Source organism: Panonychus citri, unplaced genomic scaffold (genome assembly GCF_014898815.1).
Source record: "Panonychus citri isolate SS breed McGregor unplaced genomic scaffold, ASM1489881v1 Contig00131, whole genome shotgun sequence".
Lineage (NCBI taxonomy): Eukaryota > Metazoa > Arthropoda > Arachnida > Trombidiformes > Tetranychidae > Panonychus > Panonychus citri.
Genome location: NW_026515536.1, coordinates 1 through 131,339, shown reverse-complemented (window position 1 = coordinate 131,339; position 131,339 = coordinate 1). Strand labels below are relative to the sequence as shown.

Here is a 131,339-nt window from a genome sequence, read left to right as displayed (position 1 = left end):
AACTTGATCTAAGAAACATTTTCATATGTCTCACTTAATACATAATAAGTTTGATTGTTTGAAAATCCCTTTTGGTTAACTGATCAACCACCAGCAATTAACTTTTAAATTGTTGTCTGTTACCGCTGGTGATCTGTAACAAGGCAATTGAATTGAATGGTTGATTGCTTGGATCATTAATCGTTATTATTATCTATCAGAAGCTGTCAATCGTTTTGGTGACTATTTAATCATCAACGTCATTGTTAAATTATCATCATCGCCATCATGATCAATATGATAATTTAGTAAACAACAAAACTTATTGTCATGAATAATATTATTTTCATATTCATGATTACTTAATCAATGTAATCTGCCAACCTTGAACAATTCTGATAATATTATTATCATTAATATAAAGAGCAACAAAACAATTGTACCTTACGGTCAACAGGCCAGTTTACCGTTTCTTTTTTAAATAATAATAATAATAATCATCATCTTCATCCTACTCGCCCTCTCTCAGGTTATTCATAATATAATATGAAAAAAAAATAGGAAGATATTTTTTTCTGATCGATATAATATTCACCAAAAAATTTTGATAGAGTTCAGGGCTACCCCGGAACTTGAATTCTGATTCTTTGGGTAACTAACTGTCTATTGTTACCTGGTGATTGTTATTTTACCTCTTTTTTTTATATATATATATACATCAGGATGATTTAGGATAACCAGTCATCATCATCATCCTCATCATTTTTATCATCTAAATTTGTAGCATGAAAAATATCAGGTAAATGAAAATGATCAACAACAGGTAGGCTGACCAATTACTGTTTCACTGTCTGATTACAATTTCATGATTAACTTGAATTAAGTATAATACATAATAACAAATTGTTCAATGAGCACTGAATTATTATTATGTGCTTGAGTTTAGTACAAGAGAAACGCTCAGATCATCTGTAATCAGATTTAAATTGTTGTGATCAAACTGAATACCTGGAAGATGAAGACAATTCAATAGCAAATGAATAATGATGATTATGGTTTACAAAGTGTCTTGTCTAATATTACCTGTTGATTGCAAGTTGATTTGCATCTCGTTTTTTTTGTATTTCTTTTCAACAATTGAGATTTAATCTCCATCTCTGAATAGACAAAATTAATTTCAATTGATAACTATTAACAAATCACATTTCATTTTATATTTATACCATTAATAGTATACAGAAAAAGCAATTACACAAAATTGTACCAATGGTAAAGGTTAAAAGTAAAAAGAAGATGAAGAAAAAAAAATTGAAGGTCAAGGTAACACGATAAGTTTGAATCAATTGTTATCAATTTTTGGCAATATCTAAGTAACTATGTAAGTAGACTATCATCATCATCATCCCTATCATCTTCATTTCCATCTTCATCATTAATAATAATGATGATGACGATAAAGGTATGGGAGTGAACTTACCCGATCACCTTAATCCAGGTATGAAAAAAAAGAGATGAGGATCCATTGCTACTAAATTACAGGGGGACGATGGATGATAAAAGTATTTTTATCATCATCATCATTATCGTCATCATCTTATCTTCATCTTTATCTCTATAACACCTCAATTGAAAAACAGAGAGAGATGAAAGATTATCTTTGTAAAAATTTTTTCCCTATTCCATTGTGATGATAATGATAATCTTTCAATGCGTTTTTTTGCCTTCGCACCAAAGTTATCATATATTTAGATTGACATTGAAATATTATATATATTTTTTTCACCATCAATATAAATAATCATAATAACGACGGTAATGATTAGTAAATTTTTTCATAGTTTAACAGGTAAGGACTGTAGTTTTTTTTCAATCTAAACCTTGTTACCTTGGTACACAGGGTAAGTAGATGGAAACAAAGTTTTGTTGTTTCTCATTTAGTTACAAAATAAACTATTAATTTGACAGTTTAATTGGTTGGTAAATTATTTGCAATCAATTTCAATGATTACAACTAATATCCCTTTTTTAAATTCGCATTGTCATTAATTTAGTTACCTGTTTATCATTAATTGTTTTAGATGATTTCTCTTACTTTACTATTAATATTATTCAATTCTTATTGCTTATGTTAATTGTTTTGATTATTTCATTGACCTTTCCAATGGTAATTGATTAATTGTTGCTCGTAACTACTGACGATTAATAAATTGCGATTGAAAAGTTTTTTCATTCGTAAATTTTGTTTGTTTATTTTTTTTCACCTGAGATTTAATCGTCTCAATGTTTTGATTGCTTTGTCATGATTAACCAACGTTTAATTGGTTTGTTTCCTTGTTTGATTATCTTGATAATTGTTGTTGTAGCAAATTAAAGGGTCAAGTTGTTTGGTTAATTAGTTAATTGTTGATTAGAAATGATTAGATTTTCTTTTTCCGGAATCAACTTTTGTTTATTCTGAAAATTTTTCTTTCTTTTTCTCTTTTTTTACCTGAAAATTTCAGCTCAATGACCACACCTTTTAACGTTCCTAGTAACAAATTACCTTTATGATAACAAGTTTATCCTCATAATCATCCTCATCCTCATCCTCATCTTCATCTTCATCTTCATCTACAGTAAATAAACAAAAACTCATCATCAGGTATCAAATTTAACATCACTTTTTAAACGTGTTCATGTCAACAGGTAACATTTTCATGGCGATTGTTTGAAAAAAAAAGTTTTCTTTTAATATTATTACTTTTCCTCTAGATATGAATACTAATTAATTAACTTTAATCACTTGAGCATAATCATCCTTATCATCCCATTCTTGGTCCAGCGAAAGTGACCCTAACTGACCTTTAGAGTGAAACAATAAATGCTCATTCAATTTCAACCCTTTTTTTATGATTCATCATATTTATGGATATAATTTAGGAAGTAATCTTGATAATCTTTATCTTTCCTGGAAACAGGAAAAGGAAGCAGTTGATTAACAAGTTATTTTTCATGATGATGGTGAAAAAAATGTACCATGTAATCATTTTGGATTCATTATCCAAATAAAATGGGTTAAAATGGTTGAAATAGTGAAAAAGAAAACAATTTTTTCCCAATTCGGATCAGTACAAAATGATCATTATTATCAATGGTCAATCCAACTAACTGACCATCACTAAATCACTTAAGTAAAACAATCCAAAGAAACAGTTTTTTCATCCTTGATTGAAAATTATTGTTCAGTATTTATTTTGATTACTATTTAATTGGCAATCAACCAATTGGAATGACAATTAATTTGTCAACTATCAACATTCACCTTTAGTATGTGAACAATATGATTAGTTAAATTGTTTGTTAATCTTTAGCCAATCAACAAGTTTGAACCGAATCTTGATTTTTTGTTTGATTGTATTGGTCAAGTTGATAATCTTGTTTGATTAATTATCATTTATGTTGATTGTTTGACCACAGATTATGTTCATCAGGAAGAGATGATAAATTTTAGTTAATTTATCCTAAAAAAACGATAGTAACAATTTAGCCTCAGGCTTAATTGTTAAGATACATACACTCGTTGATCCTTAGCTTAATCATAATATTTTAATTGTCAATTTAAATTACATGTCGTCATCTTTAATTTTATCATCATCAGTATCATTTAAACATCAAGAAATTGATAAAGATGACAACCTAATATTACCAATGGGTCAGAGTTAAATTGTTTGGTCAAACATTTAAATTGTTCATATACTATTACAATTTAAACTAAATCAAGAGTAACCTTAACAATCTGATTAAATGATAATCATGATTAGCAGCCTAACCAATGTGTTTCCTGGTTACTTGATAGTAACAATAATTATTATCATTCACAATCAGGATTACGATCATCATGATTACCTGAGTACAACAATTTAGTTGATTATTTTATACAACAATCATGATTATGACATGGAAAAGTTAATCCAAATGATGATCATGATTAAAAAAAGGAGACATAGGAATAATATGATTAACTTGATGATAATCATAACAACAATTTAAGAATCAAATTCATAATAATTGGATTAGAAATTTTTTTTTCTTTCAACAATTTAAATCAACTCTTAATTCTGGTATGATTATTGTAACAATTTCCCATGATATATGTATTTAAATTACAACCAGTATGATTAGTAGTCACAACAATCAAATCTAATTTAGTTTGTAAAATTGAACCTCAACACGCACAATCAAGTTACAATTTAAATTAATAACCTAATTTAAAGGGTGGACGATGTTAATTTAATTGTATATAACTAACCACAATTAACTGTTACACTTTTCTGGTGGTTTCTTTGCTTTGTATATGTCACAATTAAGTTAATTAATAAAACACTTCTCAACAAATTGATTAACCAAAACTTGTTAATAAAAAAAAATACAAATTTGATTCAATGCAACTTGAAATATAAAGTTTATTATGATTAGTTAATTACAATTAACTTCACCCATGTTGATTGTTGGGCGATTCAAGGTGTGACTTGTGTAATAAATTTTCATATTGATTAGTTGATTACGATTTGATTTGATTTTATTATTAGAGTCGGAAACGTTTCTTGTTACACTTAATTGTTACCGAAAACTTTTCAAGTTCAATATTTAACCTTTGCTAATTGTAAATATCATAGCGAAACAATTAAATAAATTGTATCATTAACATGAAGATGTTAATTGAATTTATTAATAATTGTATGTACACTTAAAACAATTACCTTAGTGTTGTTGATAATTAAAATTAAATTAAAACTAATCAGAAAGTTCAATTATGAAAGTGAAAGTTTTTTGCTTATGATTAATGATCATTTCCATGTATTAATCATGGTAATTAAATATTAGACAATTAAACAACAGCAAAATTTAACTATTAATTGTAAATACAATTTTCGGAAGCTTTTCTTTTTAATTGTATTTTGTTTACCTGTTGATTATTAATTGTAATCAACGTTAATTGTTCCCAACGCCTACTACGGTATTAAGTAATTAATTGTTACAACATTGACCTTCAAATTATTACATTAAACCAGAAATAGATTGTGAATTCTTGATTAAATTGTTCCTGTTGTTAGTTAATAGCTCTTGATTTTTGTTGTAATTTAATCCTAATCACAACAGGGAATCAAATGATTAAGATGATTAGTTCAATGGGGAAACTTGAAGATTAAACATTTCCAGTAACAATTTAGTTCCGTAAACAATTGATCAGCTGATGAAGATACCTAATGTTGATTAAAGTTAAATCATCAAATGATTATTGTTAATTGTTGAATTAGTTAGTTAGTTAGACTATGATTTAAATTCATTAACTCGCTTAACGATCAACAATTAACATTGTGATCAAACTTTGTCCTTGATTTTTTTTTGTTACTCTCACGATTAACTTTAAGATCCTTAATTGTTATTAGGATATTAAAATCATTTTTATTAATTAAATCAACTAATTGCTTAACACTTTCTGATTACTGCTGTTGTTTTATCCCTGCGGTTAAATTGTACAATGAAGATATTAAATTGTATGATTAATATACATTTATTTTCAAATGTTCATCTCGGAAATTACAATTAACTAACATGGGAATTTGATTAATTACAATTGAATTCGTTGATTCAGTTTAAATTTAATGTAACTTTAGTCTGAAATCAATTAATTACAATTCTTACAATTTTGATTAACTTTTTTTTCAACTCTTTAACTTTCAATGACTTTTGATTTAGTTTTAATTCAGTTACGAAAAAAAAACAATTTCTGTTCAACTGCCAAACTATTAAGATGAAAAATGAATTAAACCCAATTAACATTACAATTTGTTAATTATAACGATGATAATTTACAATTTATGATGATTAACTCCACAGTTTGATTGCAATTTAATGGTAATCATTGTTGTTCCCGTAAAAGTTAATCAACATGATTTAGTTGTTTGTTTATTTCGTTAATTTTAATCAACTAATTTTCAATTGTAAACTTGATTTTTAGGTAAATTGTGTGTTCCCATAATCTAAACTAATCATCAAATTGTCACAATCAATATTCATTATTATTACTTAAATCCAGTTCTTAAAGTTTCCTGTTGATTTAATTTTCATCTCTGCAAAGTTATTAATTGTAATCATTATCAACTGTAACTATATTTACTTTTGATTGTTGACCTTTCACCGGATTAACTAATAGTGATCAAGTTAAATCACTTCCTCATTTCTGTGAGTTTTTGTCAAAAAATATTCTGACACAATAAGCTGATGATTTGTTTTAATCATTAATTATGGTACCTTAATTGTGGGTGAATCTTCAATCAATATAAACGATAATTAAGATTAAATCATCATTAATATTGATGATTAACTGCATGAAATAATTAATCTGGTTGTTAATCATCTTCCGATTGGGAAAAAAAACAAAATGATAAACAATTAATATTAAAATTTAGAAACTCCTCTCAACTACTATAACAATTAAGACTAGAAAGAGTGAATCAAATCAACTAATTAAACTTTTACAATTAATCGTTGCTATCATAATTTAAATTGTAATATAATGTTAATTTTGATAAACATACTAAATTGTAAATGATTAACTGATTGTGATAATTGATGATTAAACCAAGAAGGATTCAAGTTAACACCAAGTAACTTTTTTAATGAAAAGTTAATTAAGTCACAATTTTAATTGTCAATTAATTTCCGAGCACAATCAAAGGTGCCAAAGGAGGAGGAGTGAAAAACAATTAGCACAATTAACACATAGAGAGAGAGAGTTTTAAACTTAAACCATACAAATTAACTCACAAGACAATTAAATATAATAGATAACCGGAAAGAGATTCATATTTCCGGTCATTACTTATCATCATCATCATCCTGTTGGTCAATGTCCAGTCAGAGTAATGAAAAAAATTCTTGTCTCTGGTCATCATGTTGACAAGTGAATCTGTTCAATATCATGATGATGACTTGATATCATTAACCATGAATAATGAAAGTTGATTGTTGAACTAAATTAATGAATAAAGTTGATTGTTACAATTTAATCCTTTCAACAATTTGGCAGCAATTTAACAGTTACGATAAACAGAAAGTATATTAGATTTTTTTTTCTTCTTAATTCTTAATCATCCAGAGAAAGTGTTTAAAAAACTTCAACTTGATTTAGCTGATTAAACAATTTAAATTGTTTGGGTCATTCAACTAAACTTTTTTTCTGCTTCTCAACAATTTAAAATTTCAACTAGGATTTAGTTTGAAATCATGTTGATTGTAATAATTTTCCTTTGATTACTATTTCTAAATGGTTGATAACCATTTAAACTTTAATAGACAATCTAATCTATGGCTCTCTTTTTTTTATCCCGTAACAATCAGTAAATTGTTACTGTTTCTGTTCACAATTTATATATATATCATTTTCCTAAAGGTGAAAGTCAATTCAACCTTTAGTATTTACTTCAACTACTGAACACTTTAAATGTCATTAGTGTTAATCATCATCACTTAATTGTCGTTTCAATACATTACAATGGTAAACAATTACATTGAACTGTAATCAACCGTTTGAATTTTTTTCTGTTACTTTCCAACTTTCACAATTAACAGGTAGCAATTTATAAATTGCTACAGAAAAGTAAAATTGGTTTCACCGTTTAAACCTCGAGATGAGATTTTTTATATTAATTAGAAGTTTTTTCTCTCTCTCAATGATTAACTAATTGTTCTCGATGGATTAATTTCAGGTGGACCTTGTGATCAGAATGATTTAAGTTTTGAGCTAATTACGGGCTTTGTTTATTCATCTTCATCGGAATCAATTGCAACTATACCGGGAACTTTACGATTAACTGATTGTCTCAATAGATGCCGATCCAATTCAACTTGTCAATCGCTTAACTTTGAGACGGGACTTTGTGTCCTTTTTAGTACCAGTGCCTCTAATCGTCCAGCCTCATTGAATAAATCACATTTTCCCGTGTTTACAATTTATGCACAGAAAATTTGTCTTGGTGTTACAATTGAACCGGTCTGCCAAAAATCGTGGGTCTTTGAAACTGTTCCAAGTCATATATTGACCGGTTATACCTCTAAATTGGCCTCATCTCCGACCAAATCAGATTGTATGGTTAAATGTTACACTGAGACCAGTTTTCAATGTCGATCAGCTAATTACAATCGAGCTACCGGTGAATGTAGTTTATCAGAAATGGATCGACATTCAATTGTTACACCATTTAGTACCGATCGTCACTTCAGATCAGCTCCTGGTCAAGAATATATTGAAAATAATTGTATTCAAGGTAAAAAAAAACGATCAATCAAATGACGATCAATAAATCAATCAGCTAATCAATTTCTAATCACTTATTTTAGAGCCTAAAAAATTGTGTGAATTTAAAACGATACGAGGACGATTATTGAAAACTGTTGATTCAGTTTATCCGGAGATTAAATCAACTGATGGATGTCGAGCTAAATGTTTACAATCAGAATTTCGTTGTTTCTCATTTGATCTTGGAGATCCAACAATTAGTAAAGTTTGTCGAATCTCTCATCTTGATTCATCATCAACTAATCACATAAACGATGCTTATTTTGAGATTCCTCCAGCAGTTTCCTATGAGCTTACTTCTTGTTACGATGGTAATAAATCAGCGACAATTGATTAACCTGACAAAAAGAATAACAATTAAGACTAATCATTGATATTCCCTCTTTATTACATTATTTATATTAGTCGATATTGTTTGCCGATCTCGAGATATGCTGACCAGAGTTCGAACCAACAGGATTTTCAATGGTAAAATTTACGGTAAATCGAAGCCCAATTCCTGTGTAATGGACATTAACAATAGTCTATCATTTGAATTATCGTTGGGCTATAATGATGTTGATTGTGCTGTTAAACGTGATGATGGTGCTAAATATACATCAGAAATTGTCCTTCAACATCATGATTTAATTGTCACCACCAAAGATCTTGGCCTATCTGTCCAGTGTTCATATGATTTGACCAATAAAACTGTGGTCAATACCGTTGTCTTTGAATCAGATGGGTAAGTTGATCAACAATAGTTGACACTTTCTTTCCGTACAAATTGTCACCAATTAAGTTGATTACAAAATGCAAACTTTTACTGTAAAATAATTAAGATTAACAATCAAGCCCCATGTCCAATATTGAAAGTATATGATCAGCAATTATTAAATTAAACGGCGGAAAAGTAATCATGATAACTTTCAACACAATTAGATTTATTTTTCATTCTCACCACAACTTTTAATAAATCAAATCAATTGATTCAGTAATCAAGGATTAACTGATATCCATTGATCAACCTTAGATCAGTAATGATAATATTGATTTTCCTGATTACTATTAATAATAACGATTGTAAATCTAATAGTTTACAATTTAAACTTTCCATTTCATGGTCAATCAATCATCAAATCTTTAATCATCGATGATAATTAACCTTGACCATCAACTTCCTTTGGTCAAGTTAAAGTTTTTCCACTTTATGATTAAATTTAATTTCTTTCCATCATATTAAATATACTTTCCTTCCTGTTTATTTAAATAGTAAAAGCAAAATAAATCATAATAATTAAAACATCAACAAGTTAATTAGTTACATTGATTAATTGATTCTTACACTTTGTATTAAGTGCTAAGGAAAAATCAACGGCCAGTATTTAATAACAATTTAATTTTTCTCATAACTCAGTTAATCACTTTTTAATCAGTCTAAAGATTTTTTAAATCATTATCATTAATATTTAATTCATCATTTAAACTGGATTAAAATTTGATCTTTTAAATTGTCCCATTAGTTTGTTGATTGTTCAACATTCAATTGTTAAAGTTGAAGTCTTGTTTTTTTTTATTACATTTCTGTAACTTTGTCAATCAAGGGTTAACCATTTCAGCAAACAACAATTAAATTTGATTTACTTTAAATTGTTATTACCCTGAATCTAATTGTTGACCAATCGTCATCATGATTTGGTCAATGAACCTTAATTATTTACATTGGATAAAGTTAAATAAACTCATTAGTTGATGTTATTAATAATCGAGTTGGTTAAATAATGAATGAAAAAATAAACAAGTTGTGATTAACATTGAAATTAATTTGCTTTCTCTGGGTAATTACAATTAACTAATCATGTAAACAATGATTATATTTATGTATATTATCAATGGTTAACAATCAACTTTTGTTTTACAACAATTTAAAATGATAATAATACATAACATTGAGAAAGATTTATTTCCTTGAGAAATTTAAATTACTCCTTTAATTTTGTTTTGTAATCAACTAAATGGTAACAATTAACATGGAGTAATTAAATCTTGTGTAATCTTTTATATTGTTTGCACACAATTGTAATTTTTAATTGTTAACAGTTAACAAGGTTTTCAAAGTTAATTGCTAATATGATTTACTTTGGTTTCTTTTTGTTATGTCATATTCAAAATCTAAATCAAAAGTAAAATTAAATTAATCATTGTTGTTATTTTCTTACAATTTGTTAATTGTTCAGTGAGATAATTGGTGCAGCTAAAGATGAAAGATTTGTCCACTCGTCGATCGTTGATTCCCCGAATGTGACAATTACCGTTACCGATAGACTTGGATCTCCAATTCGAGCGGCAAAGATTGGTGATCAATTAACTTTACGATTTTCAATTATCGATGAACCTTCACCGTATGAAATTTTCATCCGTTCATTAGTGGCCTCCGATGGAGTAGATGGAAGTGAAATTGAACTTATCGGTGCCGATGGTTGTCCTATTGATATCGCCGTGATGGGACCAATATCACGAATCAAAGGAGCGGCCAAAACCCTTGAGACAACCTTTGAAGCGTTTAAATTTCCGACCTCAGATATTGTCAACTTTCGAGCGGTAGTATCACCGTGTTTGGCCAAATGTCAGCCGATCCATTGTTTCTCGGATGGTTTTGATGGTTCAACCCAAGAATCATTTTCCTATGGTAAACGAAGACGAAGAAGACGAAATGTCCACCAATCGACACCACCACCAACAGAACAAGATCTAATTGTCCTACAATCGATTCGTATTCAAGATGGTTTCGATTTCATCGAAGGTAAAAATCAACCCAAACAAACACCAACCAAACGAGATGGACGATATGATATAATTAAAGGTAAGCCAAACAATCAAGTTAATAAATTATATTCCATTAGAATTAATTATCGATTAATTTGTTGACGTTTACCTTTTAACTTTTCAGACTCAAAAAGTATTCCAAATGAATTGAATTTATCTTCTCAATCATCGTACTCATCATTTAACTGCCTAACATATACTGGACTTGTATTAATCTTCAGCATTTTATTGATCACACAAATTGTTGTCCTAATTGCTTGGTCAATTTGCCGTTCATCTTGGTCGAGAAATGATCAACTTGAAAAATTAACTCTATCACGATCATTAACATCGACTAATCTATTAACAGCTAAATCCAATTATAACCACAATTTACATCATCATCATGGTAATTTTTCCGATAAATGTTTGACCATTCAACCATTTACCACGAAAGGATCAGCTTCATCCTCATCCTCATCACCATCACCTTCATTTGCTAGTCAATTGTATATATTACAATCAATGGATAATAATAAGTACCGTTAGAATCTGCTTTTAATTAGATTCTAATTGAAAAATATTGTTATTTATTCATCATTTGAATCACTTTTTTTTATACTTCTTCATGTCCATCTTTTTGTGCCAGTTTGATCATTTGACCAATATAACGATTGTTTCCTATTTGAGGAACAATTAACCATAACAATCAACAACAATTGACTTAATTAAATCAACTTGTAACTAAACCTCAATTAATCAATGTAATCAAATGTTTTCTTCAGTGTAAATCCTTAATGGAGAAGCATTTTTCCCCTTTTACTTTTAATTGTAAATAACATTTTCCAATCTAATATTTTCGCCTCGTGTTTAAATGTCCAACAACGACAACAATAATTACTATTATCAGGCGAGCTCAGAATCTCCCGAAGTGACCACTTCTGATGGGACAAGAGTTGTTGACAATCCATTATTTGATAATCCTGAAAAGAGTTTAATCATCGCAACAATAACTTTAATATTCCTCATTATCCTTTTATTGATACTTTGTAAATTTCGTTTTGGTTCAAATAATGTTGGTCCAGTTTCGTCTAATCAACAAGCTGATGGCAATGTCGGCGGTAGATGGCCGATGCTAGGTCCAAGACCTAAGGTGCAAAGTGAACTTTCTGAAAATCAAACGTATCCCCGATCACTTTCAACCAAATCGCTGTCCACTACAAGCCCAATATTACAAACATCAAAAGTTGTTGGACTTTCGAGTAACATATCACAAGGACCATCATCGACATTGAATCAATTTCGTATAAAATCATCGGCTTTTATTCAAAAACTTGTGAATTGGAAAGCAGATCGACTTGATGTTACATCTAAATGTCCAGAAAAATTTAACTCGATTAAAGTCGATGAAACTATCACTCGAAGGACGGAAAGTCCAAAATGCAAAGAAATCGTAACTTTATTACCAATTGTTTCACCAAATAAAATTATCCCACAAGTTACTTTGAAAGTGATACCAATAGTTGAGAAGAAAAGTAATCAAGTCTCGAAAATAAAGGTTGTATCTCAGACCAAGGCCAATTTATCGACCAAGAAACGATCATCATCATCGTCATCGGCATCATTTAAATCAAAATCTTCCAAATCAACATCACCACCACGAATTTCAATGGAACAGAAACAAAGACCAAAACAAAAATCTAGAAAATCCAAAAGCTATAGTAAAAAAATGATTGGTCGAATTGGTAATTTGAATTAATCGGTAAACAATTAAGAGTAGCAAAAAAAAACTAAAATGTAAACACAATTAAAATCGCAACACCAATCAACAAAGTTTGGTCCCGTTCCGAGTCTCTATGTGACCTATTTCCATGTAAATCCAAGCAAACCAATCAAATATTAATAAATTGTTTGTAAATATTTTCCATCAACATTTATTTTCCTAAATCTCAAATAATCAATCAATCACAATTAACGGTTAATCAGGATACTATTGATAATCAGCCATCGAGTTTTGTTTACTTTGGTAAACCATTTGAACTGTTAAACTGTGAAAAACACTAGAGTCGAAAAGAAAATTAAATTAATCATCTAATCATTTAAATTAAATATTCATCATTATAATTAATGGAATAACAATTAATTTAAAATTGTAATTGAACAAAAATGGAATCCGAAAAGAGCGGGTAACAGATCAGCTGATTGAGAATTTTTTTTCTCTCTCTCCATTTCTTACTCTTTTTTTTTGTTCTCACCAATGAGTCTAGTTGTTCACTCAATATAAAAGGTGTGTTTGTTTATTAGAATTGTGATTATGTGATTATTTGTATTCTCTGGAAACAATTAAAAGGTAAAGTTAATTGTTAATTAATTTGAATCAATCGGATGATTGTTACAATTTCTTTGGATCAATGTTAACCCTTTTCTATTTCTTAAGCCTTAAATTTTTTTCCATTTTGCTTGAGGCTTTTTTTTCTAGTCAATTAGTAGACGAAATCACTAATTGTTCAATTGATTAAATTGATTAGTTAATTAATTGATTGTTTTTCTTTCTTTCTCTATCCTGTTATGTTTATTTATGATGGTTTTGTTAATCATTTTCTCTTAATCTAATCCCAAGTTCAGCTAAATCTTAGCTGTCACTTTTTCTTACTCACCTTGATTCGTTTTTGATTACCTATTTTTGACTCTTCTTTCTTAATTTAATTGTTTCTACGACAATTTAAGCTTATTACTTGGTTCGCTTTTTTTTTATTAATCTCTCTCTACCCTTTCAATTTATTTTCTATATGTTTAGTTTGATTGATTTCTCTTTTTGTTTTATTAGCTCAATTTGATTCTAAAAAATTGTGAGTTCAATTTATTTCTCTCACCGGTTCCCTAACCTGACAATTTGGGTTAACCTTTTTAAATTTTATTTCCATTTCTTTTCTGCCTGTTGATTGATTGTTTATCTCTTTCTATTCTCATAATAAAATCTAATTAATCTCTTATTGTGATGAAATTCTCACCCTTTTACTTTTTCGTTTTATTACAGATTATATGCGATTTTTGACCTTTCAAGGATAAACATTTCAATTTCTATTCTAATTTGATTTTGGAACAACAAACACATACATACATACCTCAAACTCAAATCAACCAATAATTTGGATGCAATATGGAAGTAGATACAAATTTAGAAGGTAAGAATTAATTAATCCTCTTCTTATTATCCCCTCTTTAGAAACATAACTTTTCTAAATTCGCCTCTTGATTGAAACATTTAATTCTTAAATTGATTTCTCCATTTTATCTCACTCTCACTCTCACTTTCTCTATCCTTTGACAGATTATTCTGAGCTAATTGTCGATGCTCTGGTTAAAGGATGTATGGATGAACAAGAAACTGTCAGTAATCATGTTTGCAATATAATTGTTCAATATGGAAGTAAACACTGTTCCTTAGTTCTTGCAACTTGCCTTAATTACCTGCAAAAAGATGATGGAAGAGAGGTTTGTTCATCTAATCTAATTCAATCTGATTAAATCACTCACAATCCCTTTGCTAATTAACTCTTTTTTTCTCAAGTTCAAAACCCAATCAATTGATTTTCATTTGGATATTTTCCATTTTCCATCAATCTTCATGATGATAGTTTATCAAGATACATGATGATTTATAATATATTATAAATTTTAAATTAAACATAAGTAATTGGGTTACAATATGTTATGATTAGGATGATAAAGGTCATCATCATTTTCCAGTTTAATATTATTACCATGAGCCTATTAAATATTTCCCATATTATCATCATGTTTATTAGGATTATTTTTCCATAGTTATAATGATTACCTTGCGTGGCTGCGTAATGTTTTATTGTCAGTTGATGATTAACTTAATTGTTCCACATCATATTAATCCAGCTGGAGAATTGTTTAAATGAATTCATTATATTCCAATGAATATTTTTTTTGCTGATTTTCCAGTATATGTATAATACAATTAACTCCCTCCATTTAGCTAATCTATGATGTGATTTTCATTACTCATTAATCTTATTATTTTGTTTTTGTTTTCTTATTTTTAATTTACCCTTCAGGTACGAGTTATAAGCAAGATCAAATTGATGAGCAGTATCGAAAGGGTTTGCATTGAGTTTCTAAATAAAATTGATCCCAATACTCGAGACTCATTGACTAAATTTTGTATCACCGTTATCAACAAAGATTTAGAGGAATTAACTGATTATGAAAGATACGCCAGTGGAGTAATTGTTTGTTTGAGTAAAAATCAGACAACCGATATAATGGATAAGCTTCTTGCCCAATTTGAGCCTCATTCATCACCTCCAATTGGAATATGTAAATGTCTTGGTTCCATGGCCACAGCTAATCCATTTGGAATGATGGGTTATATTAAGGCTCTCCTTGGATCTATGGTTTCCATGATAACAGTTATTCGTAAAGATGTTGTTCGAATTTTCTTTTCCGATTGTGTTGGCCAATTTGCTGAATCTATCAAGGAATATTTGTCCAACATTGATCGAGCTCCAGATCCAGCGGTTAACAAGTCTTACTTTACGGCGGAAATTGATGCACTTTTTGAAGCTTTCTATCATGAATGGCTTAATTCTCGTAACAATCGAGTTAAAGAATCTGTTATCAAAGCAATTGGAAATATGATCTCACTATTAAGTGATAAAACATTTAACGAGGGTGTACCACGTTTCATTAATTCACTTCTTCCTATGTACCGTCGGCCAACGGTTTCACTTCCATTGTCAACCAATGATTTTGAGATTGTCTATTCTTCCCAAAGTTTACATCAAGCTCTTGAGTGTATCATTGAGAGAGGATCACCCAATTTAACTCGACCTCAAATGGAAACAATTGTCAATATCCTGTTCACCCAAACATGTGCCTTACCCGATTATCAACAGCCCAATTCAATTCGTAATCACAATGAGATTCTCCGGTCATTTGCAACCCTTAATTCAAAATACAGTGAATACCTGATTCCATGGTTACTTGCTAAACTTGAATCCAGCTCAGAATTGGCGAAAATTGGTTCCCTTACCATTTTAAAGCATTTAATTAATGCCTCTAGTCAATTTATTGTTCCCCGTTTATCAGCAATATTTAAATCACTTCGTCGTATTTTAGATGAAGAAAATAATCGAGTTCGTCGAGCAATAACTCAAGTAATTGTTACAATCGCTCACCATGGTTATCTTGATTTGGAGGGTGGACAAGCTCTGATTAAATATATTATCACTCAATGTGCTCTAGAAGAGGAAAGTGAAGAGGATTTGGCTATTCGAAGGTCATCAACTGATGTTGATACGGTAACAAATAAAGATTTACGTACAATGTCTGACAACGTGATGAATTTACTTGTTACCACCGTAGATGATATTGAACGAGTTCTCTGGCCTCATCTCTTTGAGTATCTTGTACAACCCGAATACACGGAAGCATTACCCACCCTGTGTAAATCATTGAATCTAATGGGTGAGAAGATTAAACGTCAAGATTCAACAGGTCGATTACTTCAATCATATTTCGAGAGGATCTCACATTCACCCAAACGAGAGGCTCTACTTGCCCGTCTATCAGTAATCATTGGAGATGTACCTGAGCCTCATGTCAAAGATTCATTACATGTTTTAAAACTTATTGGACCTCATATTCATCAGAATTTCTCCTCTATGATGCCAGCTCTTGATCAATTGATTGCTGAGATAAATGAACTTGAAGAATCACGACAAGAAACTTGGAGAAATAATTGTTGCAATTTTACCACCGCTCTTTTAACCAAAATTGGAAACATGGAATTTCTTGGAGCATATATTTCATCGTTAATCGCTCAGATTCATCTCTATTATCAGAAACCTTTGTTGAAAAACTTTTATCTTATCAACATGGGAAATGCAATTCGAATGTTGAAAAATAAAGAAGTGGCCAACAATGCATTGGACATTACCTTTGACACCATTGACCACAGTTCACCTCTCGAAAGGGAAGGTATCGCTTATATGGCTGGTAAATGTGCCGCCAATCATTTGGATATGGTCCTGGTCAGTTTGGAAAAGTATGCTGAGCCTCGTCGATCGACAAGTTTACTTCATTCAATCATGGATTCAATGAGAAATGGAACTGACCCTGAATTGGAACGATTAAGATCAACTATTGTTCTCAGTTATGCTTATGTTGTTAAATACGCGGAAAGTGAACTTTTATTGACGCGACTGGAAACACCGATCCTACGAACCATCAGCACTTTCTATTCACAATCAAAAGAATGGCTTGTTCAAGCGGCTTACATTACGGCGGTCAATGTAATCGCTCACTCAGTACTTCCCGAAAATTTGAAACAAATGTACATCTTTCGTAAACGTGATGATTTACTTGATGAAATGTTGACCATTTTTCGTGCACCATCAACACCAACCCATCATTGTCAATTAGCCTTGTTGAGCATTTCCAGTCTTGTTAAACATGAACCTGTCCTTTCAGATCGAGAGAAACAAACGGTCATCGATGTTGTCGGTAGAGCGGTTTATTGTCGAGTTGGTTATGAAGAGCTGCTTAAAGCCTTTAAACGTTTATTGGAAGATTTCATTATTCGAGAGAGATCATCTCTCGATATATTGATCTTTATTGTTACCCAATTAAAGACTTGGATGAATTCTCAGTCTAATGATGGTAATAGAAACGATGCTATCGATACTGTTCATCATGTGATTGAATTTTATCACGAGAATCTCGATTCATGGATGACCTTCCTAGTTGCTGGTTCACATCGTTTCGAGTCTTTTGGATCTCTTGTCGGTTTAATTATTGCACGAATTTTCGATCCAGTTCCAAATATTCGTCTGAAAGCTTTCATGTGTCTTCGGACAATCTTTAAAATTGCCGAAAAAGTGTCCAATCGTCCAATCTCCCCAGAACCATGCCTTGAACTGTTGGGCCGTTTTATCAATCACCGTGAAGATAATGTTCCCGAGTTCACATCTGAATCAATCAAAACACTAACAAGTTATTTGGCCCAACAATTGAAACTTCGAGATTTAACACCATTACCTTTATTCAAATTTCTTTTGGACGGAATGACGGAATCACTATCCGTATGCTCGTATGGATGTTCATCTACACTCTTATCATTGGTTGACCTTTACGGGAATGATATCAAACTCAATTTACCAGATTTTATTAGTTATATCGTCCAACGGATGCCTTATGTTACTCATACACACACCAAACGAGGTCTTGAGTGTATTATCACTTCAATTGGATCTCATCAATTAAACGCTCTTCTCAATTATCTTCTTGATTGTTCCCTTATCTGGTCAAAAGATCATATTCAATTATGGCTAATCTTGGTCTCTGATCCAACTTTGTGTCCAGTTATTATTGAAAAATTGTTAGAGGTTCTCAATGAATCTCAACAAGTTTTACCTCACCCACGAAAGCAAAATGTTATGGTTGCTTCGGCTAAAACTTTGGCCGCTGTCGGTGCTTTACAAGAAATTTATGGCTCTACCGTTTCATCGCCGATCCTTATTTCCCATTTTGTCAAGGTTTTCACTTCAGTTTTTGGTACCGTTGCAAATTTCCTTAAAGCAGAATACATTCCAGCCAGTGAAGTCGATCCAATCGCCTCATCATCAAATCCTTTGGCTCCAGCACCTCCACCAGCACCGGTAGCACCATCATCAAGGAAAAATTCCTCATCAAAGAAAGAGAAAGATCGTTCAAATGTATTCCCAATCAGTATCGCCGTCCTTACCCTAAAAAATGTCCTCTACAAATGTGAACGAGACAAAGTACTTAATGAGAAAATATTCTTCCTCATGGAACAAGAAGCTGAATTCCCCGAGGCGGTTACACTCCTAGCCAAGGAAATGTGTATCAAATATCCTGCTGATATTTCAAGTCTAGTTAAAGATTTGACTCCCTTCTTACAAGATACTTCACCTCAACGTCGACTCATTCCAATTGCATTTTTCTGTGAGATTTTATCAATCGATAATTATGACCAGCAAACACTGGCCGAACCTCTTCTTCAAACTCTTCTTAACATGCTCACCGATTCATCCAATGCTATCAGGAAACTTTGCATTCGAGGATTAGGTCGACATAGTTGCCTTTCTCCAGAATTGGTAAGGATCATCTAATCATTGAAATTAGTCTTTAAATTATCTTAATATTCATAACTGTTTTCTTTTCTTTTAGAATGCCAAATTATCAAGTCCTGTTATTTCAGCTTTGTTACTCGGCTTAGAGGATAAGGATGATAAAAATGATGATGTACTTCTTGAATCAATCAAAGGATTGACCAACAATCTCGTATATCTGGAAAAATCTCAACTTGAAAATCTATGTGTACCAATTGCTATTAGATTAAAATCACTCTTTGATAAGGTAAACAAACATTTTCCAAACATTGATAATTATCTTTATATAAATTCAATTGTTTGTCTTACTAATTATTGATTTTTATGCAAAATTTGTACTTGATTACAGGAAAGTAAAAACATCCGATCATCAGCAATCCATTGCTATGGTAAATTGTGTGAAAAGGGCGGCCTTCTCCTTCAAGATGTATCAACTGAATCTTTGATTCCATTAGTTGTTTACTATAATTCAAATGTTCCCGTTGTAACTGAGGTAATTACTTGAAATTTGATAATCTAAATTGTTATATTCTTTACTAAAATCATTTACTAAATTTGTTTCCTTCATTTTAGGCTGCGAGATATGCATTAGCTAATTACGATTCAACGGCCTCTGTTCAAGATCCTTTGGGTAAATTTTTCGCAAAGGTTGTTTCAGAAAAACACTTTGTTGAGCCAACCGAATTCACTCCAAGCTTAATCAAGTTCATCGTAAGTGAAAAACTGAACAAACATTATTGTAACGGTAAATTGTCATGATTATTATTAATATTAATACGTTTTCTATTTTCTCATAGGTAAGTGAATCCAAAGGACTGATTAACGATTGGATTACAGCTTTACAGCTATACTTGAGGAGTAATCAGGATAATATCCAAGCAGCTTCGATTTACATTCTTGGTCATTTTTTCGCCTTTTCTGATGAGACAATGATCGCGAAGAGATTAAAAGTAAAATAATTGGACATTTGATTCGTTTATTACGAGAATCAAGAAGTAATCCCGTTAAAATGAGATCAGCTGAAGCTTTAGCTAAAGCTTAAGGGAGGAAGCCAAAAACAAAAAAGTCCAGACACACAATTGAAATCAACGTTTTTTTATCACGATAACAACGAAACCAAACAATTACCAAAAGCAGGAAACTATTGATTAAATAAATTTAGTGTTAAAGTGAGTGCTTTACGAAAAAAATTGCCATCGAATCAACAACGAAAAGCTGATAGTTACAATTAACCGTAGGCATTATTAAATTGTGCAATCAAATAAGTCAAGTCAAAATTGGATCAATATTATATCAAGTCAATTATTGCGATACCAGTCATATCAAGTCAAATTAATGCTAATTAATTAAATGCTGTTGTCCAATGCAACAAAATTTTAAAGTTTTCAATTAACCATTCCCAACTAATTGTGGCTTCCATCCTTATAACCAAATCAAAAGCAAAATGTATTATATTTATCATCATCCTCATCAATATTATGTTAATTATTGTGTGTATTATCATTTCCGTTACAATCAGAATATCAATTTGAGAGTGATCAACTTTTTTTAATCCTAATCACACATCATTGTAAAAAGATAAAAACAATTTACTAACAATTGAAAAAAAATCAATAGAGATTTAAAAGAAATAGTTTTTTTTCTTAATAATAAAGTCCAATTAATAACAATAACAATCTAAAAATTTTCGAATCAATAATCATTTAATAATACAAGAATACTATTAGAAACCATAATTGTCCGAGACTTTACTTCAAGAAACTTAATTTTCTAGGGACGAGAACTCAAAAATGACAATTCAGATCACTCACATAAAATTTCTTGCTTTTCTTTAAAGTCACACTCGATAAAGTACAAGCACTCAGACGTCACTTCGGCTGAATTATGCCTAGTTAATATACAAAATACAAATATAATAAAATTAGAAACGGATTACTAGAATGCTAGGAATTATTTTATTGTTTTGTTTTATCACATATCATCATTTGACGTTGCCAGTTTGTGATCAACTCTTTTTGGATGATGAGTGGATATTAAGGTAGGGGAGTTGTAGTATACACCATATTTGAAACAGCTGAATGTGGGAATATTATTTTGGTAGGACTTCCATCGGGACCAGTCATAGTTCCTGGTGTGCTTACCTCAGCAGGTGTAACTGCCGACGCAATACCAGTAGTTGAAGGGGCACGTGCTAAAGATGTTCCAATGAAAGATACCAGAACTGATACAAAAGTTAGGAAAAACTGGAAATTCATAATTATGATTCGTTGATGATGAGCGAGGATGATAACTTTATTCGAATAGAAAAAATTAAAGAGAAATTTTAATTGTTGCTATTGATCAAGAAAATGAGAATGAAATTGAAAACGGTGATGTTGCTTTTAGAACAAAATATTTATTAATAATAAAATAATATTCGTTGTTGTTTAGATTAAACTGTTGAAATGACGAAGGATCTTAAAAAACTCATCCTTTTTATGTCAACCAACGAAAACTATCTGTATGTTTTAAGCTTTAAAATAGGAAATCGTATTTCACCTGCGAAAATAAGTCACAATTCAAACAAAAAGTAATTTAAATTTCTTTTAATTTGTTTGTTAACTAATTCATCAAATATTAATAGAATCCACTGTAGTTGTTTGTAATAGGTGCCACAAATAGGTTGCCAAGTTGTACCAATAAACTTCGTCTATTATTGACAATCATTTTTACCTCACAATAAACCTAACCAGTTCAGGTTGATTCTTTCGACTTTGCACCTTAAATTAACCAGAGCAATTAAAGATTTGATCAGCACCTCGAAGTTTTAATATCCCAGGACGTGCAGTTGATACAATTAAAAAACTTATATTCCTCTGAGACTCTTCCTCCTCTCCCATAATTCATCCCTTCTCTCTCTCACACACACCTTTTCTCTTTCTTTTCTATCTCATCCTCTTATTAATCTGATTAATTATCTAATTAACACTTTTTGTTGGTCAATTTAAGACCCATTTTTTTCATTAATAACTTTTGACTCTGACCACCTCTGACATTGCTTCTATTTTTAACGGGTTTAGATTTTTGAGCTCTTTCAGTTGATTTTTTGTTCTGTGCCTGTTGTAATATTATACAATATCAATTGATTGATAAAACCTGAACAGAAAACAAACCTCTTCAATTAGATCCCACTAGCGATAAATTCATTTTTCTTTATAAAATAATAGATTTTGTTAATTAGAAGAAGTAATTAGTTAGATCAGTGAAGATCAACTAATGACTTTGGTTTTGATCAGTGAAGATCAACCAAAGTCAAATCTTCACCATTTTTCATCAATATTGTTTAATTGTTTAATTGTTCAATTTTTCTAATAATTTGTTAATTAAATAAAAATATATAATATCTATTAAATTTGTGTATAATGACCAGTGAAGACCAAATAATTGTGGTGCTAAATTGTCCTGGTCAAATGACGGTCAGTGAAGACCGTATTTGACCCTTTACATTTTAACTAAAATAGTCAAAGTTGCGTCTTGTGATTTAATTAAATAGTCAGTGAAGACTAAAGATTAACTAATCAATTAAATTGTGCTCAAAAGAAACAAATTCAACCCCTTTTTAATTTACATGTAATGTTTTCGTTACATTTGGTGGCCGTGTGTGAGGGTGAATTTGGTGAACTAATTTTCGTGCAAATCTATTCTCCAATTTAATTCGAACCATAAAATGACCTTCAAATAAACGTTAAAATCGTGGTCTCAATGTTACTTTAATGAGAAATAAAAAAAACGAACAATTAACAAATCAACAACTTACAAATCAACAACTTACAAATCAACAATTAACAAATCAACCATCAAATAATAAACCATTATAAATAATAAAAATTAAAAGATCAGCTAATCAATAATCAAAAATTAATAATAATCAATTAACAATAACATATTAATAATTAATCAAATCAATTTGTATTTAAATCAAATAATTAACACACTTTACAGATTTCCATCTATCCTTTAATTACGAAAGTAAGTCTTCTTTTTTGGTATCTTTTCTCTTCTTTTTTTTAATATCGCTACTAAGGTCAGTGAAGACCAATCTTTTAGCACGATTGTTTTTTTATCTTGTTCATTCTGACAATTGATTTTCAGCGAAATCGTTAAACGTGAGGTCAGTGAAGACCCTTGCTTCTTGATTGTTTATTCTCTCCTTAGACTATAAAATGAAAAATCCTTAACTGTCAGTGAAGACGTTATTCTCTCAATACATTCAATTATCACAAATTATCATCATATTATCATACAATTAACATTTAACATATTACTTTATCAATTATGAATTATTACTCTGATCAATTTGGATTTAATCCAATCGAATTTAACCCAACAATTAACACTATTAATTCAAGCCATGTCCTGAACAATCATATCACCATTGAGCCATTCAGAGGTGATAATGAAGATTTGATTGATTGGTTGATAAACTTTGAATTAGCTTCTAGTGCTTTAGGTCTTGGTGCTATTGAGATGTTCAAGATTATTCCCTTTTATTTGCAAGGTTCAGCTCGCAAATGGTACAACGTTACCTGTAGTCCTCATTCTTTCCGAAAAATGCCTAAAACTTATGATGAATTAAGAAATAGAATGATCTCAGACCTTTGCCCAGCTGATTATCAAGCTCATCTCTCTCATCAATTTCATTATAGCAAACAAGCGTCTAATCAGCTAACGACTAACTTTGTCTATCAGATTCAAGAATTATGTTTGAGAATGAATAAAAAGATGCCAGAAAAGCTCATGATAATCTTCATCATTGAAAGACTTTTACCTCAAGCTAAATTCATAATAACATTACAAAATCCTCAAACATTAACAGAACTTATTAATGCTGCTAAATTAGTAGATAAAACCGTCAACTCAAGAATAAAGCACAATGAAAATGAAAATTATTTGAATTCAAATCAATTACCATTTAAAATCAACCAAATCAATGAGAAACCCAACTCTTCAGTTTCTTCACTTTTTCCAATTCCACATTCAAATCTAATTCATAAAGAAATCAAATTAAATAATAAGAAAGTCCAAGCAATGTTCGATACAGGTTCCGGTTTAACTCTAATCAGTAAAAATCTAGTTGATCGACTGAATTTAAACTTACAACCATACCTTGCACCTCCTCCTTTAGCTGTTAACAATAGCCCAGTTAAAATACTTGGACAAGTCAAAGTTAGAATTAAAATTTGTGACGACAAATCAGCAGTTGCAATATCAACAATTGTCCAAGTTACTGAATATTTGCCACATCAATTCGATGCTTTAATTGGTCAAGATCTAATGACAAAAGCTAATCTTATAATTGATTGTGCAGCTAAAACAATTCATATTAATAATTCAAATTTGATTAATCTCACGAGTTTACCAAGTGCTAAACATTCGTTAGAGATCGAAAGGGAAACTGAAATTATTGAAAATCTTGATCAGATCGATTCGAATCAATGCAAATCCAATGAACAGAATGAACAAGAGGAAAATTTCCCCTTTTTAGAATTAGTTGATCCTCTTGAAATACCACTAGCTGAAGAGATACCAAAATTGATTGACAAAACTGCTCACGTTAATTATCCTAATCTTTACTTGGAATCAAACTCAATTAAATGTTTATCTTCACATTTTTACTCTTCACCTTACCCGAGTTGTAATCCTACACTTTCATATTATCAACCCTATCACTATACGAAAGATAAAATCATCAACTTAAGCTGTCATAAACCTAACGATAATGTTTTCAACTGGTTGGTACAAAGAAGTGCCGACGAAATCGATAACAAATAAATTCTATGATGCCCTTCTTGAAATATGGAATTCAACCCTTTGCTTTGGCAGAGACTGCTCAAATTTAAGTCGACGGAAATGTTGTAATATTATACAATATCAATTGATTGATAAAACCTGAACAGAAAACAAACCTCTTCAATTAGATCCCACTAGCGATAAATTCATTTTTCTTTATAAAATAATAGATTTTGTTAATTAGAAGAAGTAATTAGTTAGATCAGTGAAGATCAACTAATGACTTTGGTTTTGATCAGTGAAGATCAACCAAAGTCAAATCTTCACCATTTTTCATCAATATTGTTTAATTGTTTAATTGTTCAATTTTCTAATAATTTGTTAATTAAATAAAATATATAATATCTATTAAATTTGTGTATAATGACCAGTGAAGACCAAATAATTGTGGTGCTAAATTGTCCTGGTCAAATGACGGTCAGTGAAGACCGTATTTGACCCTTTACATTTTAACTAAAATAGTCAAAGTTGCGTCTTGTGATTTAATTAAATAGTCAGTGAAGACTAAAGATTAACTAATCAATTAAATTGTGCTCAAAAGAAACAAATTCAACCCCTTTTTAATTTACATGTAATGTTTTCGTTACAGTGCCTGTACTACAAACTCTGTAGGTAGCCTAGTTTGTCTTTAATCTTCATGCGAAAAATCGTGAATCGTAATAATTGTTTGTGATGTTTGTGATTATCAATCAATGTTGAAGCAAAATTGTCACAACAATTAGAATCATTAATCATGAAACAAACTGAGAAACATAAAAGAGCCAAACATTTGTGATGATGATAAATGACAATTGATTAATATGAATGGAAAGCTTGAATTTTACCGATAAACAATCAAGAAGAAATCGAAATTACAATCAATGGGAAATTAACAATTAAGGTAAAAACTCTTGTGACCCTAATGGACAACGGGATCTCAATTGGTCAACCAGTTAAATCAAAATGTACACCAAATTTACGTAAACATATTCAGATTATTATCCATCTACTGGTGACCTGTCTTTGTGGAGGTCAAATTTACTCGATTGCTATTGATTATATGTCCGGTGAGATAACGTCAAAGGTTAACTTGACCACTCCGAATCAAATTACTTTGCCAAGTGTTTCCTTGTGTTTCCCTTTTCTTGATTTAATCAATTTAACCAAAGCTTCCGCTCTTGACGATAAATTAGATGATCTTTTATTAGAGCGGCCATTTTATGATGACCTCGGAACCCACAGAGACATGTTCACCTCAATCTATTCAATTTTGGGCAATCTAACGGTAAACCAGTTAAATAATCTTCTTAAAGATATTGACAATTTAATTCCAAAGATCAAATTAACTCCGACCTTTCGACGATTGGGTGACACCAAATCGGGCTATTATTTGGTAAAGGACAATTCTACTTGTGAGGTCACTCGTTATTCTAGACAACCGTTATTTTGCTTGACCATTAATTGTTACAATTCATCGGGTGGTCCGATTAAATTTTCCCGTCACGAAATATTTCAACCTCCTTACGACGGTCAAATGATGGCCATTGATTTAAATAATAACATATCGACCATTACAACTTCAACTACAATCATGTTTTCAGAATTTGGTAAACTAATTCAGGGCTCAGGTCAAACAGCATATCGAATAGGTTTCAATGGTCAACCACCGGGCATTTACATCGTGACCTTTAGTAAAATTGTCAACATCTTAAGCCAAGAAAACTATGAAGTCTCTTGTCGGAACTATTCAAATTATGGTTACTCTTCAAGGTTCCACTTTATTGACGCTTGTCTCAACAATTTGACCGCTTCATCCATAGGGTCAGTCTTTTATGGGACAATTCAAGCTTTAAATTACTCTCAGGCCAATCTAAGGAATGGTTATTATCAGTATTATGGTGAATATCTTACCCCTAATATAACAGAGCGAAATCGCCTAAGGAAATATTTTAAATTCTGTCGTCAGCATTGTAATCATATCGCTGATAAGCCTGATTGTGAGGAGGAAATTTATTCACCACAAGGCTATCGAACCTTAACTGATGAAGATCAAAACGGAGTTTATGTTATCCTTTTACGAGCACCAACAGCACCTTTCGAGATAAATCAATATTTTCCCGAATATACACTTCTCGATTTGATAATTTATCTTGCAAGTAGTTTAAATTTCTGGTTTGGTTTGTCGTTGATTAGTTTATCGGAAAAGTTTCTCAATTGCTATTGTGGTTTATTTACACGGCCCACAAAGAGTAGATCAGCGAAAATTAATATCGCAACCAAATCAAATAATAATAATTCACCAATTGATCAAAATCTCGGATACCAGAGTAAAGTTGCAACTAATAGACGTGCAAGAGTATCAAGAGTTAAAAGTATCAATCAACAATTACCAACAGTTTACTGGTGATAGAAAATCAAAATCAATCAATTTTTATGATTTACTATTAAAAATATTACATCAAATTAGTTGTAACTAATAAATGTAACTGGATTAAACTGTAATTTCTTTGTGGTGTTATTAAAGTGACGATGATTTGAAATTATTTTTGGCTTCTCTTAAAGCGGCCATTACTTTGATTGGATCTGTAAGTTTGGCAAATTGTTGGACAGATGATTGATTAACTCGCATAAAAGGGTTGATTAACTTTTCCTCTCCAATCGTTGATGGAATGGTTGTTTCACAATTTGATCTTCTTTCCTAATAAATATAAATAGAGAAACATGATTAAAAACCAATCGATACTATCAATACAATCAACTTACTCTCGACCAATTTAGTTTATTTTCAATATCTTGGTTTGAAGGTTCAACGTTTTTCGCAAAAACCAAATTAGATACAGTATATTCATGGCCACAATATACTTTCTGCAATCAAGAGGCATGAAAATCACAATTAGAATGATAGAATATGTAAATTAAGTTAATCAACCACATGAATTTCTGACTTACAGTTGAATCTGGTAATGAACCAAGTTTCTTGATTAGAGCTTCATACATTTGATCAGCTGTTCCTTCAAAAAATTTCCCACAACCAGCAAGGAAAAGAGTATCACCTAATTGTTTTTTCATGTGATTAGAATTTTGATTAAAATTAGATTAATGGGAAGAAAGGGAAAATAAAATTTACCTGTAAAAACAGCTCCATCGGATTCACCTGAAGGCGGAACAACATGATAACAAATGTGCCCACTGGTGTGACAAGGAGTATAAAGACAATTAACCAGCAATTTTCCAATTGTAAATGAATCACCATGATTAACTTTGTTAGTTAAACCACCAATCCTTTCATCATAACCACAAACGGTTAAACCTGAAGCCTTGGAAACTAAATCAACATTACCACCGGCATGATCCCAGTGATGGTGTGTAGTTAATACGGTTGTCAATTGAACACCCGAATCACTGACCGTTTTCAAAACCTTCTCAGGTTCAACTGGATCAACAATGGCCGCTTTATTAGTCTCCTTGTCGATAATCAGGTACATATAATTGTCGGAAAGAGCGGATAAAATTTTCACCTCCATTTGATTACCAAAAACAGTAGAGGTTAAACTATGTGATGAATGAATACCAACCAGACCACGGAGAGTTTTAACAGAAGAATAGATTAAACCTAATACAATAAATGGAACAGAGAACAATTAATTAATCTATAGGAAAAGAATTAGTCACAATTAAATTGAAAATAATCAAAAATTACGTTGTAACATGTTAGGTAAACAAGCGAGTAATCAGCTTACTCTTTGTCTATATCCTGGTAAATATTTTTTTCTGGAAAAAAAAGAAAACAAACAATTGAATCAACTAACCAACTAATCAATCGAGACAATTAACATGTACGAATAGTAGAACAATTAAACGAAACTGTAATTAAACTGTTCCAATGGAAATTACAATTGGAATCAACGAGCAACAATTAAGAAAAACAAAAGATAAACAACAAATGGAAACATGTGTTCACATGAGCAGAGAGTTTGAAGAGAAAAAAAAGAAAGAGAAAGAGAAAGGAAACAATCAAGTTAATTCAATTACGATGAGAATAGAATTAAAATTGAATGTTAATTGTTGAGAAAAAAATAATAATAAAATTAAACTTAATCAGAACAATAATAACCACGATTATTGTACTTTGTAAAAAGGGTCAAGAGTTTTTTTCGTTCAGGTGAAAATCAACTAATTGTTTCTAAATTGTTTAATCGATAAGTTGAATTGAAATTACAATTTATTGATTACATTTACAAATAAACTTTTCTCATTGGAATTATCTAATTATCTCTATCTATTCATTATTATTACGATTATTATTACCTTTAAATTACTTTTACCCCTTGGTGATTTACATAATGGTAAGACGATGATTTAAATTGTTGTTGTTGTTGTTTTTTTAATCATCAATGTGAAAAACTAAATCAAAACAAACACTGAACATGGTGATGATAAATTATTTACTATCACCTATGGTAATATAACATTGAACAGGTTAATTGTTTGAGTGTTTAAAGTTTTTTTTCCCCAATTTTCAATTACAACGATTTATTAATAGTAAAACAAAAAAGTTAAATTGGTCAAAGTTGATCATGATGAAATTGTTAATTAGTGCGTCTCGAAAATTTAACTCATTTCGTAACAATCGATGGGTCAAATTAACTTTATTCATTATCCTGATGACCGGAATGGTCTGGCAGGTCTATCGGATTAACGTTTTGTACCTGAGATTTGATACCGTTGTTGATATTCAGGTTGATCGGCAGTTTTTGATTCAATTACCTGCGTTGACCATTTGTTTGGACATTGATCTGAAACTGTTGGAACCCTTGAAGCGCATTTATCCCGATAAAGTGATCAGTGAAAATTTAACGATCCAAGAGAGATACTTATTGTATCGATCAGCGTCCATTGATAAATTGTTTCACCATTCGATGATACTTGATGATGTTAGTATTTCTTGTCTATTAATTTGTAGTCAAGATTCACGATTTACCAATGGGTCAACTTGTATAGATGTTCCGTGTTCCGAGTATTCAAAAGTTCGAGAGTCAATTGAATGGTCTCGAAATAATGCTCTTCGTCGGTGTTACACTTATTTCCATTGGAATAGTTCGGGTATCCCATTTTTAGAGGCTCTAAACGGGGAACGGGATTTTATTAACTTTAATCTAACGAAAAGCGGTGAGACTCCGGTCACTGCGATTTTCACCATGCACCCTGGTTCATATGTTCCTTGGACTGAGGATGAAGATTTTTCCTCTTTCAATATTGGCCTAATGTCAATTGTGTCTATTAATTATCAATTGACTCGGATTAAACTGCTCGAAGCTCCATATCAAACTAATTGTCAAATTTATTCACAATTTGGTGTCTCTGGTTGGGTTGGTTGTATGTACAAGTGTAAAGAGCGTCTCAATGAACGAGCTTTCAAAAGTTGGCCTTTAGATGTACCTGGAGGACGTGATGTTCAACTGTCATTCGTTTCAGAGGAGATACGTCTAAATGACACCCATATGACTCATAAGATTAATCGAGAGTGTCACTTGGAGTGTTCAAGAAAACAATGTGACTTTAATGAGTACGCACATTATGTCAAGTATGTACAATACAATTTGGGCGGAGGTCCAAGTGGATCTGGAGGTGGTACTGGTCAGCCGAGCTATTTGACCCGCGTTTACATTCATCGGCCATTTAATTTTGACGTAGTTTATAAACATCGACCAGCCATTGATTTTATTGAATATTTTAGTTACGTTGGATCGGCAATTGGCCTTTGGTTTGGTTTCTCCTGTTTAACTCTGTTTAATTTTGCGGAAAAATTTTTCAAACAATTAGTTTATGGTAAACCAAATCCTCCACCGCCATCACAACCACCACAGCCCCCATACCCCACAATCCATAGCTCACATGTAAAGACACCACCAGAGGATCAACCACCAAGCGCTCTAATGGTTCAAACACCTAAATCCAAAAGACTTGGATCCACAGGTTTACCTACACCGAAAAAGATCAGAAAACGACCTCCGAACATTAGATTATCTCCTCCTCGAATAAACAATTTAATCTCACCAATAAGCACCAATTTATCACCGACCTACAATAAGTCCATTTTTACCGAAACTCCTGATGATGTTACTCGATACAATAATAATGGCCCATTAACCAGCTAAAAATTTGACCTTCACTATCTAATTGTAGCTAATTTAGTAATTAGATTGAAATTTTTATATTTAATTATCTAGTTTATTGAATCACAATTAAACAATGAAAGAAAATATCAATTGATACTTTATCATTTTCCAAAATAATGTAAAATGAAAAGGATTAACCATTAAATTGATTAATTTTCATTCTCATTTATTGTTGATTGTCAATTCTTTGATTAAACTTGATCAATATTATTAATTGATTTAGAAATACTCATATTCAGAAAGTTAATTGTTCAATTGTTGTTTATAGATTTTGATGAGAAAAAAATAATAAAATAGTTCTAAATGAAATGGAAAAGTTAATTAATTCTTCAGGTTAATTGGGGGATCATTCAGATAATAACTATCAACACATTTATTATTACGAAATCAACGATTGTCATTTGAATTGTCCATCAAAATCACCTTGATAAAGGTCAAATATCGTCGCATGTTTATCATGTAGCTCATTAACAGGTAGATAAAGTTAATTAGTTTCCAATAAGATTTTCATTTTCTAACCTCATTAATGGAAAAAAGAAATAGATAAGATCCATTAGAACTGAATTAATATTTTCCAAGCATTTACCTGAACAATAGGTTTACAATATTCGAGCGTAAATAACATGTCGAAGTCCATTACAAAGATCTTTCCATTCAGTTTTTTTTCTTTCTCCTTCCAATTCCCTGTAAATGAATAATAATGACCATGATAATGATGAAGATAATTACTACAGGTAATTTCCCACATAGGTCACACTGTGAACAGAAAAAAGGTAATAAACAAAAAATCTCAATCAATATGAAATCAAGAATAATAAACAACCTTATACATGGAAATTGTGATATTCAGATAAACACGAACATGGTAACAAATAATTTTGGCCTTTGTTTTGTACTCCACAACAAATGAGTGTCTTAATCAGTACACATTAAGTAATACAAAACAATCAGTTAACTTTTGTATTAATAAGTTTCAATGTTTCAAAAATATAAACAATTCCAGGCAAACAATCAATCATGGAATTGATTTGAAATTTGTTTTTCTTCATGTTAATTGTGCTCTCTGGTCAAGGAGTGTTAATCATCATGTTGTCATCAACTAATTATTTCAAAACAATTGAAGAAGCTTCAGTTAAAAGCTTCAAGGAAATCGTCCAAACTAATCATCATCATACCAATCGAAAGGAGGTAAATCAATCGTTTTTAAATGATCCATCGACAATTGAACCTAATGGTTTGAGGCCACTTGAATGTTATCGCTTTTTATATAACGTTTTGACCATCATTGGCTTCTTATGGCAGGTTTATCGGATTAATTACATTTACTTGCAATATGATACAGTGGTTAACATAATTATCGGTAAAGCAGATCACTATTATATGCCTGGAGTTACCGTTTGCCTGGATTATAATATGGAAGATAAGTCAACCTTTACTCGTCTCTATCCAGATCGTGTTTTAGATCATTATTCACCTGATGAATTGAGGCTTATTTTCTTGGAAACACCGATCAGAATTATTGCTCGAGAAGGTCAGACTGTCGGTCAAGTTTCGATAAATTGTACCGTTAAGTGTTCTCGTGATCGTAGGTTTATAAAACCAAGTGAAACCCTTTGGTCATCTTCATCTTCTTCCGATTCAAAAGCATTTTGTGTCAATGTTCCTTGTTCAGTTTATTCTAAACCTCGAGAGACACTTTCTTGGGCTCGAAATAATGTTATCCGTCGATGTACAACTTATTTCACTTGGAATTCAACATCAAGTCCACTACAAGAATATCGTGAAGATGGACGTGAGCTTATTGAATTTTCAGTTTCCTCCAAAGGATCAGCTGTGGTCATTTTCGCCATGCACTCTGGTTGTAACATACCTTGGACAGAAAGGGAAGACTTTTCCTCCCTGGACATTGATCGATACTCTCAGTTCACTATGGACTATTCAATAATCATATTTCGTCTCCTTCAACCTCCCTACAAGACTAATTGTTCCGATTATTCAGAATATGGTGTTTTAGGTCGAACCGCTTGTATCCAAGAGTGTGAAAAGAGCCTATTCCTTAAAGAACGCGGAACTTGGCCTCTTGATGTACCAGCTCCAGCATTCAATACATCTCTAGCCTTTTTCCCTTCAGGTTTTGGTTTACGAAGAGAAAGGGCATTCCCTCTGAAAACCTTGGACACATGCTCAAAAAAATGCGCTCAACCCGAGTGTTCATCTTATATTGTCACCTTTTCGACAAAGAATCAAAATTTCATCACAAGTCGCAGAAATCAAACCAACTATAATGCAAAGATTTACGTTAATCGCCCTCGTGCCTACGGTGTGAAATATATTCATATTCCAGCGATTGATTTTATCGCATATTTTACTTACATTGGAGGATCAATATCACTTTGGTTTGGATTATCTTTGCTCTCAATTTTTGACAGATTACCAACTAATTACACAGGTAAATATCGGAAAACAATGAATCGATGACTTATTCAAACTTACATGTAATGAAATGATTTTTTTTTGCTTTTTAACATGAAGGACAAGGAACATCGAAACGTGTACCCGCTGTCGATAAAATGGACTCACGATATTGGCCACAAACCTCAAAGTATACCAATGGTTTCTATTCTGGATGCTCAAATCTAATCACAAAATTACCTGCGGGGAGCTGGAAGACATTATCCTCACCTTTTGAACTTGCACCTCGAAATTCAGTGAAAGATTCATCGAATCCCATTTTACTCTCAATAATTTCATCAAATGTAACCACTGGTGGTAAAAAACGCTCATTAACAAAAGTTGTATTTGACAGCTTTAAAACAAATCGAATCATCTATTAATTGAATTCAATTATTGAAATATTTATGATCAAAATTTTTCTTCATATTAAAATCGATTAAATAATAATAATCTCTTAATTTCTCATGAATACACATTCATTGTCTTTGAGATTGTTTCAGGAATTTGCTCTTGAAACGGTAGACATTGAAACTAATGCGGAAACTTTTCCCAATGAAATCGATAACAATGTCAATCATCCAGGAAGACGAGAGTAAATTAATTGTTTACTTCGTGTTTTCGTTTTTGATCAATAATCCAAAGAGGTTAAACAATGGACACTTAAGCAAGACTATTCATCAAACTGATCATTAATGCAAGAATAATTCGCAATTAGTTTACATTTGTTTGCACAATTAAGTTACTCTCATTTGCTATTATTGTATTAGCTTCAACAACGAGATGAAAAAGTTGACCAATTTCGTCCCAAAGGCTAAGGCCTTATCAAAGTTCAGTAAAATCTTTGGCGATATCGTGAATCCTTTCGATGGTACTAATCATCTAGATTTTCTCGAAAAATTTGGCAAAAAGGTTTAGTTTGTCTTGGTGGATATTCACGATTAACTAATTATCCTTCGAGTCATTTCATTTTCTCATCATTGATTGAGATCGCCAATTGGATTTTAGTGAGTCGACTTATCATATTATCGATAACTTCTGATTATATGTTATCCTTTTATCTTGGTGACATTTTCTATGGGACCAAAACGCGTTTTCACATGAATGCTGTCATTGCGATTGGTTCGATTATGCTTGGAGTTTCACGGACATTCTCGTACTGGTTAGAACAATTGGATCAGATGAAATGGTTAAGTTATTTTGCTGATATTCAGAAACATGGATTTCGAGCCGATATGCTCCATATTTCGCAAGGGGACTTGAAAATACTTCGAAATCGAATTTACCTGGGGAGACAGTTTTTCACCTTTTTTACACCCATAACAATCCTAGTTCTTGGATTTATATTCACTTATTCAATTATTAACAATCCAGTTTCTTACTCATCACCCAGTCGACTTGCGTTTATCCTTTTATGGACAGTGTCCACTTTTATTGCTGCAGTTGGAGCGGTTATTTCGGTTTTATGGCTTATTGTTCACATTTACGTATTAATTGTTTACACAATCTTACGACTGGATTATGTTGATCGACTTGCTAGTGGACTACTTAAATTACCAGTTATTCCCGTTAATTTAATTCGTTCATTGGTTAGTGAACAAATTCAACTGTTTAATGCAATAGATGCAATTGATAGTCAACTGCGAAACTTTTTTTTCTTTGGCTACAACTTTGCTGCTTTTGGGACGGATTTTCTTTTGTATGTGGCCTTTACTATGCCGAAGGACAATTTGTTCAACAATATTCTTGTCTTTGGTCTTGGGGTCGAGGTAACATTTATAATTTGTATTATCGTTTATCTTTCAGGGACCATTCATATCAGGGTAAGTATTTAATTCATTTATTCAAGTACAGTCAACTACCAGATCATGAGACTCCTGCCCAATATATTATTCTTACAAAACAAGTGAGAACGAGAAAAAGAAAGAGGGTCGGGTCACTCACTCTCAGGCATTTGAGAAAAGTAGTACCATTATCTGGTCGTCCTGCTATCTGGTTGTTGACTGTATTATAAATATTACCTCTCTAGCAACAAAAATACTAGTGTCACATAATACCAATACAATATAACAACTTGTATTAACAAGTATCATTTTTTTTCTCACTCCTCCTAGTATTACACAACGCTTTCTTCAACCTTTTCTGACTCTTGAGAGATAAAATCTTAATTTATTAATTTTAATCAAAGAGTAATGACCTTGATTTTTTAAATGTAATTTCAATCTTTTGCACCAGAATCGACCTGGCTACAGAGTCACACAAGTGTCTTCGATCATTGAATAGTATCAATAGATAGCTCTACCGGGAATTGTGCACAACTTGTTTTTGTTGACTGGAGTGTAGCAAAACTTTAGTCCCGAATACCCATATACATGTTGTCACAAAAAAAATGACGAAGTCCCGGTGAAGAGAGTGAGACTCGTTGGCGATGACTTGCCTTTTTTGAATCAAATATTTTCATTATTTCTTACCCCTTTACTAGTACTACAGGGCAATTCAGCTTCTTTTACCGATTTTTTTTGCGATTTTCTCAGCAACTAAGTGTCATAGAGACATGATACTTGAGTGGTATGAGTTTGAGCGATACTTGTTTGTCATATCAAAAGATCAAGGTCATTCAGGTCATGGGTGAAATAACGCGTTTCAAGGTCATCTGAAGGTAATTCAACAAAAAAGAATATTCAGTTATACTGCTGACAAGTTTTGAGGTTTCTATGAGCTTTGCTTTGCACGTTAAGATAAATTAATTGAATAGAAGATTTTCAACAGTTATTCAAATAAACTCAAATATCTCAAGATCTGTAACAACGATCTCTAAACTCATTTTTCAGGGTTAAAAAATGTGAAGAATAACTGTAGCACCTTCAGATGACCTTGAAACGCGTTATTTCACCCATGACCTGAATGACCTTGATCTTTTGATATGACAAACAAGTATCGCTCAAACTCATACCACTCAAGTATCATGTCTCTATGACACTTAGTTGCTGAGAAAATCGCAAAAAAAATCGGTAAAAGAAGCTGAATTGCCCTGTATTATAATGTGTTCTACCCACTTTCATGGTTGTTGGCTACCTAACTGATGCCAACTCCAACATCTAAATAAAGATGAAGATGAGGATGAAATGAAAAATGTAATTTTAGATTAGAGAGGGATCTCATCCCAAAAACAACAACATGAATAAAATAAAATGAGTAAAAAGTGAATATTGTTTTAAAAGGTGAACTCAAAGGCAATAAGCCTTTATTTGGTCCGTCGAGCCGGATAACGGCAAGTGATGAGTGCATTAATATTAGTTAATAAAAATTAATGGCTGGACTTCGGATTAGGTCCGCACGTTTAGAGACCTGAAATTTTTTGTACATATAGCTCATGTCAAACTACATATTATGTGCGAGTTTGTATATGCGGAAAGATCTAGTTCCTGAGATACAGGGCTTCAAAGTTGGATTTCGCCATAGAGCTCTATGGGTAAAAATGAAGTTTTCGTATATGAATACTAATGTCTTTTACCTCTTGGTTTTTATATATGTTATACCTTATGGTATGAAGTATTATTATGAAAAAAATTAAGACTCTAGCTACAACGGGTGAGTACTTATAGTGTGTTATTTATGAGACTTTATTCGTCTTTTACTATAATTAATGAACCACTGTATATAGAAGTACTAAATTTAGTTGAACAGTGCTTCTCTATGTAATTTTTTTACAGAGACAATGTATATAAACGTCATGTATATTTTTAAAATTTTTTGACCCAAACCAGTACCGGTATATAACGAATACAAAAACTGACATGTTGGCAGATTCAACGCGCACTCTAAAACGCAGGTGGGCGGAGTCTAAAAGTTTGAATTTTTACATCGTTCTGTTTTATTTACCGTTATAAAAGTTTCTTTGTTAATTATTTTTCACCCTTTACTCTAATTACAAATATGACCCGTGTCAACCTTAACCCATTCTCTGCAATGCTGATCGCTTCTTTCCTCTATCGTCTTCTTCTAATGGTTGTCAGAGAAAACCGTGTTAATGCCCGCCGCTTCATCATCACCAACTGTCATCGACTATTCACTGGGTTCGGTTCAACGACTATGGCAGAAAGACGTCTTTTTATCGACCCTGCTAATGGTGCCCATTTAATCCCGCTACGTGGTGATGATGATCCAGAAGAACAGGAGCAGGACAGTGATCTACAAGATAATACTGTGTCTTCATCGATTGACCCACTTATCAACCTTTACCTCAACAACATGATCCTGAAAATACCAGTCACAAAGAAAGAGAGAATTTAACAAGCAACGGTGAAAGTTCAGATGAAAACGAAGACCCGGAAATCAGGTATTTGTCAAGGGCCAGAAGATTCTTTGGTAGAATGCGTCGAACTATGGCCTTGGGTGCTGCTCCAGTTATCTCTGCGATTGCAACATTAGAAGAGGCCAGAAGTGTTTTCCGTCAATTGCGAACAAGAAGAAACAACCGTCACCCTTTATATTGGCCGTGAGATTAGGACGTTTCATAAGTATGGACATATCTCAAACAAATGAAACAATCGCCCAGTGGACAGATCGTATGATAGGTCAAATAACATATACACCAGCATATGTTGGATTTCTTTTATCTCTCGTTGAATTAACGAACCGCTATCCCAGGCTAATGAGAGTCACTTTAGCGATTCGAAAATCCATAAAAATCGTCGTTATTTTGATGCTTTTAGATTAGATGACGAGTTAGTTAACTTTTGGGAGCGAAATTAATCATTATATTCATTTTAATTAAGAAAATGTAAACATAAAAGGTTTTGAATAAAGGGGAAAAATATATTAACAATAAATAAATTAAATAAATCCATCAAAAAAATCTCCATTAAATTTCCATTCGAATGATGTGTCACATTGTATTAATAATTGCTCGTATTTTATTGTCAAAAAAATTGTCTATTAAATGATGTGTCACATGGGGTGAATCTTGTGTACTTTCACTACTACTGAGTTAATTGTAATATATTCGCATATACTATTTATTCACTAGCGTTTTAAAAAAGACTGCCGAATCCGGCTTTCGACGGACCAAATTGTTGTAAACTTATGTGACCTCTAGTTCACCTTTTAAAAGAATTCACAATTTATTCATTTTGTTCATGTTAATGTTGATGGGATAAGATCCCCACTCTAACTAATACAATTTCAGTTATATTTTTATCATCATCTTCTTTATCTTCATCCTCATCTCCATCATCATCATCTTCGTCATCCTCATCTTCATATTTTTTTAGAGTTACCAATGTTGGTTGCCAACACTATCAATATAAAGAACAAGTGCAACCTGATGAACCTAAAGCTTCATTACCACGAAGAGTTAACAATGTGACCTTACCTAATCTACCGACTCATATCGCATACTTTAGTGGTAAATCAATGAAAATGTTATCGAATGGTTTGAGAACTCCGAAACGGTAGGTCGCAATTATGGTTGAAATGCCAATAATCAAGGTCATTTGGTGGTCACAATCTATTCAAATTTAAAAAACCAAAATGTACCTAAATCAAAAATGTTTTTTGACTCTTACGCTCTTTCTTAAGAGCAAATTGATGAAAGTTGAATTAAAAGGATTTCGCGTCAAAACCGATATATCTCTGCAACTAAAAATGTCAAGAAGTTGTAAACTCGTATGGAGCCTAATGATTGCAACTGAATTCGATTGTGACCACCAAATGACCTTGATATTTTAATATGACAATTGAGTATGGCCCAAACTACCATAACTCGAGTATGGGGTCTAGACACTCAAAAACAAAATAGTTATTTGAGAAAAACTTGTTGGAAACTTGGTGAAATGCCCTGTATAAAAAATCAGGAACGGAATCAGGTACCTTGACAACAATCACCTTCCCATTTATGGTATCGAATTCGTGGTCGTAAACAAAATCACCATGTGTCATCTTAAGGGAACAACTAATCGACACAAAGCTGGAGCACTTAGATCAACACAGTTAGCAGCCGGCGGACGATAAAAACAAATTTCTACTGGAATAGCATCACACTTCCCGTAAGAAGAAATTGTTTCATCACAAACAGCCTTGAAAGTTTCGACAGAAGCATGGCATAGCGGTATTTCGACTTGATCCATATTAATCCTCACGAATTCGGTGATTGAGCTCAATTCGATAAACTTTGGAGAACATTGGATATAATTTTTAAAAGATTCAAGATCTTCGAATGAATCTTCACTTGGTTTCAAATACCAATAGTTGAAACAAAGAACATTGTAGAAAGAAAACTTTTTATGACGACTCACGACACTCATGTTTGATGACAAAATTAAAACAAAATTGTTACAAATTAATAATTAATTGAGAAATATTTGAGAGAATAAAATAGATTAAAATTTAATTTATATCTCTCTCTACCTTTACTTATTAAATGACGATTAAATTATCATTCAATGTTGTAATAATTGTTTTTATTGTTGATTTTGTTATTGCTGCTTTTTTATTGTTGTTGAAAGAGAGAGAAATTATCTAATCGATTACTGAATAATCGCCCGTCTCTAAGCCCAGTACTCCTAATATGAAGATCGAGAAAAATTGATGCAAGGACGTATTTTACCTTGCTCGATAGGTAATATTTATAATACAATTAATTACTGTAATCATGTATCAATAATTAATTGGATTAATATTTAAATGACTATTATTCTCAAGACACATCAAACATATCACACATTTCATTTGATAATTGAGAAAAGTATCAACAATTTAACAGAGATTGAAAATCGTCCAAATTTTAAGGTAATCATCATAACGAATGATAAAACTATTGATATTAGATTTGTTAATTAAAATATTCTTATTCCCAAAGGTTCTGAGTTTACTTGAACGCATTGGTGGTCCAGTTATCGGAATTTACATCGGTGATATGTTCCCGTTAACATATTTTCAATTTGTTACCGTGAGTTAGTTTGCATGTTAAATTTATTAACAATATTACTTAACCACAATTTAATTGTCTCTTTTCTCTTGCCAAATTAGTTTCTTTTAGAAAATGCAAGTTTGATGTTACTTTTAGCTGGAACTATGGCGAATATCCTAAAATAATTATATTCCTTCGGATAAGAGCCATGAAATTTAACTTTCATGGCACCAAAACTTTACACAATTGCATATCTGACTAAATGCATCTTAAATATGGCAGAACAGTCGGAATTATTTAGAAAGTTTGTGAAGTGTTATCACTGACCTTTTCCTAGCAGAATGACCTTGATATTGAAATATGACAATTAAGTATCGTTGAAACTCCAATAGCTCGATCAATTGGCAGTCAAGACAGCTCAAAATTTTCCATTAGAGTTGAAAAATTAAACAGAGATTATAGTGAGACAGAGATCTTTTTAATTAAATAATACCAATCAATAGAATGCAAATTGAGTAAATGAAAGAATTAAAAAGTTGACAAATTGGTGAAAATTGAATGTAAGTTATTGATTAGATATCAACAGTTAATTGTTAATTAATGCGTATATAGTAATATTAATTCAATTAAAATGAAATTCAATCTAATAGTTGTGTTGTGTTGATAAGTATTAACCTTAATAATAATTGTGAAAATCTATCGATGAAATATAAGAAACCGACTTAATGAAATCGCAATAGGTTATGATGATTATACTAATGCAAAGACGAAAGCAAATCGATTACAATTATTGTTGATTGTAATTGTAATTAAATGGAATCAGTTGATAATTTCAGCTTGTAATGTTTTGATTATCGAGGAAAATCGTAAATGTGTGATGGATCGACCAACTTTGAATGTCTCTGTTAAGAATGAAAAAGGTCATTATTAGTAAATTTCATCGATTAGAGGTTCAATCAATTGTAATGAAAGATAATTAAAGTGCATAAATTTTTTCAACTTACACTCTCTGTAGGTAGATTTGAATACGAGACGGGGTATTGATTACCATGATCCAAGGTCATAGTTCCATGCATCAAGGGTTTCGTATTGTCTGAATCATGGAATCGTCTTTCTGTTCCAAAATTGGGAATCGATTTGTTCAAAGCAAGAGTACCCGTTTGAGAGGCTAAAGCAAATTCAAAGTTTGGCTTTGTTTCCGCCTCTAATTGAGCTTTTCTAACATAAACGAAGGCGAAAACTATTACGATAATGATAATTGCAACGGCGATGATGATTGATAAGATAGAGACAAAATCTCGATAATCACCAAACTGTCCATTTCCAGCTGGATCAAAAATTGAACCAAAATTAGCAAAATTGTCGCGCTGTGATCGACTTGTTCTTGTCTTAATTATTGGACTAGGATCTGAAACACCATTCTCATTTGATGCCGTCAGGTAAACGGTGTAAACAGTATCAGGATTTAGAGCAGATAAGGTATATTCACCAATCTCTTTACTGTCAACGAAAAAATCCATTTCCCGCCAAGAAGAATCATCTCCTTCTTTAAAGTGTAAATCGAGATTTTGAATTTGCTTGTTTGCAGCGTTAGAGGGTAATGAGTAGCCTAAGGTGATCGAGTCAATTGTAGCCGTTGAAACGAATAATCGAGGTGATGATGGAACATCGCCAGCTAAAGTTTCAACGGTAACTTCTTGACTTTCTGGTCCAGTTCCAGCAGAATTGTAGGATTTCACAATGATTGAATATTTGGTTCCTTTGAGCAGAGATGTGAGAAAGAATTCATGATGGGAAGAATTAGATTCGCCCACATAAACCGTTCGGAATGAATGTGGTGTCTTGTAATCATCGAAAAGTCGATAACCAACATAAAATCCGATCAATTTTCCATTCCAAGTGTTTTTCGGTGGTGATCTCCAAGCTAATCGAGCCGTTGTCGGGCCTCTTGAGACAACGACGAGATCAACGGGTGCACCTGTGGGTTCCTCTTCTCCAGTAGAGAATGAAATCTTAGCCGATGGTACTCCAAGGCCAACTTCGTTGATCGCAATTATAGTTGATTCATAACTACTTCCTGGTTCCAAGTCTTTGATAAAGTAAAGAGTTAACGAAGATGAAATGTTGACTTCATTGAGACGATCGTTAACACCGGTTGATGAAACTTTCCAATATCTAATCAAATAGCTGAGAATTGATGTTTTGCTTTCTGGTGGCCTGGACCAAGAGACACTGACAGTTCGAGACCAAACTTGTTGAACAGCGAAATTCGTAGGTGCAGGTGGAGGTTCAATTATGGTTACTCGAATTTTCCTCTCATCTTTTCCAAACGAATTTTCAGCAAAACAATGGTAAAGTCCATCATCTTTCACATCAGCTGATGAAACGGTCATGATACTTTTAGTTCCTTCTTTATTTGGAGCATCGGTGATTGAATATCTCGAGGGATCGACTTTATCAATTGGAGTTGAATCTTTGAACCATTTGATTGTCACTGGTTGATCTCCATCGGCTGAACAAGTTAATTCCAAGAGATTTCCCTTTTTCGCCGAAACTGCAACATTTTTCTCCTTGAATTCAGCAGGAACTGTAAACAATTAAGAAAAAGTGATAGAAAACATTAGAAAAGAGAAACAATCAAGTCTTTTCGACTGCAAAGAAAAAACAAAATTAACTTGAGAGAGGCGCTTTCATGACAATCTATTCAAAACCTTCATTAGTAAAAGTAATCATCTGAAAGAAACAAGAATTACCAACAACATTAATTGTGATTAATTTAATCAAAGGAGAACCATTATCGTTCTCAGCTTTGCATTCATATTTCCCTGAATTGGATAAAGAGATTGGATTAAAAGTTAAAGAGGAAGAATAATAATCAGAGGTAATTAAAAGTTCATCAAGATTATTTTTAAATCTCCAGCTGATTTTAGGAATCGGATAACCAAAAGCTGAACATGAAATGTTTACTTTCTGTCCAGAGACAAGATCAGCATCTTGAGGCTCATGAACCCAATCAACTGGAACTGTTGACACAAAAGGAAAAACAACAATTAGAACAATTTAATTAAACTGATGATGATAATCAACCTTTCATCAAAAGAGTCGAAGTGAATGAATCAGTTCCAATGTGATTACGAGCAAGACAAGTATAATTTCCGATGTGATCTCTTTTCATATTTCTCAGTTCCAATAATGAGCCCATATCATGATTACGAATAACATTATCATGATTCTGGTTGATTGGTTGTCCATCTTTTAACCATTCAAAGTGAATTGGTTTTTCACCATCAAGGGCATTGCAGAAAATAGCAAGAAGTGGTTGATTCAATTGTATTTCATTTGGGAAGGTAAAAGGTTGAACTTTAGGTTGACCTGAACAAGTGAAAAAAAATAGTCTTCATTAGTTAATAAGATATCGATGAGAAATCAAATTTTCGTACTTGCCTATTGCATTAACGCTGAAAAGCAAAGTTAATTGTATCAAAAGGATTGATAACATTTCGCGAGACTAATCAATCGTTTAAGATGAAGGATAATTTAAATTAAGTGATTTGTAAGACAATTAATAATGAACCATTTCGATTCATAGACAAGAGATTCATTAAACCGCCTTTTTTAAAACTTGACGTAAGAAAACATTTGTTACAAATGCGAGAATCAAGTTTTGATTAGAGTTAATTATTGTGCTCCATTCAAAGATGATTAAATGTTAGAGTCTAATTCTCACCCGAAATTGTTACCATAATTGATTTAGTGATGGATCCTAATTCGTTCACAGCTAAGCATTCATAGGAACCTTCATCTTGTTTGTTTGCATTTTTCAATGACAATTTTGAACCGATTGGTGATTCCCTTGATCTAACTGGATTAATAAAAGTAAATGAGTTATAAACTAGTGATTAAAAGTTTCTCAACAATTACTTTGTCCAGTTTTCTTTATCCATTGTATTTGAGGAGTAGGAAAGCCTTCAGCTTGACAGATCAGATCAATGTTTGAACCATGGTGAGCTTTGTAATCAGCGGATGAAGTGTTAATCCATACTGGCGGCCCTTTAGTAATATGAAACAATTAACAAACTATCAATATAAATTATCAGAATAATGTTGACAATCTAAGTATTTACCTTTGACAATCAATGGAGCTGAAAATTTATCTTCACCAAACATATTTCGTGCAATACAAGTGTAATTACCAGAAAATTGAACTGAAACCGATTGAATGACCAATCCAAATGCACTGGTAATCGGTTCAATCGTAACTTTTAAACCTTCTTGATGGTCAATCGGTTCATTATTTCGTAGCCATTGATATGTTATCGGTGGTGTACCAATTTCAGCTAAACAATAAACCAAAGATGATCTTCCAATAACTGGACTATGTGGAAAGTTGAATGGAGTTATTCTTGGCGGATCTGTAAGAGAAAATTCAATTCAATGTTTTCTCAGAATAACGATAATTTAAGTTAGAAATTACCTTGACAAGTTATTGAGCAACTGAGGACGAAAAAAACTATTAGTTGATGAAACATTTTGACAGTACAACCTAATCAACAATCGAGTTGGAAATCAGATCGAATTGAGGAAATTTTAACAACCAATCAGTTGAAAATACTAAATGACATAAGCTTGACCGCGATCTATGAAAATTTGATAAAAAATAATAGAAAAATAATTAAAAGAATTGGGAGATCGATACCATGACGAATCGCGATCGTTAATAGAAAAGTTGAATGAAGAGTTTTGTAGACCACATGAGCACCATGATAGATATCGAAGATTAATCATTGTTTACCCTGAACTTTGAGATCAAATTCTGACCATAAATCAGGTTTGATTCCATTAGAAACGAAGCAAGCATATTTTCCAACGAGATTACGGTTGATATTATGAATAGTTAATTTTCCGTGGGAGTTATTGATCTTAATCGATGGTTTCGGATTATCCTCAAGATTTGCCCAAATTGAATCTATTAAAATGAATCAAATTAGTCTTAATTCAGTTCAATATGATATAATGATAACTTACTTTTATATATTTTCCAATAAACTTTAGCCTTTGGGTAACCAGAGGCTGAACAGCTGATGGTCACTGTTTGGTTTACATTGGATTTCACACTTTTAGGCTTCTCAATCCAATTAGGTGCTCCTAAGATACATAAAAATATTCATTAATTAAAAAACTCAATAAAAAGTTGGAAAAAAAAATCAATCACCTTCAACAAAAAGTTCAGCGGTATAAGAATCGTGTCCAAATCTATTGAACATTTTGCACGAATAATTTCCAGAATGAGTCGATTGAATTGATTCGATTATTAGGATTGATGGATCTTCGTGTGATTTAATTCGGACAAATGAAGAATCTCCAATTTCTTTTCCATCTTTAAACCAATTCACTTGGAGTGGTGGTGAACCATAGAGACTTTGACAAGTGAATGAAGTTTTACCTCCAATCACTGGTTTAATTGCGGCAACAAATGGATTCACTTTTGGTACTAAAAGACATGATAAGATAACAAAGAAAAGAACAGAATTAATCACAATTGAATATTTGATAACTTGGATCTACTCACTGTCTTGTCCATAACTTTCCTGGTTGATGTAAAACAAGACTACGAGGATGAACTGGACAAACATGCTGTCCAACTAGACGGTCAGTGGTGTTTTTGATGACCAACAAAGTAAACAAAAGGATTACCTCGACACTGACAGAAGACTTTGCTTTGAATTGAATAAAAAGCGCCGAGTTCAAGCTTAATATTCACATTGCCTTGAATAGAAATATAAAATTCAGTCCAAAGATCTGAAGAGATTCCGTTTGAAACTGAGCCAATACTTTCCATGATGTCAGTTGATGATTCGAGTCATATTGGTGATAATCAATCCACCATCAAACTGCTTAATACCGAATTACGACCAATCAAGTTTATTATTGAATCTAAAAGAATCAATAAGAATCAATGAAAATGGAATCGATATTATGTTTAAAATTACCTTTAAATTTTTTCCATTGCACTTTGGTTCTAGGGCAATCTAAGACTCGGAAATCAGAATCGGACTCAGAATTGTTTCACCGAGATTTAATCGTAAATAGTTGAGGTTTTCATTCCAATGAGGAAACAATATACAATCCAACTATTCACAATTAACAAGATGAGATTATCAACATGAGAAATTAATTCTGTCAACCATTTCATCGTATAAGAATCATGACCAAATCTATTGAACATTTTACTATTATAATTTCCCCCCAAATGAGTCAAAGAAATCAAACCAATAATCAACATCAATGACTCTTGATTCTATTCTAATTAATGATGAATACTGCACGTCTTTATACTATTTAGAAGTAAAAAGTTCCGATCCTGAACCTGAATTTTGACATGTAAGTCAAGTTTTGCCTCCAAGCATCAGTTTAATAATTGAAAAATGGAGCAACTTTTGGGTCTGGAAAAGAAAAAAAGAAACAATTAAAGTAACAGAATATTAGTTAATTTTTAGCATCATTTACTTACTTTATATTCTAAAACTACTTTGTTATCAATAGAAAAAAGTTATGAAGAACTAATCATTTTAACTCAACGAAAATTTAGACAAAAAGATCAAAATAATATTGGAAAATCTTGATGATAATATTTCCAATGTTTCCAATAGACCTAAAAGCGCCGATTTCAAGAGATATGAATAAAGATTTTACCCTCGATTGAAATATCAAATTCTGACCAAAGATCAGGTTTCAATCCGTTTGATATTGAACATCCATATCGTCCATTGGTCGATCTTGTTACATTTCGAATCGTTAATTTATCTCCTAATTGTTGCATCTTTGATTCGGAAAAGCCAGATGATCCAATGTTTAACCAAGTTAATCCTATGAATGGAAAGAAAATCAAATGATTCAAATTAGAACGGAAAAAGAAATTGAGATTATGTCTCTGGTTTACCTTCAAGTCTCTTCCATTGTACCTTAGGTTTAGGATATCCAGAGACAAGACAATTAACTGTAATTGTTTCACCGTAATGAGATTTAATATCCTTTGGTTTCTCAATCCAATTGGGAGATCCTAATCAAATAGAAGACAATATTTATTAAGATGTTCCAATATCAATACAATTGTTGTTTCCTAATTTACCTTCAACAACAAGTTCAGTTGTGTAAGAATCATGACCAAACCTATTGGTTATTTTGCAAGTGTAATTTCCTGAGTGACTCGATTTGATTGAGTCGATAATTAATAAAGACGAATCTTCAATGTTCCTAATTCTGATTTCCGAAGAATCAAAAATCTCTTTTCCATCTTTGAACCAAGTTATTTGAAGAGGAGATGATCCGGAAAGACTTTGACAAGTGAATGAAGTCTTACCTCCAATCACTGGTTTAATAGCTTGAGCAAAAGGATTCACCTTTGGACCTAATAAAGAGTACAAACTTTGTTTAGAAATAAATTGTTTCGAAAACATTCAACTTACTTTCGAGTCCATGAACTGTTTTAATCGACAGTATCACAAGAAACACCCCAACAAACATGATTCAAAGCTCTTGTCAACACTAGACGTTGATTTAGATTCCTGTTCCTGGTCAGACAAACACTTCGATAATACAAACCATAACATTTATGATAAAAAGGCATAAAAGCGCCGATTTCAAGTGATAATAACAAGAATTACAACTTTACCCTGAATAGAAACATCAAATTCAGCCCAAAGATCAGGTTTTATCCCATTCGAAATTGAACAACCAAATCGACCATTTAGATCACGATTGACATTTGAGATGATCAAATCATCGCCTAATTGTTTAATATTATATTCAGAAATATAATCTGATGGAAGATTAAACCAGGATGAATCTAAGAAAATAATCAACAAACAGATAATAATGATGGAGTCTTCAAATTTTCATATTCCCACAAATTCAAAGTTACCTTTGAATCTCCTCCATTGAACTTTGGGTTTAGGGTAACCGGAGACAAGACAATTAATTTTGATCGTTTCGCCGTAATTAGATTTTATATCTGTAGGTTTCTCAATCCAATTAGGTGATCCTAGGAAAAAGAGTAATTTTCATTTAGTAAACTAATGTATCAAGTCTAAATACTCAACCTTCAACAATGAGTTCAGTAGAGTAAGAATCATGTCCAAATCTATTGGATATTTTACAAGTGTAGTTTCCAGAATGAGTTGATTTAACTGATTCGATTATTAGTACTGATGGATCTTCATGTGATTTAATTCGGACAAATGAAGAATCTCCAATTTCTTTTCCATCTTTATACCAATTCACTTGGAGTGGTGGTGAACCATAGAGACTTTGACAAGTGAATGAAGTTTTACCTCCAACCACTGGCTTGACTAAGGATGAAAATGGAGTGACCTTTGGAGCTGTAAGAATTTAGAGTCAATTAGTAGGTATTAATAAATCAATATTGATTGAATATTCACCTTCTTGTCCATAAGATGAGCTGAAAAATAATATTGTAACGATAAAATAGCACAAAGACATTTCGAAAACAAATTCTATGTTACCTTTCATTTGGATTATAAACATTTGAATGAATTGATGACTAGAAATGATGAAAATCTTTGTAAATGGTCATCAAAGCGCCGATTTTAAGTAAGAATTGATTCAATAGACTTTATCATAAATAGAAATACAAAATTGGGCCCAAAGATTTGAGGAAATTTCGTTTGGAACGGAGCATTCAGATTTACCGTTACAAACTTAATTTTCGTTTAAAACAAACAATCGACCATCTAATTACTTGGAAATGTAAATAAATCACATGTTCGATGTTTCAATTGTTTCAACTGAATAGAAAATAGAAAATTTAAAAAGAAAAATTAATAAATTCTAAAGTTAATTCGACAATGAATGAATGAATGATGTTTCAAACTCCAATTTAATCATCAAAGAGTCCATATCAATATCAATACGAACAATTAAGAACTTAATCAATTATCATTAATCAAATTTGCGAACTTACTCTAATGTCCATCAGTGCAAAAGAGCAAAAAAAATGTTCGAAGGGAAAAGTTTTGAATGGAACGAAAATCGCGCCTCTGGTCGTTTCCATGGAAACTGGTGTGGGTTTCAAATGACTCATTCGGAGATCTTTAAACCAAAACATTTAAAGATTAAAGGTTTGGTTGATGTTTCTAATTGTGAATTTGTTTTAATTATTATTTTTGTTTTCCATTTTAATTGTCTAGTTTTACCTCTTTTTTTTCTAATAGAAAGTGTAATGTTTATCTCCAATTATGTCTTCAATTATTGACAATGATGATGTTGCTGTAAATAATAATAAGGGAGATACAATTAGTCGACAAGATAAATGTGAATTAATTTCAAATTCAGATTCTGGTTGTATAACCAGTAGTAGAAATTATTTGAAAATTGTTAAAGCCATTTATCCATTTAAAGGTGCCAATAATGATGAACTGTGCTTCCAAAAAGATGATTTAATTATATTAACACAAACACCTGAAGGTGGTTGGTATGAAGGAACTCACCTTGCTAAAAGGATCACTGGTTGGTTTCCAGCGGGTTATGTTACTCCATTACAACCCGATCATGCACATTCACTTCTTGATCAACAATTTATCGATACATTTAATAAAGATCACAATCTACAATCAAATCGAACCTCAGTAAGTATTGATCCATGGAATGTTTAATGTTGAATGGGTCACACCTTTAAAAGAAAAACAATCGATGGACAATTTTTAATATCTCTAAATAACTTTTTTTCTTTTCTTTTTTCTTTTCTTTTTTCTTTAGGTATTTAGTGATCTAATTGAGACGGAGAAAAATTATGTCGCTGAACTTCAGAATAATATATCAACGTATCTTTTACCTTTACACGAATCTCATATGTATGTTTCTTTACTTTCTCTCTATTGGTTTATCTTGTGTAATTAATGTTTTGTATTATTCAAATTGTTATTTTACTGATTAGATTACCTGATGAGGAGACAAAAATGGCTATCGAAGCTTATGAGAAAGTAATCAAAGTTCATGATACATTTTCTTCTGCTCTTGAAACCGTTCGAGAGGAAAGTAACAAAGATATGAGAATTGGTGGTTGTTTTATGAGTCATGCTTCAGGTATCAAGGAAGCTCATTTCAATTTCTGTTCTATTCATCCTAAATTTGTTCATTTAATTGAGAAACAAACTGAAAAGGTTTGCTCCCTGTTGAAAGAGACACTGGACAGTAATAATCAATCTCAGCCTAACACCAATTACCTTATTCTACTCACAAGTGGACTCAGTTTAACTTTTCGACATCTTGATAAATATCCGTCTTACCTTCAAGAATTACAAAGGTACACCAATGATGCTCATCCTGATCGTGGGGACATTCAACGAGCTGGTTTTGTTTTCCGTGATCTGGTCTCTTCTTGTCTTCAACTTCGCCGACAAAAAGAGATGGAACTTGAAGTTATGCTTGGTAATGTTCGTTCCTGGCCTACAACTGGTGAACCGATTGGTGATTTAGGTCCAGTCTCTCATATGGGCCCAGTTACTGTTTTACAATCACCATCATCATCAGAAACTGTGAAAAAAGATCGCTACCTTGTACTTTTTCCTACATGTTTGGTACTTCTCTCAGTCTCTGATGAGATGACATCTTTTGTCTATGAAGACAAACTTTACCTGGTCAATGTAACATTACCTCGTCTTCCTGACATTCAGTCTACAAAGACGATTTTTCAACTTCTTGTTGCTGATCCAAATTCCGAGGAAACGGGTAAATACGTTTTATCCTGTGTTAACCCGGAAGATATAAGAAAATGGATCAGTATGATGCACAAATGTAAAAGTAAACTTGAATCCTCAAAGTGCTTGGAAACACCAATGAAGGAAGTTCGAGCTAGTCCAAGTCACCATCCCATTCAAGCACCTGAAAGCCCTTTATCATCAGCACTTACCGATAATAATCGAAGTAAATATTGGGCATGGAAAAGTTTATTACCCCATCCACCAAATCGTACATCAAGTTCTAGTAGTGATTTTGATGGGAACAATACGTTAACTCGAGACTCATTGAATAAGGTCAACACTAATGAGGATGCCAAACAAATGAACGATATGGCAATTCTACAAGTAATCGAAGCCTATTGTCAAGGTAATCGTTCAAAGTTAACCGGAACTCAGATTATTCAACAAAATCGTGATAATGATAAACATACTCTCAACAAAACAAATAACCATCAAAATGACATTTCGATTGATGGTAAACATGGATCCGAGTTATCGACTATTTTAAAAGAGATACGAAATTTAAAGACCGAAATGGAATCAATTACTTGTTGCCTGAAAAAAGAGACACAATCACGTAAAAGATTAGCGGCCAAAGTGGATTCACTTGCATCCATCATCTTCAAATAATTATAATCGTCAAACTAATTTAGTCAAAAATTAAACTCTTTTAGTTAAAATAGCAGATAATTTTAATCAACTTTCACTTTTTCTATGAGATTTTTTCATTCTAAATTTCCTGCCTGTTTATACAAATTATATACTAATTATCACTTTAACTTTAATCTTGAACTTGATAGTCGCTTCAAGGTTATTTGAAATTTATTGACAATTAACTAATTATTTATGCATATAAATTACCTAACAAATTATAAACATGTAACTTAAACTGGAAAGTAACTTCTCAACTTATTAATTTCACCAGTTAAATTACCTGAATTTTTATTTCTTTTGTTTTAATACTACAGAAAGAGAATCCAATCAATAAAAAAATTTCCTTTTCTATAAAACAATTCGATTCAATTTCGAAACAATCAAACTTTTACCTTCGATTACATCAACTACAATATACTTGAAATTTGTAGATTTGAATGTAAAAAAATTCAAACAAAAGTCAACTAATTAGTTGCTTGTCAAATCAATTTACTCACCTTTGAGTCCATAGTTTGAAGACGACAAAATGTACAATCATACGAAAGGTGAACATAAATTTTGATTGACATTTGATTTCGATAATGTGATAATTTTGCTTAATATCGAAAACTGTACAATTAAGACCTAAAAGCGCCGATTTCAAGAGAGATTGAACAAAATGTTTGATAAACTTTACCTTCGATTGTTACATCAAATTCAGACCAAAGATCGGGATTTATACCGTTCGATGCAGCACATCCATATTTACCATTGGCAGATCGAGAAGCGTTTGAAATTATTAGTTTATCATTTGATTGTTTAATATTAATCATCAATCTATTGTCAATGTTTGTCCAAGTTGCACCTGAAAATACAAGAAATTGAACATTATTAGAAATGAGATCAGGACTGAACTTTTAAACTCATACCTTGTAGTCTCTTCCATTGAATTCTTGATATTGGAAAACCTGAGACAAGACAATTAACTTTAATTGTTTCACCATGATGAGATTTAATATCTCTCGGTTTTTCAATCCAATTGGGTGGACCTAAATAGACAATAACAAGAACAGTTAAAGATGTGACCAAGAAGAAATTTCAATCAGAATTTTACCTTCAACAACAAGTTCAGTTGTATAAGAATCATGACCAAACCTATTGGACATTTTACAAGTATAATTTCCCGAATGACTTGAAGTAATCGAATCAATAATCAACATCGATGGATCATTAGATGATTGGATTCTAACGAAAGATGAATCTTGTAAAACTGTTCCATCCTTTATCCATGTAACATAAAGAGGTGAAGTACCAGATGAACTTTGACATGACAATGATGTTTTACCTGAGAGCTTAGGTTTTATCAATGGAGCAAAAGGAGCCACTTTTGGAGCTAAGAATAAATGAAGAAATTAGAAATTAACAATTCGGATAAATCGATTTACCAATTACTAACCTTCTTGTCCATAGCTTAATCCAATTGATACGATAAATAACCAAACCAAAGTCAAAGACATTGTGATTAGCAACAATTTAGATTACCCGAGAGCAGATTATTACAGAATGATAACAATTATGAACCTCGAAAATATTATTTACACATTAGATGAAAAGAAACATAAAAGCGCCGATTTCAAGCAAAATTTAAAGTCCAATTTGTATAAACTTTACCTTCAATTGTTACATCAAATTCAGACCAAAGATCTGGTTTGATTCCATTTGATACTGAACAACCATATCGACCATTCTCATTACGAGTGACATTGGAAATAATCAATTTATGGTTAAATTGTTGCAGATTAGAGTGAATAAAATTATCACCAGCAATAGTTTTCCATGATGAATCTAAGAGATAATAGTATTAATAATATTGGATCAACGAAAATGAGTCGAAACAAATTTACCCTCAAGTCTTTTCCATTGAACCTTAGGTTTTGGATGTCCAGAGACAAGACAATTAATTGTAATTGTTTCACCATGATGAGATTTTATGTTCTGAGGTTTCTCAATCCAATTTGGAGAGCCTTTAATATGAATTTAAAATTGTCAGTTAAACTAAATCAATCATAAATATCCAATGATTACCTTCAACAAGAAGATGAGCTGTATATGAATCTTGGCCATAAGAATTTGATATCTTGCAAGTATAATTTCCTGAATGACTTGATTGTATTGTTGTGATAATTAACATAGAACCATCTTCATTGGTTCGAATTCGTATTGTTTGTGAATCAAGTAATTGTTTTCCATCTTTAAACCATGTAATCTGAAGTGGAGGTGAACCATAAAGACTTTGACAAGCGAATGATGTTTTACCACCGATCACTGGTTTTACTATTGATGAGAATGGAGCAACTTTAGGACCTAAATATTAACGAGAGGCCAAAAAGGAAAACATTAGAATCATTTTCGATACTGATTGTGGTGAATATACTTACTTTCTTGTCCATCTACAGTGAGAATTAAACTGAAAGTGGAAATAATTGTTAACAATCGAAGCATCTTTTCATATAATATGGACATTTCGATATTATTAATAATATTACAGAATATGATTTAAGATGATTGTTAGATTGTGACTAATGTTAAAGAGAAGTGAATTAACCAATGGTAAAGGTTTTTCTCATGATGAAAGCGCCAAGTTTCAAGTAAAAAGAATGGAAAAAGTTTAAAAGAAAAGTTCACCTTCAATGGTCAAGTTAAATTCTGTCCAAAGATTAGGTTCTAATCCATTTGAAATTGAACAACCAAAGATTCCGGAATCATTTCGATTTACTTTAGAAATTTTTAATCTGTTATCCTCAATTTTGATTCGATCATTGAATGAATTCAATTCTATCCAAGAAGAACCTTAATAAGAAAAGAGAAGTTTTCAAAAAGTTAATTAACATACACAATTAGATTTCTATACTAACCTTGTAGTCTTTTCCATTGAGTCTTTGGTTCAGGATAACCTGATGCTGCACATCTCATGATAACTGATTGAGATAATTTAAATTTCATACTTGAAGGTTTATTAATCCAATTAGGAGGTCCTAAGGTTATGGGAAAATATAAATTAATATCAATTAAGTAAAACAAAATACAAACAATCAGCATGATCAACAATTTACCTTCAACCAAAAGTTGAGTACTTTGAGAATCGTGTCCATACCTATTGGTTATCCTACAAGTATAATTACCAGAATGGGTTGATTGAATTGTATCGATTATTAATGTTGACACTTCACCATTTGTTAAAACTTTAATTGCTGGTAAATCTTCAATTTGTTTATCATCTTTCAACCAATTTATTTGCAATGGTGTTGACCCAGTAAGAGATTGACAAGTGAATGAAGTCTTACCTCCGATCACTGGTTTAACTAAAGATGTGAATGGAGCTACTTTTGGACCTTTTGTTCAAAATTTAGATGATACAATTAATTGGAAATTAATACGACTAAAAATGATATAATCAATACTTACTTTGAAATCCATTAACTTGATGACTTTGGAAAAGATAAAAAGTTAGTAAAACACCAAACATTTTGCTAATAAAAGGTAAATACATGATGATCGTAATCATTTGCAATGATCTGTGTTGATTGTTTACTATTTTCATCTAATTTCTTGGGATCAAATGAGATTATGTCAAAAATATAAAGCGCCAATTCCAAGTTATCAAGAGAAATTTAAAGAAATACCTTCAACAATCATTTCAAATTCTGTCCATAGATCAGGTTGAATACCATTCGAGGCTGAACATCCATATTTTCCTTGATGATGTTGAGAAATATTGATAATTTTCAAATTGTTATCGATCTTAATCATATCATTGGAATCAATTGTTTTCCAAGATGAACCTTGATTATTTAAGATGAATAAAAAAATTAGAATTCGAAAGAAGGTCACAATAAATGTTCACCTTTAAATCTTTTCCATTGAATTCTTGGTGATGGATAACCGGAGGCAAGACATTTGATGTCAACTGATTGTCCATATTTCAATTTTAGATTAGTTGGTTTCTCAATCCAATTTGGTGAACCTTTTGATTGTATTATTAAGAAAAACTAACTAATAGTTAAATGCTTAGGTCAAAGAGTTCGAAAGTCATACCTTCAACTAGCAGTTCACTCGAGTAAGAGTCATAACCAAATCTATTTGAGATTTTACATGTATAATTAGCAGAGTGACTTGATTTGATTGAATCAATGATTAACATTGATGAGTCCTCATTATTACGAATCCTGGTTTCTATCGAATCTTGAATTTCTTTGTTATTCTTGAACCAAACAATCTGAAATGGAGATGATCCCGTTAGAGATTGACAAGTGAATGATGTCTTCCCACCGATTACTGGTTTAACTATAGATGAAAATGGAGCTACTTTTGGACCTGAAAATACAAAGATAATCAGATTACCATCGATTTAATTGTTACTTACCAACAATACTTACTCTCTTGTCCATTTACTTGGTTTCTGAATAAACAGAAAACAATCAAAGTGAATAGAAACATTTTGTCCACCAAAACAATTATCAATCACGATTATATTACAAACAAGCTTAAAGTTTCTGTTAATCATATGTTCAATATTTTCTTTGGTCAAATAAGATTATGTCAAAGTAGAAAAGCGCCAATTCCAAGTGAAATTACATAGAAAATAATATTCAACAAATACCTTCAATGGTTATGGAAAATTCTGTCCATAGATCAGGTTGAATACCATTCGAGACAGAGCATCCATATCTACCTTGATTGTTTCGAGTGGAATTGTAAATTTTCAAATGTTGTCCAGAATTGTCGATTTCATAACTAATTGATTCCATTTCAGTCCAAATTGAGCCTAAATTGTGTAAGAATAATAAGAAAATATCAATCATAAATTACTATGAAAATAGCGGATAAAAAATCGTAACAAATTATTTTAAACTAACCAGTTAACTTTTTCCATTGGACTTTAGGTTTCGGGTAACCAGAAACAAGACATTTAACATCAATTAATTGTCCATATTTAACTTTTAAATCATTGGGTTGTTCAATCCAATTAGGTGATCCTGAAAGTATCAATAAAAATAATTTGTAGAAACTTGATTGTTAACAAGAACGAGTTATTTTACCTTCGATTCCAATCAGTATAGATGTAGAATCTTGTCCATAATTGTTACTAATTACACAAGAATAGTTTCCATTGTGTTTAGCAGAAATGGGATCAATCACCAATAAAGATGAGTCTCGAGTTAATTGTTCAATCCTGATTGTTTCTGTTTTCATTACAACTTCTCCATCTCTGGACCATTTGAAATTCAAAGGTCTATCGCCAATCTCAGCTGTACAAGCAAAAGATGCTGTTCCTCCTTCCTTGGGTTTAGATAATAAAGATATCTGGCCAGCCTTTGGAGCTATTAAATAGTCAACAAATTAGTCTAATTGAAGATAATCAATGACAATGTACTCACCGTTTTGACAATTAATTGTATTACTACAAGTAAGTAAGACAATGTGAATGATCACAAGGGTTAAAGAATTGATTTGAATCATTTTGCTGTAAGAAAATTTTCTGTTCAAATCAACAACCGATTGAATCTAAATTACATCGATATGAAAAGGCCTCTGCTCAAGTCTCATTTACAAAATTAAACCGCGATCTCTGAATTACCAGAGTACAAACCATTTCCCTTAATATCTTACCAATAATATCAATGATAAATTCATTCCAAAGATTTGGTTCGAATCCATTTGATATCTCACAACCATATTTTCCCTGGAAATTTTTGTTAATCGATTCAATCTTAAACTCATCATGTGAAACTCTGAATATCGACTGATCATCACCTAAAGGAATCCAGTTAGAGCCTGTAAAAGTTCAAAGGGATAAGATTAGAAAACTTTAATCCAATTGATCGAAGCTAAATTAAAGTTACCATCAAATCTTTTCCAAATAACTTTCGGCAAAGGATAACCCGAGGCAGAACATTTCAGAGAAACAGTTTCTTTGTTTTTCGCTTTTATGTTCGGTTGTTGGAATCTCCATGAAGGTGAACCTAATTAACCACAAAAGATGAAATTTGATTAACCTTGAATACGGAAATAAATGTGCTAATTGCTGATTGTTACTCTACCTTCAACAGCGATCTCGATAGAAGGTGAATCAATACCGAACAAATTTTTAACACTACAAGAGTATTTTCCATTAAGATCAGATTTCATTGGTTCTATTTTGAGGATAGACGAATCTCCAAGTTTATCGATCCGAAATGAAGCTTCATTAGTGATTAGTTGATCATCTTTGTACCAATTAAAGTCAAAAGGAGCTTCTCCAGTATCGACCAAACAAGCGACAGCAGTTTTACCTCCATTTTTTGGCTTATGAAGAAAAGACAACCGAGCCTTGGGACCTTTAAAATTCAGTCAATGTAAATACTGTTATTGTCCAAAGAATAGAATAGAATATTTAATTTTGAAGAATAAAAGAAAATGGTGACTTACCCTTTTGACACGAGAATAAATTAGCAAGTAGAACGATGAGAAAAACTTTAAGAATCATTTCCGAGTCTGGTTATATGAAACGTTCAGGAATCAACAATAAGATAGATTAGGTTGTTATTTGTTATTCTCTAGATATTTTTTGGTCTGCGCTTTAATCGAAACACTCGAAACCAATTGGATTCAACCCGCCAGGTCTAAAAATCTATTAGAAATAAAAAAGAAGTAACAAAAAATGGAAATTGAATGAAGAAAGTAAAGAAAATCACTGAATAGATTCCAGAATTCAAAGAACTAGAACTTCAATTCTCAATCGATCAGATTCCAATCAAGCCAATAGTTAGTTGAATTTACACTAATCACAATCAACAGATAATTTAAATTTCTCTCACAATGAGACCATTTAACAAATTAAGGAAATCACACTTTTCAATGATGAGTTTCACTACCAAACACTTTATGTGATACCTTCTGGTTGGATCTTCTGAGTCACATCTTGGAATAAATTTTGAAAGAAACAACAGAAAATTGATTAAATAGTCTCATTAGAATCGCCGAGTGTTAATTATTCAAAAAATATATAAATCAATTGATTAATTGTGGAATTGCGTTGAAATTATGATGAGAAAATAGAGAAGAAAAAAAGATGACCCGAAATCAATTTTGCTCTCGGAAAAGAATTGATAGAAAATCAAATTTACCGCTGATACTTTATTCTTATTGAAGATATGTAATCCATGTGAGTATCTAAATCCGATACAAGAAAAAGTTTCAATTTGAAAGTTTCAAACTCAATTTGGACTCGATTAATTCTTTGTCTTGATTAACTTTGATTAAGACTAATATTTCATTGGTTGACAGAAATTGAAAAGTCCAATACAGGTGGAGAGAATCATTTGAGCCAAATTAAAACGTTAATTTTATAAAGCACAATCAAGTTTAAGAAAATTTTTTCAGCAATTCGCATAGAATATTTAGTTGTCTTTAAATTGACGTTAAATTTGAGTGGCTTTGGACATGAATTCGAAAAAAAATTTCGAATTTTCGAAAACACTAAAAATTGAAAAATTGCAAAAATGTTATTTTTTGACTAAAATGAAAATCGAAAATTTTTATCTTTCGATTTTCGATTTCGAAAGCATGTCCATCTTATTCTCCGTGTATGAAAACAGATATTCATCAAGTTTTTTTTCGAAAAAACCTAACCAATTTCGAAATATTCGAAAAAAACTAAAAATTTGCGACGAAAAACCCGAAAATCTTGTAATTTCACGTTTTTCAGTGTTTTCGAAAATTTGAATTTTTCGATCGATTTTTTTTCAGAAAATTTTCAAAATTGATAGTTTTCTACTCAGAATTAAATTCTCTATCTTAAACATGGAAAATAATTGATTTGCTATGATTAATATTCAAGAAATTAATGATTAAATTTGGCTCAAATCTTTCTCTCCACACCTGTAAGTGAACATTATAAGATAATTGATAAGCTCGATTAGTAACAATTGGAAAAAAAATAATTACAATCATATGAAAAATAATCTTTTTGCTAATTTAATCATTGGTTATTGTTAATTGTGATTATCTAACTTTACTTAATTGTACAATGATTCCAACACTTAACATGAGATTATTATCATGGTAAACAAAGATAAAGGATTAACTTTTTCTATTATATTTTGAGTTTTAGTTGATGAGAAAAGTTAATCAATTGATGATAATGATTTAAGTTAAATTAATTGTTTGGTGGTATGGTTGTTACATTTTATTGGTTATTCATCTGATTGTTTTGTCACCTTTGTATACAAATGATTAATCACAAATAACATCAAGATAATTATTTATTCATTTGTTCCAGATAACTGATTAGATTCAGTTAATTGTTATCGTAAAGTTTAAACATTTGAACAACTTTAATTGTCATTTTCATCTCGATTATATTATATTTTATTTTATTTTTAATCCAATGATCAAGTGTCTAGAGGTTAATTGAAAGTCAAGTTGCTGTCTAATTGTTGGTTGTTACAGAGATTGACAATATTTATCTTGTTTACTTTGATTGTTTATGTTGGTCAACAATTTCAATCAACTTTTCATTCAAATTATTGTAACTTTGAGTCTCTCTGATTTTCTTGCTAATTGATTGGATCCTTTCTGCCAATTTATGATCAGCCAAAGTTTCATCGATCGCCGAAAGTAATTCATCGCTAGTTACTCGAAGTGGATGGAAACTCTTGGCGAGTTTTTTATCAATCACTCGACGACCATTATCATGTTGATCACCAAACAAAGGTAAAACCATGAAAGGTTTACCAAAGTAAAGAGTCTCAACCAAACTGTTGTTACCTCCATGGTGAATTACCATGTCCACTCGAGGCATAATCTTCATTTGATTTAGAAATTGGCTACCGGTCATATTTGCTGGTAGTTTAATCTTATCATGATGAATACCCATGGATACAATGAACTTGTGTTTAGATGAAGCAAGAATATCAATCAATCGGGTTAATAGTTGATAGTTGGATGTTCCCAGAGAGCCAAGAGTAAATAAAATTACTTTGCTTTCGGTGTTGAAAAAGTCTTCACTGATTCCAAGAGGAGCAGCATTATCCTCAATCCGAACCATGTGATCTAGACGGAACCATTTATCGGGAACTGGACCAAATTCTGAATAGTCCAAATCCTCTGGATATGAGTACAGATTAAGATAAGGTGATCTACCCAGAACAGTGAAATCAAGATAATCCAAAGTTTCCATGTCAAGACCTTCACTGGAAAAGTAATGATTAAACTTGACCACGATCTCTTTCATACAATCTTTGAGATCATCTCGAAATCGTTGAATCTTTTCCGGACCATCGTCGATTCCAAGTCCAGATGAATAAGATGGACCACCGACTTTCCAATAAGGTAAAGTTGGACTACAAGACCATAGTAACATATAAGGTACTCCATGTTTAACGATTGCTGGTACCGTAGTCCAATGGTCAAAAATGATCAGATCTGGATTGATCTTGGTCAACAATTTCTCGTATTGTTCATTACATTTGATCAAAAATTCGAGGAAATAATCGTGCATTGGAACATTTAAATGCTTGAACTTATCCAATGGTTCCATTTCATAAGTTTCATTTCGCTTATCCATAAAAGTACCAAATCCCGACTGTGGATCGACATCCTTTTCATATCCAGAGATCTGAACCGATTCAATAGCAAAACCATTGCCTTGGACCGTCTTAATCCAATTCGTTGGGACGATAAAAGAAATCTCATGCCCAAAGGGCATCAAATTTCTGGCCAGTCCAACACATGAATTCACATGACCATAGCTACCAAAATTCAATGACAGAATTCATGTTAACAAAAAATGAAAACTTGGACTTTAAATGTAACAATAAATGTACTTACGCATCCATAGGAATGAAAACAATTTTCATCTTGAGTTCGCTTTGAAAACAACTATTCCTTTGTATAACTAATAACAATCAACTAATTGCTTGGAATGCAGAATGTTAATTGTGTTTGGTACAGTCAGACCTCTCATATTTAAACGAAACGGGTGGGTGAACCAGTAGATGTCACTAGTCAGAATTGAAGAGAAAAAGTTCCGCAAGATTTGAAAAAAATCAACTTTAATAATTATGATCGACCAGAGATGGAATATTGTAAGAATTAGTATTCAAATTACTAAGACCAACATGTGCCCAACAATTAACAATTGTGTCAGATTTTACATCCTGCCAAGCAAGATTAGCAATTCTAATAACTTTTAAAATATCAAATCGTTTTACCTCTTGTCTATTCCAAGATCCAATAGATGGAGCGTTTCGTTTAAATATGAGAGCGTTCAAATATGAAAGTGTTAAAATATGAATTTTTTAGCTCCTGATAAACTTTAATTTAATTAACTTTACTGTGAATTTAAAATTGAATTTTATGTTATTATTATTTATCTTATCATACGGATCAAGTTGATACCAAAATTATGATAGTTCAACAGTTACTTTAGTTATTTTGTTACTCTAAAACTGAGCTATTATTGCGTCGTAATAACTTGAACCATTTTCTTTTCTTGGTAAGTTTTGTTGATAATCTGATTCAATTTTCTTTTCTATTTCTTTGATTAGATTGAAATTTAATTTTATTTGTTTATTATTATTTCTTTTTTTCGTTTCATACTTAATGAGTTAACCGTTTTTTGACTTTGGACAATCAAACTAACCACTCAATTAATAATATTTATAAAAGCCTAATGGATTTGTATTGAAAGGACTCTAGTCCATTTGTTTTGAAAGGACATTTTGTCCATTTATTTTGAAAGGACATTTTGTCCATTGTGACTAAATTATATTTTAAATTTTATCTCAAATTTGTATTCGGCCTCAGGGAGAAAATTGTTAATTATTGTATTGTTTCTTTTCCTCATCAATTATTCCTTCCTTGTCCCTCTTTCCCTTTCCTGGTACGGTCGTCATTACCGGAAACGATGAATTTTAATTCATCGAAGCCTCCCCTGAGGCCGCTGTTAAAGCTTAAAATAAATAAATATGAGAGGTCTGACTGTAAACGTTTTTACTTTCACAATTTAATTCTCTCTAGGTATCGGCTCAGTCGCCATCTAGAGGAATCTAAATTGTTAGTTAAATACAAATAAATCGCAATCAACCAAAGATTATAAGTTTCTAGACAAATCTTTTCATAACGAATCAAAATCAATACTTATCAACATTTCAATCATTATGAATTAGTTAAATATTGATGTTCGAATATAAAAAAGTTAATTTCATTAGATGAATATTACTTATAGAACCTAAACTAATCAGAATCGAATCAACAAAGTGACAAGAACATAAGCTAATCCTGTTCGAAAAAGAAAATGATAATCATAAATTAATATTTTAAGAAGATTAATCTACTTTAAGTGCCATTGTACTTGATTTTCTGCTGAATTCTAACCCGATTTTATAACCGTAATTATGAAAAATGGGAAGAAATTTTATCGAAAATTATCTTCGAACTAATATTCACTCAGATTAGGTCGAAAATCAAATTATTACTCAAATGATTAAAGTTAAAAATCTTTCAATTGGTAGATTGGTACAATAATTAATTTCAATTTCCATCATGAAGAATTGTTATTGACTGATTGTTATTGATTGAAAGTTTTTGGCACAAAAAGTGACACTAATTGTTTAAACCGCAATAAGATGAGCAATTAAATTTAACATTAAACAATAATTTACTATTTTTATTGATGAACTTTAAGAAGAAATTAAATTGAAATTTTTGATTGTTCATTTATTAGATATTATTATTCACCGCAAAGTTAATTATTGAACAAGAGAGACCACAATTTAGATCAATTAAGATTTCATCTACCGGATGGACGACAATAGGCTCGAAGTTCATCAAAAGAACACGATTTTTTGCAACATTCATCTGAAGCACCTCGAACATTTCGAAAGAAAATTTGATTGTCATTGTTAACTGATCGCTTACTTGTACCAAATAATGAAAGAGCTGCTCTGGTGTCCATGAAATCGTCAGATTCTGAATCATTATCTTCAAGATTAAACTTTGAGTGTAGAGACCAAGGTCTAAGTTCTGTAAGAATTATAATCAAACGATTGGAAATTAGTTATATCATCATCACCATCATGGAGAAGAAAAAAGAAATTAAATCAATCTAACCTTTTGATGTCCAGGATTCATCATGATAATTACGTTTACCAGGCATCGAACCAGAACAAACTAATTGAATTAAGTTCATCAGATTACGTCCACAAGTTCTAACTTTTTGGGATCGAAGTGCACGTTGATTAATATACTCTGAGCCAGAATTTGATTGTGGATACGAATAAATCAGTGGGAGTAGAGTAATTAGTAAAATAATGATAGAGCATTGAGAATATAACCAACGAGTAATTTGAATCATCTAAGGATCAAGAAATTAAACATTTAAAGAAAAACAAAATAATTTATTTCATATTTCATATTTTCTTCATTGAATAATAATAATAGTAATCAATTTGAAATTGAACCTTTTACCTTTAGTAATTAAGTTCCTAAATTGTTATCTGGATAAATATAGAGATGAAATTGACGATAATAGATATATTGATAAATCCAATGATTAACACTCACAATTAATACACAATTTGATTGATTGAATCACAAACACATATTCAGATATTAAATGAAGATAATAAATGATAACACTTGACAATTAACGGTTTAGTTGTTGATGTTTAATTGGTGGCTGATCAATTTATAATGAATTGATACATAGATTAATTTAATATAAATATCTAACCAAAGCTCTCAAAAACTTTATAAAACTGAAGGTGATGAGACAAAAAAGTTTCCACTCTCACTCTCAGAATAACTCATTCCACCCACCATGATTGGGGTGGCCTTTCCCTGCGTCATTTACAATGGTTGTATTAATTTTTGACAGATGACGCATAATTGTCATTCTCATAACTTGATTAGCTTTGACACCTCACCTACAATTAATTGTGAATGAGCAGCTAATCAGACAGATATTGATGATGTTACAACCGGAACAACAGATTAGTCTCACTCCTTAAAGTTAATCCTTTTTTTTTAAAAAAAAGAAAAAGTTGATCTGTGGAAATATTAATCCAAATTGTAACTATTAACCTTGATTTGGATCATTTGATTGGAAATTAATCACATCAACGAGTTATTGATAATGATCAATACAGTCTTAGATCGATATATAAGGTTCTAATTTTTTTTCGAAAACTTTGATTCGTTCATCAGAATTTGATAGGAAAGAATTAGTTTCTTAAGTTAGTTTTTCTTTGAGTAGAATTTTTTTCTCGAGCGAAAAATTCATTCTTGAAATGTTTCATAATGTTAATTAAACGAATCAAACGAAGTTTCAATCAATTTACTTTAATTTTTGATCGATTAGTTAAATTATAAGGTTTTACAAAGATTGTGATTAACTCGTGAAACTAATACAAAGATTTGAACATTAAGGTGAACAGTTTATTTATTTTTATAAGTTCGAGATTGAGAATGCGTTTTCTAGTTCGTTTAGTATCAAATCAATATTCAATTTGTGCTGGAAATGTTTTCAATTGTTAGCCAATTGATTGTTCATTTTGTCTTGAATCTGAAAGAGTAAAGTTTAGTTGTAGTAGAAGAGCTCATTGGGTAGAGAAGAAAGTTCCAAATCTTTTTACGTTTGGGTGAGCTATTGTCCGAACAGATAGCTGATAGTAATGAAAATTATTCTCATTCAGAATCGAGCAATTTCTTGAGTCTTTCATTTTCATCTCGAAGATTTTGTAAAGATAATCGAAGAGATTCATTCTCTTTCTCCAGGTAACTCGCTCGAAGGACAATCTGATTCTCTTTCAGTCGACGAGCCTCTCTAGATCTTTTAGCAGCCATATTATTCTTACTTCGACGAGCCCAATATCGAGCATCTTTCAATGTATCAGGTACATGCTGTTTACGTGATTTTCTCATTATTGGTTGAGGACGAAGTTCATTTTCACTGAATCGAGCATTGGAAGGGTCAAAACTTGCTTCGCTTCCAGGTAGAGTGGCCAAGGCAATATCCAAAGAGCTATAAATAACATCAAATAGTAAACATACAAAATTCTGAGCATATTCAATGAATCATATGAAAAGAAAAATATTAATACTCAGACTGAATAATGAATACATTAAAATTGAAAACCTGAGAAGAAAATTTCACATCGAAGAAACTTAATTATCAATCGGCTTATTGTAATTCCAATCAAATATGATTAAATTGTTGTAATCGTATTGTTTTTGATGATATTACAATAAACATTTACATAAACAATGGTTAATAAATCATTAAATCATTTAATCATAAACATGAAAAATAATATTTTCACCGAAAATCATAAACATCATTTAATGATAATCATAAATTGAAAAATTAATTGATAAATTATTTGATAATAATAAAAATATCACATATTATATGAGATGAATACTCATCCCTAAGGGTTTGATTTGATTTTTGAGTAAAAATTTTAATTCACTGTTAACCTTATTGTTGTTATTAATTTTTTGTTAGCAAATTAAATTTAATCCAATTGAGAATCGGTTGTTTTTCATTAATACAATTTAATGAATACAAACAATATTAAAGTAAACAGAGTAAATCAAAGTTGCAATACAATTAATTGGGTAAACATTGAAGTTGAATGTTGAGTTAATTTGATTTTGTTTATCTCTTTGATCATAATCAACTAGTTGGAAAATATTTTTTTCGTTAATCAGTGTAAATAAATGAAGATTTTGATATTTACCTGAATTCAATGTTAATTTTTTGCTCCTCTTTAATGATATTCATGTAATTGTAATCAACTCCATTCTCAATGAGAAACTCGTCCAGATTCATTAAGTAACTGCCATTGCTACAACTCTAAATTGTTGTAATCATCATAATCAATGATTAAATAGAAAAATAAATGAAAAACAAAAAGATATTAGATTGATTAAGTTAAATTGTTTGGAATGGTGAAAAAAGTAGCAATCAATGATTATTTCAATTGTCTCAATCACAAGAAAATCAATTAATATTAGCATCGAAAGCTTAATTGTTACACTTTTAACAATATGTAAAAAAAAGATGTCCTTAATTGTGATAAATTATAAATGTTATTTGAAAGATATGAGAAACTGTTTAAATTGATTGATTGATTGACTGAATGGATTAGTTGATTGATGATTAAAATTAGTCAAGAATGAATTAAGATAATAAATCAATCCCACCTCAGTTTTATCGATATAATTTTTCATTTTTGATGATGTTTTTTACTTTGTTGTGATTTGTAAATTGTTGATTAAAAATGAAACTGTTTAGATGAGATTAGAGTCTAGAATGATCAATATAATAGGTAAAAAAAGAGATGAGGATGGAGATGAAGATGAAGATGAAGATGGAGATGATGAGGGTAAAGAAAGATGGAGAGAGAGAGAGAGAGATCAATTGATTTTAAACGTGATTATTGGTTAGTTCAATGAGAAAATGAGAGAGAGAGCAAAAAGTCACGTTGATTTGATGATAATCACAATTTAAGTGACATTTAGAGGTTCTTGATAGAGATGAAGTAAGATAATTAGGTTGATCTCTTTCTTTTAAAAATCGTTCTAAGATTATAAATGTTTACCTTGTGCCTTTGACCTGTGAAAATTTCCTCCGATTCTGGATTATCTCTAATTCATTGGATTTATGATCAAGTTAATGTTAACCAAGATAATTCGTATTATTAATACTAATATTTGAAAAGTTCTGTTGCTCTTGGAACTCCGGGATTCTGATGGATAAAATGTTCTCGTTGTGTCCATTATCTTTAATTATGGTGTTTTCTTTTTCTCTCTCAATTCATTTGCAATCACATGTTGATGAGATGTGATCATCATCTTGTCTTGATTTTTGGTTCCATTTTGCTTTTCAAAATTGATCAATTTCACCCTTGTAATTGTTAACCAACTTGAGGTGATAAAAGTTTAGATTCATCGGTTGATTGTTTGATTCTTATGGATTCATTCACATTTTCCTGAGAAGAGTTAGATTTTTTTTTCGTCTTCAGCAATCAGTCACTGGATTGATTATTATTATTATTATTAACCCTGATGCCAATTAAATTTAATTCACTTGGAAAAATAAATCAATCGATAAGCCAAAAAGATAAATGAAAACACCATCACAATCACTTTTCATCTATAACTATGTTTCCTTTTACTTTCAAAGTTAACTGTCAATCCAATCAAACCAATTTGATGCAACCTAATTATATACAAAGAAATGGACAAGACATGATTAATTGTGTGAATTAAATATTAAAATTAACTATAATACTTACATGATATTAATAAGATCCAATTAAGCTTAACAACAATAGGAAAAGCCAAAGAGGAAAACAAAAACAAAACTGTAACCATAGATTTCTCAAGTCAATTTTAAATTAGAAAGTCAAGATTGATGGACCATCATTGTAGGTGAATATCAATTTTTGGAAATACAGGAAAGAGTTGACCTTTCATGGGAATGAACACAATTAAGGAATCTAAATGAATCTAAAAAAAGACACAAAATTAATTAATAGAAATACAATTACAATTTGTTAAGGTGAACCGATCAGGATTCAAATTGATTTGAATTGTTGATTTTCTGGTCACATTGGGTTACCATTAATTACCAAATCAATTGATTGTTAAAAAGGATAATTAAAAGATTATAATTAGGGTTTAGAATTCACAATTAGAAATTAAATTAAAGGTAAACAATCAACGAAAATAAAGAGAAAAGAAAATGTTATTTGAATTAAGTTTCGTTTTCTTTTCATTGGTTGTTTGTTTACCAATCGTTTCTCTTTCTTTTTCTCTTTCTTTTTCTCTTTCTTTTTGGTTTGTTTGTTGTGGATTTTTATTACCACCGGTTTGTTGTTCAATCGTTTAGTCATTTTTTTTTACTTTCAATTGTTTAGTTAATTAGTTACAAGAACAATTTACTCTTAATTAGAGGGAGAGGGAGAAGGTTAAAAAATTTTAATTTGGTGTTAATTCATTTTCTGTGATACTTAAAAGGTAAAATTTATGTGAATGAGAAAAAAAATTCTCTGTTCTTTTCTCTCTCTCTCTCTCTCTTCCTATCTTATGAATTCTTCCCTTATGTTTTGTGTTTTCTTGGTTTTCTTACCTTCAAAATGATCTTCTCATGGAAAGGATAATCTAATCATCTCACTAATCCACATCTTCATTCTCTTAATTTAATCTTCAATTACTCTAATCTTGATTGGACTCATCATTTTGGAATAATTTTCATCATTCCATTCAAATTAGAATTGGAGTTACATTATCCAATATCCAACGTCATCTTTTTTTTCTCTCTCACTCTTGAAAAGAAAAAGCTTATCGACTCATTGAGACTCATTTGTTTGAGAAAATCTTTGTAATTAACTGATTTATTTGATTGTCATCATCAAAAATGGTTCACAGTCACGATATTCATAAGGTTAATCTATCAGCCTTAAGTGAAGAAGAGCGAAATCACATTCTTTTCCATGAGAAACACCGAGGACATGAAGGTATGCATGCGATGATGCTATTGGTACTAATTGTGGCCACTTTTTCCGTTCAAATTGGTCTGATTGCTTGGAAAAAGCGTCACATGAAAAGTTATCAAAATTTTTCAATGTTCGCCATGTGGCTATTACCAATTGGTATTTCCATACACAACTCATGGTGGCGATTTGTTGGCATTTGGGCCTCATTAACAATTCTCACTGTAGCCTTCATTTGGAAACCTTTGGTTAACAATAAGATGAGCGGATCAACCCCACGAATGATTTATAAATGGTTCTACTATTTATACTCCATCTCATCGGTAATCGCTGTCACAGGCTACATTATTGTTATGTGTACTTTTTTAGGTGAGTTTCATATTTTCCTCCAATGTAAACATCGTAATTCAATCTTTAATAATCTTAATCATTTATCTACTTTTTAGGTTTAAATTTAATGTTTGGAATCAAACCGCAAATACCTTTGGATATTGGTATTATGTTTCTATTTTATGGTATCTATTGGGGAGTCTTGACACGAGATTTTACCGATTTTCTTGTCGACATTTTAACTGCCAACATTGGTTACTATCAGCCTTCATCATCACTTCCCTCTAAACAATTAAAAAGCTCAATATGTGCAATTTGCGGTCGAAGTCACGATGGCCTAGTAGATGCAGTTGATTCTTCATTAAGTTATGATGATACCTTTGAACAAGAGAGATGTTTTACTCTCTCATGTGGCCATAAATACCACGAATATTGTATCTATGGTTGGTGTTTAGTGGGTAAAAAGCAAATCTGTCCCTTTTGTCGTGAAAAAGTGGACACTCAGAAACTTTTCGCTTCCCTACCTTTCCAAAAACCGCACTATTTATACGGTAATCTATTGGACTTTATTCGTTACCTTGTGGCCTGGCAGCCTTTAATACTATTGGCAGTACAAGGTATAAATTATTTCCTTGGACTTGAATAATATCTAATTATAGTTTAAAGAAGAGGAAAAACTAATCAACTAATCAAAGGAATCGAAGACACCAAACAACGAGTTTAAAAAATCACATTAGTGATAATTTTGTACCTAAACTTGTCTTATACCTTAAAATGTACAATAATTGTAACGGTTTAAACAAAAAGAGAGACATTTCTATCAATGGAAACAAATTATATGTGTAAAGAAAAACATCTCAATACAATTTCCTTACACATTCTGAACTTTATTCAGAACTTTGTTTGTATATTAGTGCAATTTCAAAGAGAGATAAATAATTTTCTTATTACTTATTCAAATGTAAACACAATTTATAACAATTAACTTTTCTTTGATCTCCATGTATCAATTGATTCCAACAAACTGAGAACCATCATCAATTATTTGACATGTGATTGGAAAGATTGAAACCTGAAATCGACGAATCTGCCAACGCATAGATCTAAGGACAATGGAGGAAACAATTAAAGCCACAATTTAAGGAGATTCATTCAATTACTTACCAAAAAGTATTCATCCAAATTGATCGTGCTGACGTTAACGAAAATGATCCTAATGAGATGGATAAGCGAATGTGTCAACAATATTATAACATGGATCATGGTTGGAATACATTTAATCAACCAAGAGGAAGTTGTGACCTTACCTTTCATTTCCGTTCTGGTGTTCAAATAGACTCTCTCCTTTACCTTTTACATCACGAACAGAAATACCTTTAGTTTGGTCGAGAATCAGAAATAGTTCAGTTTCATGGGAAAGCCAAAAAGAGTTGATTATGGTTGAATATCCAGTATCTTCGGTTAACCAGATTCGTATTGGAAATTGATATTTAATTGAGAAAAGGCAAATCGATCCATCCATGTAGCCGACGAGAAATGATTCACTTTCAGGATTAGGATGATGAGAAATACAAGTAACCGGATGATACATTTCATCTGAGAAATAAGTGTATTTAATTACTTCCATTGGGTCAGCAGAATTTTCCAGATACTTCGAATATCGATAAATTGAACCTAAATTGGTTCCAATTAGATAATTCCAAGAATCAGTTGGTGAACAATCAATGCAAGTGATTGAACTTTCAGAATTTCCAATGTAACTGGTCGGTAAATTGACGACCATTGAAATTTGAAGTCTAATACAACTTCCTGGTCTCAAGCCAATGGTTACTTGTTGTAAGGCCGATAAATCGTCAACATAAGATTCAACAATTAACCAAACAATTATCTTCCCACTTTCATCAAGTGAAACAATTCTTTTCGCTTCCGTATCATCATTAACTTCAAATCTGTAAAATAATTGTAAGATTGGTGCTTGATGGTAATCAGTGTGTTTACCAATCGCTGTTGTAAATGAAGGATTTCTCAATGTTAGATCAGTACTGATCAAGAGCAATTTGTTCACTTGACTGTGTTGATGTGAGGGTTCCCTTAAATCCCAGGCCACGAGTGAACCATCAACGGAACCAGCGATTATTAGGAATTCATTGTCAGTAATAACTTTGGTACAATTAAATTTACAGTGTAACAAATATTCACATTTTCGAGGTTCTAACAAGTTCCATACCAATATTAACGATCCAAAGAACTTATTTCCGTCAACAGAACCATAATTAGTGACCACATAAACGTATCGACTATCGGTCACAACACTATTGATCTGAAAGTGTTTATAATCATCAGGAAGGTGATAAGAGATGATTAAATTGTTTGGCTCTAATCCATAGCTCGGAATTTTTGGTGGATACATTGACCCAGAATTGTCGATAATAGGATGACCATTGGTACTTGAATAGGAAAAGGTTTTACTCGATATAAGATTTTTAGTTATCTTTTCACCGATTTCAAGAAAATGGGACAATCTAAGAATATCAATATTATCGATTGGCGTGGGATTGGATGGACCATCAGCAAGATTCGAACGAGCTGGACATTGGATATTCTTATGAGTTGAATTGATTTCATCTGATTGACATGAAGATTCAGAAGTTTCCACTGTTTGAATAGCGATTGTATTAACATTATCAGGACCGAGTAAATGTTTCAAGAGATTATTTGTTCTTAAAGAATCATCGAGATTTGAATTCTCGATTTGCTTTGATTTCATTGATTCGGATTCTTTTTGATTCTGTAAAGAATCATCAATGATTTTATTACCATCAACCTTTATTGTCGGAGGCGGTAAAGTGATTTCCCATCTAATTATTGACGGTTCTTTTGAATCAGTTGATTGTTCACTAGATTTCAGATTTTCAGTCTTTGCAATTGATTTCGGCTTAGTCAAGCTAGATAATGAAATTACGGGCGAATCCAATGAGCCTAAGGACGAGTCCTTATCGTTGGGTGTCTTCATTTCATTGTCACTTTCGTACTCTTCAAAATCAGATTCATAATCCTCGAAATCATCTGAATAATCAGCTTCTGTCACTTCTTCGATATCATTAGTACTTTCATGGCCACTCAGCGAATTGTCAGTTTCAACTTTATCCAATGTCGAACTTGTAATATTCTGTTTTCTTTCTACAAACTGTTAGAAAAAAATAATAATAAGAATTTCAATTTGAAAGAATATCAAAGATTCGAATAGAAGAAATTTCTACCTTTTCCGTTTCTATTTCTTGTTGTTGATTAACTAATTGATTTGATTTGATTAGACTGTTGGAAGAGCTACCATGGGTTCGATTAGCAGTTCCTGGTCTAATTGATTTATTTTCTGATTCATCTTTTCCTGATTGTAGCTCATCTGATGGACGTTGATGATAATCATCAGGTTTGACAATCTTTAAATCTTGAGTTGATTTCTTTTTACTCGAATCATCATTTAATTTGATTACTGATTTCTCCAAACTTGATCGTGATTTAGTCGCTGTCTTAGTTTCAATTCGAGACAATCGTCTCTCATTTAATTTTCCAGTTACACCAGAACCAGTGATCGATGATTTCGATGTGATCTTTGAATTGGAAACATTGGATTTCGCTGGAATCGTTGTTTTCACCGTTGGTCGAACCTTAATCGACGATGTTGGCGTTTTAGTCGAAACCGTTAATTTAGATGAAGATTTAACTGGAATCTTCTCATTGGTTGAAATTTTATCCTTCGTCACATTTGATATTGTAATTCTAGAAGATACTCGAGAATCGATTTTACCATTAGCACCAACTATCGTTTTCCTATTAGTTGGTACACTCGTTTTGGTTACCTGGACATTTGAGTTGTTCTTAACTACTTTAGAGGTTCGACTGGTTTTCTCTGACCTTGAAAAATGTAAAACTAAATTAATTTTCTTCAAGGAAACTCAAGAATTAAAATTACATCATAAATGAACTTACATTTATTATTATCTCCGAGAATCGAATCACATTTAACAACAATTACCTGACAATCTACCTGTCAAAGCTCATCGTCCATTTCATGTTGACAAATCATTTGTTTTGTTTTCATTCAAAAATTCATCACGATGGTGATCAACTAATTCATTGCTCATGCTGATAAATCATGATTGCTGATTAGGTTCGAACACCAATAATAATAATAACCTCAAAGGCGAGAAAGAAAAAAAGTCGAGTCAATTAATTAGTTAATTACCCTGATAGAAAATCGTAAATTTCAAGTCCAATTGATCATTTGATTTGATCATTTCAGATTCATTATGAAACTCAATTGTAATCAGAAATTTTGTTTCACTTTCTAAGATTTACTTTCCATTAAATCTCATGTATAGTCTTTGGTAATTTAATTGTTACAACCATTGGAACAATTAAAAAAAAAGGTTAACCATTTGCTGTATTCCTATTGTTCCTATTGAATTTTTCCAATCGATTATTAGTCATAAATTGGCTCTGATGATTGTTACCCTTTTTATTAAACTATTAATAAATTACTACCTTTTGGATTGAAAAAGGAAATTAATTGTTGAGTAATAAAAGTAAAACAATCAATTGTTGGCAATTAAAGTACAAACCCTAAGGTGAGTTCTCAATCACCTGAGTGAGTTTGTTTTCATTTCTGTCAAATTTCTTTAAATTAGTAAACATTTAATTTGATTACTTTTCTCCTTTAAATTGTTTATTTTCCATAATTTGTAACCAATTTAAGAAGATTTTTAATTGCCAGTTTAATTACTAGTGTTGATTTGTTTCTCTTCTGGTTGAACATCAAGATCTATCTTTGTGTAAACAATCACTTCTCTTTTCTTTCTGAGCTTTTTTTCTCTATTATTTTTTTTCTCTATTCTCATTTACTCATATACTTTTTTTGTTCGTTTTTTTTTCATGGTGTTTTGTGTTTAAATCTTTTCTTTTCTCTGAGTTGAGAGCTATTATTTACCTCCACCGTCATCACCAGCCGCCTCTCTCTCTTTACTTTGCACCATAATCTTTATATCTGAGGCCTAAATAAGAGAAAATTAAACCTGATGCCAATAAGCAAGGACATAAGTGCTTTAGAGTTGAAAGAACAGGGCAATAAATTGTTCAGTCATCAAAAGTACCAAGAAGCCCTTGATTATTATTCCCGTGCCATCTCATGTGATCCAGCAGATTCCAAGTATTTCACCAATCGTGCCCTGTGTTACCTTAAACTCCAACAATGGGAATTATCTTTAAAAGATGCTCGTAGAGCCTTAGACATGGACCCGAATTCAATAAAGGGTCACTTTTTCCTTGGTTCAGCTTTACTCGAAGTTGAAGCTTATGATGACGCCATTAAACATTTACAACGAGCCTCTGATTTGGCTAGAGAGCAGAAGAAAAATTTTGGTGATGAAATCGCTTCACAGTTAAGGTTGGCTCGAAAACGGCGATGGAATCAATTGGAAGAAAAGAGAATCAAGGAAGAAATTGAACTACAAACCTATCTAAATGATCTCATTAAAAAGGACAAAGAAAGACAATTAGAAGAGGCTCGAACAACAACCAAAGATGATGAAAAATTGGCTTTAATTGAGAATCAAGTTGAAGCCAAAAGTCACCAACATGTATCAGAATTGAATGCGCTTTTCAGCCAACTTGATACTAGAAGGCGAAAGCGAGATATTCCCGATTATCTTTGTGGTAAAATTAGCTTCGAGGTGATGATGGATCCAGTTATCACTCCCAGTGGGATAACCTATGATCGTAAGGTAATTGAAGAGCATCTTCAACGTGTTGGACACTTTGATCCGATCACTCGAACCCCGTTAACCGCTGAACAGCTTATACCCAATTTGGCCATGAAAGAAGTGATCGATACTTTTCTCGCTGAAAATGATTGGGTAACCGAGTGTTAAACTAATCAAATTAAAAACCAAACTGTGTTACAATTAAAGTGTAACCGTGAAAATTAAATCACAACACACAAAGACAAACATATATTACTACCAAACAATTTATCGCCTTTTCCTTCAACATTTACTGTGACATTGAGAAAACCAAAACAAACGCTTCTGTAAAGAAAACTTTCCTTTCTATTATCATAATTAACTAATTTGTTCCCTTAATTTTTTTCACCCTTATTATATACTTTTCATCATCAATCAAATATCACTGTAATTGACTGATTTTTTTTTCTTCTCTTTGTTTCAATTTTTTTTTCTAAAAAAATTCATCTACCCTTTGAATGTAATAATGTAATAATATTAAAATATAATTCTGCTTTTTAATTACTCTTTCTGAACATTTCAACTCTTGAAGAAAAAAAAAATTCACTAAATTCATTTAATTCAATTGTTCACCTTGAATATGTGAATGTGTTTACCTGTCGAATGATTTAACTCTTGAAGATTTAATCGAAATTAGAATTAAAAGTTTGTATGTAAACAAATTAGAATTGTTGATGTAGTGACATTTCCCATTCGTAACAGTTGATTGGTGTTGTGATTATCTTTTAACAGGCCAAGTGTATTTAATCAACATTTTGATAAGTTAATTAGTCAATTGTGTAAAATACAAATTAAAACAGAAAAATACAATTCACGGGATAAAAATATAATTAAGTTGTATGTGTGTATAGAAATTAAAGTAGTTATAAAGAAATTTTCTCTTATATAAATGAAAAAGAGGAAAACAATAACTGTCTCAATGGATTAGATAAAGAGGTGGCAGCGGCGGTGGAGATGACGACGGCGACGGATTTAGAGAGAAAGTATAATTAGTGACAAGTTTCCTATAAGATGATGATCATGACGATGATGATTAATTTAAAATAAAATGAATTTTGTTTTTATCAAAAAGATGAAATGTAAGTTGTTGAGAGAAAGCGTCGGTGTTGTCTTTTCCATTTGAGCAACAATTAAGAGAGACAGAGAGCTAGAGAAGGGCAGATATTGGAGCATAGTGATTAGTTGATTGGTGGAAGGAATTTAAAAGATAAATTCTAATTAAGTTGAGAAAATGGCAATGATAATGGACTCCTATCTTTCAAGTCTTTTTGAAATTCAGTAATAATAACAGTAACATTGTTGACAGTTACAGCTTCAGATGAGAAATTATTACTTATATTGCTAGATGAACTAGACTTGATATTGTTGGTGTTGTTGTTGTGGTTGTGGTTGTTGTTGTTGTTATTGTTCACGATGGTGTTGCTTTTAATGTGACTATTACTGGTTCCAAGTGAGTTACCATCATGGTTTAAATTTTTTCGGTGTTTATTTTGCTTGTGGGAAGATGAGTGTCTCTTTGTTTCAGGCCCAGAATCGCTGTCCACTCGACCGCTGCTCTCTTTTCCATTTCCTTCTTTAATTGGATCATTAATCTTTTCTCTAGAATTATGATCGCCATCTTTATCTCGTCCGTCTCGACTTCCATCTCGGCTTCCTTCTCTACTCTCCCTTCCACTACCATTGCCATCTTTGGTTCGTCCATGTGATATTTTCAACAATAAGTGTTGCTGTTGTCGAGCAACTTGCTGAGCCACCAGTTCAGGATTAATTCTTGGCTTACGGGTACTGGTTCCTTTTCGAACATCACACATTAAACATTTAAAAGCTTCGGCAGGATTCTTATAAGTACAAACGGTACAGTCCCATGTATTCTCATCTTCCCGATTGTTACCACCACCACCACCTTCCGCCATCTTATCCATTGGTTCAGCTTCAATTTTTTCATTCTTTTCTTTTTCTTTTGTTACCTTTTTGTCACGTTTACGTTGAGATTTAGTTACCTTACCACTAATGCTTCCACTACCACTACCACCTGTAGCATTAGAATTATCTGGAGATGAATCTCTTGCTGGGGGTGTTGAGGGCCTAGATTCCTTGTTAGCCATAGAATAAATAAAAATTAATATCACATAGGTGAGTTGAAAAGAACAAGAGAAAGAAAAAGAGAGAGAGAAAGAAAAAAAATATTCAGTGTAAGAAGATCAAATCAGTGATAGAAAGAGGAGAAAGATTTCAAGAACAAAAGAAGAACAATCAATCAAAGATTTAACAATCAAGCTGATTAAAAGGTTAAACACTCGGTAGATGAAAGAACAAAAAACAAGAATTGGATCACTTTTGTCAGAATAAAATTGTGACACTAACAGTTTGTTGTCGTTGTCGCAGTTAACTGAAAGCACTTTAATGTTGGTGGCAGTGGAAACCGAGATGCCCGATGATTGGGTGGCAACAATTAACTCCAATTAATTAACTTTGGTTTAGTCCTTTTTCTACTCACAATTAAAGGAACTAATGAAGATGAGGATGAAGATGAAGTGATGATGATTAAAATGGAATAAAAAATTTGAAAGATAAACTGAAAGAGCTTCTTACTTTTCTTTCTTTCTCTCTCTTTGTTTCCATGCTTCTCAATTTCGATAACCGCCAATTTTGTAATTCTACTAATTTGGAAAAACTTTTATTCTTTTCTATCCAAACAATTAAAAGTCTCAATCAAATTTAGAAATGTCCAATTTTTCAACAAATTGATTGATAACATTTCCATGGTCATTTCCAATTTTAAATCATTCCAATTAAGGTTAATTAGTCCCGGTAGAAATAAAGATTTAATCATAGTTAATCGTTAGGTGGTTAATTGTAACAAGAGTACAAACAATTAATTTCTCTCATTGGTGTTGGTGTTGACATTGAATAAATTGTATATATAAAATAAAAAAAGATGATTAAATTTATCATATAATATTGCTAATCAAAATTCAAATGTTGAAGATTTTAAGTTGAATCCTTGTTGTTGAATTTGCCATGTGATGGATTTGCAATTATGGTTCTGGTAATTTAAATTTGTTCAATCAAAAATAGTTGATAATAATTAGACAACATGTAAAACACATACACTTCATTCAGGACAATTAATTGTTGTATTATGTGGAGATACAATGGAGCAAAAATCTGAATATAACTTTTATTTATACAGCCAAAGACTTTGATTTTGTCAATCACTTGGTTGACCAAATCATTTGCACAGGTAATGATAATCAGGTAAAGATAATTAATCAAAAGACCATTTCAATGGATTGGATTAACTCGTGATAAATGATAGGCTATTGATTAATATCATATCTCTGGTTAACTTTATCTCTCTCTCTCATTGATTATAATCAACTGCGTGAATGATTTGATTTAAACAGTTGATTGTTTAACTCACAGTCTTTGGCTTGTATATTGACTGATTAACTTTCTTTCTCTTTCTGATTAATTTGTTGATTGGAGATTATTATTATTATACTAATAAAAAAAAAGTTAATTGCATCTATTAACATTGTGAGAATTTGTTCAAAGCTCGTCATGTTTAGGCCCAGTGAATTCTTTGTGAGAAATATAACCATTTCGATCTTTATCCTCATTTTGGAAAATTTCTTCAATCAAATTGTCATGGTCAGGGAGATCTTTCAATGTTGAATCGGGAACATTAGGTAATTGTTTAGTTAGATATTCACTAATCTATAAAAAAGAAAGAGAGAGAGAGAGAAAAGATAAAAATTGATTAGTAAAAAAAAATAGTCCATAGGTTAGGTAGATGGGAAAAGAATACAATCAATAGAAAAGAAGATAATTAAATGGTTTCCAGGGGACACAATTAACTTACTTCTTCCCTTGAAAGTTGATTATCACTGTTGGAATCAATTTCTTTGAAAACATTGACCGGTGGTGGACCATCTTCAATGGAAACACATTCAACCTCAAAGAGTAATGTTGCTTTAGGTGGGATCTTATTACCAGCACCATTGTCACCATAGCCAAGGTGTGAAGGAATAGTTAATTTCCTCTTTTCACCGACACACATATCAAGTAATCCTTGATCCCATCCTTGGATTACCTGATTAATTCCCAATTGAAATTGGAAAGGTTCATTACGAGAGTAACTAAAAACATAAACCAATAAGATAAATATAGAGAGAGAGAGAAACAAAAAGAGATGAGAAACAAAACCATTGAATTTACATTAAATCTACAATCAAATAGATACAATAATAGAATATAATTTGCGTAAATTAACTCACCTAGAATCAAATTCAGTTCCATCTAATAAAGTTCCTCGGTAATGCATTTTAAGTAAATCACCTTTACTAGTAACACGATCACATTTTGTCGGTTTGTGAGTAACATCAATCTTCAATTCACCTTCCTCTTCATCACAAGAGACAATTGTAATTGTTGCTGTTAAAAGAAATAAACATCCAACCAAAGGACAATTTAATCTGAACAACATGTTGGTCTAATTGTGTTTAAATCACAAAGAAGTGAAGAAGAAGAAAAAGAAAAACAATTTAAAAAAAAAGGAGAAATGTGAGTAATTCTATAAGAAGATGAAGAGATTTAAAGACACGTCAAGTTAATGGAGAAAAACAAAAACTGCCACAGTGGAGTTTAGATTATGTGGTGGATGAGAAAAAGAGAGAAGAATAAAAAAACAGGTTGTCATCCGTTGGGCAGAATGATGAAGATGATGGTGGATGATAATTAATGATAAAAGGTGAGCTCTTTCCTCTTCCTTAACTGATTAATGGGTTCGCTTAATCAGGGAAACAGTAACAATCTCAATTAGTGATCAATTGGTTAAGAATTTGGATTCATCTCTGTTTCTCTCTTCCAATTGACTGGAATCGTTTTTCCGATTATAGTTGATTCATTTGATTCTGATTGTTTTGATCGTCGAAAGTTAATTTCTTGGTGTGGCTTTTTTTTTAGCAATTTTTGTTTGGTCGAAATTTTCAACTTGTTTTAAATTGTTTAGATGATTTCTTTTTTTATCTACAATTAGAAAGGGTTTAGGTTAAATTGGTGGGATTTTTAGGAACTTTTTTGATTGATTGAAAATGGTTACATTTTTCAATCAAAATGGTCTTGTTTTTGTTTAATCTGAGAGGGGAAAATTAATCACAGGTAATATTGAAGATGATGAGATACAATTTAGGTTTAAATTGTGAATGATATGAATTACACTGATGATTGAATAATTGTTACAATATAAATTGAGTTGGTAAAAGGAAACAATTTTTTTGTACAAGTTTTTTAAAAAAAAATTATCAGTTCAGTTTGTATGTATGAAAGAGTAGAGATGTAAATATGGTGATTAAAGATGATGATGATGATGATAATGATGATTTATCCTTTCATGAATGTTGGATCTTGTTCAACTCTTCTCATGAAATTAGTGTACCATTGTTGGATAATTGAAAGTGGAACATATTGTTCATTTGTATTGGGTAATATGGTTCGAGCAAATGAACAGGTATAATTGAATAAATTTTCCGCTGTTTTTGCTGCATAGGTAACCAGTGAATCTGATCCCATTGGATTGACTGTTATATCAGCAGTTAATTGAGCAATTTGAGTTAATGGTTCACATGAGATACCAATCTGAGCATATTGAGCAACAATGGGTTGAGAAAAGGCAAAAGTGTTCGCAGGAGTTGCATTTTTTAACTTGGTTATCCTAAAAATGGCCGATGGTTTATCATTTGAAATGTAACCCAAGTATTGCCATGTAGGTGGACTGGTTGGGTCAGGCCATGAGAAATAGACACTTGCACCCATCTCAACAGGTAAGGGTGAGGTTCCGGTGAGAAAGACGACAATGTGATTAAGACTCTCAGGACTTGGTATGGTTATCAAAAATTTACCAGCATCAACCGGTTGGAAATCAGTTTGAACCAAACGACCGCTCACAATTATACCAAAGGCAGACATGGTTAATTTTGCAAATTAATTCCAATTTCTCAGATGAACACTTTCAATTTACAAAAACAAGAGTTTCAGATGATTAACAATCAAAACTTGAATTTGCTTCTAAGATTCAAATGATTAACTAAAATAATTAAGTTGTTTTGAAGAAAATTCGATTGATAAAAAGAATCAATTTCTTGTTAAAGGCTAGTTAATTAAAAATTTTAATTCTTAATTCAGTTTTGTTTAAAAGTTGAAATTCCAACTTGAGATTGGATTTTTTTCGATATCGGATAAATATTCAGATATATTTTGTATCTTTTTAGAATAAAAGTCCTAAATTAGGCGCGCGTTTTGAATTGGATTTTTCTCTTTTCCTTTTTATAATTTTTGAATTTAATTACTTTCTTCAATTAAATCTATCGACTATTTATCCAACAAACTATTGTAAGTTATGTTTTCTTAGATGAATAGTATTCTATATGATTTGTAGAAATTTATTCGAAAGATTTGAACCAAAGCTCCTTTGTAATTCTGTTTACTAAAGACGAAAAGTTCATTTATTCCTGAAGTCAAGATGATGAAAATTACGAATTCTGTATAAACTCAACGAAAGATTTCAAACTGTATAATTTTGTCGAAATTTTACTACGTTAAAGTACTAAAAAGTTTTCCATTTCGAATAAGTAAACATGAATTTTCGATCGACCAGGTTAAATATCAAAGTTTCATGATCGGCCGAATTTTGAACATCGAAGTGTTCAGATAAATATTAATATTCAACTATCATTCTTTCACATGTATTCGTAACATTTAGCATTTCGTCAATATAATCGACGAACCATTTATGTATATTTCTCATGTCACTTTCGAATAATTTTTTTTTGGTCTTTAAACATGAGACAATTTGGAAGCCATTCGTCAACCATTCAACCAATTTATGGTAAAAACTCATAATTACTCAGAATCTGTGTTACTAATGATTGAATCTTGAATCAATTAACTTGAATATAAATCAAGGTGATGAAACTATTTCTCTAACCTCCATGAAAATATATATGTTAATCAATATTCGGAAACAGTGACACAATATGAATACTAATGAACAACCGGAAGAGTTTTTTTTGTCCCTAAGAAACAAAACAAAATATTTCTAAAAATAATAATGATCAGAAATGATTTCGTGCGAATCGTTTACACGATAACATCTTTACACTGACTAATCACATTGAGCAAATACAATTAAAAAAAATACATGTACACACATCGTCTAGCACTGATTGGGAAAAGATCACTCGTATTGTAAAATCTATCGATTTAATCAAGTTAATCATGATAATAATTGATCGGCTGATTATCATGATATAATAATCAACATGTCCAAGTGCTAAGATGAGCCACAAAAAAATATTTCTACCCTGAAAATCAGGTTGAAACGATTGACCCTGAAGTTGGAATTGAGTTGATCAAAATCAATGGATTAACGGGAAGATAATGATGGTTATCATATTGTTGATGATGATAAATATCATTATCTAGTAGGAGGAAGAAGCAAAGTGTTGTTGGTAAATAAAAACAAGAAGATGTGACAACCATTGAAGTGAAAAGATATAAAAGTTTTGGAGAAGTAGAATTTTTTTCTCTCTCTCTTTCTTTCTTTTCTTTCTTTTTTTTCCTAATAACAATGATGATGATGATGATGATGATAATGATAATGTTCAAAATTGAATATATGTCACGACCTGTTTGCGTTCTGATGATCAAGATGATAAGGGTGATAGAAGATCAATAAGACCAATTTATTATATTCGATGAAAATTTTGTATCACTTTGTTCAATGATAATCGGTTATAATGATGACAGAATTTTCTAAATTTAATTTCTTCACAATTCTAGAATAAATTCTAAACTGAACTTTACCTTAATCACGATCATGCTATTCCTTGTCCTTGATTTATTGTCAAACAATTTAGTGTTGATTGGATTCTAAAGGGTAAGATGATGATGATGATAATGATTACCTTTCATTTGAATGCTCATTTTAAAAGGTTAACCAAACCAACACCATGATTATTATGGTGATGATAATCAACGATCATCATTATCATCACCATCATTATCAAGACCTTAAATACCCTCAAAAAAAAAAGTTGAGAATCTGGAAACTAAATCAATGATCATTCAAGCCTATTATTCAAATTACAGGTAAAAAAATGTGAAGGAAGAGTAACAAGTAAGATGAAAAAGATAATGAAAAGGATCATGAAGATACACCTGAAGTGATTGTAATTAAAAGGTAAACAATGAAAAGTTACCTTTTACCTTTAATCAATTTCATGGAATCAACAATAACAAGTGATCAGAAAAAAAAACTTCAACAATCAAGAGTATGAAATAATTGGTTTCATGAATATGAGAAACTTTGAATAACATGATGATGATGATGATGATTATGATGATAAAGATGATAAAGATGATGAGCATTTGTTTGTATTGTTTATTCATCATCTTTATCATCAATTTTTTTCGAAAAAAATTACGCATCAATTATTTTCTTATGATTTGGTTCAATAATCGTTCACTATTCTCATGCTTATGTTTACCTGTCCATACCTCAGATCATCTTATCTGTCTACATCTCTCTCTCTCTCTCTCACCGTGTATTGATCTTACCTGTAACTGTACTAACGGTGTTTACCTGTCGCTATTTTCCAGTTACGACACCACCACAACCAATAACAACAGCAACAACTACAACTAGTGAATAAGTTTGTTGATGTTATTGTAGATGTTAAGTTAATTGTTCCCGGTTTCTAATAGTTTGTTGATGTTGATTGTTGTTTTGATCATGTTTTTGTCAATCAGTTGTTGATCGTCAACCAACATACAAGACGATAACAACAGTTATCATCATCACAGTTAATTTAGATACTCAGTTTAAAAGTTTCTTACAACTTGTTCAATTCAAAATTTTTTAAATTATTTTTGTGTTATGAAAATTTGGATACAAAATCAATCAACTTATATGTTAAATTGATCATCAGTAAACTTTTCAACTACTTTTTACCACTTTTGATACTGAAAATGATTAACTTATTGTTATAATGATTTACCTAAGTGATCAATGAACAATTTGATTATTTACTCTAATTTATTTTAATTGTAAATCAATTATTCAACAACTATTAATAGTACTTGGAACAATTGGATTAAAAAAGTTCATAAGAAGAAATTTAATTAATTATTAATCATCTTCTTTTCTCATATCTTAATTTGTGCTCTCGCTGAAGTTTTTTGTTTCAGTTTTTTGTTTATTTGTTTTGTTTTCTGTTTGATTGGTGAGCTTAATTGTTACAATTAAGCTTTAATCAATCAACTTGATCTTCAATTAATCAACCTGGCTAATTCAAGGGAACGTCGGGAAAGGTATTCAACCTTTGGCCGTGATTCTAGATCCAAATTAACTAGTCGATGGGAAGTAGTTCTAGTTTTAATTGTTGTTGCAGCGGGAATTGTTATCACTACAATTGCAGCAATCAAAGCTAAAGGTAAGTTAACAATTAGATTAAGATAAATACTAGTTTTTAATTTTTCAGGATAATCAGTTGATTGCTATAACCTTGGAACAATAATTGACTTGAAAAAGTTTTCCAGGAAGTTTAATTTTTCATTTTCATTTTGATTCTTCTTCCTTCGTTGAACAATTAAGAAGTAATCAAATTGATTTTCTTTTAATTCTGTTAAAGATAATGATGATTAACAAAATGATATCATTTCTTTCTGATCAACAATTAACATTAATTAACCCTGATTATTGAAGCATAAGCATTGGATGATTAAGGTAGCACAATTTTTAATCATTTACAATTATTGTTACATTATCGTTTATTGTTAATAGTTGGTAAAATAATTTGTTTTCATTATTAAACATTCACAATTAACAATTAAGGTAAAATATCAAATGATACAATGTAATCAAAAACATCGTAATCAAAGGTAATCAAATCTAATTAGTCTAATTGAGATCAGTATTTGCTTGACCTCTTTGATTGTTACAGAAAAGAAACTTTTTTTAATCACAATTATAATCATGTCGTTGTAATGATTAAGAATTGAGATTTAATTATTTGGCGCCAATAATTAGTCTAAATTGTCAAGTCTCAACAATCAATTATAATCACAAACAAACAATCAGTTGATTTTATTAATAGATTAATTTTCAAGGTATCAACTAAAATCAATCAACTCACAGGAAGTTATAATCAATTCACATCACAATTTAATCATGATAATCAAGCTAATTACCAAAACAAATGAGTTACCTTAAAATGGAAAATTTTAATTGTTGTTTGATTAGCAGATAATTACGATGAAAAAAATTTCTAATTGTTAACTAACTAACTGTTGATTTTACTGTTGTTCATCAATATAAGCTTAAAGCCTTAACTATCATTAAGAATTGATGTTCAATAGTTAATTGTTGTTATTTTTTGTTTCTCTTTTTTTTTAATTGTTCATCATTAACTTTGTTATCCATTTTAAGAAAAAATTTTTTCTTGTCTTCTCACTTAATGGTTGATAAATTATCGTAATGATTTAGTATTTTAAATGATATAATCAATTGCAGTTGCTTCACTGATTGTGATTAAATAGGGTTACCCGTTATTATCATTGTTTAATCAACCAATATTGGAATCACGTTAATTGTTGATAAATTACGCAAATTATTATTATAAATTGTTTGTTATTTAACTATCGAGGCAAAGTAATACACAATTGTACAATCTTAACAATTTAAACAAATCAAGAAAGTGATCACTATATAATTTTAATCGTGTTTATTTGGTAACAATTAACCCCTTGTGTTCAAATTTATCTGATTACATGTTAATCATTATAATTGTCAATGGTTACTCTCTCAATTCTGATTAATCAACCAAGGAAATGCAAATAATTAGTATCTTTTTGTTAACAATCATGATAATGATGATGTCTATTAGTTGATAATGTTACTTTTTGATTAGATTGAATTGATTAGTTTTAAATTGTATTGATCAATTTGATTATTGTTGATGTTTAGTTTTTTTTCCGTTAATTTTTGATAATGATTTTACTTTTTGGATACACTTTTGATTGTGAACGATGAAAAAATTAATCATTGACTTCGTTGTGAGTGATTAGGTGTTGAAATTAGGAAATTGATAGTAAACAGACAATTAAGTTGATCAACTGATTGAATTTAATCATGAAAATGTAGGAAAAAAATCACTCACCATTTCAATCCATTAAAGTGCATTCACGAATCTGGTGTTTATCATCACAATTTAATTCTTATTTTAATCACAATCATTTTTTCTGACAATTAACCATCTAAATCAAATCGAAATGACTTTTTTTTCCTTCATCAGTTGTTTAATAGACTAAGAGTAAAAATCAGTTCAAAAACAGATAAAGACAACAATTTAAATAGTCAAGATTAAGCTTAATTATTAGAATGATTTAAAAATAATCAATGAGTGAAAACATTGATTAAGAAATTAGATGAAATAAATTAAGTTTATCCATAGGTGATATTTGAACTTAAGTGGTTATTATTATGTATTAGTTGATCCTAATTATCTTGGTTGATTGTTAATGACTTCTAATCACATTCACCGCTGTTGTATGAATTATCCAATTGTTCAGTAGAAATCAGTAATTTATTTAATCATCTTAACGGAAGACTGACCACCGACAAGAGAAAATGGAATAAGAATTTCAATTGTTGAACTTTCTTGACCATCGGTCAAAGTTGTTAATAGTATTACCTTGATAATCAAAGATAATCTATCAGGTGATATCAAGTGTAATCATTTTGAATTATAGTTGATTATTGATGATTAGAAATGAAAGATTTTCATGTTAACACAATTAAAGTTTTACAATTGACCATCAAGTTATTTGTTCGTAACAAAGATTTTATATTTTCTTTTTCTTCTTCTTTTCTATCCAACAGAAAAATCAGATCTCGAAGCGCTTTTACTTGAATCGAGTAACAAAAGATCGCCAAAGAACATTAATTCCAAAAATGTTACCACTCGAAGTTCAACCGTATTTGAAGATAATTATATTAATCGAAAAAGTATAACCCGTTCAACCCCAGTAACGAAAGATGAGTATGGGGACAATGGCAGTTCCGTTTCAACGCTACCGACATCCGAAGGAGAAGTTACTATTGATAATAGTAATCAAGACAATCCCGTAACCTCTTCGTCTTCATCATCATCCCCGCCGCTTTCATCGTCTCCCTCATCATCGTCACCTCCAATTTTCACTTCGAGCTCAACAAGTGAACTATTACCGGAAGCTGGAAGTAAAAAAGTTGATTTCGATGACTATCTCGGAATGGTTCCAGATTATGATGCTGAATATGATAGTATTGAAAGTCGACTCGCACCAATATCGGTAAGTGCACGAGAAGAGAGTCAAAATAATGGACCAGATAATTTACCAGGTTATCCACCTCCAAATGGAACCTCAATGGCAACACTTCACCAAATAGCCAACGAACACGCTGATCTAGCAGCCGATGGTGCGGGCTTCTTATTTGAGGTACCTCCAAAAAGTGAATCATCTTCATCTTATGCGCCATCACCATCATCATATCCATCATCTTCATTATCTTCTTCATCATTATCTTCAGTTCCATCATCGAAAAATTTATCTCCTTCTCTTCCATCTGTTTTGCCATCTCCATTGTCTTCACTGTCATCTTCGTCTTCGTCTTCGTCTTCATCTTCATCTTCATCTTCTCCTTCTTCGTCCTCTTCATCCTCTTCTTCATCATCTTCCTCCTCTTCATCTTCATCTTCACCTCCTAAGCAATTATTTGGTTCGAGGGCAAGTCAACGCTCTGCTCTGTCAAATAAATCAAATTCACGATTAATGTTTTACAAAACTCCTGATCCAGATACTCTACCATCTCTGAGTCAACCTCCGCCATTGTCCGTAGCTGCACCTTCATCAACTTACACCAAAACTTTGGCTCAACCACAAACAACAAAATTGACCCCAAAAAAGCAGCAATTAGCAACTCCATCACCTTTAGCAGTATCTAAATCTCAAGCTAAATTAACCAATTTAGCTTCTCAGGCAGCGACCATTTCCAAACTCCGACAACGTTATGCACCAATCATTCAAAGGCAAAATTTAATCAGAAATCAACCATCAACTTCAGCCCTTGTTGATTATAATTCACCTTTATTAACTCATCTTTTACGAGCTGCTCATCAACAAGAAGCTGCTTCTGCATCAATGGGATTAGCTGGACTTTCCCCATCAGCTCAACGACTCCATGCTCTTCGACTTTCCTCGGAACCGGAACAACTGCCAAATCCTTTATTATCTCACACAATCAGCTCAAGTTTGGCAGCTAATTTTGGCAACATTGCCGCGGCTAATAAACCAAGTTTAAATGATTATCATGTACGAACACAACCAGTAGCTGCACCGATTTTTACCAATCAACACTTTGGAATGCCCGCAATTCGTACAAAAAGATCAACAATGTCAAATATTAACGAAGATCAACAAAGTGAAACAGAATTCATAAGACCAGGAATGGAGAGCATATTACCATACACTTCGGAAGATTCTTCCAAGAAAGAGGAATCTCAAGACAGTGAATCAAAATCAAGTGAGATTTCGACCCATCGAGCTAAAGATGGAACTAAAAATAGCGAATCATCAAACGGAACATCATCAGGCAATGACAATGATCTACTAAAATCAGAAGCTTCCGGATACTTTGCATTCGACGATGAAGATCCCGAATTGGCCTCACTTTTCAATCTGGACAATTCATTTGATAAACCTTCACCTTCTCCTATGAAAACACCCTTTTCTTTGACCTCAACAGATCGAAGGGCAAGAAAACGAAGGCCACAAACTTATTTCCCCGCTGCGACTCCAAACACGAAGCAAAACTATGGAATTTTGGGAAGTGGAAATTTTGAGATTATTCGTGGAGGAATATATTCAGACGACGAAGCTAAAAGTGGCAGCGATACTCATTATGCAAGGGGAATGTCGGAAACTGTTAAATCGTCAAATAACGATTTCGATGAATACAATGAGGCCACAGTAAACTCAAAGGCTCCTTATTCAACGGAAGAATATTTCTCCAATAATCCAGTTCTTGGATTCCAGGGTTATGACAATTTCAGGGCAGCATCGAACACACAGAAAAAGATAGCTCCAAATGGCGGATCTCGTCGAGAATCAACAGCTTCCGATTCTTCTGAAAATCTTCATGTTTTCGTTGACCATGAATTGATGACAGCCTCTTGATTTTCTCGAACTCAACTCACTCTTACAATTAATCTTCTTTGGTAATTCTGACCGATAGAATCTGTCAAGAGAAAGACCAGATCATTTTTTTCTCATCAAAGTAAAAATTAAATAAAAGCCAACACTTAAGGCCAACACATTTACGCTCATGATAAGAATAATCGAAATTGTTTTTGGATTAGGATTCGATAAAAAAAACCTATTGTAATGTTTTTCCAAACCAAATTTTCACTAATGTGCCCTAATTGTCAACAAATCGAGAGAGAAACAAAAACATTGTTTCGAAACTATGAATACAAAGAAACTATCAATATATTAATAATATTTTCCATTCCAAGAGTAAATTTTATTCTTAATAAAACCGTTATGACGATTTACTCAATGATAAGTGATGGTTAATTCTCATAAATTATTGTCATATTTAAGATCAAAAGTCAGTCAAAAACCGTGTTCGAAGGTCCGTTCATTGTGTGTTCGAGAAAGTTTCAAGTTGAAAGTATCAACAATTCAAATGTGACCATTGAGATCACCCGAACTCATAACATCGACGTGTCTATTAATAGTTTGTAGGACTTGAAAATCAGAAAGAACATCGAACAAACTTTAGTAGAATAATAATTGTAGATGAAAATTAAACCTTGGCCTTATTAATATCACGATTATGATTATTATCTTGTGCTCGAAAGTGACCGTTATAAAGATAACTAAGGAGAATGTGAAGTTTTAAAGTAGTTGAACCAGACCTCGAACTTGAGATTGGAACTTGAATCGTTCGTGAATCTTTTAGTCAATAATAATTTTTTCATTGCTTAACTTGGAATTGGCGCTTTTTAATCAAGAATTGATTTCATTTGACCAAAAAGAAAACATCACCTGGGACTTATTGATATACTAATTCCTTGTGGTGTTTACAATTTTTACTTTTAAAAACATTTACTTTGAATCGGTGGTTTAAAATGGCTTTCAAAGTATTGATCTGTTTCCTTTTCCTCATCAATTGTGTTCATGGCCAAGAAAGTAAGTAAAGTTAATTGTGACAATTCTCAAATTAACACGACCGTTTTCTAGGTCCAAAAGTAGCTCCATTTTCATCATTGGTTAAACCAGTGATTGGAGGGAAAACATCATTCACTTGTCAATCTCTTACTGGATCACCTCCATTCCAAATGAAATGGTTTAAAGATGGTACAGAAATTGTTGATTCATCTACGATTAAAATACGAACCAATGAAGAACTGTCATCATTGATTATTGATTCAATTAAATCAAGTTACTCTGGAAACTACACTTGCAAGATATCAAATAGATATGGACAAGATTCTTATAGCACCGAACTACTCGTCGAAGGTAAAAATTTTCTTTCTAATATAACGAGTCTCATTTGTATTTCCGTTTGTATTTTTTTCACTAATTTTGTTATTTTCCGATATTTTAGGTCCTCCTAATTGGATTGATAAACCTTCGAATGTCAAAACTAAATTGTTTCAACCAATTATTCTGAGATGTGCTGCATCAGGTTATCCCAAATCAAAAACTGAATGGAAAAAACTTGAAGGTTTGTTTGTGAATCCATTTCAATGAGAATAACATTTAACTCGATTTTTATTTTTCTTTTGATTTCTATTATTTAACTCAAGGCTCTGAATGGATCAATGTTTCACCAAACAATCAAATTACTATTAAGGATGAATCACTAGAATAATTAAATCAACTCGTGGCAATACAGGAAGATTTGGATGTTTGATTACGAACAAAATTAAACCTGATTTATGGACTGAATTTGATATCTCAGTCGAGGGTAAATTAATGTTATCAATCTCGAATTATTATTTTAATGCTTGAAAATTGGCGCTTTTATGTGATATTTTCGTGAAATGTTCAAAATGGACAAAAAAATATTCTTGTTTACCTTTGACATCGAGACAGTTTGATAATCATTTGTTTTTCAGTTGGATTGAGCCTTGAGTACGATTGACCTTATTGAAAGATGATTTTATCAATTGTGACATTGTGTTTACTTTACATCGGAGCTGATGGACAAGAAAGTAAGTAATTAAAGTAAATAATCAAATGATTAATTGATTTTGTGTTTTTTCATTTAGGTCCAAAAGTGGTTCCATTTACATCATTGGTAAAACCAGTGATCGGAAGTAAAACTTCATTTGCTTGTCAATCTCTTACTGGATCACCTCCTCTTCATGTATCTTGGTTTAAGGATGGAAATGAGTTAACTGATTCATCTACAATTAGAATACGAACTAATGAAGATTCATCCATGTTAATTATTGACTCAATTAAATCAAGTCATTCAGGAAACTATACTTGTAAAATATCAAACAGATTCGGTTATGATTCATTTACAGCTCAATTACTTGTCGAAGGTATTTATTTGTTTCACCATTAATTCATCATTAATTTCAACAGAATCTTAATTTTTTTTGAAAGGATCTCCTAATTGGTTGGAGAAACCAGCAGATACCAAATCAAATCTTGGAAATACTATCACATTAAATTGTCGAGCTGTTGGTTATCCCAATCCTAAAGTTGAATGGAAAAGATTTCAAGGTGAATTCTGATTTTCTCCCCACGATTCGAGCTCAAAAATCATTCGAATGTCTTTTCCCCTAAATTATATATTCTTAGACTCATCTTGGTACATCATATCAGCAAATGAAGGATTTAAATATGATTTCAATCAATCAAATGATAAATTAACGATCAAAAATGTTACTCGTAGTGATAATGGTCGATATGGTTGTTCAATTTCAAATGGGATAAAACCTGATCTTTGGTCTGAATTTGATGTTTCTATTCAGGGTAAAGTCTATTGATTTTCTTATTCTTTAACTTGAAATCGGCGCTTTTATCATCCTTGTTTTGATTTTATTGTCGAGGTTTCTATCTGAACAATTGCAATTGAAATTTTTGTGTATAAGTTTCAATTTTGATTCACTAATCATGACTCTTAAGGAATCGCTGATTGTTTTGCTATTATCGACTTTCACTTTGTGTTATGGCCAAGAAAGTGAGTAAGATAACTTTAAGATTGATTGTCGAATGTTAATTATCTTAAATTCATTTCTTAATTCAGGTCCAAAAGTGAATTTACTCACTCCAGCTATTAAACCGATAGTTGGAGCAAAGACTTCATTCACTTGTCAAAGTCTTTCCGGATCATCTCCTCTTCAAATAACTTGGTTCAAAGATGGAAAAGAGATTTTTGATTCTTCGGAAATCAGAATTAGGAACATTGAAGATTCGTCTTTATTAATTATCGACTCAATCAAATCGAGTCACTCAGGAAATTACACTTGCAAAATGACCAATAGGTTTGGTCATGATTCTTACACAACTGAACTTGTTGTTGAAGGTAAATAAGGAAACAACAATTGTATTGACATTGGAACATCTTAATAAATATTGTCTTCTATTTGATTAGGATCTCCCAATTGGATTGAGAAACCAAAGGATATTAAATCTCATTACGGTGAAACAATTACAGTTAATTGTCTTGTCTCTGGATATCCCAAACCTAAGGTACAATGGAAGAGACTTGAAGGTAAACAAGAAGACATAATTTCAATTTCTTTTTCCGTTCTAATTTGAATCATTTGATTTTCTTTCCATTCATAGGATTAACTTGGTTAAACATTGGATCATCTGGCTATTCCGAATCAAAGATGCAACAATTAGGAGATAAATTAACGATTCGAAATGTAACAAGATCGACCAATGGACGATATGGATGTTCAATATCAAACGGATTGAAACCTGATCTTTGGTCAGAATTTGATATTTCAATCGAGGGTAAAATCTTTATTCATATCTCTTGAAATCGGCGCTTTTAGGTCTATTGGAAACATTGGAAATATTATCATCAAGATTTTCCAATATTATTTTGATCTCTTTGTTGTCTAAATTTGTGTTGAGTTAAAATGATTCGGGGTTTATCATTAACTCTTTTCTTATTCATTATTGATAATAGTTATGGACAAGAAAGTAAGTACATAATGATAACAATCAAAGCTCTTAATTAATGGTTGATTTTATTCGGTCTCTTGATTTAGGTCCAAAAGTAAATCCATTCTCTTCATCTATTAAGCCAGTGATCGGTGGTAAAACATCATTCACTTGTCAAAGTCTATTAGGATCGCAACCACTTTCAATCACTTGGTTTAAAGATGAACAAGAATTAACTAATTCACCTACAGCAAGAATCAGGACTAATGAAGATTCATCAATATTAACCATTGACTCAATTAAATCAAGTCATTCAGGAAACTATTCTTGTAAAATATCAAATAGATTTGGTTATGACTCTTATACATCTGAGTTACTCGTCCAGGGTAAGAAGTCACTTCCCTTGCTTAATCAATTTAAACCATTTTGTTAATTGTTAATTTCACCTTCTTTTATTAGGATCACCAAGTTGGATCGAAAAACCTAAAGACCTGAAAATTCATGCAAGAGAAACAGCGGAAATTAAATGTTCGATTGGAGGATTTCCCAAGCCAAGAGTCGATTGGAAAAAGTTACAAGGTGAAAGAATAGGAAAAAAAATAATTGAATCTGTTTTTCGGTCTAACAGTTTAACTATTCATTTAGATTCGAATTGGATCAATTTAATTACTTCGGACACGATTGAATTAACGAGAGAAACTCTCATTATAAGAAATGTTTCTCATCAGAATAAGGGAAGATATGGTTGTTCGGGATCAAATGGAATCGAACCTGATCTTTGGTCCGAATTTGAATTAACCATTGAGGGTAAATTACCAAAGTTGTTTTACTTGAAAATTGGCGCTTTCATTTCTTATTAGTACATTTGAAGATTTGCTTTTATTGTCGAAATCAAATATTAGTTTTGTTATTTAGTATCTTACGATTGTTGTTCCCTTGCTTTAAATATCATTTGAAACATGAAGTTTATCCTTTTGTCAATCGCTATTATTTTAACGAAATTTGAGGTTTTTGGCCAACAAAGTGAGTATTTTCTTAATCAAGATTGTACAATCATGTTAATAATTTATTTATTCTGTTCTCTAGCTCCAAAGGTGAACCCATTTATGCCATTGATTAAACCTTTGATTGGAGGTAAAACATCATTCACGTGTCAAAGTCTATCTGGATCACCTCCGATTCAAATCAAATGGTTCAAAGACGGAAAAGAGCTTCATGATTCACCTTATATAAGAATCAGATCAAATGAAGAACCATCGACTTTAGCGATTGATCAAATTACTTCAAGTCATTCAGGAAATTATACTTGTAAGATATCAAATAGACATGGAGAGGATTCTCATACCACCGAGTTACTTGTTGAAGGTAATTTCCAACTGATTTTACATTCAATTGGTTGATATTAACTGATATTTTCATCTTTCTAGGACCACCTCAATGGTTAATTAAACCAGAAAATTTAAAATTATCACTTGGAGAAAGAGCAACAATCAAATGTTCTGGTATTAGTTATCCAAGACCAAAGACAATATGGAAAATGAAACAAGGTTTGTTTTCAAAGATTCTGTGGTTGGAACATTCTGATTAATAAGTTGATTTCTTTCTTCATTAGACTCACAGTGGATCACAATTGATAAATTAAACTCATATGATGTGGAAATTGTTGAAAATGAGCTAATCATCACCAAGGCAGGGAAACAACACTCGGGTTCCTATGGATGTTTGATTACCAATAACATAGAACCAAATGTTTGGAGTGAATTTAGTATTTCGATTGATGGTAAATCTTTTATTTAAAAGAAACATTTTCTCTTGAAAGTTGGCGCTTTTCTTGTTGTTTTCTAGTTTATAATCAACTGTTTACCTTTTAGACTCTTTTGTGTCTTTGTGATCAAATTTCGAATCATTTGGCTAATCATCATGACGATGTTTTCCAAAAGTTATTTGATTTTATTCACTTTTATCCAATGGATTTACGCTCAGGAAAGTAAGTATCAACCACCATCATCCATATAATTGGTCACTAATGTCTTTAAATTGTCTATTACAGATCCAAGAGTAAATCTATTCACAGCTCAGTCCAAACCTGTGATAGGAAGTAAATCTTCATTCACTTGTCAAGCATCCGCTGGATCTTTACCATTGAACATCTTATGGTACAAAGATAACAAGGAAATAAGTGACAGTTCAACAATTAGAATTCGAACGATTGAAGAATTCTCTCATCTAATCATTGAATCAGTTTCACCAAGTCACTCGGGGAACTACACATGTAAAATATCAAACGAATTCGGTTCAGACATTAGTTCACTAGAGTTGAAAGTGGAAGGTAAATTTCAAGATTCTATTATTATTATTTACCGATTATCGAATTTATTTAATCTCAGGTCCACCATCTTGGAATGAGAAACCAGAGAACCTTAGAATCCGACTTGGTAAATCTTCTGTTATCAAATGTTCTGCAAGTAGTTATCCAAAGTCGACAATTGAATGGAAAATTTCAAAAGGTTTGTTTGGTTAGACATTCGGATCAATGTTCTCATCTTTAAAATTACTTTTTCTTTTCAGGTTCATCTTGGACATCTCTTGATTCATCGGATTTATTTAAACGAATTGACGACAATCAGCTTAGCATAGTAAATGCGAACCCTAAACACTCAGGAAAATATGGTTGCTTAATATCAAATTCAATCGAACCAAATCTTTGGAGCGAATTCAATATTTCGATTGATGGTAAATCCATTATTCAAAAAGAAACATTTTCTCTTGAAAGTTGGCGCTTTTCTTGTTATTTTCTAGTTTATAATCAACTGTTTACCTTTTAGACTCTTTTGTGTTTTTGTGCTCAAATTTCGAATCATTTGTCTGATCATTGTGACGATGTTTTCCAAAAGTTATTTGATTTTATTCACTTTTGTCGAATGGGTTTACGCTCAGGAAAGTAAGTAAATTGCTTATCCACAGTAATTATGTTATTAATTAATCTTCTCTTTTTCTCTTATTCAGGTCCAAAAGTGAATCCATTTACATCATCGATAAAGCCTGTGGTCGGTGGGAAAACCTCATTATCTTGTCAAAGTTTATTTGGATCTCCACCACTCGAAATTAGTTGGCTTAAAGATGGAAAGGAAATCTCTGATTCCAATTCGATTAAGATCAAAACAATTGATGAATCTTCTATTCTTATAATTGATTCAATCACATCATCTCATTCAGGAAACTATTCTTGTATAATATCCAATAGATATGGTCAAGATTCATACTCAACTCAATTGATCATTGAAGGTATTATATTGATTTCTATTGTAACATCCTATCATAATATTAATAGTTATCTAATTGTTTTCTCTAAAGGTCCACCTCAATGGTTGATTAAACCTGAAGATATTAAAGCAAAAGTGGGTGAAAAATTATCAATCAATTGTGTTGCCTCTGGTTATCCTATTCCAATGAGTCAGTGGAAAGTTCATCAAGGTTTGGATATTACTTGGGCTCTAAGGCTGAATTGACTGATCATATCTCTAATTTCTAGGAAATAATTGGATTGGTATAGAACAGTCGAGATTATCAGATTATAAAATCACTGGGAATCAACTGATTATTACGAAAACAAATCGACAACATGCTGGAAAGTTTGGTTGTTCAGTCTCGAATAATATTGAACCGAATCTTTGGAAAGAGTTTCAATTATCAATCACCGGTAATCTATTCACTTATTTGATGCTTGAAAACTGGCGCTTGTTGTATCTTTTTCATTTTCTAGCTTAAGAAACTAATCAAAAGTCTTTGTTACTGTGAAGACAAAAATTTATAAAGAATTGGTATCAGATCGTGAATCGTTGTTCAGTTACCAATGAAGTCTCATCTCAACTTTGGTCTGGATTCGAGATTTCTATCAATATTTATAATATTTGCTTGAAAATTGGCGCTTTCTTGTCTTATTAGTTATTCAAAAACTATTCATCTAACCAACTTATTGTCAAAACAACAACATTTGCTTTAAATTGTTTACATTTGTAACAATTTATCAACAATACAGAACTTCAGATATGATAACTTTAACCATCGTTTTGATAATCGGGTTTTGTGTGACCGATGCTCAGGAAAGTAAGTTGTTGGTGTGAAATATTTGATACTAATTAATGTTTATGTTATGATTTAGGTCCAAAAGTGAATCCATTTGCTGCATTGATTAAACCAGTGGTTGGAGGAAAAACATCATTCGCTTGTCAAGCTCTTTCAGGATCATTGCCTTTGTCTTTTATCTGGTTCAAAGATGGAAAAGAAATCAAGGAAATGTCACCAATTAGGATCAGAGAAAATGAAGATATGTCAACTTTGTTTATCGATTCAATTTCTTCAAATCATTCAGGAAATTATACTTGTAGAATCTCCAATAGATTTGGTTGGGATGAGTTTTCAATCGAGTTGAACATTGAAGGTACAAAGAGACAAGACAGTTAATGTTACATTTACATACGAAATGTTTAACTTTTTTTGTGCTATTCTATTGTGTCAAGGGCCACCCTTTTGGAAAGAAAAACCCGAAAATATAAAAATTCACATGGGTGATAGTGTTTCGGTCAAATGTTCAGCTCTTGGTTTTCCAAGACCTAAAGTTATTTGGCAAAGATACAAAGGTTATTATTATTGTTTCATTTTCTTCATTCAAACATTTCTCATTCATTTGTTTTCTTTTTTCTCTTCCATGTTTAGAATCCCTTTGGACTCCAATTGATAAACATGAATCAACAATAGAATCAAATTCTGATGAATTAATAATCAGAAAAGGTTATTCGAACCACTCAGGTCAATATGCTTGTTACATAAGCAACGGAATTGAACCTGATTTAAGACACGAATTTTCAATCTCAATTGATGGTAAACTTTGTTAATCTTTAGATACTTGAAAAATGGCGCTTTTATCAAGATTATTTTGACAAAATCAAGTTTATTTTTCTGTTTACAAAGAGTCAAAGGTTTTGGTCTCTAACCTTTACACTTATTTGGATAAAATTTCTGGGTATTTTTGATTCCCTTTGGACAGTCACCTCTCTACTTAATTATGCTGAAATATCAACTGCTGGTTATTTTTGCAAGTTACTTTTCAATCGCCTGTCAAGGTAAATAGAAAATTCATTTTGTTGTATCTATTCAAATCTAATTCAATTCTATTGACCTTACAGATGCTCCAAAGATCAGTCCTTTTACATTTCCACCCAATCCTGTTATCGGCCGTACCACACTCGTTTATTGCTTAACCGAAATCGGTACACCACCAATCAAGTATCAATGGTTTCGTAATAATCAACTGATTAATTCAAATGATGGAATAACTTTAACTGTTGAACCAGTTTCTAATGCACTTGGACTTGTCATACAATCAGTGTCACCAAAACATTCAGCCAATTATACCTGTGTTGCTAGTAACCCTTTTGGTGAAGATTCATTTACTGCACAATTGAATATCAAAGGTGATTTTTGCCACTGCCATCTTAACGATAATTGATTAACTTTTAAATTAATTGAACTGTAAACAGGACCACCAATCTGGGTTAATACCTCATCTGATTACAAAGCTCGTTCTGGTTCTGACATTGAATTACAATGTTCAGCTGAAGGTTTTCCAACTCCTCTAATCAAATGGACCAAAAAGGATGGACAAAGTAATTGAATGAAAGTTGTAATTAGTAATCATTTCAATCTATTACCTTTTTTTTAATCCAGTTAGATCAAAGGAATCACCACCAATCGGATCAAAATTATCCTTAAAAAACGTAAACAAACGAGATGAAGGTTCATATGAATGTATTGCCACCAATCAGTTAGGATCAATTGTCAAGTCAATCATGGTTCTTGTTTCTGGTGAGTATCAACTTAATCAATCTGAAAATGACAATAGATTGATTTAGATTGTAAAAAATTAGATTAATAAGTCAAACTTGGTGTTTGTTTCGAGTTTTAAAAAAGGCGGTTCGAAATGTATTTTTAAATTTCATCACAAAGTCCATTTAACGAGTGTTGATTTGTATCGAGTTTGTTGACACTTCGACCCGATCGATTACAATAATTATCTCATTCAGTTGATAAAATGTTAACCATCATTTTACTACAATTCATCTTCATTTACAGTGTAAATGCATCAGGTGTGTATGAATGTATTTGGAATGAGACAAATTCTAATCTTTTTTTTTATCACTTTTGCCCTTACAGGTCAACCTAAAATTCAGCCTTTCACCTTTCCAGCTGAGATTCCAATTAATCAACCTCTTTTAGCAACTTATTGTTACGCTTTGGAAGGAGAAAAACCAATTCACTTTGAATGGTTAAAAGATGGACAATCAATCAATCAGAATCGTGATAATGTTATTCGTAATCATGATATGGGCTCATTATTGGAACTGAGAAATCTGAAAAGAGATCACATCGGAAATTATACTTGTCTTGCTCGTAATCACATTGGAACTGATTCATTCACTTCGACTCTTTTGATGAAAGGTTGATCATCATAATCAGTTTAATTAAATTGTTCTAATTGTTGTTTTTCCTTTTGTGTCAACAGTTCCAGTTGATTGGGTTCATGAGCCTCAAGATGCTGATCTTGTCTCTGGACAGAAAGTAAACATTTCATGTTCAGCTTTTGGTTATCCGATTCCTAAAATCAGCTGGAGATTTAAAAATAATCTTGATGAACTTTTAATTACCTCTGATTATTATTCTTCCTCTTTAACTTTTAATCCAATCTCTTTATCCAATTCAGGGAAATATGAATGCAAAGCTGAGAACGATAATGGTTCTCCTTTGATTAAATTAATCACAATTAATGTTGTTGGTAATTCTTGTTTCTTTCAGATTAATCAAAGACAAAACTAATTTTATACTTTTTTTTATATTTTACAAATTGATTTTCATGAAAAGCGCCTCTTTCAAGTTTAATTACTATTGTTCATTGTTTAATATACTTTATAATTACTTTTCTGGGTTCTAATATTAATTTTTCTTAATTGTTGACAGTTCCCGCTGAATTCAAGGAGAAAAATGTTGCAATTTCGGCGAAAAAGGGAAATCTCTTGGAATTAACTTGTTCAGCCGATGGAGATCAACCAGTGACAATCAAATGGTTCAAAGATTCAACTCCAATTGATAAAGTCGATCCCTCGAGATATTCAATCACCGATGCTCCAAATAAAGAAGGAACTAAAAGTATCATGACCGTTTCATCAGCTGATGTGAAAGATGATGGACTTTACCATTGTTTTGCTGAAAATTCGTTTGGAAAAGATGAGAGGAAAATTCGAGTAACCATAATTGAACCTCCACCTGCACCTACGAATTTTGCTGTTCAACAAGTTTGGTCTCGAACTGTTCGAGTTTCTTGGTCTAAACCATTGGATAGTAAAACATCAATTCTCAGCTATTTGATTAGATATTGGAAAGTTTCATCAACCGGTGTTAACGATCGTCTCAATGAAGTCAATGTTTCATCATCTCTATCAGTTCACCTGGTTAAAGATCTTGAACCAGGAAGTCATTACGAGGCTTCAATAATTGCAGTCAATGAAGTTGGATTAGGACCAGCATCGGCTAAAGTGACATTCATCACCGGTGAAGAAGAGCCCACTGGAGCTCCAGTTGATCTTCATGTCATTTCAAGAGGACCAACAACAGCTCGAATAGCCTGGCGATCACCTTTAAGAAATACTTGGAATGGTAAATTGCTTGGATTTTACGTTGGATATCGACTATTTGATAATTACAAGACTCCACATTCATTTCGAACGGTATCAATGATCCAATCAAATGCTTCTCATCATGAATATTTCTTGTCATCTCTGCTCAAAGGATCCAAATATTCAATCATTGTGAAAGCCTACAATTCTGCTGGAACTGGACCGGAAACTCAAGAGGTCACCGTTGAAACTTTAGCTGGTGATGTACCACCATCACCTCGACTATTTGTTTCATCAGCGACAATTGACTCTATCACTTTAGGATATTCAATTCCTTTGGCTGGATCTAAAATACAGAATCTTGATCTACATTTCAAGGAAGGCGATGATGTCACTTGGCGGGAAATGGACTTCTTTGTCGAGAATAAAGAATCTGGTCAATATACTTTGACATCTCTTAATCCGGACACTGTTTACACAATTTATCTAACTGCTACAAACGAAAATGGCATTTCTGATCCAAGTCACATTATCAAAACACGAACCTTACGAATACACCGAGAAACATATGCTGTTGGTTCAATTTTCGATCCATCTAGTGGTGGTCAGTTCGGTGATTATCGTGATTTTGTCTCAATCTTATCAATCATCATCGCCGTGGTCATTATTGTCATTGTCATTGTTTTCGCTTTTGTTTATGTGAGAAAAGTTCAACTCGACGCTGCAACCAAGCCCAATTTTGAGTTCGCTTTGGCTACAGGAACTCTCCAACTAAACAAATCGATTCCTAACTTTGGGACTGAGAGACGATTCATCGACGGTGACAATAATAAGCCTTTGATGCATGGAACAATCAACCTTGACCATACTAATCAATTACCTGTTGCTTACTCGAATTCACCACCAGAAAATGTATTTGATTTTTAAATTGTTTCACTCTCTATAATTACTAATGAATCTTTTTTATTTTCTATTTCCACAGCGACATTCAAAGATGATTGATCCAACTCACGTATATGATTGGCCTCGATAAATCAATTGACTTAATCGCCAATTGAACTGCCAACTATTCACAGTAACAGTAAACTTCCAATTAGCTGTTACTTTATTTACCCTTTTATCATTTACAATTTTAATTGTATTGAATTTCTTACAATTATTTAAGATCTCATTGACTTTCCATCTTTTCATATTTAAATTGTAGTTTTAATCTTTGCACTTTTATGCTTTTAGCTTGTTAATTAGTTTTTACAAACATTTGAATTGTCAAGATAGTTGATGTATTAACTGTATCTGCGCCAATTGATAATTTAGTCTAGATTAATTTAGTCAACATTTAATTATCCAATCGATTTGACATTTAAATGTATTAATTATCCATAACTCATTCAATATCTTGAACTTCATATGTTCTTGTCACTTGTTTGTTTAATTTGCTCAATTTCTCATTTACATTAAATCCTTTCATCTCCCAATTAATCAAATACATGTAGTAACTTGTTTAATTTAATACAAGAATATGATCAAGTTACTTTATCGAATCAGATTACAGATTTTTCATCGACATCATCGACTTGTTTGGACCATGTGAATGATTTAATTGCTTGTTCTGTGGATGATATTCTTTGGGTTATTGATGTTGACAATTTACCATAAATGAATAAAGGAAAAGCGAATCCAATTAAAAGTCCAATCGTCATAAACAATATGATTAAGCCGAAAGCAGTTTTTCCATTCATTCCTCCAGTGGTTTTGATTGGATCTTCGTTTTTAGCTTTTTTCGATTTTTGTTTCAGCTCATAATTCTGGCAAACATTTGAATCACTGATTTTAATCGATTTATCTTTGATTGAATATTTAGTTAGACTACATGAGGAAGTTGCATTATTTTGAGGACAATAGTTGAACGATTTACAAGATTCGTCAGCATTTGTCCAACTATAACAAAGAGCAGCACATTGATCCAAATTTAGATTAATCTCGGTGTGGAAAACGTCAGAGATTATTCTCTTTCCATTGAAAGCGAATTTATGTGAAACTTTTGCTAGAAGAATATATTATTAGAAGAGATGTTAACAATTTAGAATAAACTTTTCACATAGATGGTCATAAACTGTACTTACGAATATAAATATTGCAATCATCGCTTTTTGTTGACATTGAATCAGTGTAATAACCACCAAAAGTACATGAGTATCCACATTCCTGGAATGAGAGACACTCATTTGAAGAACTACATGCAGTCGCACAATCTTCAGCCTGAACATCAATAGCGATAGAACTTGGATTTGTAAACTTTCTCGAAGGTATTTTGATGTAATCCAATAGATTATTTTTAGAATAGATTTTACACGAGGGATCAGCTACTAAATCAGTAGATACTCCAAGATTTGTGGAAAAAATAATATTGGATGTGAGACAAGACACTGAATCTGGATATTGACAAAATACGAAAGTTTCACACAAATTATCTTCACCATGAGCACAGGTACGATAACAATCACCCAAATTGGAAACTCCTTTAGCCTGAATGACATCAACGATATTCTGAGAGAACTTAGCGCCCACAAGAGCTTGTTTGAAAGGCTCTTTAGTCTGATAGTTTTGATCAGTTACATCGGTCACTTGATATGATCTGAAATCACAAGACCCCAACTCTCTGTCATAATATGATACCCTTAAAGGCGTCGACTTTAGAAATTCTTCCACTTCATTCAGAGGAGTTTGTCGAGCCAAAGTGCGAATCCCCACTAAAGGGTAATATACTTTACAATTGATTCCCTTATCTTCATCCTTCTTGATATCTTCTTTTTTCATGAATCGTCCACAAATTCGAGATCCAGAGTCTTCACAATAAAGAATGACCCTTTTGATGGTAACAATTGATTCAGTTAATGAAGTGAAAATCATTTAATCATTTATCATTTACTTACTCAGGATCTTCATAATTGAGAATTGCTTGTGCACGAAGACAATAAGATTCTGATTCAACTTCAATTTTCTTCTGTGCGTTTGATATCGTATTCTGAGAAAGTTTAATGTTTTCTGAACGAACACCAACTTTTAAATAAAATTGAATTGAACATTTTATCAGTCGAAAGTGAAATTTAATAAAAAAAGAGAAAAACTAACCTTTAATATCCGGAACGTCTAAGAAGGTTATAAATATAACCATCTTCTTATCTTGGAATATGAGATCAATTTCAGCTAGTCGAGAAACGGAAATTGTTCTTGATCTAAAAAAATTTCGAGTACTACTAAGAAAAAACGGATATTTGCTTGTTCCTAATTTGAGGCATTTATCAACGTCTTTACATTTATCACATTCTAAATGAAATGCAAAAGTTTTCTTTGATTCGATTGGAAAGCAATCACTCAAACGCATCAACAGATTACTCAAAGTCACCATCAGAGCTTTTGCTTCCAGATTAAAGTAATCAATTCTCGTAGAATCTACTAATTCATATTGACCCTGAAACATAAACAATATTACTAACAAGTAAGCTAAAGAATCATATGCTTGTTAATACTCACGGTTGATGACTTCTTATAACCATTCAGAGTAGTTCGTACGAGTTCAAAGTCTCTAAAAAGTTCGGCATCAGGCTGTGAAAATACAGTAGAATAAATTGAAGCTTTGGATTGTTAATAGGTGAAAACTTACCGAAGAAACAAAATATTGAGTGTTGACAACTTTATAACTTTTTCCTCCAATTTGATAATGATTGAGGGTAGTTTCCCAAACATGAGCTTCATAACCTGATTCAGAATTCTGTTGTTGCAAAGCAAATATATTCAACGAGATTAGATCATTTAATTTTTCTTGACCGTTATCATCAATACTTACAAGGAAAACTTTACCAACATAATTGTATTTATCGACATCATGATAATTCAAGACTAAATCGGACGATAGTCTGTTATTTTCATCTAAACCTAGGCTTCCAGGCCCAATAGGTAATATTGAGCATTTACCCTTTTCTTCTCAGTATAATAGATCCCCAATGTATAATCATAAAGTGCCTCAGTAATATTTTGACTAATTGTCTTGCTACTATGTTCAAATTATTAGTCATTGAGTACCTAAAGGATTGATTGGTAAATTAGCAAATTATAACAACTCCCAAATACAAATATTTACTCTTTTCTTACCTCATTCTGTGTGATTGACTTTTCGATACCTTCATTATAAACCTTTGAAATATAATGTAATGAGTATCACCATGTTAGGTGGATTTATCCACTGATTTGAGCCTTTCTTAACCAAATAACTAGAGCAACCATATCCTGGTGTAACCTGAAAAGAGAGGTGAAAGATTCAACGTTTTGAATGAAGAAAATTTTTGAAAATCTTACAGTAACAATTTTATCGAGCTGTTCATCAGTTTTCGTAACTTTATAAATATCGATATAAAATTTTCACGTTGAGCTCTCTGATAGGAATTGTCAGATCCTTGAAATTGTAATCGCTCTGTGTTTAATGGTCCAAACGATTGTTCCGTGACCTGATACAATAACAATTAGATTTTAATAACAAAGAAAATATAGATATACATGATGATCTTACCTTTATAATATGACATTATATTTATACCACCAATCGATGAGCTTACAGAGTGAGCTAAAAACTCTAATTTCAGCGTCGGTTTCTTTTGTCTATTTAAATTAGCCAACAATAAATTTACAAAATCCGTTGTTTAACTGATCACAATGAGAGCGATTATATTTACCCAAACCAATTTTGAATTGGACAATCTGAACAATATCGAAGGTCCGGTTAATAGTAAATGATTAAGTATTGGTTGTGTCCAGTTAGATGAAAATAATTCACTACTCCAAGTTTTTCTAAAACTGCTGAAAGTATATTGACTACAATGTTTATCTATTGATGAAAATCAAAAGTAAATAAATGTAATCAAATTAACCTTGAGATTAAAAAATCTTACCTCGAATTACTATTCTGTCGTACTTGAAACCACTGGAATAAAAAATATCGAGTTTTTCGTTTCCAGATAAATGACTAATTTCAATCTTACCACGAACAACATCACTCGAGTAAATATACTCACGAATGTCATAAAACTCGTTGTAAGACTAATTAGATGAATTGTATATTAGTTTTCGGTAACTATTGGAACAAAAAGGATCGTATCACTTACTTTATACAATTTTGCTTCGATTATCCAATTACCCTTATCGACCGACCAGGGTAAATCATTAAGATGCTCTGAAATATAATTGAGTTGATATTTATTTAGTTGCGTTAATCAGATAATTTAACTTGAATATTCACCTGCAAAAACAATGAGAACCGATGTTTGAACAATTAAGACGAATCTCAATGCTATCGATACTGAGTAAATCATCTTTATGAAAGATAGTTGTTGAAGAAATTGTGAAATTCACGGAATTAATTTGCTTCGTTTAATTAGTTAATTGAAACTTTTAACTCTCACTCAGTTATTATGATGAATGGGTTAGGATATTTATACATTTCTATTGTCTGCTTATCGTCATGAAAAGTTTTCCCCCAAGAAACTGATCAGTTTGACACAGAAAACAATAGATCTTACAGTTAGTTGATTGCTGCTAAAATTAATTCGATAACGTTAAGTGCTTTTTTAGTGTTAGGGTGTGAAAAAGATAATTGTTTATCACAGAAATGAAGAGTCGTTATGGTTTATTTAATTGTTTTTATTTCTCAATTAACCATTGAATTTTGCTTTTTTTGCCTGTCTAATTTTCGTACGATTGATCTTCAGAAATCATAATAACCTGGAAAGATGAACTGATTTACCGTTTGAAATAATTCATTAACACACACAATCGATCCAAATAGATGTCTAGAGTTAATCTCTACTGATCATCGTTGTTAATAATAATCATATCACACAATAGAAATTAAATACGGTGGAAATTGAATTTATCTTTTCGATTTTAATTTTAAAGAGTGATAATAATATTTTATTTTATCGAATCAGATTACAGATTTTTCATCGACATCATCGACTTGTTTGGACCATGTGAATGATTTAGTTGCTTGTTCACTTGATGATATTCTTTGGGTTATTGATGTTGACAATTTACCATAAATGAATAAAGGAAAAGCAAATCCAATTAAAAGTCCAATCGTCATGAACAATATGATTAAGCCGAAAGCAGTTTTTCCATTCATTCCTCCATTGATCATAATTTGATCTTCATTTTTAGATTTTTTCGATTTTTGTTTCAGCTCATAATTCTGGCAAACATTTGAATCACTGATTTTAATCGATTTATCTTTGATTGAATATTTAGTCAAGCTACATGAGGAAGTTGCATTATTTTGAGGACAATAGTTGAACGATTTACAAGATTCGTCAGCATTTGTCCAACTATGACAAAGAGCAGCACATTGATCCAAATTTAGATTAATCTTGGTGTGGAAAACGTCAGAGATTATTCTCTTTCCATTGAAAGCGAATTTATGTGAAACTTTTGCTAAAAGAATATTGATATTAAATTAGATATAAAATTTATTGAACTTAAACTTTGAGCATAGATGGTCATACTTACGAATATAAATATTGCAATCGTCGCTTTTTGTTGACATTGAATCAGTATAATAACCACCGAAAGTACATGAGTATCCACATTCCTGGAATGAGAGACACTCATTTGAAGAACTACATGCAGTCGCACAATCTCCAGCTTGAACGTCAATAGCGATAGAACTTGGATTTGTAAACTTTCTCGAAGGTATTTTGATGTAATCCAATAGATTATTTTTAGAATAGATTTTACACGAGGGATCAGCTACTAAATCAGTAGATACTCCAAGATTTGTGGAAAAAATAATATTGGATGTGAGACAAGACACTGAGTCTGGATATTGACAAAATACGAAAGTTTCACACAAATTATCTTCATCATGAGCACAGGTACGATAACAATCACCCAAATTGGAAACTTCTTTAGCCTGAATGACATCAACGATATTCTGAGAGAACTTAGCGCCCACGAGAGCTTGTTTGAAAGGTTCTTTAGTCTGGTAGTTTTGATCAGTTACATCGGTCACTTGATATGATCTAAAATCACAAGATCCCACCTCTCTGTCATAAGATGATACCCTTAATTTTCTTGAATTCAGAAATTCTTCCACTTGATTTAGAGGAGTTTCACGTGCAAAATTTCGAATCCCCACTAAAGGGTAATATACTTTACAATTGATCCCCTTATCTTCATCCTTCTTGATATCTTCTTTTTTCATGAATCGTCCACAAATTCGAGATCCAGAGTCTTCACAATAAAGAATGACCCTTTTGGTGGTAACAATTGATTCAGTTAATGAAGTGAAAATCGTTTGATTATTTAAAGTACTTACTCCGGGTCATCATAATTAAGAATTGCTTGTGTTTGAAGACACTCAGATTCTGATTCAACTTCAATCTTCTTCTGTGTGTTTGATATCGTATTCTGAGAAAGTTTAATGTTTTCTGAACGAACAGCCACTTTAAAAAAGAAGTGAGATTTTATCAGTTAGAGTGAAATTAAAAAAAATAGAGTAAAATTAACTAACCTTTCATATCCGGAACGTCTAAGAAGGTTATTAATATAACCATCTTCTTGTCTTGGAATATAAAATCAATATCAGCAAGTCGAGAAACGGAAATTGTGCTCGACCTAAAAAAATTTCGAGTAGTACCAAGGAAAACTGGATATTCACTCGCTGCTAATTTGACACACTTATCAGCATCTTTACATTTATCACATTCTAAATGAAATGCAAAAGTTTTCTTCGATTCGTTTGGAAAGCAATCACTCAAACGCATCAACAGATTACTCTCAAAATCACCATCAGAACTTTTTGCTTCCAGATTAAAGTAATCAATTCTCGTAGAATCTACTAATTCATATTGACCCTGAAACACAAAAAGTATTACTAAGCTTAAGAATAATAGACTTGTTAATACTTACATTTGATGATTTTGCTAGACCATTTAGGGTGGTTCGTACGAGAACAAAGCCTCTGAAAAGTTCGGAATCAGGCTGTGAAAGTAGATCAGTTATTAATTGAAACCTCTATTGGAAAAACTTACCGAAGAAACAAAATATTGAGTGTTGACAACTTTATCATAACTTTTTCCTCCAATTTGATAATGATTGAGGACAGTTTCCCAAACATGAGCTTCATAACTTGATTCAGAATTCTGTTGCAAAGCAAATATATTCAACGAGATTAGATCATTTAACTTTTCTTGGCTCATATCATCAATACTTACAAGGAAAACTTTACCAACATAATTGTATTTATCGACATCATGATAATTCAAGACTAAATCGGACGATAGTCTGTTATCTTCATCTAAACCTAGGCTTCCAGGCCCAATAGGTAATATTGAGCATTTACCCTTTTCTTTCTCTGTATAATAGATCCCCAATGTGTAATCATAAAGTGCCTCAGTTGTAATACTTTGACTGATTGTTTTCAAACCGACTATGTTCAAATTGTTACTTACGAAAACCTGAAGTATTCATTGACTAATTAGCAAATTATAACAACTCAAAAAATACAATACTATTTTCTTACCTCATTCTGTGTGATTGACTTTTCGATACCTTCATTATAAACTTTTGAAATATAACGAAATGAATATCGTACCATGTTAGGTGGATCTATCCACTGATTTGAGCCTTTCTTAACCAAATAACTAGAGCAACCATATCCTGGTGAAACCTGAAAAGAGATGTGAAAGTTTTAACGTTTTGAATGACGAATTTTTTGAAAATCTTACAGTAACAATTTTATCGAGCTGTTCATCGGTTTTCGTAACTTTATAAATATCGATATAAAAATTTTCTCGTTGAGTTCTCTGATAGGAATTGTCAGATCCTTGAAATTGTAATCGCTCTGTATTTAATGGTCCAAACGATTGTTCCGTGTGACCTGATACAATAACAATTAGATTTTAATAACAAAGAAAAATACATAGACATACATGATGATCTTACCTTTATAATATGACATTATATTTATACCACCAATCGATGAGCTTACAGAGTGAGCTAAAATCCTCTAATTTCAGCGTGTTTCTTTGTCTATTTAAATTAGCCAACAATAAATTTACAAAATCCGTTGATTTAACTGATCTCAATGAGAGCGATGATATTTACCCAAACCAATTTTGAATTGGACAATCTGAACAATGTCGAAGGTCCGGTCAATAGTAAATGATTAAGTATTGGTTGTGTCCAGTTAGATGAAAATAATTCACTACTCCAAGTTTTTCTAAAACTGCTGAAAGTATATTGACTACACTGTTTATCTATTGATGAAAATGACCAGTGAGAATGAAGAAGATCAGTGAATAATCGAATTAACCTTGAAACTGAATATTCTTACCATGAATTACAATTCTGTCGTACTTGAAACCACTGGAATAAAAAATATCGAGTTTGTCGTTTCCAGATAAATGACTAATTTCAATCTTACCACGAACAACATCACTCGAGTAAATATACTCACGAATGTCATAAAACTCGTTGTAAGACTAATTAGATGAATTGTTTATTAGTTTTCGGTAACTATTGGCACAAAAAGGATCGTATCACTTACTTTATACAATTTTGCTTCGATTATCCAATTACCCTTATCGACCGACCAGGGTAAATCATTAAGATGCTCTGAAATATAATTGAGTTGATATTCATTTAGTTGCGTTACTCAGATAATTTAACTTGAATATTCACCTGCAAAAACAATGAGAACCGATGTTTGAACAATTAAGACGAATCTCAATGCTATTGATATTGAATAAATCATCTTGGTAAAACTATTAAACGTTAAAGAAATTGAATAAACTTCACGAAACTAATTTAATTTATTCGATTTGTTAGTTGAAACTTGCAGTCCTGATGATAAAAAATGGTTATTTATTCATTTCTATTGTCGGTTCATTATCACGAGAAGTTTTTTCCCAAGAAATCGATAAGTTTAACAGAAAACAATAGATCTGAGATCTGAACGAATGATTTGATAAAGTTAAGTGCTTTTTAGTGTTAGGTGTGAAAAGATAATTTTTATCACAGAAATAAAGAGTTGTTATTGTTTATTAATAGTTTTCATTTCTATTTTCTCATTAATTTTGGTTTTTTTGCCTGTTGAATTTTTTAACAATTGATCTCCAGCATTTATAATAACTTTGAAACTTAATCGATTGTCTCATTGTTTCAGATAGAAGACCAATTATTTAGCATTTCATTGTATCGAAGGGCTGATTTCGAGTATTTAAATAAGTGAAAGGAGAACCAACATTTAACTTGGAATTGGCGCTTTTCGTTTCGAAATAATTTCATTTGATTACAAATAAGTGATGTGAAAACATATGATTACTTTGAAGTTTTCTTAACTTGTAGAAAATTAATTGATTGCACGAAATTAAACAAAATGATTGTTTTGGTTTAATTGTTTGTTTTTTGGAAACCAAGTGAGTGGACAAGAAAGTAAGTACAAATTTGATTTACAAATAAATGCCAATCATTAAATTCATCTCACAATTTAGCGCCAAAAGTGAATCCTTTGCTCCATTGATAAAACCAGTGATTGGAGGGAAAACATCATTCACTTGTCAATCTCTTATGGGATCATTGCCTTTGCACTTTAATTGGTTTCGGGATGGAAAAGAAATAAAAGATTTACCTACAATTAAGATCAGGAATAGTGAAGAATTGTCAACTCTATTAATTGATTCAATAAATTCAGCTCACTCTGGAAACTACACTTGTAAGATATCAAATAGATATGGACAAGATTCTTACAGTACCGAACTGTTGATCGAAGGTAAGATTTTCTTTCAAGCATAAATCTTTTTTCGTTTATATTTTTCTACTAATTTTGTTATTTTCCGATATTTTAGGTCCTCCTAATTGGATTGATAAACCTTCGAATGTCAAAACTAAATTGTTTCAACCAATTATCCTGAGATGTGCTGCATCAGGTTATCCCAAACCCAAAACTGAATGGAAAAAACTTGAAAGTTTGTTTGTGAATCCATTCCAATGGGAATAACATTTAACTCGACTTTTATTTTTCTTTTGATTTCTATTATTTAACTCAAGGCTCTGAATGGATCAATGTTTCACCAAACAATCAAATTACTGTTAAGGATGAATCACTAGAAATAATTAAATCAACTCGTGGCAATACAGGAAGATTTGGATGTTTGATTACGAACAAAATTAAACCTGATTTATGGGCTGAATTTGATATCTCAGTCGAGGGTAAATTAATGTTATCAATCTCGAATTATTATTCTAATGCTTGAAAATTGGCGCTTTTATGTGATATTTTCGTGAAATGTTCAAAATGGACAAAAAGATATTCTTGTTTACCTTTGACATCGAGACAGTTTGATAATCATTTGTTTTTAGGTTGGATTGAGTCTTGTTTACGATTGACCTTATTGGAAGATGATTTTATCAATTGTGACATTGTGTTTACTTTACATTGGAGCTGATGGACAAGAAAGTAAGTAATTGAAGTAAATAATTAAATGATTAATTCATTAATTAATTTTGTGTCTTTTTATTCAGGTCCAAAAGTGGTTCCGTTTACATCATTGGTAAAAACAGTGATAGGAAGTAAAACTTCATTTACGTGTCAAAGTCTAACAGGCTCATCGCCATTGGAGATAATTTGGTTTAAAGATGGAAAGAAACTTTTCGATTCACCAACAATTAAAATTCGAACTAATGAAGATGGATCCATGTTAATCATAACTTCAATTTCTTCAATGCACTCAGGAAATTACACTTGTTCCATCTCCAATCCTTATGGACAAGATTCTTTTACCACTGAGCTTCTTGTCGAAGGTACAAAATTAACTTTTATGAACAAACTGACAATGACAGTTATCTTCGTATTGATAATTCATTAGGTGCACCAAATTGGATCGAAAAACCTCAAGATACAAAAATACAATTACATGAAACCCTAAAATTACAATGTTCCAGTTCTGGTTATCCTAAACCTAAAGTGATTTGGAAAAAATTCAAAGGTAAACTACTAAACTTTTTACTGGATTTCGATATTAATATTTGAATTTCAATCATTTCAGATTCTTCTTGGACCAATTTCTCCTCTGATTACCTTTCTGGTAGTAATTTAAAACAATTCGACGATGAATTGATCATAACCAATGTTTCTCGTGACCTTAATGGTAGATATGGATGCTCGGTATCAAATGGAATTGAACCTGATCTTTGGTCAGAGTTTAATGTTGTTATCGAAGGTATTAATATATCTCAGAGATAAATCTCATTCTATTCTGATATTACTTGAAAACGGCGCTTTTATGGTTAAGGCAGACAATTTGTCTATTAGGACAATGATATTTTCGAGAAGAGTATTTTGTTCATTTTCAGGAAGTATTAGATCATCTAGTCTATTGGGAAGTTTTATTTCAATAATCATGTTAATCTTCATAACATTCATTTGTTTGAATTCTAATTTTCTCTTGATAAGTGGACAAGAAAGTAAGTATCACTTGAAAATATCTCGAATATAAAATTGAACAATTTAGTGATATTTCTTAAAACTTTACAGAACCAAAAGTGAATCCTTTCGGTCCATTTATCAAACCAGTGATCGGAGGAAAAACATCATTTACTTGTCAAAGTCTTTCAGGATCACCCCCTCTTCATGTATCTTGGTTCAAGGATGGAAATGAATTGACTGATTCAGTATCAGTCAGAATACAATCAAACGCTGATCCATCCATGTTAATTATTGACTCAATTCAATCGAGTCATTCAGGAAATTATTCTTGTAAAATATCAAACAGATTTGGTTATGATACTTTTACAACTGAGCTTCTTGTTGAAGGTTAGTTCATGTTAACATGATACTTGATCCAATGGTCACATCTCTGATTAATTATTGTTTCTATTTAATTAGGACCACCAAACTGGATTGAGAAACCAAAGGATATAAAATCTCATCATGGCGAAACAATTATCGTAAATTGTAAAGTATCGGGTCACCCAAAACCCAGAATTCAATGGAAGAAGCTAACAGGTATTGGAATTGACATTCAGTTGGAAGTGTCTTATTAATATATTGAATTTCATTTTCTTTTAAAGGGCCATCCTGGAAAACTCTTGATGATAATTTCATGATTAATATGAAACAATCAAAGGATAAACTAATAATTGGAAATTCTTCTCGATCTGTCAATGGTAAATACGGATGTGCTGCATCAAATGGTGTCAACCCCGACCTTTGGTCTGAATTCGATGTTACAATCGAAGGTAATGTTTCTCATTCTCATTTCTCAATCTCTCTTGAAATCGGCGCTTTTAGACTCTCAGGTTAAAATATTCCAATAGATTGTCTAGTTTTCCAATGTTTATCTACTAAAATCAACTAATCAAATGTTGGAGATTAAGGTAATCACAATGTACCTCTGGATAACCTTTGCTTGGTTATCTTTTATTGCAACTTTAAGCTTTGGACAAGAAGGTGAGTATATGAGTGTAATGTTGGATAATTAAAACTAATTGTTGTGAATTTTATTCTAGTACCAAAAATAAATCCCTTTCTTCCAAGTATCAAACCAGTGATCGGAGGTAAAACCTCATTCTATTGCCAGAGTCTATCAGGATCATCTCCTCTTCATGTAACATGGTTCAAAGATGATAAAGAGATTCATGATTCTTCATTTATCCGAATTAAATCAAATGAAGATCCTTCAGTGTTAATTATCGAGACAATCCAATCAAGTCATTCAGGAAATTATACTTGTAGGATGTCCAATAAACTTGGCTATGACTCTTATACAACTGAGCTCTTAGTCCAAGGTTAGTTGATGGTAAATTATTGTAGTCACATCACAATTAATTATCTTTTTTTAACTTCCAATTAGGATCACCTAACTGGATTGAAAAACCTAAGGATATTACTGCTCATTCTGGTGATACACTAACAGTTAATTGTTCAGCTTCTGGTTATCCAAAACCTAAAATTGAATGGAAAAGACTCCAAGGTAATTATATCAATAGTCACATCTCTCATTAAAACTTTGTACTTTTGTCCAATCTTCAGGTTCATCATGGTAAATTTACCTTCTAATAATTTGTACTGAATCAAATCCAATTAAGTGATAAGTTGATCATAAAAAATACGACTCGTGAATCCAATGGGAAATATGGATGTTTAATGAGCAACGGAATCGAACCAAATCTATGGACAGAATTTGATGTTACAATTAAGGGTAAAATTTACTGAATGTTAACATAATATTGCTTGAACTCGGCGCTTTTCAACTCAATTTAGAGCAAAAAACCTTTCTTATTATCGAGATTGTCTCTTGAAAATTTCCCATATAATCATTTTAAGACCAACCTTTACAATGGACACAATGATTGTCCAGTTATCTTTAGTTATAATTATCTTTCTCAGTCATTCAAGTTATGGACAAGAAGGTGAGTATTTTTAATTAGATTCGGTGATCAATTATTTTCACTCTGCTAATGATTATCTTTTCATTCTCATTTAGCTCCTAAAGTGAACCCATTTTCTGCGGCAATCAAACCAGTGATCGGAGGAAAAACATCATTTACTTGTCAAAGTCTTTCAGGATCACCACCTCTTCATGTATCTTGGTTCAAGGATGGAAATGAGTTAACTGACTCATCTACAATTAGAATACGAACTAATGAAGATTCATCAATGTTAATTATTGACTCAATTCAATCGAGTCATTCAGGAAATTATTCTTGTAAAATATCAAACAGATTTGGTTATGATACTTTTACAACTGAGCTTCTTGTTGAAGGTTAGTTCATGTTAACTTGATACTTGATCCAATGGTCACATCTCTGATTAATTATTGTTTCTATTTAATTAGGACCACCAAATTGGATTGAGCAACCAAAGGATATAAAATCTCATCACGGTGAAACAATTATCGTAAATTGTAAAGTATCGGGTCACCCAAAACCCAGAATTCAATGGCGGAGACTCTCAGGTAACTGAAATTTGGAAAAATCCTTTTCTATTTCATTTTCTATATTTACTTTTGTCCTGTTTTTTAAAAGGTTCATCATGGATAAATTTTGTATCGGAAGGCACAAGAATTAAGAATATTGAATTGGAAAATGATAAACTGATAATAACCAACGTTTCTCGGTCTGATAATGGAAGATTTGGTTGTTCTGCCATAAATGGAATCGAACCTAATCTTTGGTCTGAGTTCGAAATTTCAATTGAAGGTAAAGTTTCCGAAGATTTTTCTTTACTTATATTGCTTGAACTCGGCGCTTTTTCATCTATTTAGACATAAAAACAACTTTTACAAGACAAAATCTAATGTTCTATTATAATAACATTATCCAAAATTTTCTGTATTTCCATCTCGAATATCAATTATGAAGATGAATCATTTACTCTCTGCTAGTTTGACATTTTTTGTTCTCGTTATAAAACTTAGCTATCAGCAAGAAAGTAAGTATGAATGAAAAATTCTGATTCAAGAAATTTACTAATTGCTCTTTATTACCAATTTTTAAGCTCCAAAGGTTGCTCCATTTTCATCATTGGTAAAACCCGTGATTGGAGGTAAGACTTCATTCACTTGTCAAAGTATCTCAGGATCACCTCCTCTTCATGTAACTTGGTACAAAGATGGAAATGAAATTCTCGATTCATTATCAATTAGAATTCAATCAAATGGAGATCCATCTATTTTGATTATCGATTCAATTCAATCAAGTCATTCCGGCAATTACACTTGTAAAATGTCAAATAGGTTTGGCCAAGACTCTTACACATCTGAGATTCTTGTACAAGGTAACCCATTAGACTGAAATTTCATTGCTTTTGCTGATAAACTTAACTTTCAATCAACAGGATCACCTAATTGGATTTCAAAGCCTGTCGATGTTAAATCAACTTTGGGAGATTCATTAACTATCCAATGCTCAGCATCAGGTTATCCTAAACCGATTATCCAATGGAAAAAATTTCAAGGTTCTTATATCAAAATCTCAATTGTCAATATCCTTTCATGTCTCTTTTATCCTCGAATCAATTTTTAAGGTTCATGGATTAATTTATCTTCCAATGGAACTACAAATGAAAATGTCCAACAATCAAGTGAAAAATTGATTCTATCAAATGCTTCTCGTGATACTGGTGGTAGATATGGATGTTCAGTAGCGAACGGAATCAGACCCGATCTTTGATCAGAATTTGACATCAAAATCGAGGGTATTGTTCATCTTTCTTGTATATTGTCAGTTTGCTTGAAATCGGCGCTTTCTATTTTGTGGATCTTGTAAAATAAAACATTTCTTTCATCTGAGAAAAGAAATGTTTTGATATTTCATATGTTTATCATTGAGAATTTAGCTGATTGACCATGAAGATCGTTCAGTTGGTAATTTTGTTCATCATTAGTGATCGTATTATTGGTCAAGAAAGTGAGTAATCTATGAAATTGTCATGATTTTAAATTGTTTGACTGAGTTTTTGTTTCTTTTTAGTTCCAAAAGTGAATCCATTCAGTCCATTTATCAAACCAGTGATCGGAGGAAAAACATCATTCACTTGTCAAAGTCTCTTTGGATCTGCACCTCTTTCAATTACATGGGTTAAAGATGGACAAGAGATTTCTGATTCATCGGAAATACGAATTCGAAACATTGAAGATTCATCAATGTTAATTATCGATTCAATTAAATCAAGTCATTCGGGAAACTATTCATGTCGAATCTCAAATAGATATGGTTCTGATTCATACTCTTCAGAGTTACTTGTTGAAGGTAAGGTTCAAGTGTCTTTATCTTCATATATTCATCTTATTATCAACTATTAAATTGTTTTTAATTAGGACCACCAAGTTGGATTGAGAAACCTCATGATGTGAAGATTCATATTGGGGAAACAATTGAAATTAAATGTTCAACTGCAGGTTATCCTAAACCAAGAATAAATTGGAAAAAATTGAAAGGTACAAATATGAAACTTGTTTGATTTCTTTACCTAATGACAATATTTTGATTATCGTTTTAGATTCCAATTGGATTGACATCGATTTAATTGCCGAAAGAAACATTGAAAGAATTGCTGATCAATTGATTGTGAAAACTCTTCTCATCAGAATAACGGTAGATATGGTTGTTCAGTTACCAATGGAGTCGAACCTAATCTTTGGTCTGAGTTCGAGATCAAAATCGAGGGTATTATTATTTCTAGAATACAATCAAGTTTATTTGCTTGAAAATTGGCGCTTTCTTGTCTTATTAGTTATTCAAAAACTATTCATCTTACCAATTTATTGTCAAAATCACAACATTTGCTTTAAATTGTTTACATTTGTAACAATCTATCAACAATACAGAACTTCAGATATGATAACTTTAACCATCGTTTTGATAATCGGGTTTTGTGACCAATGCTCAGGAAAGTAAGTTTTGATGTGAAATATTTGATACTAATTAATGTTTATGTTATGATTTAGGTCCAAAAGTGAATCCATTTGCTCCGTTGATCAAACCAGTGATTGGAGGAAGGACATCATTTGCTTGTCAAAGTCTATCTGGATCACCTCCGATTCAAATCAAATGGTTCAAAGATGGAAAAGAGCTTCATGATTCACCTTATATAAGGATCAGATCAAATGAAGAACCATCGACTTTAGCGATTGATCAAATTACTTCAAGTCATTCAGGAAATTACACTTGTAAGATATCAAATAGACATGGAGAGGATTCTTATACCACCGAGTTACTTGTTGAAGGTAATTTCCAACCGATTTTACATTCAATTGATTGATATTAACTGATATTTTCATCTTTCTAGGACCACCTCAATGGTTAATTAAACCAGAAAATTTAAAATTATCACTTGGAGAAAGAGCAACAATCAAATGTTCTGGTATAAGTTATCCAAGACCAAAGACAATATGGAAAATGAAACAAGGTTTGTTTTCTAAGATTCTGTGGTTGGAACATTCTGATTAATAAGTTGATTTCTTTCTTCATTAGACTCACAGTGGATCACAATTGATAAATTAAACTCATATGATGTGGAAATTGTTGACAATGAGCTAATCATCACCAAGGCAGGGAAACAACACTCGGGTTCCTATGGATGTTTGATTACCAATAACATAGAACCAAATGTTTGGAGTGAATTTAGTATTTCGATTGATGGTAAATCTTTTATTTAAAAGAAACATTTTCTCTTGAAAGTTGGCGCTTTTCTTGTTATTTTCTAGTTTATAATCAACTGTTTACCTTTTAGACTCTTTTGTGTTTTTGTGATCAAATTTCGAATCATTTGTCTGATCATTGTGACGATGTTTTCCAAAAGTTATTTGATTCTATTCACTTTTATCCAATGGATTTACGCTCAGGAAAGTAAGTACCAACCACCATCATCCATATAATTGGTCACTAATGTCTTTAAATTGTCTATTACAGATCCAAGAGTAAATCTATTCACAGCTCAGTCCAAACCTGTGATAGGAAGTAAATCTTCATTCACTTGTCAAGCATCCGCTGGATCTTTACCATTGAACATCTTATGGTACAAAGATAACAAGGAAATAAGTGACAGTTCAACAATTAGAATTCGGACAATTGAAGATTTTTCTAATCTAATCATTGAATCAGTTTCACCAAGTCACTCAGGGAACTACACATGTAAAATATCAAATCAGTTCGGCTCAGACATTAGTTCACTGGAATTGAAGGTGGAAGGTAAATTTCAAGAGTCTATCCTTATTATTTACTGATTATCGAATTTATTTAATCTCAGGTCCACCATCTTGGAATGAGAAACCAGAGAACCTTAGAATTCGACTTGGTAAATCTTCTGTTATCAAATGTTCTGCAAGTAGTTATCCAAAGTCGACAATTGAATGGAAAATTTCAAAAGGTTTGTTTGGTTAGACATTCGGATCAATGTTCTCATCTTTAAAATTACTTTTTCTTTTCAGGTTCATCTTGGACATCTCTTGATTCATCGGATTTATTTAAACGAATTGACGACAATCAGCTTAGCATAGTAAATGCGAGTCCAAAACACTCAGGAAAATATGGTTGCTTAGTATCAAATTCAATCGAACCAAATCTTTGGAGCGAATTCAATATTGCGATTGATGGTAATGTTATAATATCCAATTAAGTTTCCTTTTAAACTTGAAAAGTGGCGCTTTCCAATAATATAACACATAGATTAATCTTTATTTATGTTGATTGGTGTTTGTTGACTGAAATTGTTTAAGCAAAACAATGTTGTTGGTACTTTTGTCTTTGTCTATTATTAGCGTTTCAAATGGACAAGAAAGTAAGTGATTAGTCCTACTTGTTTACTATTGAATAACGTTGTCAATTTATCCAAATTTATTTCGTGTTTAGGTCCAAAAGTGAATCCATTTGCTCCATTGATTAAACCAGTGGTTGGAGGAAAAACATCATTCGCTTGTCAAGCTCTTTCAGGATCATTGCCTTTGTCTTTTATCTGGTTCAAAGATGGAAAAGAAATCAGAGAAATCTCATCAATCAGGATTCGAGAAAATGAAGATCTTTCCAATTTGATCATTGATTCAATTTCTTCAAATCATTCAGGAAATTATACTTGTAGAATCTCCAATAGATTTGGTTGGGATGAGTTTTCAATCGAGTTGAACATTGAAGGTACAAAGAGACAAGAAGGTTAATGTTACATTTATCATACGAAATGTTTAACTTTTTTTGTGCTATTCTATTGTGTCAAGGGCCACCCTTTTGGAAAGAAAAACCCGAAAATATAAAAATTCACATGGGTGATAGTGTTTCGGTCAAATGTTCAGCTCTTGGTTTTCCAAGACCTAAAGTTATTTGGCAAAGATACAAAGGTTATTATTATTGTTTCATTTTCTTCATTCAAACATTTCTCATTCATTTGTTTTCTTTTTTCTCTTCCATGTTTAGAATCCCTTTGGACTCCAATTGATAAACATGAATCAACGTTGGAATCAAATTCTGATGAATTAATAATCAGAAAAGGTTATTCGAACCACTCAGGTCAATATGCTTGTTACATAAGCAACGGAATTGAACCTGATTTAAGACACGAATTTTCAATCTCAATTGATGGTAAACTTTGTTATTCTTTAGATACTTGAAAAATGGCGCTTTTATCAAGATTATTTTGACAAAATCAAGTTTATTTTCTGTTTACAAAGAGTCAAAGGTCTTGGTCTCTTGTCTTGTGTTTAGATAATCTAACTTAAGGTCAGGACAATGATCACTTTTGTTATATTTAGCTGTTTACTATTATCGTGTACTGGTCAAGAAAGTGAGTTCCATCATAACAATTTGAAGTTCTCGCTCTAATTAGTATTTTTTTGATTATTTCCTCAGGTCCAAAGATTAATCCATTTTCGCCATTAATCAAACCTTTGATCGGAGGCAAGACATCATTCGCTTGTCAAGCTCTTTCAGGATCGCTGCCTTTTAATATTCTTTGGTTCAAAAATGGTGTAGAAATTAAGGAATTATCATCAACAAGAATTCGAACCAGTGAAGATGTTTCTGTTCTTATGATTGATTCAATTTCATCAATTCATTCGGGAAACTATTCTTGTAAAATATCCAATAGATTTGGATCAGATGTTTATTCAATCGAACTTAAAGTTGAAGGTAAATACTTATCTAAACTTTTCCGATTGTTTAATAATTCAGTTCAATTTATACGATAATAGGACCTCCATTTTGGAATGAAAAACCTGTTAATCGCTCGATAAAATATGGTGAAAGTGCTTCGGTTAAATGTTCCGCTTCAGGTTTTCCTAAACCTAAAATTTCATGGAAAATTTTCAAAGGTATTCAAATTGACTGTTTAATTATTCTGTAAACAAATTCTAATCACCATTATTTCAATAGGATCTTGGATAAATGTTGAAAGTTCTGATGATTCTGTCATCAGAGTCGACGGTGAAATACTTAGTATTTCAAAAGCTCATTCCAAGCATTCGGGTAGATATGGATGTTCAATCACCAACGGTGTCCAACCAAATCTTTGGACTGAATTCAACATTGATATTGACGGTATTTAGAGTTGCATGGTCATTAGATCATAATTGCTTCGAGAAATTTGGTCCGTAGTAATCCACTTTTGCTTGCTATTCACAACCAGAACTTGATGAATAATTTTCATCGAGTTTGTTTCAATCTCATTTGAAGAAACGGTCTCGTCATTTTTTTCATAGATCGCGGCAAAGTTCAATCTTTGTTTACTCTTTTACTTGACTAATGGTCTTTGACATTACCCATTGTTGTATCAAATTGTATCGGTTTCAATTTGACAATTTACTCTTCACTATGATCTGTAATTTTTTTCTCATATTTGCAATTAGTTCACAATTTATACTTTGTCAAGGTATGTATGTGATTATCTCATAGACTCGATAGCTAATTCTTTTAATTGTTCTTGATTCCGTACAGATGCTCCAAGGATCACACCATTTAATTTTCCAACTAATCCAATGATTGGGAGATCAATTCTTGTTTATTGTTTGGCTGAAACTGGAACCCAACCAATTAGATATCAATGGTTACGAAACAATCAGCCAATTGATGAGACTAATAGCTTAGAGAATGGAATCAAACAAATTGTAGAGCCAATAACCAATGCATTCGGCTTGATCATTCAATCAGTTGAAGCTAAACACTCTGGAAATTACACTTGCTCAGCTTCCAATTTGTTTGGTGATGATAAATTTACATCTCCATTGATTATCAAAGGTCGGACACCAATCAATCGTGGTCATTTTTCCTCTAACTCATGATTGATTCATTTCTTCAGGTCCACCAATTTGGATGAATACATCTAATTCAGTGATTGATGTTCAACATGATCAACCATTGAATCTGTTTTGTTTGGCGGGAGGGTTTCCAATACCAATCATTTCATGGAAGAAGATTGATCAAAGTAAACCAACTAATTCATAACATGGAAACATTTCATTAACCTTTTCAGAATTACAATTATCCTTTGTGTTATTACAGTTAATCATTTCAATTGCCATCGAAATCGTCAATTGTTTTGGAAAAAGTTAAAAAAAGTGACCAAGGGATCTACGAATGTACTGCTTCGAATGATTTAGGAACGATAACCAAGCAAATCAAAGTAACTGTTCTGGGTAAGATAATACGATGAGCTGGTTAGTCTTATTTAAAGTGATCTAATTTGTTATCGGAGGCAAGAAAATCTAGAACTTGAGTCAAAATCGATGAAATTTATGCGAGTTCGAAAATTGCGGTTCTATATGTTATACCTTTGATCTTATATCAGCCCAAATGTTATTAGTGATAATTGTTGTTTTCTTTGATTGAGAGCAATTAATTATGACAATGATTCCATCAACTTTACCCGCGATTTTGTTCATAATTTGTTTCTACAGTTCAACTGGAATAACATCATCAGGTTGGTATCCATGATTTAGATTCAATTTAGACTAATGCTTTGTTTTGTTTGTCTATTGTTGATTGTTTAAAGGTCGCCCCAGGATTCAACCTTTCACCTTTCCCAATGAAGTGAATTTAAATCAACCAATTTTAGTCATTAATTGTATCGTATCTTCCGGAGATGTGCCAATAACTTTTGAATGGTTAAAAGATGGACAATCAATTCAAGCCGAAAATAACAACAATGTTGATATTGATGTAAGAAATCATGAAATGTACTCGATATTGGAGATGAAAAATTTGAAAAGTAAACACATTGGCAATTATACTTGTGTGGCATCCAACAGATTTGGAACTGAATCGTTTACAAGCAGTTTACTGATGAAAGGTTTTCTACTTTAATTTAGCGAACCTCGAATCTGAATAGTTGATATAAATATTAATCTGATTCTTTTTTCTTGTTTTGTTTATCTTTTTTAGTTCCACCTTTTTGGATTAAAGAACCAACTGACATTAGAATCTCATCTGGTTCACAATTAACGGTTGATTGTTTAGCCAATGGTTATCCAATTCCAACAGTTACTTGGTCTTTAGTTAAAGATCCGAATGATTATCAACAAATTTCTAACCCTCTAACTAATAATTCAACTTTTCTCTCTTTCGAATCAATTTCTGTTAAAAACAAAGGAACCTACGAATGTATAATTAACAATTCAATTGGGTTCCCATTGTCAAAGAAAATTTTCATTGATGTTGTTGGTAATCATGAATATAACTAATTAATTTCTTTTTCTTTTGATGATAAATTATGTCGACCTAAAAGCGCCTCTCTCAAGCAATTAACTGAATTTCTCAATTTTCAGCCAACCTTTTGATACATTTGATTTCTAATTTCAGATTATTTTTGCTTCTTATTCTGTTTACAGTTTTCCCTGCTAAATTCAAGGAGAAAAAATCATATGTTTCAGCTAAACGAGACACTTCCCTCGAACTTGAATGTTCAGCTGAAGGAGATAAGCCTATTACTATTCGATGGTCTAAAGATTCAGTTATACTGAACAAGGTTGATTATCAACGTCACACAATTTTGGACACTCCAACAACCGAAGGGCTCAAAAGTACTTTAACCATTAGATCAGCTGATCTGGTTGATGATGGATCGTATTTGTGTTTAGCTGAAAATGAATTTGGTAAAGATGAGAGAAACATTCGAGTTACTATTATTGAAGCTCCACCTGCACCTCAGAACTTGATGATTCGCCAAGCTTGGTCTCGAAGTGTAAGCCTTAACTGGGCAGCCCCGTCGTCCAATGCTTCACCCATTTTAGGGTATATTGTCCGTTACTGGAAAATCACTGGCCCGGGAGGCAATGAAAGGCTCAGAGAAATCAATGTTACCTCATCGATGAACAATGTTCTCATCAATGGTTTAGAACCTGGTTCTTTCTATGAAGCGGAAATTATCGCTCTCAATGAGGTCGGAATCGGTCAACCCTCTCGAACCATTAAATTTGAAACAGGGGAAGAGGAACCAACCGGAGCTCCAGTTGATTTGCAAGCTATTGCTCGTGGACCAACTACTATTCGAGTCTCATGGAAACCACCGTCTCGAGATAAATGGAACGGCAAAATTTTGGGCTATTATGTTGGCTATCGACGAGCGGGTGACTTCAAGACACCGCACTCTCTGAAAACGATTGATGCTGCTTCTCACAACCACACTTATGAATATTTGCTAACCTCATTGGTCAAGGGAACTACTTATGCGATCACAGTCAAAGCTTATAATTCAGCTGGAAGTGGACCTGAGTATCAGGAAATCTTGGCTGAAACCCTTTTGGGCAATGTTCCGCCCTCACCTCGATTTAAAGTCCTATCGACAACACCAGACAGTCTTAGTTTGAAATACAATGTTGCTCCTGGAACGGCTTCTGTTCAATTGATTCAATTACATTTCAAAGAATTTGATGAACCCGACTGGAAGGAATTAGCATTAACCTATGATGGTAAAGAGGTCAATGAATACACTTTGACCTCACTTAATCCATCGACAATTTATAAGCTCTACATTACTGCTTCAAATGAACATGGCATCAGTGATCCGAGTCAAATAATAACCTCTAAAACTGGTCGATCTCTTAATGATTTAACATTCTCAGGTTCATCTTATGATTCGACCTCACTTTTAGGAGGTGCTGGTCCAGTTCATGGGTCAATGTCATCATCTTTTGGTGCTATGGTTTATTTTCCCGCTATCACCATCAGTGTTGCCTCGATCATTATTGTTATTGTTATTGCTTTTGTCTTTGTGAAAAAGGCTCGACTTGAAGCCGTGGCCAAGACAAACTTTGAATTTTGTCAAGCATCTCAAGCAGGAACTTTGGCTTACAATCGATCCACTGGAACCACTTTTGGAACAGTTCAGCGATTCGTCGATCATGATAAGACAATGTCTCTAGTTGCCGCTGGACCTTTCGAAGATTCTTTCAATGGTCAACTTCCGACTGCTTACTCGAAAATACCAGTTGGTACAGAAAAACGTAATTCTACTCTCGGAGATGCTCGACACTTCTACGATTATCCTCAATAGATCGAAAATTTATCTTGCTCATCAATTCGATTTCGTATCCTTGTCAATTATCAATTTACTCTCCATTTCTAGGCTAGAAATTTCTTATTAATTAACTAAGCACTTTTGCCATTTTAATCAACCTGAAGTAATCAAGTCTCACTCTATTCATGTCAGTATTTATATCATTTTATTATGTTGATAATTTTGAACATCGATATGACTTTTTGATTGTCAATGATGTTTGTTTTCTTCAATGATTGATAATTTAATTCCGACTTTTAAACTCAATTGATTGATCTTTATCATGATCTTCTTTGGTTCATCAATATCTTTTTTTAAATGGTTTCTTATTTTGACTTTTATACTTAATTGTTTCATCTAAATCCAATTTAATCTAATCATGTGAATTAACCATTGCCATTATCTGGATTGAAATCGATTTACAATTAGCTTCTCATTGATTACAATCTATTAATTTATCACAATTAAGCTCATCTTTTTGTTTTCTCACTCTAATTGATCTCCTTTAGTTTAATTAATTTTCAAGTTTCGTTAATCATCCATTTGAAACTGTAACCATTGTTTCTGATATTAAACAATAAATTTACAATTAAATAAATTACAAGTTGACGTTTTTATCATAAATCAATTAATTATGATTGTCTGATTGTCTCTCTACTCGCTGAATGAAACCCAAGTGGGTTCGTTAAAACGCCAAATCTTTTATAAGAAAAATCTTTTGGTGCATTAACTTTATTCATTTCAAATTCGTTCTTATAATTAAATCAATTTATCTTTTAAGATTTGGAAATACTTTACGATGGTTGTAAGAATCTTGCAATCTGAATTCAACTTTTCGTTTTCATCTTCTTTTCCCAATCTCATACAAATTACCATTGAAATAACGCCTTACATGTGATATACATGCTCAGGTTCATACGAAAGTGTAATGAGCTATTCTGTCTTGATTTAGCCGGTTCAATTTTGGTTAGCAGTCATATGAGAAAAATACACCCTCAACTATCTTGAAATTATCAAGGATCATAATAATGTTAATCATTTTCTTAGTTCATTTGCAGTTCGGTTCATTGGGTAAAAAACCGAAATCATTGGATAGAATTGATAAATAAAACAAATGAGTGAGACTCTAATTTTTTGCAATCGATTCAAGTTAATTATTGATGATTATCATCACATAACAAACAAGATTAGTTAATTATCGCTGTTTGTGATTATTCAAAATACTGGTAGTTTTCATCTCTGGAATATTTGTAACTTCAATGTTTCATTTTGGTTAATTCATTGAGTAAATCGAAATGATTCCAATCTTATTAAATTTGTTTACTTTTATATTTCTCTCAAACTTTTATATACTCCAAATATCTACTGGTAAGTTTTGTCAATTCATTCAAAATCTTTTAATCAACATCAACCTTTAATTGTCTTAGAATCTCTTCACGATTTTCCTTGGTCAGTGGATAAAGGAAATTGGATAATAACTGCAAAGTTAATTTCGGTAAGTGGATCTTCAATTATTCTCCGATGATTCTTCAATAGTTAATGGAATATTCAATTTAGTCTAGTGATGAAGTTTACGATATTCGAGAGTACGTTCATTCAAGTGAAGTTGTTCGCGGTAAAATTACAATATCATCAGGAAATGATAAGTTGGATATTTTTTATTCCAGTGAATTCGAAAACGATAGATTAGTTATTCAGAGTAAGTATTGTAAAAGTGATAATTTACGAATGGTTTTGTGTTCTTAATCATTTTTACGTACCAACAGACCAACAATGTACTAAATTTACTTTCAAAAATCAATGGGACAACTTTCTTTTTAACATCGATTCGAAAAAGCCTCTTCTTAATCATGTACTGTTGACGGGACCTTCGATTCTGTTCAGGATCAATGGAAAGAGTTTAAATTGGGTAAATATTGTGATCATTTAATTTTCTTTTCTAGAACTCAAATAATAAAGTCAAGTTAAATAAATGATTGAATAGAGAAAAGGAGGAGATACAAATATAAGAGGATTTCCAGTCCATTCTGCAAAGACAACGTTCAATAGAAATCTTGATATTATTTATTATTACAAAAGTAAGTCGATTTTCTAAAGAAATATTCCAAATGTGGATGTATTATAATTTATCTTTAACATTGTTTATCATTACCAATTCTCTTAATGAAGCCCATTTAGATTCTCCTGGAATTTTACAAGCGAGTCGATTACAGTTCGAGGGTATGGATTCGTCTCTTCAGCTCGTAACTTTCAGAGAAAATGTTAACTTGGATATTTATTCAATTACTAAAACACAAGAAGAGCTTGATAAGTTTGTTACGGTAAGAAGGGTACAAAACATTTTCATCGATTATTATAAGAATTTATCACCTTCAGGTTACACCAGGAATCGGTTGTCCTTTGCACCTGATAACATCAAAATCTCATGACTGGTTTCAGATACCAGGAATGTCTTGGTTAGTTAATTATCATTTCGTTGCAACAACAACTGTTTATGGGCCAAAAAAATCAAAAACGTTGAGTGAGGTAAAGTACATGTATTATAATCTTTAGTGACACATCCATTCGGTTACATCATTCTTAATAACTGAATGAATCTTCTCTATCAAATTGGGAAATTTTTGTTTAGATGTTCGTTAACAGTGAATATCTAACCACAAGTTTGAAGACAATAGAACAAGGAATTATAACGGAATCTCTGTACGATTATAATTTGGGAACTGTACATGTATCTCTGAGTAAAGGTCGTTGTTTGAACTCTGGTGTTGGTCCGAATAGTCCAGGAATAAGTACTTACGGAACATTCAGTTCTGCTGGTTTTCTCAATTACGATTATGTCTATGAATACTCGTATCTCGGTAAAGTACATCGTATGTTTCAACATCTTCAATCAAAACTTTCTTACGAAAATCAAAACTTTTTTCTATTTAAATGAAACAAAGGAATCGGATACGAAACTTATGTTTGGGAAAGAGTTGATTACGATTATAAATTTGAGGAGAAAATATGATAAATTCGTTACCAGTCATTATTTTGTTTCGTCAGTAGTAATCGTTTCAATCGTTCATTTCACGATTGAAGTTGAAAATTTCATGAAATTTTCTGCAAGATCTTGACAAAATTTCCAATCCCACCAGGCTGATGCAAAGTTATTCAAAGGTTTTATTCTGGTCAAAACTAAAACAAACAATTATAAAAAAGTAAATAACGTAAGTGAGAAAAAAACAACTACATTAATTAATTGTATTAATATCTATTGGATAATACCGATGAAAATTCTCTTCTCTAAACATTCAGAGTACATATCAATTTATCGAATCCATTACAAAAGATTATTATGGATTAGAGGCTGAATCCGAAGTGGAATTATCATTACGTTTCAGTGATTGTTACCCTGATTCTACAGATAGAAAGACTTTCGAAATTTATTTCACTTGTAAAGAAGCAGCAGATTTGGACTGCGTGAAATATGCGGAAAATCATTTTAACGAGTTTATCGCCAATGCCAAGAAGGCTTTGGCGGGGAAAAATATTTCTTCTGGAAGAATTGTCAATATTGATCTCTCTTTTAAAGATCGAGATATCATAGTATCAGTCACCTTTTTGAAAATTCCCAATATTGAAGGTAAGTTTAAAATGGTACTCGGGTAAGTATCGAAGATGGAAAATAATTTTTCGCTCTTCTTTATTGACAGATAGTGTATTCAAAGAAAGAATAAAATTGTCCAAGAATACGATTTCAAGTTCATCTCAAGTATCTGCAGAATCAGTTGGAGAGTGTCTCCATAAACAAGCTGGATTCTATTTAGCCAAAGAGTAAGTATTCATGGTAACTTATCGAGCTTTAAATTTAATCTATTAATAATTTATCTATTCAAGAGTTATTATATTTTGTGATGCCGAAGATACAAGGTCCAATATTTGTGGTAGGCTTCAATCTGCAGAGAAAGTTGTCCAAGAGAATGCTGGTACAATTTGCGATGTATATTATCCAGTGAATAGTTTTTTTCTATTCAAAAAAGAAATCGATCTCGAAAATTGGAAGATCATATTCGTCGTCAGACATTACGCATCTACTTTACCGGTGGTGTACACACACATACTATAGTGTATGAGAAAACAAAAGTCATTGACGTAACTTATGAGTTAGATAAAAATAGAGACTCTTTCGTATTGGTGGCGACTGACAAGAAACTGATTGATTCTAATGGTGATGTTATATCGGCCAAAGAAGTTTCCAATCTTGGGGATTGTTATCGTACTTGTGCTCATGATAATGTCAATCTTTGTGAGACTTTCGTTTATTGTCAGTATACAGATAAATCTTCTTGTTATACATCAAATATTATCCATGCTAATTTATCCTCGCGAACGACAGAAGATGAATCTTGTAAAATTTACTCAAAGAACCGACTATTAGATTACATTAAGATATCTTCAAGAGAATTTAAAAAATCGCTTAGCATCGCTATTGATGTACCACTCGATGATTGTGCTTCAATGTGTAGTTCATCTGATGAGTGTTTCTCATTCCAACAATGTGATGGTTCTTGTACTTTGAGTGGCTATTATACTGATTCGATATCACAGGAAAGTAGCAATTGCGATATTTATATTCGTAAGTATTGTTTATATTTTTTTGAAGAGAAAATGAATATTTTTATTAATATAACTCAATATCTGAATTATTTCAGCGAAAGTTTCAGAACTATTTAAATCCACTGGCCGTCGTC

At 31.7% G+C, this 131,339-nt stretch overlaps 33 protein-coding genes across 65 annotated transcripts; 20 read left to right on the top strand and 13 right to left on the bottom strand.

The window, feature by feature from the left end:
• Positions 1 to 7,705: 7,705 nt before the first annotated feature.
• LOC128390917 (uncharacterized) lies at positions 7,706 to 13,035 on the top strand (the record flags this gene model as incomplete). The annotated part of the gene is made up of 5 exons (XM_053350698.1): positions 7,706 to 8,288; positions 8,362 to 8,631; positions 8,726 to 9,044; positions 10,537 to 11,162; positions 11,250 to 13,035. Coding segments are annotated over 5 exons (2,202 nt in total), but the record flags the coding sequence as incomplete, so codon positions are not given.
• A 258-nt stretch (positions 13,036 to 13,293) lies between these two features.
• LOC128390916 (maestro heat-like repeat-containing protein family member 1) lies at positions 13,294 to 20,939 on the top strand. Its single transcript, XM_053350697.1, has 8 exons — positions 13,294 to 13,454; positions 14,142 to 14,289; positions 14,436 to 14,599; positions 15,190 to 19,251; positions 19,325 to 19,513; positions 19,616 to 19,759; positions 19,840 to 19,977; positions 20,064 to 20,939. The coding sequence occupies exons 2-8, from the start codon at positions 14,265 to 14,267 to the stop codon at positions 20,223 to 20,225; spliced, it is 4,884 nt and encodes a 1,627-aa protein (XP_053206672.1). The 5' UTR covers positions 13,294 to 13,454; positions 14,142 to 14,264; the 3' UTR covers positions 20,226 to 20,939.
• Positions 20,940 to 27,470: 6,531 nt separating this feature from the next.
• LOC128390925 (hydroxyacylglutathione hydrolase, mitochondrial-like) lies at positions 27,471 to 29,016 on the bottom strand. Of its 3 annotated transcripts, none has more exons than XM_053350722.1 (5): positions 28,884 to 29,016; positions 28,202 to 28,687; positions 28,024 to 28,127; positions 27,838 to 27,939; positions 27,471 to 27,772 (listed from the first exon to the last, which is right to left on the bottom strand). In XM_053350722.1, exons 2-5 carry the CDS (start codon positions 28,596 to 28,598, stop codon positions 27,593 to 27,595), a joined length of 783 nt encoding a protein of 260 aa, XP_053206697.1. In that variant the 5' UTR covers positions 28,599 to 28,687; positions 28,884 to 29,016; the 3' UTR covers positions 27,471 to 27,592. The 3 variants fall into 3 exon arrangements, with proteins under 3 accessions (XP_053206697.1, XP_053206698.1, XP_053206696.1); XM_053350723.1 differs by having other exon boundaries at positions 28,815 to 28,952; XM_053350721.1 differs by having other exon boundaries at positions 28,775 to 28,937.
• Positions 29,017 to 31,904: 2,888 nt separating this feature from the next.
• Positions 31,905 to 34,087, top strand: LOC128390924 (uncharacterized). Its single transcript, XM_053350720.1, has 2 exons — positions 31,905 to 33,702; positions 33,786 to 34,087. The coding sequence occupies exons 1-2, from the start codon at positions 32,301 to 32,303 to the stop codon at positions 34,085 to 34,087; spliced, it is 1,704 nt and encodes a 567-aa protein (XP_053206695.1). The 5' UTR covers positions 31,905 to 32,300.
• Positions 34,088 to 34,171: 84 nt separating this feature from the next.
• On the top strand, positions 34,172 to 40,799 carry LOC128390932 (uncharacterized). Its single transcript, XM_053350730.1, is given in 6 exon segments — positions 34,172 to 34,299; positions 34,475 to 34,614; positions 34,617 to 35,527; positions 40,407 to 40,493; positions 40,564 to 40,653; positions 40,734 to 40,799. Coding segments are annotated over 6 exon segments (1,422 nt in total).
• Positions 40,800 to 41,079: 280 nt separating this feature from the next.
• LOC128390918 (cell adhesion molecule DSCAML1-like) lies at positions 41,080 to 54,583 on the bottom strand. 11 transcript variants are annotated; one of them, XM_053350700.1, is made up of 9 exons: positions 50,121 to 50,258; positions 49,827 to 49,899; positions 49,595 to 49,766; positions 49,053 to 49,418; positions 48,714 to 48,992; positions 48,536 to 48,655; positions 48,287 to 48,460; positions 41,619 to 43,201; positions 41,081 to 41,516 (listed from the first exon to the last, which is right to left on the bottom strand). In XM_053350700.1, the coding sequence occupies exons 4-9, from the start codon at positions 49,156 to 49,158 to the stop codon at positions 41,466 to 41,468; spliced, it is 2,313 nt and encodes a 770-aa protein (XP_053206675.1). In that variant the 5' UTR covers positions 49,159 to 49,418; positions 49,595 to 49,766; positions 49,827 to 49,899; positions 50,121 to 50,258; the 3' UTR covers positions 41,081 to 41,465. The 11 variants fall into 11 exon arrangements, with proteins under 11 accessions (XP_053206682.1, XP_053206677.1, XP_053206675.1 ...); XM_053350701.1 differs by having other exon boundaries at positions 49,595 to 49,722; XM_053350707.1 differs by lacking the exons at positions 48,287 to 48,460; positions 48,536 to 48,655; positions 48,714 to 48,992; ... (2 more) ...; positions 49,827 to 49,899; positions 50,121 to 50,258 and adding exons at positions 52,702 to 52,869; positions 52,934 to 53,053; positions 53,119 to 53,397; positions 53,461 to 53,585; positions 53,676 to 53,693 and having other exon boundaries at positions 41,080 to 41,516.
• On the top strand, positions 49,735 to 52,380 carry LOC128390920 (rho guanine nucleotide exchange factor 7-like). The gene is made up of 3 exons (XM_053350711.1): positions 49,735 to 50,258; positions 50,389 to 50,483; positions 50,567 to 52,380. The coding sequence occupies exons 1-3, from the start codon at positions 49,869 to 49,871 to the stop codon at positions 51,999 to 52,001; spliced, it is 1,920 nt and encodes a 639-aa protein (XP_053206686.1). The 5' UTR covers positions 49,735 to 49,868; the 3' UTR covers positions 52,002 to 52,380.
• A 373-nt stretch (positions 54,584 to 54,956) lies between the features above and the next one.
• Positions 54,957 to 56,774, bottom strand: LOC128390922 (cell adhesion molecule DSCAM-like). Of its 3 annotated transcripts, XR_008325722.1 has the most exons (8): positions 56,441 to 56,547; positions 56,100 to 56,378; positions 55,909 to 56,028; positions 55,688 to 55,846; positions 55,470 to 55,492; positions 55,349 to 55,396; positions 55,118 to 55,170; positions 54,957 to 55,039 (listed from the first exon to the last, which is right to left on the bottom strand). XR_008325722.1 is itself a non-coding variant. In XM_053350719.1 (7 exons), exons 2-7 carry the CDS (start codon positions 56,499 to 56,501, stop codon positions 55,385 to 55,387), a joined length of 654 nt encoding a protein of 217 aa, XP_053206694.1. In that variant the 5' UTR covers positions 56,502 to 56,547; positions 56,665 to 56,774; the 3' UTR covers positions 55,247 to 55,384. The 3 variants fall into 3 exon arrangements, 2 of the variants coding, with proteins under 2 accessions (XP_053206694.1, XP_053206693.1); XM_053350719.1 differs by lacking the exons at positions 54,957 to 55,039; positions 55,118 to 55,170 and adding an exon at positions 56,665 to 56,774 and having other exon boundaries at positions 55,247 to 55,396; XM_053350718.1 differs by lacking the exons at positions 54,957 to 55,039; positions 55,118 to 55,170 and adding an exon at positions 56,665 to 56,772 and having other exon boundaries at positions 55,247 to 55,396; positions 56,441 to 56,557.
• Positions 56,654 to 59,164, bottom strand: LOC128390921 (cell adhesion molecule DSCAML1-like). Of its 5 annotated transcripts, none has more exons than XM_053350717.1 (7): positions 58,473 to 59,164; positions 58,106 to 58,381; positions 57,908 to 58,027; positions 57,443 to 57,839; positions 57,104 to 57,385; positions 56,921 to 57,040; positions 56,654 to 56,829 (listed from the first exon to the last, which is right to left on the bottom strand). In XM_053350717.1, the coding sequence occupies exons 4-7, from the start codon at positions 57,522 to 57,524 to the stop codon at positions 56,654 to 56,656; spliced, it is 660 nt and encodes a 219-aa protein (XP_053206692.1). In that variant the 5' UTR covers positions 57,525 to 57,839; positions 57,908 to 58,027; positions 58,106 to 58,381; positions 58,473 to 59,164. The 5 variants fall into 5 exon arrangements, with proteins under 5 accessions (XP_053206692.1, XP_053206690.1, XP_053206689.1 ...); XM_053350715.1 differs by lacking the exons at positions 56,654 to 56,829; positions 56,921 to 57,040 and having other exon boundaries at positions 57,273 to 57,385; positions 57,443 to 57,465; positions 57,675 to 57,839; positions 58,473 to 58,674; positions 58,896 to 59,161; XM_053350714.1 differs by lacking the exons at positions 56,654 to 56,829; positions 56,921 to 57,040 and having other exon boundaries at positions 57,273 to 57,385; positions 57,443 to 57,465; positions 57,675 to 57,839; positions 58,473 to 58,674; positions 58,938 to 59,161.
• A 1,130-nt stretch (positions 59,165 to 60,294) lies between these two features.
• Positions 60,295 to 61,994, bottom strand: LOC128390927 (NDP-glycosyltransferase YjiC-like). The gene is made up of 2 exons (XM_053350724.1): positions 61,875 to 61,994; positions 60,295 to 61,795 (listed from the first exon to the last, which is right to left on the bottom strand). The coding sequence occupies exons 1-2, from the start codon at positions 61,901 to 61,903 to the stop codon at positions 60,517 to 60,519; spliced, it is 1,308 nt and encodes a 435-aa protein (XP_053206699.1). The 5' UTR covers positions 61,904 to 61,994; the 3' UTR covers positions 60,295 to 60,516.
• A 1,692-nt stretch (positions 61,995 to 63,686) lies between these two features.
• On the bottom strand, positions 63,687 to 64,785 carry LOC128390928 (probable insulin-like peptide 5). Its single transcript, XM_053350725.1, has 3 exons — positions 64,515 to 64,785; positions 64,158 to 64,401; positions 63,687 to 64,070 (listed from the first exon to the last, which is right to left on the bottom strand). The coding sequence occupies exons 2-3, from the start codon at positions 64,399 to 64,401 to the stop codon at positions 63,838 to 63,840; spliced, it is 477 nt and encodes a 158-aa protein (XP_053206700.1). The 5' UTR covers positions 64,515 to 64,785; the 3' UTR covers positions 63,687 to 63,837.
• Positions 64,786 to 65,356: 571 nt separating this feature from the next.
• Positions 65,357 to 68,788, bottom strand: LOC128390953 (hepatic leukemia factor-like). Of its 5 annotated transcripts, none has more exons than XM_053350762.1 (5): positions 68,684 to 68,788; positions 68,348 to 68,561; positions 67,652 to 68,271; positions 66,788 to 66,903; positions 65,358 to 66,069 (listed from the first exon to the last, which is right to left on the bottom strand). In XM_053350762.1, exons 4-5 carry the CDS (start codon positions 66,877 to 66,879, stop codon positions 65,733 to 65,735), a joined length of 429 nt encoding a protein of 142 aa, XP_053206737.1. In that variant the 5' UTR covers positions 66,880 to 66,903; positions 67,652 to 68,271; positions 68,348 to 68,561; positions 68,684 to 68,788; the 3' UTR covers positions 65,358 to 65,732. The 5 variants fall into 5 exon arrangements, with proteins under 5 accessions (XP_053206734.1, XP_053206737.1, XP_053206736.1 ...); XM_053350761.1 differs by having other exon boundaries at positions 68,674 to 68,776; XM_053350760.1 differs by having other exon boundaries at positions 68,348 to 68,782.
• A 153-nt stretch (positions 68,789 to 68,941) lies between these two features.
• LOC128390947 (RING finger protein 121-like) lies at positions 68,942 to 70,831 on the top strand. The gene is made up of 2 exons (XM_053350754.1): positions 68,942 to 69,916; positions 69,994 to 70,831. The coding sequence occupies exons 1-2, from the start codon at positions 69,472 to 69,474 to the stop codon at positions 70,521 to 70,523; spliced, it is 975 nt and encodes a 324-aa protein (XP_053206729.1). The 5' UTR covers positions 68,942 to 69,471; the 3' UTR covers positions 70,524 to 70,831.
• A 13-nt stretch (positions 70,832 to 70,844) lies between these two features.
• On the bottom strand, positions 70,845 to 74,397 carry LOC128390946 (cytoplasmic dynein 2 intermediate chain 1-like). The gene is made up of 5 exons (XM_053350753.1): positions 73,868 to 74,397; positions 73,138 to 73,792; positions 71,185 to 73,064; positions 71,042 to 71,090; positions 70,845 to 70,980 (listed from the first exon to the last, which is right to left on the bottom strand). Coding segments are annotated over exons 1-5 (2,652 nt in total). The 5' UTR covers positions 73,870 to 74,397; the 3' UTR covers positions 70,845 to 70,914.
• A 211-nt stretch (positions 74,398 to 74,608) lies between these two features.
• On the top strand, positions 74,609 to 76,176 carry LOC128390949 (E3 ubiquitin-protein ligase CHIP-like). The gene has a single exon (XM_053350756.1). The coding sequence runs from the start codon at positions 74,953 to 74,955 to the stop codon at positions 75,802 to 75,804; it is 852 nt and encodes a 283-aa protein (XP_053206731.1). The 5' UTR covers positions 74,609 to 74,952; the 3' UTR covers positions 75,805 to 76,176.
• Positions 76,177 to 76,393: 217 nt separating this feature from the next.
• LOC128390948 (RING1 and YY1-binding protein-like) lies at positions 76,394 to 78,312 on the bottom strand. The gene is made up of 2 exons (XM_053350755.1): positions 78,268 to 78,312; positions 76,394 to 77,768 (listed from the first exon to the last, which is right to left on the bottom strand). The coding sequence occupies exons 1-2, from the start codon at positions 78,295 to 78,297 to the stop codon at positions 76,890 to 76,892; spliced, it is 909 nt and encodes a 302-aa protein (XP_053206730.1). The 5' UTR covers positions 78,298 to 78,312; the 3' UTR covers positions 76,394 to 76,889.
• Positions 78,313 to 78,481: 169 nt separating this feature from the next.
• On the bottom strand, positions 78,482 to 80,169 carry LOC128390950 (FK506-binding protein 2-like). The gene is made up of 3 exons (XM_053350757.1): positions 79,956 to 80,169; positions 79,541 to 79,817; positions 78,482 to 79,395 (listed from the first exon to the last, which is right to left on the bottom strand). The coding sequence occupies exons 1-3, from the start codon at positions 80,162 to 80,164 to the stop codon at positions 79,228 to 79,230; spliced, it is 654 nt and encodes a 217-aa protein (XP_053206732.1). The 5' UTR covers positions 80,165 to 80,169; the 3' UTR covers positions 78,482 to 79,227.
• Positions 80,116 to 81,880, bottom strand: LOC128390951 (protein OPI10 homolog). The gene has a single exon (XM_053350758.1). It carries the CDS (start codon positions 81,643 to 81,645, stop codon positions 81,061 to 81,063), a length of 585 nt encoding a protein of 194 aa, XP_053206733.1. The 5' UTR covers positions 81,646 to 81,880; the 3' UTR covers positions 80,116 to 81,060.
• A 1,914-nt stretch (positions 81,881 to 83,794) lies between these two features.
• Positions 83,795 to 90,326, top strand: LOC128390931 (uncharacterized). Its single transcript, XM_053350729.1, has 3 exons — positions 83,795 to 83,826; positions 84,985 to 85,169; positions 87,617 to 90,326. The coding sequence occupies exons 1-3, from the start codon at positions 83,795 to 83,797 to the stop codon at positions 89,947 to 89,949; spliced, it is 2,550 nt and encodes an 849-aa protein (XP_053206704.1). The 3' UTR covers positions 89,950 to 90,326.
• Positions 90,327 to 90,833: 507 nt separating this feature from the next.
• LOC128390943 (palladin-like) lies at positions 90,834 to 91,988 on the top strand. The gene is made up of 5 exons (XM_053350749.1): positions 90,834 to 90,966; positions 91,018 to 91,296; positions 91,385 to 91,504; positions 91,587 to 91,747; positions 91,899 to 91,988. Exons 1-4 carry the CDS (start codon positions 90,906 to 90,908, stop codon positions 91,649 to 91,651), a joined length of 525 nt encoding a protein of 174 aa, XP_053206724.1. The 5' UTR covers positions 90,834 to 90,905; the 3' UTR covers positions 91,652 to 91,747; positions 91,899 to 91,988.
• Positions 91,754 to 93,208, top strand: LOC128390937 (cell adhesion molecule DSCAML1-like). The gene is made up of 6 exons (XM_053350741.1): positions 91,754 to 91,994; positions 92,052 to 92,330; positions 92,395 to 92,514; positions 92,593 to 92,766; positions 92,920 to 92,974; positions 93,041 to 93,208. Exons 1-6 carry the CDS (start codon positions 91,937 to 91,939, stop codon positions 93,072 to 93,074), a joined length of 720 nt encoding a protein of 239 aa, XP_053206716.1. The 5' UTR covers positions 91,754 to 91,936; the 3' UTR covers positions 93,075 to 93,208.
• A 1,522-nt stretch (positions 93,209 to 94,730) lies between these two features.
• On the top strand, positions 94,731 to 103,285 carry LOC128390930 (cell adhesion molecule DSCAM-like). Its single transcript, XM_053350728.1, has 19 exons — positions 94,731 to 94,932; positions 94,996 to 95,274; positions 95,337 to 95,456; positions 95,522 to 95,689; positions 96,916 to 97,194; positions 97,264 to 97,383; positions 97,442 to 97,609; positions 98,072 to 98,350; positions 98,430 to 98,549; positions 98,626 to 98,790; positions 99,096 to 99,383; positions 99,450 to 99,575; positions 99,637 to 99,774; positions 99,880 to 99,891; positions 99,993 to 100,055; positions 100,123 to 100,407; positions 100,472 to 100,741; positions 100,924 to 102,491; positions 102,562 to 103,285. Exons 1-19 carry the CDS (start codon positions 94,869 to 94,871, stop codon positions 102,610 to 102,612), a joined length of 4,563 nt encoding a protein of 1,520 aa, XP_053206703.1. The 5' UTR covers positions 94,731 to 94,868; the 3' UTR covers positions 102,613 to 103,285.
• Positions 97,627 to 99,235, top strand: LOC128390938 (CAVP-target protein-like). 2 transcript variants are annotated; one of them, XM_053350742.1, is made up of 6 exons: positions 97,628 to 98,016; positions 98,072 to 98,350; positions 98,430 to 98,549; positions 98,626 to 98,790; positions 98,881 to 99,032; positions 99,096 to 99,235. In XM_053350742.1, exons 1-5 carry the CDS (start codon positions 97,959 to 97,961, stop codon positions 98,940 to 98,942), a joined length of 684 nt encoding a protein of 227 aa, XP_053206717.1. In that variant the 5' UTR covers positions 97,628 to 97,958; the 3' UTR covers positions 98,943 to 99,032; positions 99,096 to 99,235. The 2 variants fall into 2 exon arrangements, with proteins under 2 accessions (XP_053206718.1, XP_053206717.1); XM_053350743.1 differs by lacking the exon at positions 99,096 to 99,235 and having other exon boundaries at positions 97,627 to 98,016; positions 98,626 to 98,718; positions 98,812 to 98,973.
• On the bottom strand, positions 102,734 to 110,647 carry LOC128390933 (uncharacterized). 2 transcript variants are annotated; one of them, XM_053350732.1, is made up of 10 exons: positions 110,571 to 110,647; positions 110,354 to 110,505; positions 110,149 to 110,295; positions 109,841 to 110,083; positions 109,658 to 109,768; positions 109,536 to 109,607; positions 109,138 to 109,480; positions 108,943 to 109,069; positions 108,135 to 108,877; positions 102,734 to 103,623 (listed from the first exon to the last, which is right to left on the bottom strand). In XM_053350732.1, the coding sequence occupies exons 1-10, from the start codon at positions 110,584 to 110,586 to the stop codon at positions 103,121 to 103,123; spliced, it is 2,457 nt and encodes an 818-aa protein (XP_053206707.1). In that variant the 5' UTR covers positions 110,587 to 110,647; the 3' UTR covers positions 102,734 to 103,120. The 2 variants fall into 2 exon arrangements, with proteins under 2 accessions (XP_053206707.1, XP_053206706.1); XM_053350731.1 differs by lacking the exon at positions 102,734 to 103,623 and adding an exon at positions 107,515 to 108,059.
• Positions 110,648 to 110,694: 47 nt separating this feature from the next.
• Positions 110,695 to 111,445, bottom strand: LOC128390944 (uncharacterized). Its single transcript, XM_053350750.1, has 4 exons — positions 111,309 to 111,445; positions 111,175 to 111,242; positions 110,962 to 111,109; positions 110,695 to 110,884 (listed from the first exon to the last, which is right to left on the bottom strand). Exons 1-4 carry the CDS (start codon positions 111,379 to 111,381, stop codon positions 110,700 to 110,702), a joined length of 474 nt encoding a protein of 157 aa, XP_053206725.1. The 5' UTR covers positions 111,382 to 111,445; the 3' UTR covers positions 110,695 to 110,699.
• Positions 111,446 to 112,142: 697 nt separating this feature from the next.
• Positions 112,143 to 113,031, top strand: LOC128390942 (cell adhesion molecule DSCAML1-like). The gene is made up of 3 exons (XM_053350748.1): positions 112,143 to 112,398; positions 112,475 to 112,594; positions 112,677 to 113,031. The coding sequence occupies exons 1-3, from the start codon at positions 112,197 to 112,199 to the stop codon at positions 112,880 to 112,882; spliced, it is 528 nt and encodes a 175-aa protein (XP_053206723.1). The 5' UTR covers positions 112,143 to 112,196; the 3' UTR covers positions 112,883 to 113,031.
• Positions 112,902 to 115,276, top strand: LOC128390934 (cell adhesion molecule Dscam2-like). 2 transcript variants are annotated; one of them, XM_053350734.1, is made up of 5 exons: positions 112,902 to 113,085; positions 113,151 to 113,429; positions 113,495 to 113,614; positions 113,675 to 114,092; positions 114,163 to 114,303. In XM_053350734.1, the coding sequence occupies exons 1-4, from the start codon at positions 113,028 to 113,030 to the stop codon at positions 113,869 to 113,871; spliced, it is 654 nt and encodes a 217-aa protein (XP_053206709.1). In that variant the 5' UTR covers positions 112,902 to 113,027; the 3' UTR covers positions 113,872 to 114,092; positions 114,163 to 114,303. The 2 variants fall into 2 exon arrangements, with proteins under 2 accessions (XP_053206709.1, XP_053206708.1); XM_053350733.1 differs by lacking the exons at positions 112,902 to 113,085; positions 113,151 to 113,429; positions 113,495 to 113,614 and adding exons at positions 114,514 to 114,633; positions 114,699 to 115,077; positions 115,137 to 115,276 and having other exon boundaries at positions 113,880 to 114,092; positions 114,163 to 114,441.
• LOC128390929 (cell adhesion molecule DSCAML1-like) lies at positions 115,014 to 115,673 on the top strand. The gene is made up of 4 exons (XM_053350727.1): positions 115,014 to 115,077; positions 115,137 to 115,415; positions 115,481 to 115,600; positions 115,660 to 115,673. Exons 1-4 carry the CDS (start codon positions 115,014 to 115,016, stop codon positions 115,671 to 115,673), a joined length of 477 nt encoding a protein of 158 aa, XP_053206702.1.
• Positions 115,674 to 115,705: 32 nt separating this feature from the next.
• On the top strand, positions 115,706 to 118,004 carry LOC128390936 (cell adhesion molecule DSCAM-like). Of its 6 annotated transcripts, none has more exons than XR_008325723.1 (7): positions 115,706 to 116,039; positions 116,114 to 116,392; positions 116,465 to 116,584; positions 116,655 to 116,828; positions 116,991 to 117,060; positions 117,127 to 117,174; positions 117,275 to 117,385. XR_008325723.1 is itself a non-coding variant. In XM_053350740.1 (7 exons), exons 2-6 carry the CDS (start codon positions 116,781 to 116,783, stop codon positions 117,798 to 117,800), a joined length of 663 nt encoding a protein of 220 aa, XP_053206715.1. In that variant the 5' UTR covers positions 116,465 to 116,584; positions 116,655 to 116,780; the 3' UTR covers positions 117,801 to 117,825; positions 117,926 to 118,004. The 6 variants fall into 6 exon arrangements, 5 of the variants coding, with proteins under 5 accessions (XP_053206712.1, XP_053206711.1, XP_053206710.1 ...); XM_053350740.1 differs by lacking the exons at positions 115,706 to 116,039; positions 116,114 to 116,392 and adding exons at positions 117,466 to 117,585; positions 117,655 to 117,825; positions 117,926 to 118,004 and having other exon boundaries at positions 117,127 to 117,405; XM_053350737.1 differs by lacking the exon at positions 117,275 to 117,385 and having other exon boundaries at positions 117,127 to 117,259.
• LOC128390945 (cell adhesion molecule DSCAM-like) lies at positions 117,898 to 126,873 on the top strand. Its single transcript, XM_053350752.1, has 5 exons — positions 117,898 to 118,037; positions 118,101 to 118,379; positions 118,448 to 118,567; positions 120,560 to 120,724; positions 124,940 to 126,873. The coding sequence occupies exons 1-5, from the start codon at positions 117,977 to 117,979 to the stop codon at positions 126,601 to 126,603; spliced, it is 2,289 nt and encodes a 762-aa protein (XP_053206727.1). The 5' UTR covers positions 117,898 to 117,976; the 3' UTR covers positions 126,604 to 126,873.
• LOC128390940 (cell adhesion molecule Dscam2-like) lies at positions 121,739 to 123,768 on the top strand. 2 transcript variants are annotated; one of them, XM_053350747.1, is made up of 6 exons: positions 121,739 to 121,902; positions 121,968 to 122,246; positions 122,309 to 122,428; positions 122,490 to 122,985; positions 123,051 to 123,350; positions 123,412 to 123,768. In XM_053350747.1, exons 4-6 carry the CDS (start codon positions 122,859 to 122,861, stop codon positions 123,555 to 123,557), a joined length of 573 nt encoding a protein of 190 aa, XP_053206722.1. In that variant the 5' UTR covers positions 121,739 to 121,902; positions 121,968 to 122,246; positions 122,309 to 122,428; positions 122,490 to 122,858; the 3' UTR covers positions 123,558 to 123,768. The 2 variants fall into 2 exon arrangements, with proteins under 2 accessions (XP_053206722.1, XP_053206721.1); XM_053350746.1 differs by lacking the exon at positions 123,412 to 123,768 and having other exon boundaries at positions 123,051 to 123,190.
• On the top strand, positions 123,778 to 124,933 carry LOC128390939 (cell adhesion molecule DSCAM-like). Of its 2 annotated transcripts, none has more exons than XM_053350744.1 (3): positions 123,778 to 124,032; positions 124,105 to 124,401; positions 124,494 to 124,933. In XM_053350744.1, exons 1-3 carry the CDS (start codon positions 123,954 to 123,956, stop codon positions 124,790 to 124,792), a joined length of 675 nt encoding a protein of 224 aa, XP_053206719.1. In that variant the 5' UTR covers positions 123,778 to 123,953; the 3' UTR covers positions 124,793 to 124,933. The 2 variants fall into 2 exon arrangements, with proteins under 2 accessions (XP_053206719.1, XP_053206720.1); XM_053350745.1 differs by having other exon boundaries at positions 124,105 to 124,271; positions 124,494 to 124,618.
• A 980-nt stretch (positions 126,874 to 127,853) lies between the features above and the next one.
• On the top strand, positions 127,854 to 131,334 carry LOC128390954 (uncharacterized). The gene is made up of 14 exons (XM_053350765.1): positions 127,854 to 127,974; positions 128,034 to 128,101; positions 128,164 to 128,305; positions 128,373 to 128,515; positions 128,591 to 128,684; positions 128,776 to 128,927; positions 128,983 to 129,132; positions 129,236 to 129,469; positions 129,549 to 129,650; positions 129,744 to 129,815; positions 129,904 to 130,231; positions 130,302 to 130,422; positions 130,486 to 131,224; positions 131,301 to 131,334. The coding sequence occupies exons 1-13, from the start codon at positions 127,902 to 127,904 to the stop codon at positions 130,712 to 130,714; spliced, it is 1,908 nt and encodes a 635-aa protein (XP_053206740.1). The 5' UTR covers positions 127,854 to 127,901; the 3' UTR covers positions 130,715 to 131,224; positions 131,301 to 131,334.
• The last annotated feature ends 5 nt before the right edge of the window (positions 131,335 to 131,339 follow it).

Coding starts and splice junctions, on each gene's coding strand:
- LOC128390933 (XM_053350732.1), bottom strand. Junction 109,769..109,840: donor ATGTTGGTAAAGTTTTCCTT/GTAAGTATTGAT, acceptor GCTTTGCAACAG/AATTCTGAATCAAGTTATGA. Junction 103,624..108,134: donor CGATTGCAATATTTATATTC/GTAAGTATGACC, acceptor ATATTCTTCTAG/CAAAAGTTTCACATAAATTC.
- LOC128390929 (XM_053350727.1), top strand. CDS start 115,014: ATGTACCTCTGGATAACCTTTGCTTGGTTATCTTTTATTGCAACTTTA. Junction 115,078..115,136: donor TTTAAGCTTTGGACAAGAAG/GTGAGTATATGA, acceptor ATTTTATTCTAG/TACCAAAAATAAATCCCTTT. Junction 115,416..115,480: donor AACTGAGCTCTTAGTCCAAG/GTTAGTTGATGG, acceptor ACTTCCAATTAG/GATCACCTAACTGGATTGAA.
- LOC128390954 (XM_053350765.1), top strand. CDS start 127,902: ATGATTCCAATCTTATTAAATTTGTTTACTTTTATATTTCTCTCAAAC. Junction 127,975..128,033: donor TATACTCCAAATATCTACTG/GTAAGTTTTGTC, acceptor TAATTGTCTTAG/AATCTCTTCACGATTTTCCT. Junction 130,232..130,301: donor GAAAATTCCCAATATTGAAG/GTAAGTTTAAAA, acceptor CTTTATTGACAG/ATAGTGTATTCAAAGAAAGA.
- LOC128390951 (XM_053350758.1), bottom strand. CDS start 81,645: ATGTCTGCCTTTGGTATAATTGTGAGCGGTCGTTTGGTTCAAACTGAT.
- LOC128390944 (XM_053350750.1), bottom strand. CDS start 111,381: ATGATTTATTCAATATCAATAGCATTGAGATTCGTCTTAATTGTTCAA. Junction 111,110..111,174: donor TCGAAGCAAAATTGTATAAA/GTAAGTGATACG, acceptor TCATCTAATTAG/TCTTACAACGAGTTTTATGA. Junction 110,885..110,961: donor CGACAGAATTGTAATTCATG/GTAAGAATATTC, acceptor TTTCATCAATAG/ATAAACAGTGTAGTCAATAT.
- LOC128390916 (XM_053350697.1), top strand. CDS start 14,265: ATGGAAGTAGATACAAATTTAGAAG. Junction 19,252..19,324: donor GTTGCCTTTCTCCAGAATTG/GTAAGGATCATC, acceptor CTTTTCTTTTAG/AATGCCAAATTATCAAGTCC. Junction 19,978..20,063: donor CAAGCTTAATCAAGTTCATC/GTAAGTGAAAAA, acceptor ATTTTCTCATAG/GTAAGTGAATCCAAAGGACT.
- LOC128390922 (XM_053350719.1), bottom strand. CDS start 56,501: ATGTTTCTATTCACTTTGATTGTTTTCTGTTTATTCAGAAACCAAGTA. Junction 55,847..55,908: donor TCAATGGAAAAGATTTAAAG/GTGAACATTTAT, acceptor TAAATAATCAAG/GTTCATCTTGGAAAACAATT. Junction 55,493..55,687: donor ATTTGAAATGATTGTTGAAG/GTATTTCTTTAA, acceptor TCTTTTCCAAAG/TCATCAAGTTAATGGATTTC.
- LOC128390934 (XM_053350733.1), top strand. CDS start 113,912: ATGGTTAAGGCAGACAATTTGTCTATTAGGACAATGATATTTTCGAGA. Junction 114,442..114,513: donor AACTGAGCTTCTTGTTGAAG/GTTAGTTCATGT, acceptor CTATTTAATTAG/GACCACCAAACTGGATTGAG. Junction 114,634..114,698: donor TCAATGGAAGAAGCTAACAG/GTATTGGAATTG, acceptor TTTCTTTTAAAG/GGCCATCCTGGAAAACTCTT.
- LOC128390948 (XM_053350755.1), bottom strand. CDS start 78,297: ATGGAAACAAAGAGAGAGAAAGAAAGAAAA. Junction 77,769..78,267: donor AGAGAGAGAAAGAAAGAAAA/GTAAGAAGCTCT, acceptor ATGGCTAACAAG/GAATCTAGGCCCTCAACACC.
- LOC128390937 (XM_053350741.1), top strand. CDS start 91,937: ATGATTTTATCAATTGTGACATTGTGTTTACTTTACATCGGAGCTGAT. Junction 92,767..92,919: donor ATTTGATGTTTCTATTCAGG/GTAAAGTCTATT, acceptor ATGACTCTTAAG/GAATCGCTGATTGTTTTGCT. Junction 92,975..93,040: donor TTTGTGTTATGGCCAAGAAA/GTGAGTAAGATA, acceptor TTCTTAATTCAG/GTCCAAAAGTGAATTTACTC.
- LOC128390945 (XM_053350752.1), top strand. CDS start 117,977: ATGAAGATCGTTCAGTTGGTAATTTTGTTCATCATTAGTGATCGTATT. Junction 118,380..118,447: donor TTCAGAGTTACTTGTTGAAG/GTAAGGTTCAAG, acceptor GTTTTTAATTAG/GACCACCAAGTTGGATTGAG. Junction 120,725..124,939: donor ATTCAATATTGCGATTGATG/GTAATGTTATAA, acceptor TTCTGTTTACAG/TTTTCCCTGCTAAATTCAAG.
- LOC128390931 (XM_053350729.1), top strand. CDS start 83,795: ATGATCATTCAAGCCTATTATTCAAATTACAG. Junction 83,827..84,984: donor GCCTATTATTCAAATTACAG/GTAAAAAAATGT, acceptor TTACAATTAAGC/TTTAATCAATCAACTTGATC. Junction 85,170..87,616: donor TGCAGCAATCAAAGCTAAAG/GTAAGTTAACAA, acceptor TCTATCCAACAG/AAAAATCAGATCTCGAAGCG.
- LOC128390921 (XM_053350712.1), bottom strand. CDS start 58,530: ATGATTCTTAAAGTTTTTCTCATCGTTCTACTTGCTAATTTATTCTCG. Junction 57,840..57,907: donor TATTTGGAAAAGATTTGATG/GTAACTTTAATT, acceptor GAACTTTTACAG/GCTCTAACTGGATTCCTTTA. Junction 57,466..57,674: donor ATTTATCATTGATATTATTG/GTAAGATATTAA, acceptor ACTTACTTGTAG/TAATACAATTAATTGTCAAA.
- LOC128390949 (XM_053350756.1), top strand. CDS start 74,953: ATGCCAATAAGCAAGGACATAAGTGCTTTAGAGTTGAAAGAACAGGGC.
- LOC128390946 (XM_053350753.1), bottom strand. Junction 71,091..71,184: donor CACCAGAACGGAAATGAAAG/GTAAGGTCACAA, acceptor CCATCTCATTAG/GATCATTTTCGTTAACGTCA. Junction 70,981..71,041: donor ATTTGGATGAATACTTTTTG/GTAAGTAATTGA, acceptor CATTGTCCTTAG/ATCTATGCGTTGGCAGATTC.
- LOC128390939 (XM_053350744.1), top strand. CDS start 123,954: ATGACAATGATTCCATCAACTTTACCCGCGATTTTGTTCATAATTTGT. Junction 124,033..124,104: donor AACTGGAATAACATCATCAG/GTTGGTATCCAT, acceptor GATTGTTTAAAG/GTCGCCCCAGGATTCAACCT. Junction 124,402..124,493: donor AAGCAGTTTACTGATGAAAG/GTTTTCTACTTT, acceptor TATCTTTTTTAG/TTCCACCTTTTTGGATTAAA.
- LOC128390947 (XM_053350754.1), top strand. CDS start 69,472: ATGGTTCACAGTCACGATATTCATAAGGTTAATCTATCAGCCTTAAGT. Junction 69,917..69,993: donor TGTTATGTGTACTTTTTTAG/GTGAGTTTCATA, acceptor TCTACTTTTTAG/GTTTAAATTTAATGTTTGGA.
- LOC128390943 (XM_053350749.1), top strand. CDS start 90,906: ATGGCTTTCAAAGTATTGATCTGTTTCCTTTTCCTCATCAATTGTGTT. Junction 90,967..91,017: donor TTGTGTTCATGGCCAAGAAA/GTAAGTAAAGTT, acceptor ACCGTTTTCTAG/GTCCAAAAGTAGCTCCATTT. Junction 91,297..91,384: donor CACCGAACTACTCGTCGAAG/GTAAAAATTTTC, acceptor CCGATATTTTAG/GTCCTCCTAATTGGATTGAT.
- LOC128390925 (XM_053350721.1), bottom strand. Junction 27,940..28,023: donor GTTCATTACCAGATTCAACT/GTAAGTCAGAAA, acceptor TCTTGATTGCAG/AAAGTATATTGTGGCCATGA. Junction 27,773..27,837: donor ATAAACTAAATTGGTCGAGA/GTAAGTTGATTG, acceptor TATATTTATTAG/GAAAGAAGATCAAATTGTGA.
- LOC128390950 (XM_053350757.1), bottom strand. CDS start 80,164: ATGTTGTTCAGATTAAATTGTCCTTTGGTTGGATGTTTATTTCTTTTA. Junction 79,818..79,955: donor GGAACTGAATTTGATTCTAG/GTGAGTTAATTT, acceptor TTATGTTTTTAG/TTACTCTCGTAATGAACCTT. Junction 79,396..79,540: donor ATCAACTTTCAAGGGAAGAA/GTAAGTTAATTG, acceptor TCTTTTTTATAG/ATTAGTGAATATCTAACTAA.
- LOC128390953 (XM_053350759.1), bottom strand. CDS start 67,280: ATGAAAAATTATATCGATAAAACTGAG. Junction 66,904..67,253: donor ATTATATCGATAAAACTGAG/GTGGGATTGATT, acceptor ACAACAATTTAG/AGTTGTAGCAATGGCAGTTA. Junction 66,070..66,787: donor AAAATTAACATTGAATTCAG/GTAAATATCAAA, acceptor TGTTATTTATAG/CTCTTTGGATATTGCCTTGG.
- LOC128390927 (XM_053350724.1), bottom strand. CDS start 61,903: ATGAAAATTGTTTTCATTCCTATGGATGC. Junction 61,796..61,874: donor GTTTTCATTCCTATGGATGC/GTAAGTACATTT, acceptor GAATTTTGGTAG/CTATGGTCATGTGAATTCAT.
- LOC128390924 (XM_053350720.1), top strand. CDS start 32,301: ATGTTAATTGTGCTCTCTGGTCAAGGAGTGTTAATCATCATGTTGTCA. Junction 33,703..33,785: donor ATTACCAACTAATTACACAG/GTAAATATCGGA, acceptor TTTAACATGAAG/GACAAGGAACATCGAAACGT.
- LOC128390938 (XM_053350742.1), top strand. CDS start 97,959: ATGATAACTTTAACCATCGTTTTGATAATCGGGTTTTGTGTGACCGAT. Junction 98,017..98,071: donor TGTGACCGATGCTCAGGAAA/GTAAGTTGTTGG, acceptor GTTATGATTTAG/GTCCAAAAGTGAATCCATTT. Junction 98,351..98,429: donor AATCGAGTTGAACATTGAAG/GTACAAAGAGAC, acceptor TATTGTGTCAAG/GGCCACCCTTTTGGAAAGAA.
- LOC128390942 (XM_053350748.1), top strand. CDS start 112,197: ATGGGATCATTGCCTTTGCACTTTAATTGGTTTCGGGATGGAAAAGAA. Junction 112,399..112,474: donor TACCGAACTGTTGATCGAAG/GTAAGATTTTCT, acceptor CCGATATTTTAG/GTCCTCCTAATTGGATTGAT. Junction 112,595..112,676: donor TGAATGGAAAAAACTTGAAA/GTTTGTTTGTGA, acceptor ATTTAACTCAAG/GCTCTGAATGGATCAATGTT.
- LOC128390928 (XM_053350725.1), bottom strand. CDS start 64,401: ATGATTCAAATTACTCGTTGGTTATATTCTCAATGCTCTATCATTATT. Junction 64,071..64,157: donor TGAATCCTGGACATCAAAAG/GTTAGATTGATT, acceptor TAATTCTTACAG/AACTTAGACCTTGGTCTCTA.
- LOC128390940 (XM_053350746.1), top strand. CDS start 121,848: ATGATCACTTTTGTTATATTTAGCTGTTTACTATTATCGTGTACTGGT. Junction 121,903..121,967: donor ATCGTGTACTGGTCAAGAAA/GTGAGTTCCATC, acceptor TTATTTCCTCAG/GTCCAAAGATTAATCCATTT. Junction 122,247..122,308: donor AATCGAACTTAAAGTTGAAG/GTAAATACTTAT, acceptor ATACGATAATAG/GACCTCCATTTTGGAATGAA.
- LOC128390936 (XM_053350735.1), top strand. CDS start 115,967: ATGGACACAATGATTGTCCAGTTATCTTTAGTTATAATTATCTTTCTC. Junction 116,585..116,654: donor TCAATGGCGGAGACTCTCAG/GTAACTGAAATT, acceptor GTTTTTTAAAAG/GTTCATCATGGATAAATTTT. Junction 116,829..116,893: donor GTTCGAAATTTCAATTGAAG/GTAAAGTTTCCG, acceptor TCATCTATTTAG/ACATAAAAACAACTTTTACA.
- LOC128390930 (XM_053350728.1), top strand. CDS start 94,869: ATGAAGTTTATCCTTTTGTCAATCGCTATTATTTTAACGAAATTTGAG. Junction 97,195..97,263: donor AACTCAATTGATCATTGAAG/GTATTATATTGA, acceptor TTTTCTCTAAAG/GTCCACCTCAATGGTTGATT. Junction 99,576..99,636: donor GACCAAAAAGGATGGACAAA/GTAATTGAATGA, acceptor TTTTTAATCCAG/TTAGATCAAAGGAATCACCA.
- LOC128390918 (XM_053350700.1), bottom strand. CDS start 49,158: ATGTTTATAATCCAAATGAAAGGTAACATAGAATTTGTTTTCGAAATG. Junction 48,993..49,052: donor CTCATCTTATGGACAAGAAG/GTGAATATTCAA, acceptor AAATTCTTACAG/CTCCAAAGGTCACTCCATTT. Junction 48,461..48,535: donor TCAATGGAGGAGATTCAAAG/GTAACTTTGAAT, acceptor TTATTTTCTTAG/ATTCATCCTGGTTTAATCTT.
- LOC128390920 (XM_053350711.1), top strand. CDS start 49,869: ATGTCTTCAATTATTGACAATGATGATGTTGCTGTAAATAATAATAAG. Junction 50,259..50,388: donor TACAATCAAATCGAACCTCA/GTAAGTATTGAT, acceptor TTTTTTCTTTAG/GTATTTAGTGATCTAATTGA. Junction 50,484..50,566: donor CCTTTACACGAATCTCATAT/GTATGTTTCTTT, acceptor TTTACTGATTAG/ATTACCTGATGAGGAGACAA.